The sequence below is a fragment of the Parasteatoda tepidariorum genome, chromosome 9 (genome assembly GCF_982258835.1).
Source record: "Parasteatoda tepidariorum strain Cologne lab strain chromosome 9, Ptep-v5.0, whole genome shotgun sequence".
Lineage (NCBI taxonomy): Eukaryota > Metazoa > Arthropoda > Arachnida > Araneae > Theridiidae > Parasteatoda > Parasteatoda tepidariorum.
Window position 1 is genome coordinate 69223443 of NC_141763.1, and position 139634 is coordinate 69363076.

Consider the following 139634-nt stretch of genomic DNA (forward strand, 5'->3'; position numbering starts at 1 on the left):
GAACAATTTTCCTGAATTCATGAATTTCTCAGAAATACATTTTTACTGTTTAAGTTACAAGTACAATAATTTGATATTTTATTTCAAATCAAATATTTATTTTAGTTTTTTGTTTTTTAGAAGCGAAAATTTATTTATTGTTACGTCCTATAGATGGCGCTTTTCATGGGTAAAAGGAAAATTCTCTCAGGTATTGCGAAACGCACATTTCATAAAAGAAGTTTCATCTCATAAAGAAGTAAAAGAGATCGTCGTATACTGAATTTTATAAACTTTTCTGCAAATAAATATTAATTCTCAATACTTTACATGGAGTTAGATATTTTTATTTAACATAATTTCCTTTTAACTGCAACATTAATGCCCAGAATTATTTCAAAAGCTAGTTAGTATATTAAAATATAGATGGTAGCACTAGTTTTTAATTTATCAAAACAAATGTCCTGAGTATTAAAAACTTAATGTAAATAAATTTTTTTATTTAAAGTAATAAAACTGTATTGAGAAGGAACTAATCCATTAGATTCAAATTTTTTGAGCAACTATGCAAATAAATATATTAATTTTTAATGCTTTTATCAATGCAAATCGCTGCATTTTATCGAAGTTTTTGTAATAATCTACTAATGTTGATGTGTTGTTCTTATATTGATATATAGATGCCAGCACCAGTTCTTAAGAAAGAAATTAATCAAGTGCCATCTATTGACAGTTATCGAAATTGTAAAAAAAAACACAATTCCTTTATTATAAAAATTTAAAGTTAAATTATTTTTCATAAAAAATTTCTTTCCACTTTCATTATTATATTTTTGTAACTGTATCACCGTAATTTTCAGTCATTATTATAATATTTTAATATTTCTTTCATAATTAAAAGAAAAATGCATTTTTAAAATACGTTTTATTGCTTTTGATATTTTTAAACAAGCTATGACAACTTGTAGTTAACTGTTTAAAATATATTAAAATACAAATTGTTAAAATTTTTAATAATTTAAAACGGAAATTTTATATAAATCAAGTTCTATAACTTTCTTTAAAACATTTCACAATTCTTAATGTAATTGTATCCCAATACGATAATTTCAGAAACTGGCTTTATTATTATTATTATTAATTTACACATATTAGAATATTTTGATGCTAACATAGGCGTCAAAGGGGTCATATTTTTGAGGGAAATGAAATTAAAATACACTGTTATAATAGTTCTTTAACATTAAAAAAAATGTAAAATAATTCTAGAATCTGATAAATTTGTGCAAAAAGATTAATTATTTTTATCACTTTCTTGTTTTTAACTTTGATGAATTTAGATTGATAATGGTTCGTAAAAATTTTCTTTATTTTTCTGAAATATTCGAGGGGGATTTTCAGAGATTTTTGATTACTGAGGGAGACATATACACACCTTATTCCCCGCAAACGATGCCCATGTTCTCATTAGTCACGAAAAATAAAATATTTTGAATTTTCTAAAATGAACTATTTTTAGGAAGTCTTAAGGTCTTATTTATAACATTACGCATTTTTTTCTTTTTTTTTGAGAATGACAACACATAACAAGATTTAATCAAATAATAAACACAGTATCTAAAGCTATGAAATTATCCTTTATTTGATCCCAGTTCACTTACAGCTTTTAGTAACAATTTATCACAAATCTGTGCAATTTGTAGAAAATTGTTCATCAGCGCTCTGAAATAACTTGTAGAAAACCTGTATAAAAACTATCCAAATCCCTGCAAAGAAGAATTTTCATTAAGTTTCATAATGAATAATAATAAACACCATGCATAATAAAGTCAAATCATTAATCATTTTAATTTTTTCTCAATTTTAAAAAATTATCAGAGAAGCTTCGTTATTAAAGTTACTAATACAAAATGTTTTTTGAACAACGAAATTAATAAATTTAGAAGCAGCAATCGTTAAGAAAAAATAATTAAACATAAGGTTTAATTATGCTTATAATATAAGCAGAACTCGAAAGATGTATTTATATTAAAAAAAATTCCGCCCGAACAGGGACTCGAACCCTGGACCGTTAGGTTAAAAGCCTAACGCTCTACCGACTGAGCTATCCGGGCTCAAGTTTCAAGTAGAAAAGTATTTATATATTACTTAACAATAGATAAATAATTTCTATATTTAATTCCATATTTAGTTAATGTGTGACCTTTTCAAAGGAAAATGTAAGATTACCTCATTCAATGGATAATAATTGCCGTTTTTAGAGGAAATTTCTGTTAGTTTTTACATAAACTATTAGCATTTTATCATAATTTAACTGACTTCGATCTTCATGACTTTTCTTCTTATTTTTTTTTTTTTAATTTTATTTTATCTAATATAGTTTTTAAATTATAATAAATAAAAGAACTCCTTTTAGTGAATAGAAAGATCTTCAAAATTAAAGAAAATACCTCATTTAAATTACGAAATTAATTTATATCAAATTTTGGCTAATAAGTTCGTAGAGGAAAGCTTATTATGAGTAATTATTACTTTAATTTAGAGACAAAATTGTAAAAAACACTGCGGATTGTCACGAAAATTGATGAATTGAGTCAATGTAGTCAGTCAAAAAAGTCAGTAAGACTTCGCGTATCTCAGTATCAATAAAATCAGTAACATCAGTAAAAACGATTTAAAAAATTACGTTTCAGAATTTGCAATCATTCTTCTCTTTCGAAATTTCGGAACGAGTCACTCCATGAACATTATATTTATGTACTAAACAATTCTCATTGCATGAAACTTTAATTTTTTTGATTTGAAATACGTTCTTATAGTTTTTTTCCTTTCTTAAAAAACGTTTATTTATTATTTATTTTAAAAGGATTTGCTCATTTCCTTTCATCGGAAAAAATAATTACGCAACAATCATTATGTTCAGAAACCATATTATATTAATAACTAACCAATTAGGATTCCTATGTATTGCGGTTCTATTAAAATGTTTTTTTTTTTTTTTCAAAATGATAGTGATATTTTCTCAAATTAGGATATTATTATTATTTTATTATTGATTTATTTTTCAAATTAGCACTATTTATGAAGAATATTAATAAATTAGATAAAAAAAAACAGAAATTTTCAAATTGTTAATGTTAAATGCATTGACATTTTCCAATTTACAAAATATACATATTTATTTTATTTATTTATTTTTTGCTAATCTAAAGTGCAGTGCAGTTTAAAAGTTTTTATCTAGATGACTCAAACGTAGAATATTCAACTTTTTATTAATTTGAGAATTTATATTCCTATTGAAAGGCGAAAATTAATCTTTAATTTATTTTCTTCCTTTTTTTTTAATATCAGTCTTTGTTTAAAAAAATTGAGTTCGCTATTATACCACAAAAAATAAGATTAATGATTTTGCTTTTAAATTTGTTTTTCCAAAAAGAATTCGCGAACAAAAATATATTTACAAATTAGTCTATACAAAGTATAGACAAAAATATGATTAAATAAATCTCGAAAAACGCAATAGCCGTTTAAAATTTTTGTTTACTTTAAAAACAACTATACTTAATTTACTTTGGAAGACGTAACACTGAAACACGAAATACATTTTTCAAAATCACATCTACTAAAAACCCTAAGCGTTATCAATTTTTTACTTGTTAAATATAGCATCGACCTGATGGAATATCTTTATACAGAAGTGATTTCCAACCAAAATAAGAAGTTTAAATAATATCTTCATTTGCAACTATTTTTTGTACAATGAAAACAAATAAAATATTCTTTTGAACTGAGAATTTAAATATTATAGTTTGACGATTTTATATTTGATGATATTTGTGAACTAAATATGGTAAACACAGTATAAACCGAAACAAATACTTTGGCTGCATTTATTTTGTAGTTTTTACAACATTTATGGTTTCATTGTTCTTTTAACGTAATTTTTTTCCTTCGTTAAAGTTTTAAAAGAATTTTCTATTTTAAAGAAAATATATTTTTCTTTGCTGACTCTCATATGGCACTTCCTTGATTCAAAGATTCAGATAGCTTACATTCTAATTCAGCCACTATTGTGAACTTTATATAAAGTTATGTTATTATTAAAATTATATTAAGTTATACTTAAAAAAAACATTGGATAAGGTAAAGAGGAGGTAGCTTCTCCTATTTCCTAAAATTATGTAGTAAAAAATTTGCATTGTTACCTGAAAGTGAATCTGAGATCGCACGTATGTATCCTTAAATTGCTGATTTAGTATTCATTTCTTGTAGTATGGGTAGGTGGTGTAAGCTCCATAAGCTCCATATGGCCTGGCGTATGGGTATCTTGAATAAGCTCCAACGTATGGGTATCCTAAAGTAGCAGCGGCAGCAGGGTATCCAAGAGCAGCAGCTGTTGCGTAGGTGTAATAATCAGGTACTACAGCAGCGGCTGCAACGGGAGCTGCAGCAACAGGAGCTGGGGCTGCAACAGGTGCAGCAGCGACGGGTGCGGGACCAATAGGTGCAGCAGCAACTGGAGCTACAGCATAAGGATACGATCTGTATGGAGCATATCCTCCAAGGTAAGCGCCATATCCATATGGTAAAACGGGTCCAGCACTTGCTGCTGCACAAAAAAGGCTGACGAGGCAGACGATTGCAACCTGGAATTGAGAATTATGTTTTGAAATGATTCTTTTTATTTCTAACTATGATGTGATTGAAAAGAGAAGAATTTACCGAATGATTTGTAAAACAAAAATAAGCTATGAAATATTCTAAAAAGCCGTACTTAAGGCTATTTAAAAATATTCCCTTACGATTAAAAGCATTTTAAACTCGTCAAAGCCTTATACTAATCGTCAATTCTAGTTAGAATAAATTTTTGTTTTATTTGTTCCCTCTTAAATGATTATGTCTGTCTTTAGAAGTGAAACAAAAAGAGGGTTAATAAAAGTTAATTCAAACAAAGCTTCTTCTAGCTGTGCACCAGATTATATCAACTACAATTTAGGAATAAACCCTAAATATGAAATTTTCAAATTGTCACTTTAACATGCTTTTATATATGCTCATCAATTAAGATTATTGCTACTATTTATAATTTTTATCGCTAATTATGATTATTGTTATTGTAAATGAATTTTGTGTGATTATAAATACGATTTTGTTTTTATACACTGCCATAGATATTTTTCAATCACAAATTAAATGGCCTTTATAACATAAGCAATTGACTTTTCATAGCTAAAAATCGTTCTCTGTAGCACCATTGTTAAATAAAATATAACAATCATAAACATAATAGTAAGATTAAGTATTTTAATTAATTTTGGCTGTTTAAAAATGATTTTGCAAGTTTAAATACAAAATAAATGGAATATAAAAATCGAAAAGAATTTATAATTAATCTTACGAAATTTCCAAGTTATTATTCAATTATTCAGTTTACATTAATTATAATAAATACCATTTTACTTAAACAATATTAATTGTTAATTTTGATAATAAACGAAGCATAATTATTAATTTTTCGTTCTATCTTAAGAAATATTCAAATTATATAAATATTAATTTTCGAAATATTTTTAAACAATAATCAAAATGTTTGTATTAATTTTACACGAATTATTCAAACAATAATAAAATTGAAAATGTTCATTTTCCTACTTAAATAATAATCAAAACTCAAGCATTAATTTTTCTAAATTTTGTAAAAGAGTCACTCAAATAATGAAAGCTGAGTTTCTTTTATGACAAGAAAGACAAATCTTACCATTCCATTCATGTTTAAAAGTTAGTTATTCCAACAACAGGCGCTAACGAAAATATATCCAAGAGAGCTAGAAGCTGCTGAAAACGATTGTGAGTCTACCAAACCTTCTTCCAGCTTTTATACTCGATATTTTTCCCAATTTTTGCCAAATAACGCCTAAAAATCATCCCATTCATGCTTCAACAACCCAATGTTTTTGTTCCCTTTTTTATTAATTTAATATTTTTTTTCCTTAGATCTAAACTCTTGTTTATCAGTGATATAGGTTGACAATCCAGGGTCAACCCAACAATAAACCAAAAGTGGGGGAGCGTTTTTGACCTAAGGAATTTTTCTCTTTTTCTCCATTTCATTACCATCTTTAAACGATTGAGTAAAACGATAGAGAACAATTCATTTTGGCGTCAACTTCTCAAATACCCCAATTCTGACACTAAAACAATGGAATCTTGGATAAAGAACGGCAATTGTTTGAAGAAATACATTCAAACACCAAAAAATCTTTTAACTGCTTGGAAAGTCACGGAAATATTGAGAAGGGGACATTTTTTTTTCCTCCTCGTTTCGTATAGGCATTAGTTAGAATTAATAGTTATGAAAAATTATGTTGCGCAAAGTTCATATTGTGAAGATTATGCGAACTTGGTAGAAACCTCATAATCTACCAACGGAAAATTATTCTATTCATTTCTATATCATCTTTAATCATCTAAGTTTCCAAGAAACAAACCCAAAATATTAAATTCAGTGTTTAATTTTCGAACTAAGTTAATCAATTTTCTTTAATTTCTTGAAAAGAATTTGGTGAAGAATTTTATACATCGAACACAATTAGTTTTCAAATTAATGGTTCCTCCCCCGCCCCCCAGACAAAATGTACTTTTTCTAAACAAATAAGAACTTTAAGTACTGAAACATTTGTACTGAAAAATACAAGCTGTACATTATAGTCTACATAACAGGGTATATTATTGATCATCTTACAAGGTATCCCAAAAAACAAGCCCATAAGATTATATAAGGCGTTTGGTATTCAAAGCATATTAATCCTTTTTTATTGGATCTGATGTAACGAATTAGCCAAAAAATGTTTTTTCATTGAAGCAAATGCTTTTCATACAAACGCAAGTGTGTGTTTTAGTTTTATAAAATGAGTTTTTATTTTTAAACCAAATATTGAATATATTTAAACGAAAAATGAACAATAAATATTAAAAAAAATACACAAAAAAGAAACTTAATTATTTATTTTATTTAATTGATTTTTTTTAATATTCTTTTTAGTTTTTTTTCTCTCTTTAATTTAACTTTGTTTTATATTGTAACCTTTTTTATTATTTAAATAAAAATAACTGTAAGCAATAAAGCAGAATTTTTTTAAAAATATTTTTTTTTCATTATTTTCTATTTATTTATAATATTTTTAAAACTTCTTTCCCTGGTAAAACACAGTTCGTAATTTTTTCAAAAACTAGCTGGATCCCTAGATCCAAAATGCTTAAAAAAATCAAATTGGAACTAAAAACCTTTTTATGATAGAATTTGAAATAATCATGCACATTGATTAATTCCAAAAACATTTTTGATATAACGTCTTGTCTATCATGAATCGCAACCCCCTTATTATTCGAATGATCCATATATTCCATATTATTCAAATGAAATCTATAAATCAATAAAAAAATTACTCCATATTTTCAGCATTATAACTCTTCTTAAAGGCAAACTTTACTGCTAATGATCCTCTTCATACTAAAAATCACTTTCAGAAACTAATTAATTGCTCAATGTTTTCGTGTTTCTTCTATTGATTAGATAAATGTGGTTGATACATATAAATTCTTCTTACTTGAAACATAGTAAACTAAATTCAACTTTATGAGGGGAAAATTTTTTTATTTGTTTGAATGATAATTTTTGCCATCACTTTTATATATATCATTAACAACTACAGTTTGTTAATTCACTAATTATTTTTAACCTCAATTATCTAGACGTAAACATGGTTTGAATTATAGCGCGGCATTTTTCTATTTTAATCTAGCTATATCGCTATTTATAACTGAATTTCCTAAAATAAATAAATAACTAAATAAATGAAATAAAGCAAAAAAATATAAATAAATAAATAAAATAAACATGATTTGAAAAAAAAGAACAATAAAAATATAGAAGCATTGTAGAATTAAAAGGAAAAAATCTGGACAAATAAAAAGATGAAACTTGTTTTTGTTTGCAGATTAAATCAAACAAATAGTGAAATAAGTCAAGAGCTTGATAAAATTACTTTTACGCTACATTTTTAAACGATTTTTATTATTAAGATTAAGAAAAATTAGTAAATATTTCTTGCGTCTAAAATTATTTTATTTGAATGTATAAAATGAAAAAATAACTCTTTTCATTGAACTTTTGATTTTTTTTTAAAATTATTCATAAACAGTTAATATAACATAACAAATTCAAAAGAATTCAGGCAATAAGGTAACGTTACGATGTTATGTAAAATAAATTAAATTTCCCATTATCGGAAATGTTTAAAAAATATAAAAAATGATAGAGGTAGGAAAGAAAAAGAGAATGAAAAGAATCAGCTTTAAAATTTTAATTTTGAAAAAAGTTGTACACCTAGGCACCGGCGAGATTCGAACTCACGATCTCCTGTTTACTAGACAGGCGCTTTAACCAACTAAGCCACGGCGCCACATCTAGGACAAATTATTTTTTATTGTAATACTTACTCTAAAAATAAAATAAAAATAAAATATTTTAGTAGGAAAATAAAATAAAATTAATGAGTGAGGAGTGTCATTTTACAAAGAGGAGAAAAGAGAATTATGAAAAGAGAATATGAAAAGAGAACTATATTACATCATTCTTGGTTTTCATATTATTCTTATTTTAAAATATTCTTCAAACGATCAAACGAAATGTTTTCTGAAATCATGCAGTAGTTTAATTATTTATTATTTGCGAGTGTTTATTCTAATTATCCAAATGTATCAATATTTTTTTATTATAAGATCATGTAATGCTGTGAATACTAATAGATAATTAATTAATGTTGACTTTTTCATAAAAAGAGTAGCGATTAAAGTTTAATATGTAAAGGAATTACGAGAAATATATTTTTTTAAATAAAATTAGCTGAATTGTTATGATTTTTTTTTTTAAATTTTGAATAATATGCTATTTAGATATCAATCATAAACACTATTTAATAACTTTATTATTATTATGTGGACTTTATTTAAATAAGTACCTTGATAACGGGATTAGGATTTGTAAAGAAACACATTTATAAATTCTTTTAAAAATTCATGAATTGCTTTAAATTTTTAATACTGTTGCGCAGCACAAAAAGTACACAAAAAATTCTTACAAATCCTAATAGATTTATTTTTTAAATGTTTAAAGAGTTTAAACATAATGTTTCATAATTTTTGGTTTATCTGAAATATATATGCTTCAGTTTTAAAATATTTTGATTTTGAATAAAAATATCTACATTTTACTTTGTTAGCAGCATTTTTTTGCTATCAATGTTTGAAAGAAAAAACTAAAAATTTCTGAAATTTAAATTTTATATTTTTTTATATCATTTTCAAAAAAAATTGGAACTTAAATTTAAATCTTTCCTGCAGACAAAAAAATTTTTAAACTATGCGCATTCCGAATTTCATGCATTTATCTTCTATAGATCGCTTTGAAATAAGAAGAAAAAAAACATTTAAAGATAAGTGTTTTGGATCACGAATGTGGTCGTGGATTCGAATCCCATTTCTAACAGGAAGTATTTTTCTCAATTTTCATGGAAAAAAAATTATAATTTTCATGGTTTTAGCATTATTATTTTCTTAATAATGGATGCTTTTTCAATATATATTTTATCACAGTTTTTTCGAATAAATTTCCCCCATATTTAAAATCACTCCGAGATTATGCATGTCAGGATGGCCGAGCGGTCTAAGGCGCCAGACTCAAGGTTCGATCCTTGCTCTGATAGCAGAGTGCTGAGTGTTCTGGTCCACGAATGTGGGCGTGGGTTCGAATCCCACTTCTGACAGGAAATTTTTTCTCATTTTTCACGAAAAAAGAAATCTATTTTTTATAGTTTTTTGTTTCATTGCTTGAAGTTTAATACACTCTATAATAAAAAATCGTTTGTGCTGCCGTTGCCATTTTGGCTGTGTAAAAACTACAGAACCGAATAACTTGAAATTCAAAGGTAAACAAAAAAAACAAAAAAAAAAAACAAAACAAAAAAAAATCCCCTGATGAAATGAAGTTTTGACTCGAGTTCTAGATGAGATATAAACTTCTTTTTTTTACCATTTAAAATACAGTAATTTTTTGAATAAGTACAAAAAAAAATTCTTTTGGCCAGTTATTTGTGTCCTGGATACCTTACAGATACTTTTAATGACGTTTAATTTTTTCACTAATTAACGATTACTACTACACTACTCTATTCGAGTTATTGCACCACGTGATTTTTTTTAAACTGATTTCACATTGGATTTTTTTAAATACCGTACCATATATATAATATTAACAAAATACCTTTTTAAAAAAATTAATACAATCCAATATATTATTCCTAACTAGCAAATTCTAGGTGGAAAATACTATGTTGTCCTTCATGTTTCGTGTTATAACATTATTTTGTATTTCATTACCATCATTGAGGTAGAGGAATATAATTACTTCACGTAAACTAGCGGAAAAAATTTGAGATTCTTTTCCCTTTTTTAATTAAGAAAAAATTGCTTTATATTTAAAGATAGGCCTCAGATTTTCCAAAAACATCCATAAAAATATTCATAGAATACTTTTTAATAAATTTAATATAGTTCAAAACAAGCTCATGTATTGTATAATCTAACTATGTACTTCAATGGCAACGTTTTTCAAATTTTTTATTATTCGTCCCCCCCATTTATCTTTATATTGAATTATGGATTAAATTTTTTAATGGCAGACATTCATTTTCCGTCCACAAAAAGTTTTTCCTCTTTTTTTTTAATAAATTTTTTTATGCCCTTCTCTTGTTTGTTTTAGTGTTCGACTGCATCTTTTTGCATGTCTTTTATTATCCTTTTTCTTTTCTTTCTTTTTTATATTATTATTAATTGTGTTAATCAACTTATGAAAGTCCGTAGGAAAATTCATTTTTTATTTTTTCATGAGTCATTTAATGATTTTCTTCGCTAAAGTAAATGCTTTTTTATTTTTCATTTTTTTTATACGAGTTCATTTTCAAGGGCTTTTTTGTACGCCTTACCAAACTTGTACGTGTTTTGTACGTGTTACTAAACGTGTAGCAAAGCTTACCTTTAATTTGAAACTATATTTTTGGGTTGCGGAAAAGACTATTAAAAGAAATATTTTTTTGATATAGCGAATGAATAAAGAAAAAAAGTACGAGGAGAAAACAAAAAGAAAATCAATGAATCTCCGAATGAGTGAATCAGCTATTCTGCGAACTAGTGAATCAATGTATGAACAGGTGAATCAATGTAGGTGCTACTTCGCTTATGGTTGTAATTGTGTAAAATAATCAGTCGCTTTAGTAGTATTTTGATGTCTCAGCAAATGTGTACTACACCCAATTATTATAGATCATACTCATAATTATTTTTATATCGAATTTCTAGGCTCTTTTACAATTTAAGGGTATTTTGTAAGATTTAGAGACATTCGTTTTAAAGGATTTATTTTTCGATTTAGGGCATTTTTTATAAATCTTAATAATTAGTAGCTCATTTTTACAACTTTCAGTATTTTAACGTAAATAATTATTATTCAACTATCATTATTTTAACGTAAATAATTATTATTCAACTATCATTATTTTAACATAAATAGTTTACAGATTTCATTCATTTTGACAGAGTTTTGTGTTTAGTGTTATACTATTTAATTCATTATTATAGTTTTCAGGAAAAAGATTACAATTGTTACAACTTTGAAAGGAGCTTGTTCAATCTAAAATGAATTCCTGTTTTCAATATGAATTGTGGAAAATGTTCCACTTACCTTTAGACCGCCAATTTGATGATTCATTAACCTTTATTGGTTTTAATTACAAATAGATGAAGATGAATTTACATGAAATGATAAATGATGATTATAAAGTGATGAAAATATTGAGTTAGTTAATAGCGCTGCATGGCGCGTCTCTAGTTACATTACATCTACTTCTGATGCGCCAGTGGCGCCATCTGGGGATAGTTTTCTGAAATGACGGGGGATGAGGGCTCGTTACATCCTCCCACCTTGAGTTTTGGACGACGAATGTCATGACGAAACTCAATTAGGCAATTCAAGTCTATAAAGTTTTCGACATGGTCGTAAGTATGATCCATGCCGAGTTTTTACGCGCACAACTCTTGTTTTTCCATCTTTGCCGGGGTAAAGAGCTTCTATTTTGCCCAAAAGCCAATTGATGCGTTTGTTGTTATCGTCCCCTACGAGAACGATTTCTCCTTCTTTAACTTGAGAGTCTTTCTTTTTACGGGCAAAATCTTTAAGTTGTCCTAAATATTCAATTCGGAAACGTTTTCTTAAGTCCTCTCGAATTTTTTGACGATAGGCAAATCGTTTTTTCATCCTGGTGGCATCAATTAAATCAATATCTGGTACTCCAGATTCTTTAAGTTCGTGCAAAAACATGGCAGGTGTTAATGGTATCATGTCCTCTAGATCTTCTGAGATGTACGTAAGTGGTCGGGAATTTATGATGCTTTCAACATCACAAATGACTGTGTATAGCTCTTCATAGAGAAGGTTTGCTCTTCCAAGGACTTTCCGTAAAATTGATTTTAGCATTCCAATCATTCTTTCAAAAAATCCACCCCACCAGGGTGCAGAGGGAGGATTGAACTTCCAGTGAATCTTTTTCGAAGTAGCAAACTCTTTTAGTTTTTCGAAGTCTACTGATTTCAGATCTGCAGCCGCTCGAGTCAGATTTGTGCCGTTGTCAGAGAAAACCGTTGCGGGTCTTCCTCGTCGTGCTATAAACCTTCTAAATGCCAACAGAAAGCTATCCGTGGAAAGTGAAGTTACTAATTCAGCATGAATGGCTCGGAAAACCGCACAGGTGAACAGCACGATCCAACTCTTGCTTCCATCCTTCAAAAAGAGTGGTCCGCACAAATCCACCCCAATGACCTCAAAAATCAATGCTTCTCGTACACGATCTTCTGGTAGAGGACCACTTAGCACTTCTGTAGGACGAGCGCTGAACCTTTTGCAAATGACACATTTTTTAATCACTCGTTGAACAGTTTTTCTGCATCTGAGGATCCAATATTGTTCTCTTAGAACTGACATTACAATTTGAGTTCCGGCATTATTTAGTTCTTTGTGTTTATCAAGTATAAGGCAGTGAGTGACATTATGGTCAGATGGCAGAACAATAGGATACTTAAATGTTCTCAAATCCTTCCTCATAGCTATTCTTGTTCTAACGCGTATAAGGCCTTCATCATCCGTTATAGTTTGTAATGAAGTATAGCAAGGCTTGGTTTCTTCTGCTAGGCATCTGTTCTGCACGTACTTTAAAATGACCATTTCAGCGTCTTTCATTTCTTCAATAGTCAGCTGTTTTTCGAGGTTTCGTTCATCCGCAGCACTCTTGATGTTTCTATAAAATCTGTAAATCCAAGCAGTTACTCTTATCATTTTTCGATATGATGTTAAAGTATCATATAACAGAATTTGTCCTTTGAATAAATTTGTTGAAGTCACTACCGTTTTTCTTCTTTCAGCGTTGATAATGTCCAAATCTGGATCGACAATATCTTTTGGCCAGAGCTGTGGTGGATCTTTCAGCCACATAGGGCCCTCCCACCATTTAGATTGCTTAAGATGCTCTGCAGAGCATCCTCGTGAGGGAAGATCAGCTGGATTAAGAGTTCCAGGAACATAATTCCATTCTTCTGGCAAACTGAGAGATCTGATTTCTTGGACTCTGTTGTAAACAAAAGGGGCCCAATTTTCATTCCTTTTTATCCAAAAGAGGGCATTTACTGAATCTGACCAGAAAAATGTTGGAATATTTTCAAGTCTTAAGTCTGATTTAACTCCATGTGCCAGTCTAGCTCCAATTGTACAGGATAAAAGTTCAAGTCTGGGTATTGTGACGGGTTTTAGAGGAGCTACTCGAGATCGAGCTTGAATGAGCTGACATGATGTCGAGTCTTCGTTTTGGCTTCTCAGGAATATGCATGTAGCATAAGCTACCTTGCTCGCATCACAAAAAATATGTAAACTTAAATTTCTCGAACCTTCAAGCTTGTCCAAGAGACACCTCGGAATGGTTATATCTTTCAATTGACTTAGTTGTTTTTGCCATTTTTCAAACGTTTTTCTAATAGAAGATGGTAATTCTGCATCCCAAGTGCATTTTAGCTTCCAGCACTCCTGAAGCATGATCTTCGGTCTTAATGTTACTGGACACGTGTAACCAATGGGGTCGAATACTTTGTGAACTTCAGACAGAATTTTCCTTTTGGTTAAAGTCTCAGAGGCCTGCGATGTTTCCTTTAAGTCCAAAGTCAATGAATCAGTACTTAGTTTCCAAATCAGTCCCAAAACTAGTACTTTTCTTTCTTCTTCAGGGATGGCTACTTCTTGTGAATTTAGGATACTATGCTCCCACCCTCTTAGATCGAATTGAGCTCTCTTCAATATATACTGCGATTCAGTCATAAATTTGTGCAAATGTTCTCTATCTTCAACACTGGTTAAGCAATTATCTACATAAAATGATTCTTCTAATTTAACTGCAGTTTCCAGCATTGATTCTGGCGCTTTCTTCAAATGGTACCGTAGGGTGGCTCCCAACAAATACGGACTGCAAGTCAAGCCAAACACCACTCTTCTATGTTGGTAAATTTTGATCTTCGAAAGGTCTCCATTTTCACACCATAGAAATCTTAGGAAAGGTCTATCAGCTTCACTCAGTTGGATCTGTAAGAAAGCTTTTCGAATATCTGCAATGACTCCAATCTTATTTAATCTAAATCTGTTGATCACTGAAGGAATGAGCTCCACAAGATTAGGTCCTTTTTCAAGACAATTATTGATAGAGGGGAAATTTTTTATTTTGGTCGAACCATCAAAAACGGGTCTGATCTTGGTAGTAGAATTTTCTTTTATCACTGCTCGGTGGGGTAAAAAATGTTCATTGGTGGCTGTATCGTCTGGGTCAACCTCTTCGATAATTCCCTCTCGTAGCCATTCTTTAAATACCGCTTCATAATCTTCTAATATTTCTGATTTCTTTAAGGACTCAACGCAGTTCTTCAATCTTCTTTCAGCAACACTTCTATAATTAGGCAAAGTAGGGTGATTTAAGATCCATGGAAGGCTCACTTCATATCTCCCATCTTCAAGTACCTTAATGTTGCGATTAAAATGGTCTTCGGTAGCTTTTGCAATTTCTTCTCCTGATTCTTTTTCACCTGGGTCTAATATCCCTAACGTATCTAGTTTCCAGAGATCCGAAATTTTAGCCTGAGCCACATGAAGGGACAAAACTGTGTTGGTACTATTACTGTTTTTGGGATCACGAGTTTTACCCATAAGTGTCCAACCTAATCGCGTTTCGAATGCAATTAAATTTTCTGAAACCGATTTAATAATACCTGTGAAAAGTTTACCGCAAACGTCGGCTCCGATAAGTAAATCAATTTCTTTAGTTTCTGAATTCGACCCTTCCATGTTTTTATAATCGCAAAATTTAATTCCTAACTTATTCGCTTCTTTTATCCACGTGCCGTCTCTTATTTTAGGAATTTCTGTACAAATTTTTTCTTGATCATAAACTTCAAAGTTACAAAAATAATCCCGATTTAAATCGCTCAAAAAAATTCTGTATTTATTATGCTGATTAGTTCTTTGTAATCCACCGAAAAGACTATGATTTAAGTTTTCTTGCCCTATTGGTTTGTAACCAATTTTATTTATTGTTTCTTTTAAAAGATACGACTTTTGGGACCCCGTGTCTATCAATCCGCGTATAACTATTTCTTTTTGTCCGTTTATTAAGCGAATTGTTAACGTTTGCATTAATACTTCCGGATTACAAGTTTCATTCGATAAAACCGTACTTTCCACTTTACTATCTGTTTTCTTTTCCGGACACATAAATGTATAATGACGTCTAAAACAAATATCGCATTTTACAAAACTCCTGCATTTTTTAGCCGTATGGCCAAAGCGAAAACAAATAAAGCAACAACCGCTTCTCTTTAAAATATCCCTTTTCTCATTCATTTCTTTCATTTTAAATTCATTACAATCCCATAAATTATGTCTATCGGAACCGCAAGAAATACATTTATTTTTCTTATTACTCCATTCATTCAATAAACCTGACGCCGTTGATATGCGATTCTTATTTTGTTTATTCGAATTCTCGCCTCCACTGCTACGCTTTGAGGAGGGGAAGGGGAAACATTCTGAAACTCGTGTTATAGACGAACTCAAGGCCGTGGCTTTTTCTCGGCTAATTACTTCTGTTTTTAAAATATCGAGGATCTCTGATACTTTCCACTCATCATCATTGCTATATTTTTTGGTTATTTCTAACACTATATCTGAGGGAAGTAATTTAATAAGTATAGGACAGAGTAAAGCCCCGTAATTTTCCTGATTAATTCCCAAAGATTCTAAATTCCTTATTTCAGTTTGACAAGAATCAAAAAGTTTTCTTAATGAAAAAATATCTGTTGATTTTTCTACTGGGGTTAAACTCAACAATTTATTCAAATGAGAGTTAATTATCAACGTTTTCTTGCCAAAGCGTTCTTTTAATGTTTCAATTGCTGATACATAATTCTTATTTGTTAAACTGAATCCCTTAATCGCATCTGAAGCCGATCCCACTAAATATGTTTTCAAGTAATTAAACTTTTCAACATTCGACAAACCAGTGTTTTTATCTATGGCAGATTCGAACTGATCGTAAAATCTTTGCCAGTCTGCAGGATCGCCAGAAAATTTCTCTATAGTTAAAAGAGGCAGTTTCACAGAAGATGTTTCATTTATTCTTATATTAGTGCTTATCTTCGGTTCAGAAATGTTCGAATTTAACTCAGGAGACACTACCGAAGTCGACAGTTTTTCTATTTTTCTGTTTAATCTGCTTTTACTTCTTACAATATTTGTCAAATATTCATCACACTTTATAATTTCTGTATCGATTTCATTTACATCCGTAATACCCTGCTGAATTTCGAGATCAATTTCTTTCAATTGTTCTTGTTTTAATATTAATTCAGACATTAACTCATCCAATTCATCTATTGTAACCTTATCGTCTTGATAAATGTTTTCGATTTTGGTTAATAACTTAGTTGTTAATGACCTTATCGTAGTACGCTTTTGTTTGGATTTCTCCATCTTAATTTATAAGCGAACTATTTATACACTTAAAGTCACTATTCTATGAAACTAAATTTCTAATCGAAAATAAACAAGAAATCTCTTAATAGCGGTCCCTGTTCGGGCGCCAGAAAATGTTCAATCTAAAATGAATTCCTGTTTTCAATATGAATTGTGGAAAATGTTCCACTTACCTTTAGACCGCCAATTTGATGATTCATTAACCTTTATTGGTTTTAATTACAAATAGATGAAGATGAATTTACATGAAATGATAAATGATGATTATAAAGTGATGAAAATATTGAGTTAGTTAATAGCGCTGCATGGCGCGTCTCTAGTTACATTACATCTACTTCTGATGCGCCAGTGGCGCCATCTGGGGATAGTTTTCTGAAATGACGGGGGATGAGGGCTCGTTACAGAGCTATTGATAAGAATAGGAAACAAAAAAAAAAAAAAAAAAAAAAAAAAAACTTTTGCGGACTTTATAGGTGGGTCAGACAGGAAACAAATGGATTTAAATTTAACATAAGCTTTATTTCCAATAAACCTTGAGACAACTTCAGTCGATTTACATCTGATTAACATTTAACATTGATCTTATATTTCTGAAATATAAAATTAATGATCAGATTGTATTTGTTTATTTATTTATAATAGCTTTATCATTCAGAATCTTAAAATTTGTTTTTTTTCGCGTAATTATATCAGTTTGGATAATTTTTATAGACGCTAAATTGTATTATTCATCGATGCGTTTTTTCATAACGCCAATAGAAGTGACATTTCCTCGCCAAGCAAAGGACACTGACTGAAATAAAATTATTGGCGAAAAATCTTGCTCCTTCGATAACAATTTTGAAGCCAATGGAAGTAACGCCTTTAAAAACGACTAACCTCCACTCCATTAACAACTACTTTAGTGTGAAAGAGAGACACATTGCTCCCGAGTAATTCGTATGTGCGTCAGGATGGCCGAGCGGTCTAAGGCGCCAGACTCAAGGTTCGTACCTTGCTCTGATAGCAGAGTGTTGAGTGTTCTGGTCCACGAATGTGGGCGTGGGTTCGAATCCCACTTCTGACAGGATCTTTTTGGCATAAAACACAATTTTCAGTGTTAATTTTTTTTCTCTTTTATTCTATATTTTTACCTTAAATTAATTTTGTAAAAATGATACTATAAACTGAAATGAACAATTTTATAAAACTGTATTGCTCAAGAGGAGTTCAATTGTAACAAAAGTATCGTGATAAACTTATTTTAGCCTGCAAAGTTTAATGGGCCAATGAGGTATGATAGTATGAACTAATGAACAATGTTCACGTAATCTTAAGAGGCTGACAAATTTGCTTTATCTGAATAAAATATCTTCTAAACCACAAAGATAAATTATGTTTGAAAAAATATCATAATTTGGAAGAAAAAAAATTCTAATAATAGGAGCTGCATTTTTTATCAGTATTCGATATAAAGTAAGCTAACGTAATATTTGAGGAGATTTTAAGTTAAAATTACATATTTTTTTAAATTTAATTTGTCTCTTATTTTTATTTTTCTGAAGAAATCTTTCATTGAGAAATAGGTAAAAAAGAAGAAGAAAAAAAAAACTAAAATAAATAATGAGAGCTACCACTTTGCTTTATATTACTGAAAAAAAAAAGACAATAAATTATTAAATATCCATACTTAATTATTCAAATTCACTGTAACATCAAATTGCGTCTTACAATTTGTTTCTTTCTTTTTTTTTAATGTTTCTTCACTATTTATTTAATTTTAATTTCCCACAAACAATACAATTCTGGTATCAAGGCTTTAAAACCTATGATTGATTAGATACTATTTTTTTTCAACAAAAATGCTTTTTAGTTCGTATTTTCATCATAACGTTTTTGCATGAGTGTTGTTAACTGGAGGGGTCGTGGCTATATGCCCCTCAGAATAATTTATACGAAGTCCAATTTTTTTTCTTTCTTTTTTTCTTTTTTGTGGCTTTTTCAAGAGTAATTTACTTTTTTTCTTTCCTAGAGTAACTGTTTTCTTCTTCTTTTCTATACGAGGTCATTTTTTGAGGCTTTTTGTACATGTTTGTTTTTGTACGTTCCAATTAGTTTTTTCACATTTCGATTAAATTTATAATTTTTATTGATTTAAAAATGCATTTTTGGGCTGCAGAAAAGACCATTATAAGAGATATTTTTTTTTGTATAGCGAGTGAATAAAGAATAAAAAAGAGAGTGGAGAGAACGAAAAGTGAATCAATGAATTTGCGAATTAATATATCCGATAATCTGTGACCTAGTGAATCAGCGTATTAATGAAAATATATATTAATAATTAGGTAGGCGAATCAATGAATTTGCCGCTCAGCGTATGGTAGAAAAAGTGTAATAGTGAATTAACGAGTCAATATCGTTTTAGTGGTTACTGAATCCGCTATGGAAATATTATAGTGACTCAGCAAATGCGTTCAAAAGGAAATGAGAAAATCGAAAAAACAGAGAATCACTTTTTCCGAGAATAGTCAAATAATTAATTGCCAGGAAAAATTTACGAAAAATTATTTCAGCATTTATAAGCTGTTTTATAAGACTAGAAAACAAAAATAACTTTTGGGGACTTTGTTGGTTTTACCAACAAAGAAAACAAAACAAAGACAACAGCATTTAAATTTAACATAAACTTGATTTTGAACAAAACTTGAGAGAACTTGCTTTGAAGAACTGATAAACATTTAACTTTAATTTCATATTTCTAAAATATAAAATAAGCGGCCATAACGTATTTTAAGTTAAAATTGAGTAATTTGGATTTGAATTTACTACATGTATCATGAAAGCGTAAAAGACTTTAACTCCCTTCATATACTAATAAATTATCTTCAAAACCGCAAAGATAAATTATGTAAGAAAAAATAATCTCACTATTTAGTAAAAAAAAATATTAATAATTGGAGTTGCAATTTTCTAACTTCAGCAATAATTGAAGTATTGTAAGCTGACGCAATATTTGGTTAGATTTTAAGTTAAAATTTTATATTTTTTAAACTTAATAAATTTTTTTTTTCAAGAAAACTTTTCGTAACTTTTCTTTAAAAAATAGGTGAAATTAAATAAATAAATAAATTAATAAACAAAAACTGAACCAAACAATTAGAACAATTCCATTTCAAACTATATTATTATTATTAAAAAATGAGGAAATAAATTATTATGTGGTTTTAAACTCATTGTCACGCCAAATTACTGAGCGTCTTTTTTTTCACTGTTTGTGTATTTATTTAATTTCTATTTTTTACAAATTATAAAATTCTGGTTTCAATGCTTTAAAAACTATAATTAAATGATTAAACCATGATTAAACAAATTTCTTCCTTTCTTTTTTTTAAACAAAAATGTCTCTTAGTTTGTAAGTGGTTAATTATGCAAAATGAGGATCCTGTTTCTAAAATAGTGCGTCTCCATTTTGATTTTTATAAAAAGTTTTTCGACGGATGTACTGCATAGATGAAAAACATTATACATAATATAGTTTTATGAAGATGTATAGCATTGTTGAATAACCTTATAATAATATAGTTTCGTTTCATGAAACATTTACAGAATTAGTAAGAGCATTTACAGAATTTGAAGAATTACTAATTAACTCTTTAAGAAAATTTAACTTTATGTATTGTTGAATGACCCTTTAAGTTGCAGTACAACTTGTTTTGAAATGAACGGGAAAATGTATATAAATTGTCTGTCATTAAAAAAAAATAGTAAATAAAAAGTTCGATTTTGGTTATGTTATTACTTGATACAGCAATGAAAGTTGCTTGCTAGCTCAGTATTAACAAGCTTGAAAAATGACTTGCAATCGAAATCATAGTATTTATGTTCTGATTGAGTTAAAGGGTAAGAAAATGTCGTAATTGTGTTTATCTTTGCAACCAAACTCCACGACTATTTTCGCAGACAAGATTATTTTCATTAAAAAATAATTGAAATATAAAATTATTTAAATTCTTAATCGTACAGGTTTGTTATTATATATAAAAATTAGCTAATTTAAAAATATTTTACCAAAAGTATTTTTGCTTAAATATATTATTTAAATATAATATTTGCTTATAAATGTAAGTTTATAGCAATCTGATGAAAAAAATTCATTTAACATTTAAAACTGTAATAAAATGAGACAGGACATTTTTTTTTCTTAATACGGCATATTACGTTGAAATAATAAAAATAAAAAATAGTCGATTTTTTAATTTTTACAGAATTTATCATTCGAAAACTTTTTGTCACCAATGGTCGTTGGAACTCAAAACAAAAGTCATTCCTCGTTCATTAATGCAATTTTCTTTCACAGTTACGATAATTTTCTCAGTTTTCAGCCGATTTTACTAAAGTTTAACAGCTCTGGAATCCGTGTTGCGCTTCAGAATTTATCAAGTTGAGATCACTCCTGTTTTTATCAGGCTGTGAAGAAGCATTTTGTTGGTTTTCATATTTCAATCAAAGTAATCGTATTAGAAGGAGAAGGAAGTTCTAAATATAAAGTATTACGTCAATTCCTTCCCCCCCACATCCGTTCCCTCGATTTTAAAGACGAAACAATTCTTGAAGGGTGTTCACTTTTAGTGTATTAATTATGTTATTATACAAAATATTTTTACTAAATCTTATACATAGATTTAAAAAAATTCATACTTCACAAAACATATTTTTAAAAGTATAACAGAGGAATTTTTAAAACAACTACAGAAAGATTTTAGTACACCATTTACATGTATTATATTATCAACATACTTTCAGTGTCAGGATGGCCGAGCGGTCTAAGGCGCCAGACTCAAGGTTCGATCCTTGCTCTGATAGCAGAGTGCTGAGTGTTCTGGTCCACGAATATGGGCGTGGGTTCGAATCCCACTTCTGACTGGAAGTTTTTTTCTCATTTTTCACGGAAATTTATTTTTATTTTTCATGGATTTAGCATTATTATTTTTTTAATAATAAATGCTTTTTCAATATATATTTTTGTCACTGTTTAATCGAATAAATTTCCCCCTTATTTAAAATCAAACCGAGACATAGGCATGTCAGGATGGCCGAGCGGTCTAAGGCGCCAGACTCAAGGTTCGATCCTTGCTCTGATGGCAGAGTGCTGAGAGTTCTGGTCCACGAATGTGGGCGTGGGTTCGAATCCCACTTCTGCCTGGAAGTTTTCTTCTCATTTTTCACGGAAATTTATTTTTATTTTTCATGCATTTAGCATTATTATTTTTTTAATAATAAATGCTTTTTCAATATATATTTTTGTCACTGTTTAATCGAATAAATTTCCCCCTTATTTAAAATCAAACCGAGACATAGGCATGTCAGGATGGCCGAGCGGTCTAAGGCGCCAGACTCAAGGTTCGATCCTTGCTCTGATGGCAGAGTGCTGAGAGTTCTGGTCCACGAATGTGGGCGTGGGTTCGAATCCCACTTCTGCCTGGAAGTTTTCTTCTCATTTTTCACGGAAATTTATTTTTATTTTTCATGCATTTAGCATTATTATTTTTTTAATAATAAATGCTTTTTCAATATATATTTTTGTCACTGTTTAATCGAATAAATTTCCCCCTTATTTAAAATCAAACCGAGACATAGGCATGTCAGGATGGCCGAGCGGTCTAAGGCGCCAGACTCAAGGTTCGATCCCTGCTCTGATGGCAGAGTGCTGAGTGTTCTGGTCCACGAATGTGGGCGTGGGTTCGAATCCCACTTCTGACTGGAAGTTTTTTTCTCATTTTTCACGGAAATTTATTTTTATTTTTCATGGATTTAGCATTATTATTTTTTTAATAATAAATGCTTTTTCAATATATATTTTTGTCACTGTTTAATCGAATAAATTTCCCCCTTATTTAAAATCAAACCGAGACATAGGCATGTCAGGATGGCCGAGCGGTCTAAGGCGCCAGACTCAAGGTTCGATCCTTGCTCTGATGGCAGAGTGCTGAGAGTTGTGGTCCACGAATGTGGGCGTGCGTTCGAATCCCACTTCTGCCTGGAAGTTTTCTTCTCATTTTTCACGGAAATTTATTTTTATTTTTCATGCATTTAGCATTATTATTTTTTTAATAATAAATGCTTTTTCAATATATATTTTTGTCACTGTTTAATCGAATAAATTTCCCCCTTATTTAAAATCAAACCGAGACATAGGCATGTCAGGATGGCCGAGCGGTCTAAGGCGCCAGACTCAAGGTTCGATCCCTGCTCTGATGGCAGAGTGCTGAGTGTTCTGGTCCACGAATGTGGGCGTGGGTTCGAATCCCACTTCTGACTGGAAGTTTTTTTCTCATTTTTCACGGAAATTTATTTTTATTTTTCATGGATTTAGCATTATTATTTTTTTAATAATAAATGCTTTTTCAATATATATTTTTGTCACTGTTTAATCGAATTAATTTCCCCCTTATTTAAAATCAAACCGTGACATCGGCATGTCAGGATGGCCGAGCGGTCTAAGGCGCCAGACTCAAGGTTCGATCCTTGCTCTGATTGCAGAGTGCTGAGTGTTCTGGTCCACGAATGTGGGCGTGGGTTCGAATCCCACTTCTGACTGGAAGTTTTTTTCTCATTTTTCACGGAAATTTATTTTTATTTTTCATGGATTTAGCATTATTATTTTTTTAATAATAAATGCTTTTTCAATATATATTTTTGTCACTGTTTAATCGAATAAATTTCCCCCTTATTTAAAATCAAACCGAGACATAGGCATGTCAGGATGGCCGAGCGGTCTAAGGCGCCAGAGTCAAGGTTCGATCCTTGCTCTGATAGCAGAGTGCTGAGTGTTCTGGTCCATAATGTGGGCGTGGGTTCGAATCCCACTTCTGACTGGAAGTTTTTTTCTCATTTTTCACGGAAATTTATTTTTATTTTTCATGGATTTAGCATTATTATTTTTTTAATAATAAATGCTTTTTCAATATATATTTTTGTCACTGTTTAATCGAATAAATTTCCCCCTTATTTAAAATCAAACCGAGACATAGGCATGTCAGGATGGCCGAGCGGTCTAAGGCGCCAGACTCAAGGTTCGATCCTTGCTCTGATAGCAGAGTGCTGAGTGTTCTGGTCCACGAATGTGGGCGTAGGTTCGAATCCCACTTCTGACTGGAAGTTTCTTCCTCATTTTTCACGGAAATTTATTTTTATTTTTCATGGATTTAGCATTATTATTTTTTTAATAATAAATGCTTTTTCAATATATATTTTTGTCACTGTTTAATCGAATAAATTTCCCCCTTATTTAAAATCAAACCGAGACATAGGCATGTCAGGATGGCCGAGCGGTCTAAGGCGCCAGACTCAAGGTTCGATCCTTGCTCTGATAGCAGAGTGCTGAGTGTTCTGGTCCATAATGTGGGCGTGGGTTCGAATCCCACTTCTGACTGGAAGTTTTTTTCTCATTTTTCACGGAAATTTATTTTTATTTTTCATGGATTTAGCATTATTATTTTTTTAATAATAAATGCTTTTTCAATATATATTTTTGTCACTGTTTAATCGAATAAATTTCCCCCTTATTTAAAATCAAACCGAGACATAGGCATGTCAGGATGGCCGAGCGGTCTAAGGCGCCAGACTCAAGGTTCGATCCTTGCTCTGATAGCAGAGTGCTGAGTGTTCTGGTCCACGAATGTGGGCGTAGGTTCGAATCCCACTTCTGACTGGAAGTTTCTTCCTCATTTTTCACGGAAATTTATTTTTATTTTTCATGGATTTAGCATTATTATTTTTTTAATAATAAATGCTTTTTCAATATATATTTTTGTCACTGTTTAATCGAATAAATTTCCCCCTTATTTAAAATCAAACCGAGACATAGGCATGTCAGGATGGCCGAGCGGTCTAAGGCGCCAGACTCAAGGTTCGATCCTTGCTCTGATGGCAGAGTGCTGAGAGTTCTGGTCCACGAATGTGGGCGTGGGTTCGAATCCCACTTCTGAAAGGATATTTTTTCTCATTTTTCACGGATATTTATTTTTGTTTTTCATGGATTTAGCATTATTATTTTTTTAATAAAAAAATGCTTTTTCAATATATATTTTTGTCACTGTTTAATCGAATAAATTTCCCCCTTATTTAAAATCAAACCGAGACATAGGCATGTCAGGATGGCCGAGCGGTCTAAGGCGCCAGACTCAAGGTTCGATCCTTGCTCTGATGGCAGAGTGCTGAGAGTTCTGGTCCACGAATGTGGGCGTGGGTTCGAATCCCACTTCTGACTGGAAGTTTTTTTCTCATTTTTCACGGATATTTATTTTTATTTTTCATGGATTTAGCATTATTATTTTTTTAATAAAAAAATGCTTTTTCAATATATATTTTTGTCAATGTTTAATCGAATAAATTTCCCCCTTATTTAAAATCAAACCGAGACATAGGCATGTCAGGATGGCCGAGCGGTCTAAGGCGCCAGACTCAAGGTTCGATCCTTGCTCTGATGGCAGAGTGCTGAGAGTTCTGGTCCACGAATGTGGGCGTGGGTTCGAATCCCACTTCTGACAGGATATTTTTTCTCATTTTTCACGGAAATTTATTTTTATTTTTCATGGATTTAGCATTATTATTTTTTTAATAATAAATGCTTTTTCAATATATGTTTTTGTCACTGTTTAATCGAATAAATTTCCCCCTTATTTAAAATCAAACCGAGACATAGGCATGTCAGGATGGCCGAGCGGTCTAAGGCGCCAGACTCAAGGTTCGATCCTTGCTCTGATAGCAGAGTGCTGAGTGTTCTGGTCCACGAATGTGGGCGTGGGTTCGAATCCCGCTTCTGACTGGAAGTTTTTTCCTCATTTTTCACGGAAATTTATTTTTATTTTTCATGGATTTAGCATTATTATTTTTTTAATAATAAATGCTTTTTCAATATATATTTTTGTCACTGTTTAATCGAATAAATTTCCCCCTTATTTAAAATCAAACCGAGACATAGGCATGTCAGGATGGCCGTGCGGTCTAAGGCGCCAGACTCAAGGTTCGATCCTTGCTCTGATAGCAGAGTGCTGAGTGTTCTGCTCCACGAATGTGGGCGTGGGTTCGAATCCCACTTCTGACAGGAAGTTTTTTTCTCATTTTTCCCGGAAATTTATTTTTATTTTTCATGGATTTAGCATTATTTTTTTTTAATAATAAATGCTTTTTCAATATATATTTTTGTCACTGTTTAATCGAATAAATTTCCCCCTTATTTAAAATCAAACCAAGACATAGGCATGTCAGGATGGCCGAGCTGTCTAAGGCGCCAGACTCAAGGTTCGATCCCTGCTCTGATGGCAGAGTGCTGAGTGTTCTGGTCCACGAATGTGGGCGTGGGTTCGAATCCCACTTCTGACTGGAAGTTTTCTTCTCATTTTTCACGGAAATTTATTTTTATTTTTCATGGATTTAGCATTATTATTTTTTTAATAATAAATGCTTTTTCAATATATATTTTTGTCACTGTTTAATCGAATAAATTTCCCCCTTATTTAAAATCAAACCGAGACATAGGCATGTCAGGATGGCCGAGCGGTCTAAGGCGCCAGACTCAAGGTTCGATCCTTGCTCTGATAGCAGAGTGCTGAGTGTTCTGGTCCATAATGTGGGCGTGGGTTCGAATCCCACTTCTGACTGGAAGTTTTTTTCTCATTTTTCACGGAAATTTATTTTTATTTTTCTTGGATTTAGCATTATTATTTTTTTAATAATAAATGCTTTTTCAATATATATTTTTGTCACTGTTTAATCGAATAAATTTCCCCCTTATTTAAAATCAAACCGAGACATAGGCATGTCAGGATGGCCGAGCGGTCTAAGGCGCCAGACTCAAGGTTCGATCCTTGCTCTGATAGCAGAGTGCTGAGTGTTCTGGTCCACGAATGTGGGCGTAGGTTCGAATCCCACTTCTGACTGGAAGTTTCTTCCTCATTTTTCACGGAAATTTATTTTTATTTTTCATGGATTTAGCATTATTATTTTTTTAATAATAAATGCTTTTTCAATATATATTTTTGTCACTGTTTAATCGAATAAATTTCCCCCTTATTTAAAATCAAACCGAGACATAGGCATGTCAGGATGGCCGAGCGGTCTAAGGCGCCAGACTCAAGGTTCGATCCTTGCTCTGATGGCAGAGTGCTGAGAGTTCTGGTCCACGAATGTGGGCGTGGGTTCGAATCCCACTTCTGAAAGGATATTTTTTCTCATTTTTCACGGATATTTATTTTTGTTTTTCATGGATTTAGCATTATTATTTTTTTAATAAAAAAATGCTTTTTCAATATATATTTTTGTCACTGTTTAATCGAATAAATTTCCCCCTTATTTAAAATCAAACCGAGACATAGGCATGTCAGGATGGCCGAGCGGTCTAAGGCGCCAGACTCAAGGTTCGATCCTTGCTCTGATGGCAGAGTGCTGAGAGTTCTGGTTCACGAATGTGGGCGTGGGTTCGAATCCCACTTCTGACTGGAAGTTTTTTTCTCATTTTTCACGGATATTTATTTTTATTTTTCATGGATTTAGCATTATTATTTTTTTAATAAAAAAATGCTTTTTCAATATATATTTTTGTCAATGTTTAATCGAATAAATTTCCCCCTTATTTAAAATCAAACCGAGACATAGGCATGTCAGGATGGCCGAGCGGTCTAAGGCGCCAGACTCAAGGTTCGATCCTTGCTCTGATGGCAGAGTGCTGAGAGTTCTGGTCCACGAATGTGGGCGTGGGTTCGAATCCCACTTCTGACAGGATATTTTTTCTCATTTTTCACGGAAATTTATTTTTATTTTTCATGGATTTAGCATTATTATTTTTTTAATAATAAATGCTTTTTCAATATATATTTTTGTCACTGTTTAATCGAATAAATTTCCCCCTTATTTAAAATCAAATAGAGACATAGGCATGTCAGGATGGCCGAGCGGTCTAGGGCGCCAGACTCAAGGTTCGATCCTTGCTCTGATGGCAGAGTGCTGAGAGTTCTGGTCCACGAATGTGGGCGTGGGTTCGAATCCCACTTCTGACTGGAAGTTTTTTTCCCATTTTTCACGGATATTTATTTTTATTTTTCATGGATTTAGCATTATTATTTTTTTAATAAAAAAAATGCTTTTTCAATATATATTTTTGTCACTGTTTAATCGAATAAATTTCCCCCTTATTTAAAATCAAACCGAGACATAGGCATGTCAGGATGGCCGAGCGGTCTAAGGCGCCAGACTCAAGGTTCGATCCTTGCTCTGATAGCAGACTGCTGAGTGTTCTGGTCCACGAATGTGGGCGTGAGTTCGAATCCCACTTCTGACTGGAAGTTTTTTCCTCATGTTTCACGGAAATTTATTTTTATTTTTCATGGATTTAGCATTATTATTTTTTTAATAATAAATGCTTTTTCAATATATATTTTTGTCACTGTTTAATCGAATAAATTTCCCCCTTATTTAAAATCAAACCGAGACATAGGCATGTCAGGATGGCCGAGCGGTCTAAGGCGCCAGAGTCAAGGTTCGATCCTTGCTCTGATGGCAGAGTGCTGAGAGTTCTGGTCCACGAATGTGGGCGTGGGTTCGAATCCCACTTCTTACAGGATATTTTTTCTCATTTTTCACGGAAATTTATTTTTATTTTTCACGGATTTAGCATTATTATTTTTTTAATAATAAATTCTTTTTCAATATATATTTTTGCCACTGTTTAATCAAATAAATTTCCCCCTTATTTAAAATCAAACCGAGACATAGGCATGTAAGGATGGCCGAACGGTCTAAGGCGCCAGAGTCAAGGTTCGATCCTTGCACTGATGGCAGAGTGCTGAGTGTTCTGGTCCATAATGTGGGCGTGGGTTCGAATCCAACTTCTGACTGGAAGTTTTTTTCTCATTTTTCACGGAAATTTATTTTTATTTTTCATGGATTTAGCATTATTATTTTTTTAATAATAAATGCTTTTTCAATATATGTTTTTGTCACTGTTTAATCGAATAAATTTCCCCCTTATTTAAAATCAAACCGAGACATAGGCATGTCAGGATGGCCGAGCGGTCTAAGGCGCCAGACTCAAGGTTCGATCCTTGCTCTGATAGCAGAGTGCTGAGTGTTTTGGTCCACGAATGTGGGCGTGGGTTTGAATCCCGCTTCTGACTGGAAGTTTTTTCCTCATTTTTCACGGAAATTTATTTTTATTTTTCATGGATTTAGCATTATTATTTTTTTAATAATAAATGCTTTTTCAATATATATTTTTGTCACTGTTTAATCGAATAAATTTCCCCCTTATTTAAAATCAAACCGAGACATAGGCATGTCAGGATGGCCGAGCGGTCTAAGGCGCCAGACTCAAGGTTCGATCCTTGCTCTGATAGCAGAGTGCTGAGTGTTCTGCTCCACGAATGTGGGCGTGGGTTCGAATCCCACTTCTGACAGGAAGTTTTTTTCTCATTTTTCCCGGAAATTTATTTTTATTTTTCATGGATTTAGCATTATTTTTTTTTAATAATAAATGCTTTTTCAATATATATTTTTGTCACTGTTTAATCGAATAAATTTCCCCCTTATTTAAAATCAAACCAAGACATAGGCATGTCAGGATGGCCGAGCTGTCTAAGGCGCCAGACTCAAGGTTCGATCCCTGCTCTGATGGCAGAGTGCTGAGTGTTCTGGTCCACGAATGTGGGCGTGGGTTCGAATCCCACTTCTGACTGGAAGTTTTCTTCTCATTTTTCACGGAAATTTATTTTTATTTTTCATGGATTTAGCATTATTAGTTTTTTAATAATAAATGCTTTTTCAATATATATTTTTTTCACTGTTTAATCGAATAAATTTCCCCCTTATTTAAAATCAAACCGAGACATAGGCATGTCAGGATGGCCGAGCGGTCTAAGGCGCCAGACTCAAGGTTCGATCCTTGCTCTGATGGCAGAGTGCTGAGAGTTCTGGTCCACGAATGTGGGCGTGGGTTCGAATCCCACTTCTGACAGGATATTTTTTCTCATTTTTCACGGATATTTATTTTTATTTTTCATGGATTTAGCATTATTATTTTTTTAATAAAAAAATGCTTTTTCAATATATATTTTTGTCACTGTTTAATCGAATAAATTTCCCCCTTATTTAAAATCAAACCGAGACATAGGCATGTCAGGATGGCCGAGCGGTCTAAGGCGCCAGACTCAAGGTTCGATCCTTGCTCTGATGGCAGAGTGCTGAGAGTTCTGGTCCACGAATGTGGGCGTGGGTTCGAATCCCACTTCTGACTGGAAGTTTTTTTCTCATTTTTCACGGATATTTATTTTATTTTTCGTGGATTTAGCATTATTATTTTTTTAATAAAAAAATGCTTTTTCAATATATATTTTTGTCACTGTTTAATCGAATAAATTTCCCCCTTATTTAAAATCAAACCGAGACATAGGCATGTCAGGATGGCCAAGCGGTCTAAGGCGCCAGACTCAAGGTTCGATCCTTGCTCTGATAGCAGACTGCTGAGTGTTCTGGTCCACGAATGTGGGCGTGGGTTCGAATCCCACTTCTGACTGGAAGTTTTTTCCTCATTTTTCACGGAAATTTATTTTTATTTTTCATGGATTTAGCATTATTATTTTTTTAATAATAAATGCTTTTTCAATATATATTTTTGTCACTGTTTAATCGAATAAATTTCCCCCTTATTTAAAATCAAACCGAGACATAGGCATGTCAGGATGGCCGAGCGGTCTAAGGCGCCAGAGTCAAGGTTCGATCCTTGCTCTGATGGCAGAGTGCTGAGTGTTCTGGTCCGTAATGTGGGCGTGGGTTCGAATCCCACTTCTGACTGGAAGTTTTTTTCTCATTTTTCACGGAAATTTATTTTTATTTTTCATGGATTTAGCATTATTATTTTTTTAATAATAAATGCTTTTTCAATATATATATTTGTCACTGTTTAATCGAATAAATTTCCCCCTTATTTAAAATCAAACCGAGACATAGGCATGTCAGGATGGCCGAGCGGTCTAAGGCGCCAGACTCAAGGTTCGATCCTTGCTCTGATAGCAGAGTGCTGAGTGTTCTGGTTCACGAATGTGGGCGTGGGTTCGAATCCCACTTCTGACTGGAAGTTTTTTTCTCATTTTTCACGGAAATTTATTTTTATTTTTCACGGATTTAGCATTATTATTTTTTTAATAATAAATGCTCTTTCAATATATATTTTTGTCACTGTTTAATCGAAAAAATTTCCCCTTTATTTAAAATCAAACCGAGACATAGGCATGTCAGGATGGCCGAGCGGTCTAAGGCGCCAGACTCAAGGTTCGATCCTTGCTCTGATAGCAGAGTGCTGAGTGTTCTGGTCCACGAATATGTGCGTGGGTTCGAATCCCACTTCTGACGGGAAGTTTTTTTCTCATTTTTCACGGAAATTTATTTTTATTTTTCATGGATTTAGCATTATTATTTTTTTAATAATAAATGCTTTTTCAATATATATTTTTGTCACTGTTTAATCGAATAAATTTCCCCCTTATTTAAAATCAAACCGAGACATAGGCATGTGAGGATGGCCGAGCGGTCTAAGGCGCCAGACTCAAGGTTCGATCCTTGCTCTGATGGCAGAGTGCTGAGAGTTCTGGTCCACGAATGTGGGCGTGGGTTCGAATCCCACTTCTGACTGGAAGTTTTTTTCTCATTTTTCACGGAAATTTATTTTTATTTTTCATGGATTTAGCATTATTATTTTTTTAATAATAAATCCTTTTTCAATATATATTTTTGTCACTGTTTAATCGAATAAATTTCCCCCTTATTTAAAATCAAACCGAGACATAGGCATGTCAGGATGACCGAGCGGTCTAAGGCGCCAGACTCAAGGTTCGATCCTTGCTCTGATGGCAGAGTGCTGAGAGTTCTGGTCCACGAATGTGGGCGTGGGTTCGAATCCCACTTCTGACTGGAAGTTTTTTTCTCATTTTTCACGGAAATTTATTTATATTTTTCATGGATTTAGCATTATTATTTTTTTAATAATAAATGCTTTTTCAATATATATTTTTGTCACTGTTTAATCGAATAAATTTCCCCCTTATTTAAAATCAAACAGAGACATAGGCATGTCAGGATGGCCGAGCGGTCTAAGGCGCCAGAGTCAAGGTTCGATCCTTGCTCTGATGGCAGAGTGCTGAGTGTTCTGGTCCGTAATGTGGGCGTGGGTTCGAATCCCACTTCTGACTGGAAGTTTTTTTCTCATTTTTCACGGAAATTTATTTTTATTTTTCATGGATTTAGCATTATTATTTTTTTAATAATAAATTCTTTTTCAATATATATTTTTGCCACTGTTTAATCAAATAAATTTCCCCCTTATTTAAAATCAAACCGAGACATAGGCATGTAAGGATGGCCGAACGGTCTAAGGCGCCAGAGTCAAGGTTCGATCCTTGCACTGATGGCAGAGTGCTGAGTGTTCTGGTCCATAATGTGGGCGTGGGTTCGAATCCAACTTCTGACTGGAAATTTTTTTCTCATTTTTCACGGAAATTTATTTTTATTTTTCATGGATTTAGCATTATTATTTTTTTAATAATAAATGCTTTTTCAATATATGTTTTTGTCACTGTTTAATCGAATAAATTTCCCCCTTATTTAAAATCAAACCGAGACATAGGCATGTCAGGATGGCCGAGCGGTCTAAGGCGCCAGACTCAAGGTTCGATCCTTGCTCTGATAGCAGAGTGCTGAGTGTTCTGGTCCACGAATGTGGGCGTGGGTTCGAATCCCGCTTCTGACTGGAAGTTTTTTCCTCATTTTTCACGGAAATTTATTTTTATTTTTCATGGATTTAGCATTATTATTTTTTTAATAATAAATGCTTTTTCAATATATATTTTTGTCACTGTTTAATCGAATAAATTTCCCCCTTATTTAAAATCAAACCGAGACATAGGCATGTCAGGATGGCCGAGCGGTCTAAGGCGCCAGACTCAAGGTTCGATCCTTGCTCTGATAGCAGAGTGCTGAGTGTTCTGCTCCACGAATGTGGGCGTGGGTTCGAATCCCACTTCTGACAGGAAGTTTTTTTCTCATTTTTCATGGATTTAGCATTATTATTTTTTTAATAATAAATGCTTTTTCAATATATATTTTTGTCACTGTTTAATCGAATAAATTTCCCCCTTATTTAAAATCAAACCGAGACATAGGCATGTCAGGATGGCCGAGCGGTCTAAGGCGCCAGACTCAAGGTTCGATCCTTGCTCTGATAGCAGAGTGCTGAGTGTTCTGCTCCACGAATGTGGGCGTGGGTTCGAATCCCACTTCTGACAGGAAGTTTTTTTCTCATTTTTCCCGGAAATTTATTTTTATTTTTCATGGATTTAGCATTATTTTTTTTTAATAATAAATGCTTTTTCAATATATATTTTTGTCACTGTTTAATCGAATAAATTTCCCCCTTATTTAAAATCAAACCAAGACATAGGCATGTCAGGATGGCCGAGCTGTCTAAGGCGCCAGACTCAAGGTTCGATCCCTGCTCTGATGGCAGAGTGCTGAGTGTTCTGGTCCACGAATGTGGGCGTGGGTTCGAATCCCACTTCTGACTGGAAGTTTTCTTCTCATTTTTCACGGAAATTTATTTTTATTTTTCATGGATTTAGCATTATTAGTTTTTTAATAATAAATGCTTTTTCAATATGTATTTTTGTCACTGTTTAATCGAATATATTTCCCCCTTATTTAAAATCAAACCGAGACATAGGCATGTCAGTATGGCCGAGCGGTCTAAGGCGCCAGACTCAAGGTTCGATCCTTGCTCTGATAGCAGAGTGCTGAGTGTTCTGGTCCACGAATGTGGGCGTGGGTTCCAATCCCACTTCTGACTGGAAGTTTTTTTCTCATTTTTCACGGAAATTTATTTTTTATTTTTCATGGATTTAGCATTATTATTTTTTTAATAATAAATGCTTTTTCAATATATATTTTTGTCACTGTTTAATCGAATAAATTTCCCCCTTATTTAAAATCAAACCGCGCCACAGGCATGTCAGGATGGCCGAGCGGTCTAAGGCGCCAGAGTCAAGGTTCGATCCTTGCACTGATGGCAGAGTGCTGAGTGTTCTGGTCCATAATGTGGGCGTGGGTTCGAATCCAACTTCTGACTGGAAGTTTTTTTCTCATTTTTCACGGAAATTTATTTTTATTTTTCATGGATTTAGCATTATTATTTTTTTAATAATAAATGCTTTTTCAATATATGTTTTTGTCACTGTTTAATCGAATAAATTTCCCCCTTATTTAAAATCAAACCGAGACATAGGCATGTCAGGATGGCCGAGCGGTCTACGGCGCCAGACTCAAGGTTCGATCCTTGCTCTGATAGCAGAGTGCTGAGTGTTCTGGTCCACGAATGTGGGCGTGGGTTCGAATCCCACTTCTGACTGGAAGTTTTTTCCTCATTTTTCACGGAAATTTATTTTTATTTTTCATGGATTTAGCATTATTATTTTTTTAATAATAAATGCTTTTTCAATATATATTTTTGTCACTGTTTAATCGAATAAATTTCCCCCTTATTTAAAATCAAACCAAGACATAGGCATGTCAGGATGGCCGAGCTGTCTAAGGCGCCAGACTCAAGGTTCGATCCCTGCTCTGATGGCAGAGTGCTGAGTGTTCTGGTCCACGAATGTGGGCGTGGGTTCGAATCCCACTTCTGACTGGAAGTTTTCTTCTCATTTTTCACGGAAATTTATTTTTATTTTTCATGGATTTAGAATTATTATTTTTTTAATAATAAATGCTTTTTCAATATGTATTTTTGTCACTGTTTAATCGAATAAATTTCCCCCTTATTTAAAATCAAACCGAGACATAGGCATGTCAGTATGGCCGAGCGGTCTAAGGCGCCAGACTCAAGGTTCGATCCTTGCTCTGATAGCAGAGTGCTGAGTGTTCTGGTCCACGAATGTGGGCGTGGGTTCGAATCCCACTTCTGACTGGAAGTTTTTTTCTCATTTTTCACGGAAATTTATTTTAATTTGTCATGGATTTAGCATTATTTTTTATTTAATAATAAATGCTTTTTCAATATATATTTTTGTCACTGTTTAATCGAATAAATTTCCCCCTTATTTAAAATCAAACCGAGACATCGGCACGTCAGGATGGCCGAGCGGTCTAAGGCGCCAGACTCAAGGTTCGATCCTTGCTCTGATTGCAGAGTGCTGAGTGTTCTGGTCCACGAATGTGGGCGTGGGTTCGAATCCCACTTCTGACTGGAAGTTTTTTTCTCATTTTTCACGGAAATTTATTTTTTATTTTTCATGGATTTAGCATTATTATTTTTTTAATAATAAATGCTTTTTCAATATATATTTTTGTCACTGTTTAATCGAATAAATTTCCCCCTTATTTAAAATCAAACCGCGCCACAGGCATGTCAGGATGGCCGAGCGGTCTAAGGCGCCAGACTCAAGGCTCGATCCTTGCTCTGATAGCAGAGTGCTGAGTGTTCTGGTCCACGAATGTGGGCGTGGGTTCGAATCCCACTTCTGACTGGAAGTTTTTTTCTCATTTTTTCTCGGAAATTTATTTTTATTTTTCATGCATTTAACATTATTATTTTTTTAATAATAAATGCTTTTTCAATATATATTTTTGTCACTGTTTAATCGAATTAATTTCCCCCTTATTTAAAATCAAACCGAGACATAGGCATGTCAGGATGGCCGAGCGGTCTAAGGCGCCAGACTCAAGGTTCGATCCTTGCTCTGATTGCAGAGTGCTGAGTGTTCTGGTCCACGAATGTGGTCGTGGGTTCGAATCCCACTTCTGACTGGAAGTTTTTTTCTCATTTTTCACGGAAATTTATTTTTATTTTTCATGGATTTAGCATTATTATTTTTTTAATAATAAATGCTTTTTCAATATGTATTTTTGTCACTGTTTAATCGAATAAATTTCCCCCTTATTTAAAATCAAACCGAGACATAGGCATGTCAGTATGGCCGAGCGGTCTAAGGCGCCAGAGTCAAGGTTCGATCCTTGCACTGATGGCAGAGTGCTGAGTGTTCTGGTCCATAATGTGGGCGTGGGTTCGAATCCAACTTCTGACTGGAAGTTTTTTTCTCATTTTTCACGGAAATTTATTTTTATTTTTCATGGATTTAGCATTATTATTTTTTTAATAATAAATGCTTTTTCAATATATGTTTTTGTCACTGTTTAATCGAATAAATTTCCCCCTTATTTAAAATCAAACCGAGACATAGGCATGTCAGGATGGCCGAGCGGTCTAAGGCGCCAGACTCAAGGTTCGATCCTTGCTCTGATAGCAGAGTGCTGAGTGTTCTGGTCCACGAATGTGGGCGTGGGTTCGAATCCCACTTCTGACTGGAAGTTTTTTCCTCATTTTTCACGGAAATTTATTTTTATTTTTCATGGATTTAGCATTATTATTTTTTTAATAATAAATGCTTTTTCAATATATATTTTTGTCACTGTTTAATCGAATAAATTTCCCCCTTATTTAAAATCAAACCGAGACATAGGCATGTCAGGATGGCCGAGCGGTCTAAGGCGCCAGACTCAAGGTTCGATCCTTGCTCTGATAGCAGAGTGCTGAGTGTTCTGCACCACGAATGTGGGCGTGGGTTCGAATCCCACTTCTGACTGGAAGTTTTTTCTCATTTTTCCCGGAAATTTATTTTTATTTTTCATGGATTCAGCATTATTTTTTTTTAAATAATAAATGCTTTTTCAATATATATTTTTGTCACTGTTTAATCGAATAAATTTCCCCCTTATTTAAAATCAAACCAAGACATAGGCTTGTCAGGATGGCCGAGCTGTCTAAGGCGCCAGACTCAAGGTTCAATCCCTGCTCTGATGGCAGAGTGCTGAGTGTTCTGGTCCACGAATGTGGGCGTGGGTTCGAATCCCACTTCTGACTGGAAGTTTTTTTCTCATTTTTCACGGAAATTTATTTTAATTTGTCATGGATTTAGCATTATTTTTTATTTAATAATAAATGCTTTTTCAATATATATTTTTGTCACTGTTTAATCGAATAAATTTCCCCCTTATTTAAAATCAAACCGAGACATCGGCATGTCAGGATGGCCGAGCGGTCTAAGGCGCCAGACTCAAGGTTCGATCCTTGCTCTGATTGCAGAGTGCTGAGTGTTCCGGTCCACGAATGTGGGCGTGGGTTCGAATCCCACTTCTGACTGGAAGTTTTTTTCTCATTTTTCACGGAAATTTATTTTTTATTTTTCATGGATTTAGCATTATTATTTTTTTAATAATAAATGCTTTTTCAATATATATTTTTGTCACTGTTTAATCGAATAAATTTCCCCCTTATTTAAAATCAAACCGCGCCACAGGCATGTCAGGATGGCCGAGCGGTCTAAGGCGCCAGACTCAAGGCTCGATCCTTGCTCTGATAGCAGAGTGCTGAGTGTTCTGGTCCACGAATGTGGGCGTGGGTTCGAATCCCACTTCTGACTGGAAGTTTTTTTCTCATTTTTTCTCGGAAATTTATTTTTATTTTTCATGGATTTAACATTATTATTTTTTTAATAATAAATGCTTTTTCAATATATATTTTTGTCACTGTTTAATCGAATTAATTTCCCCCTTATTTAAAATCAAACCGAGACATAGGCATGTCAGGATGGCCGAGCGGTCTAAGGCGCCAGACTCAAGGTTCGATCCTTGCTCTGATTGCAGAGTGCTGAGTGTTCTGGTCCACGAATGTGGTCGTGGGTTCGAATCCCACTTCTGACTGGAAGTTTTTTTCTCATTTTTCACGGAAATTTATTTTTATTTTTCATGGATTTAGCATTATTATTTTTTTAATAATAAATGCTTTTTCAATATATATTTTTGTCACTGTTTAATCGAATAAATTTCCCCCTTATTTAAAATCAAACCGAGACATAGGCATGTCAGGATGGCCGAGCGGTCTAAGGCGCCAGAGTCAAGGTTCGATCCTTGCTCTGATGGCAGAGTGCTGAGTGTTCTGGTCCATAATGTGGGCGTGGGTTCGAATCCCACTTCTGACTGGAAGTTTTTTTCTCATTTTTCACGGAAATTTATTTTTATTTTTCATGGATTTAGCATTATTATTTTTTTAATAATAAATTCTTTTTCAATATATATTTTTGTCACTGTTTAATCGAATAAATTTCCCCCTTATTTAAAATCAAACCGACACATAGGCATGTCAGGATGGCCGAGCGGTCTAAGGCGCCAGAGTCAAGGTTCGATCCTTGCACTGATGGCAGAGTGCTGAGTGTTCTGGTCCATAATGTGGGCGTGGGTTCGAATCCCACTTCTAACTGGAAGTTTTTTTCTCATTTTTCACGGAAATTTATTTTTATTTTTCATGGATTTAACATTATTATTTTTTTAATAATAAATGCTTTTTCAATATATGTTTTTGTCACTGTTTAATCGAATAAATTTCCCCCTTATTTAAAATCAAACCGCGCCGCAGGCATGTCAGGATGGCCGAGCGGTCTAAGGCGCCAGACTCAAGGTTCGATCCTTGCTCTGATAGCAGAGTGCTGAGAGTTCTGGTCCACGAATGTGGGCGTGGGTTCGAATCCCACTTCTGACTGGAAGTTTTTTTCTCATTTTTCACGGATATTTATTTTTATTTTTCATGGATTTAGCATTATTATTTTTTTAATAAAAAAATGCTTTTTCAATATATATTTTTGTCACTGTTTAATCGAATAAATTTCCCCCTTATTTAAAATCAAACCGAGACATAGGCATGTCAGGATGGCCGAGCGGTCTAAGGCGCCAGACTCAAGGTTCGATCCTTGCTCTGATGGCAGAGTGCTGAGAGTTCTGGTCCACGAATGTGGGCGTGGGTTCGAATCCCACTTCTGACAGGATATTTTTTCTCATTTTTCACGGAAATTTATTTTTATTTTTCATGGATTTAGCATTATTATTTTTTTAATAATAAATGCTTTTTCAATATATATTTTTGTCACTGTTTAATCGAATAAATTTCCCCCTTATTTAAAATCAAACCGAGACATAGGCATGTCAGGATGGCCGAGCGGTCTAAGGCGCCAGACTCAAGGTTCGATCCTTGCTCTGATGGCAGAGTGCTGAGAGTTCTGGTCCACGAATGTGGGCGTGGGTTCGAATCCCACTTCTGACTGGAAGTTTTTTTCTCATTTTTCACGGATATTTATTTTTATTTTTCATGGATTTAGCATTATTATTTTTTAATAAAAAAATGCTTTTTCAATATATATTTTTGTCACTGTTTAATCGAATAAATTTCCCCCTTATTTAAAATCAAACCGAGACATAGGCATGTCAGGATGGCCGAGCGGTCTAAGGCGCCAGACTCAAGGTTCGATCCTTGCTCTGATAGCAGACTGCTGAGTGTTCTGGTCCACGAATGTGGGCGTGGGTTCGAATCCCACTTCTGACTGGAAGTTTTTTCCTCATTTTTCACGGAAATTTATTTTTATTTTTCATGGATTTAGCATTATTATTTTTTTAATAATAAATGCTTTTTCAATATATATTTTTGTCACTGTTTAATCGAATAAATTTCCCCCTTATTTAAAATCAAACCGAGACATAGGCATGTCAGGATGGCCGAGCGGTCTAAGGCGCCAGAGTCAAGGTTCGATCCTTGCTCTGATGGCAGAGTGCTGAGAGTTCTGGTCCACGAATGTGGGCGTGGGTTCGAATCCCACTTCTGACGGGATATTTTTTCACGGAAATTTATTTTTATTTTTCATGGATTTAGCATTATTATTTTTTTAATAATAAATGCTTTTTCAATATATATTTTTGTCACTGTTTAATCGAATAAATTTCCCCCTTATTTAAAATCAAACCGAGACATAGGCATGTCAGGATGGCCGAGCGGTCTAAGGCGCCAGACTCAAGGTTCGATACTTGCTCTGATAGCAGAGTGCTGAGTGTTCTGGTCCACGAATGTGGGCGTAGGTTCGAATCCCACTTCTGACTGGAAGTTTCTTCCTCATTTTTCACGGAAATTTATTTTTATTTTTCATGGATTTAGCATTATTATTTTTTTAATAATAAATGCTTTTTCAATATATATTTTTGTCACTGTTTAATCGAATAAATTTCCCCCTTATTTAAAATCAAACCGAGACATAGGCATGTCAGGATGGCCGAGCGGTCTAAGGCGCCAGACTCAAGGTTCGATCCTTGCTCTGATAGCAGACTGCTGAGTGTTCTGGTCCACGAATGTGGGCGTGGGTTCGAATCCCACTTCTGACTGGAAGTTTTTTTCTCATTTTTCACGGAAATTTATTTTTATTTTTCATGGATTTAGCATTATTATTTTTTTAATAATAAATGCTTTTTCAATATATATTTTTGTCACTGTTTAATCGAATAAATTTCCCCCTTATTTAAAATCAAACCGAGACATAGGCATGTCAGGATGGCCGAGCGGTCTAAGGCGCCAGACTCAAGGTTCGATCCTTGCTCTGATGGCAAAGTGCTGAGAGTTCTGGTCCACGAATGTGGGCGTGGGTTCGAATCCCACTTCTGACAGGATATTTTTTCTCATTTTTCACGGATATTTATTTTTATTTTTCATGGATTTAGCATTATTATTTTTTTAATAAAAAAATACTTTTTCAATATATATTTTTGTCACTGTTTAATCGAATAAATTTCCCCCTTATTTAAAATCAAACCGAGACATAGGCATGTCAGGATGGCCGAGCGGTCTAAGGCGCCAGACTCAAGGTTCGATCCTTGCTCTGATGGCAGAGTGCTGAGAGTTCTGGTCCACGAATGTGGGCGTGGGTTCGAATCCCACTTCTGACAGGATATTTTTTCTCATTTTTCACGGAAATTTATTTTTATTTTTCATGGATTTAGCATTATTATTTTTTTAATAATAAATGCTTTTTCAATATATATTTTTGTCACTGTTTAATCGAATAAATTTCCCCCTTATTTAAAATCAAACCGAGACATAGGCATGTCAGGATGGCCGAGCGGTCTAAGGCGCCAGACTCAAGGTTCGATCCTTGCTCTGATGGCAGAGTGCTGAGAGTTCTGGTCCACGAATGTGGGCGTGGGTTCGAATCCCACTTCTGACTGGAAGTTTTTTTCTCATTTTTCACGGATATTTATTTTTATTTTTCATGGATTTAGCATTATTATTTTTTTAATAAAAAAATGCTTTTTCAATATATATTTTTGTCACTGTTTAATCGAATAAATTTCCCCCTTATTTAAAATCAAACCGAGACATAGGCATGTCAGGATGGCCGAGCGGTCTAAGGCGCCAGACTCAAGGTTCGATCCTTGCTCTGATAGCAGACTGCTGAGTGTTCTGGTCCACGAATGTGGGCGTGGGTTCGAATCCCACTTCTGACTGGAAGTTTTTTCCTCATTTTTCACGGAAATTTATTTTTATTTTTCATGGATTTAGCATTATTATCTTTTTAATAATAAATGCTTTTTCAATATATATTTTTGTCACTGTTTAATCGAATAAATTTCCCCCTTATTTAAAATCAAACCGAGACATAGGCATGTCAGGATGGCCGAGCGGTCTAAGGCGCCAGAGTCAAGGTTCGATCCTTGCTCTGATGGCAGAGTGCTGAGTGTTCTGGTCCGTAATGTGGGCGTGGGTTCGAATCCCACTTCTGACTGGAAGTTTTTTTCTCATTTTTCACGGAAATTTATTTTTATTTTTCATGGATTTAGCATTATTATTTTTTTAATAATAAATGCTTTTTCAATATATATATTTGTCACTGTTTAATCGAATAAATTTCCCCCTTATTTAAAATCAAACCGAGACATAGGCATGTCAGGATGGCCGAGCGGTCAAAGGCGCCAGACTCAAGGTTCGATCCTTGCTCTGATAGCAGAGTGCTGAGTGTTCTGGTTCACGAATGTGGGCGTGGGTTCGAATCCCACTTCTGACTGGAAGTTTTTTTCTCATTTTTCACGGAAATTTATTTTAATTTTTCATGGATTTAGCATTATTATTTATTTAATAATAAATGCTTTTTCAATATATATTTTTGTCACTGTTTAATCGAAAAAATTTCCCCCTTATTTAAAATCAAACCGAGACATAGGCATGTCAGGATGGCCGAGCGGTCTAAGGCGCCAGACTCAAGGTTCGATCCCTGCTCTGATGGCAGAGTGCTGAGTGTTCTGGTCCACGAATGTGGGCGTGGGTTCGAATCCCACTTCTGACTGGAAGTTTTCTTCTCATTTTTCACGGAAATTTATTTTTATTTTTCATGGATTTAGAATTATTATTTTTTTAATAATAAATGCTTTTTCAATATGTATTTTTGTCACTGTTTAATCGAATAAATTTCCCCCTTATTTAAAATCAAACCGAGACATAGGCATGTCAGTATGGCCGAGCGGTCTAAGGCGCCAGACTCAAGGTTCGATCCTTGCTCTGATAGCAGAGTGCTGAGTGTTCTGGTCCACGAATGTGGGCGTGGGTTCGAATCCCACTTCTGACTGGAAGTTTTTTTCTCATTTTTCACGGAAATTTATTTTAATTTGTCATGGATTTAGCATTATTTTTTATTTAATAATAAATGCTTTTTCAATATATATTTTTGTCACTGTTTAATCGAATAAATTTCCCCCTTATTTAAAATCAAACCGAGACATCGGCACGTCAGGATGGCCGAGCGGTCTAAGGCGCCAGACTCAAGGTTCGATCCTTGCTCTGATTGCAGAGTGCTGAGTGTTCTGGTCCACGAATGTGGGCGTGGGTTCGAATCCCACTTCTGACTGGAAGTTTTTTTCTCATTTTTCACGGAAATTTATTTTTTATTTTTCATGGATTTAGCATTATTATTTTTTTAATAATAAATGCTTTTTCAATATATATTTTTGTCACTGTTTAATCGAATAAATTTCCCCCTTATTTAAAATCAAACCGCGCCACAGGCATGTCAGGATGGCCGAGCGGTCTAAGGCGCCAGACTCAAGGCTCGATCCTTGCTCTGATAGCAGAGTGCTGAGTGTTCTGGTCCACGAATGTGGGCGTGGGTTCGAATCCCACTTCTGACTGGAAGTTTTTTTCTCATTTTTTCTCGGAAATTTATTTTTATTTTTCATGCATTTAACATTATTATTTTTTTAATAATAAATGCTTTTTCAATATATATTTTTGTCACTGTTTAATCGAATTAATTTCCCCCTTATTTAAAATCAAACCGAGACATAGGCATGTCAGGATGGCCGAGCGGTCTAAGGCGCCAGACTCAAGGTTCGATCCTTGCTCTGATTGCAGAGTGCTGAGTGTTCTGGTCCACGAATGTGGTCGTGGGTTCGAATCCCACTTCTGACTGGAAGTTTTTTTCTCATTTTTCACGGAAATTTATTTTTATTTTTCATGGATTTAGCATTATTATTTTTTTAATAATAAATGCTTTTTCAATATGTATTTTTGTCACTGTTTAATCGAATAAATTTCCCCCTTATTTAAAATCAAACCGAGACATAGGCATGTCAGTATGGCCGAGCGGTCTAAGGCGCCAGAGTCAAGGTTCGATCCTTGCACTGATGGCAGAGTGCTGAGTGTTCTGGTCCATAATGTGGGCGTGGGTTCGAATCCAACTTCTGACTGGAAGTTTTTTTCTCATTTTTCACGGAAATTTATTTTTATTTTTCATGGATTTAGCATTATTATTTTTTTAATAATAAATGCTTTTTCAATATATGTTTTTGTCACTGTTTAATCGAATAAATTTCCCCCTTATTTAAAATCAAACCGAGACATAGGCATGTCAGGATGGCCGAGCGGTCTAAGGCGCCAGACTCAAGGTTCGATCCTTGCTCTGATAGCAGAGTGCTGAGTGTTCTGGTCCACGAATGTGGGCGTGGGTTCGAATCCCACTTCTGACTGGAAGTTTTTTCCTCATTTTTCACGGAAATTTATTTTTATTTTTCATGGATTTAGCATTATTATTTTTTTAATAATAAATGCTTTTTCAATATATATTTTTGTCACTGTTTAATCGAATAAATTTCCCCCTTATTTAAAATCAAACCGAGACATAGGCATGTCAGGATGGCCGAGCGGTCTAAGGCGCCAGACTCAAGGTTCGATCCTTGCTCTGATAGCAGAGTGCTGAGTGTTCTGCACCACGAATGTGGGCGTGGGTTCGAATCCCACTTCTGACTGGAAGTTTTTTCTCATTTTTCCCGGAAATTTATTTTTATTTTTCATGGATTCAGCATTATTTTTTTTTAAATAATAAATGCTTTTTCAATATATATTTTTGTCACTGTTTAATCGAATAAATTTCCCCCTTATTTAAAATCAAACCAAGACATAGGCTTGTCAGGATGGCCGAGCTGTCTAAGGCGCCAGACTCAAGGTTCGATCCCTGCTCTGATGGCAGAGTGCTGAGTGTTCTGGTCCACGAATGTGGGCGTGGGTTCGAATCCCACTTCTGACTGGAAGTTTTTTTCTCATTTTTCACGGAAATTTATTTTAATTTGTCATGGATTTAGCATTATTTTTTATTTAATAATAAATGCTTTTTCAATATATATTTTTGTCACTGTTTAATCGAATAAATTTCCCCCTTATTTAAAATCAAACCGAGACATCGGCATGTCAGGATGGCCGAGCGGTCTAAGGCGCCAGACTCAAGGTTCGATCCTTGCTCTGATTGCAGAGTGCTGAGTGTTCTGGTCCACGAATGTGGGCGTGGGTTCGAATCCCACTTCTGACTGGAAGTTTTTTTCTCATTTTTCACGGAAATTTATTTTTTATTTTTCATGGATTTAGCATTATTATTTTTTTAATAATAAATGCTTTTTCAATATATATTTTTGTCACTGTTTAATCGAATAAATTTCCCCCTTATTTAAAATCAAACCGCGCCACAGGCATGTCAGGATGGCCGAGCGGTCTAAGGCGCCAGACTCAAGGCTCGATCCTTGCTCTGATAGCAGAGTGCTGAGTGAACTGGTCCACGAATGTGGGCGTGGGTTCGAATCCCACTTCTGACTGGAAGTTTTTTTCTCATTTTTTCTCGGAAATTTATTTTTATTTTTCATGGATTTAACATTATTATTTTTTTAATAATAAATGCTTTTTCAATATATATTTTTGTCACTGTTTAATCGAATTAATTTCCCCCTTATTTAAAATCAAACCGAGACATAGGCATGTCAGGATGGCCGAGCGGTCTAAGGCGCCAGACTCAAGGTTCGATCCTTGCTCTGATTGCAGAGTGCTGAGTGTTCTGGTCCACGAATGTGGTCGTGGGTTCGAATCCCACTTCTGACTGGAAGTTTTTTTCTCATTTTTCACGGAAATTTATTTTTATTTTTCATGGATTTAGCATTATTATTTTTTTAATAATAAATGCTTTTTCAATATATATTTTTGTCACTGTTTAATCGAATAAATTTCCCCCTTATTTAAAATCAAACCGAGACATAGGCATGTCAGGATGGCCGAGCGGTCTAAGGCGCCAGAGTCAAGGTTCGATCCTTGCTCTGATGGCAGAGTGCTGAGTGTTCTGGTCCATAATGTGGGCGTGGGTTCGAATCCCACTTCTGACTGGAAGTTTTTTTCTCATTTTTCACGGAAATTTATTTTTATTTTTCATGGATTTAGCATTATTATTTTTTTAATAATAAATTCTTTTTCAATATATATTTTTGTCACTGTTTAATCGAATAAATTTCCCCCTTATTTAAAATCAAACCGACACATAGGCATGTCAGGATGGCCGAGCGGTCTAAGGCGCCAGAGTCAAGGTTCGATCCTTGCACTGATGGCAGAGTGCTGAGTGTTCTGGTCCATAATGTGGGCGTGGGTTCGAATCCCACTTCTAACTGGAAGTTTTTTTCTCATTTTTCACGGAAATTTATTTTTATTTTTCATGGATTTAGCATTATTATTTTTTTAATAATAAATGCTTTTTCAATATATGTTTTTGTCACTGTTTAATCGAATAAATTTCCCCCTTATTTAAAATCAAACCGCGCCGCAGGCATGTCAGGATGGCCGAGCGGTCTAAGGCGCCAGACTCAAGGTTCGATCCTTGCTCTGATAGCAGAGTGCTGAGAGTTCTGGTCCACGAATGTGGGCGTGGGTTCGAATCCCACTTCTGACTGGAAGTTTTTTTCTCATTTTTCACGGATATTTATTTTTATTTTTCATGGATTTAGCATTATTATTTTTTTAATAAAAAAATGCTTTTTCAATATATATTTTTGTCACTGTTTAATCGAATAAATTTCCCCCTTATTTAAAATCAAACCGAGACATAGGCATGTCAGGATGGCCGAGCGGTCTAAGGCGCCAGACTCAAGGTTCGATCCTTGCTCTGATTGCAGAGTGCTGAGTGTTCTGGTCCACGAATGTGGTCGTGGGTTCGAATCCCACTTCTGACTGGAAGTTTTTTTCTCATTTTTCACGGAAATTTATTTTTATTTTTCATGGATTTAGCATTATTATTTTTTTAATAATAAATGCTTTTTCAATATGTATTTTTGTCACTGTTTAATCGAATAAATTTCCCCCTTATTTAAAATCAAACCGAGACATAGGCATGTCAGTATGGCCGAGCGGTCTAAGGCGCCAGAGTCAAGGTTCGATCCTTGCACTGATGGCAGAGTGCTGAGTGTTCTGGTCCATAATGTGGGCGTGGGTTCGAATCCAACTTCTGACTGGAAGTTTTTTTCTCATTTTTCACGGAAATTTATTTTTATTTTTCATGGATTTAGCATTATTATTTTTTTAATAATAAATGCTTTTTCAATATATGTTTTTGTCACTGTTTAATCGAATAAATTTCCCCCTTATTTAAAATCAAACCGAGACATAGGCATGTCAGGATGGCCGAGCGGTCTAAGGCGCCAGACTCAAGGTTCGATCCTTGCTCTGATAGCAGAGTGCTGAGTGTTCTGGTCCACGAATGTGGGCGTGGGTTCGAATCCCACTTCTGACTGGAAGTTTTTTCCTCATTTTTCACGGAAATTTATTTTTATTTTTCATGGATTTAGCATTATTATTTTTTTAATAATAAATGCTTTTTCAATATATATTTTTGTCACTGTTTAATCGAATAAATTTCCCCCTTATTTAAAATCAAACCGAGACATAGGCATGTCAGGATGGCCGAGCGGTCTAAGGCGCCAGACTCAAGGTTCGATCCTTGCTCTGATAGCAGAGTGCTGAGTGTTCTGCACCACGAATGTGGGCGTGGGTTCGAATCCCACTTCTGACTGGAAGTTTTTTCTCATTTTTCCCGGAAATTTATTTTTATTTTTCATGGATTCAGCATTATTTTTTTTTAAATAATAAATGCTTTTTCAATATATATTTTTGTCACTGTTTAATCGAATAAATTTCCCCCTTATTTAAAATCAAACCAAGACATAGGCTTGTCAGGATGGCCGAGCTGTCTAAGGCGCCAGACTCAAGGTTCGATCCCTGCTCTGATGGCAGAGTGCTGAGTGTTCTGGTCCACGAATGTGGGCGTGAGTTCGAATCCCACTTCTGACTGGAAGTTTTTTTCTCATTTTTCACGGAAATTTATTTTAATTTGTCATGGATTTAGCATTATTTTTTATTTAATAATAAATGCTTTTTCAATATATATTTTTGTCACTGTTTAATCGAATAAATTTCCCCCTTATTTAAAATCAAACCGAGACATCGGCATGTCAGGATGGCCGAGCGGTCTAAGGCGCCAGACTCAAGGTTCGATCCTTGCTCTGATTGCAGAGTGCTGAGTGTTCTGGTCCACGAATGTGGGCGTGGGTTCGAATCCCACTTCTGACTGGAAGTTTTTTTCTCATTTTTCACGGAAATTTATTTTTTATTTTTCATGGATTTAGCATTATTATTTTTTTAATAATAAATGCTTTTTCAATATATATTTTTGTCACTGTTTAATCGAATAAATTTCCCCCTTATTTAAAATCAAACCGCGCCACAGGCATGTCAGGATGGCCGAGCGGTCTAAGGCGCCAGACTCAAGGCTCGATCCTTGCTCTGATAGCAGAGTGCTGAGTGAACTGGTCCACGAATGTGGGCGTGGGTTCGAATCCCACTTCTGACTGGAAGTTTTTTTCTCATTTTTTCTCGGAAATTTATTTTTATTTTTCATGGATTTAACATTATTATTTTTTTAATAATAAATGCTTTTTCAATATATATTTTTGTCACTGTTTAATCGAATTAATTTCCCCCTTATTTAAAATCAAACCGAGACATAGGCATGTCAGGATGGCCGAGCGGTCTAAGGCGCCAGACTCAAGGTTCGATCCTTGCTCTGATTGCAGAGTGCTGAGTGTTCTGGTCCACGAATGTGGTCGTGGGTTCGAATCCCACTTCTGACTGGAAGTTTTTTTCTCATTTTTCACGGAAATTTATTTTTATTTTTCATGGATTTAGCATTATTATTTTTTTAATAATAAATGCTTTTTCAATATATATTTTTGTCACTGTTTAATCGAATAAATTTCCCCCTTATTTAAAATCAAACCGAGACATAGGCATGTCAGGATGGCCGAGCGGTCTAAGGCGCCAGAGTCAAGGTTCGATCCTTGCTCTGATGGCAGAGTGCTGAGTGTTCTGGTCCATAATGTGGGCGTGGGTTCGAATCCCACTTCTGACTGGAAGTTTTTTTCTCATTTTTCACGGAAATTTATTTTTATTTTTCATGGATTTAGCATTATTATTTTTTTAATAATAAATTCTTTTTCAATATATATTTTTGTCACTGTTTAATCGAATAAATTTCCCCCTTATTTAAAATCAAACCGACACATAGGCATGTCAGGATGGCCGAGCGGTCTAAGGCGCCAGAGTCAAGGTTCGATCCTTGCACTGATGGCAGAGTGCTGAGTGTTCTGGTCCATAATGTGGGCGTGGGTTCGAATCCCACTTCTAACTGGAAGTTTTTTTCTCATTTTTCACGGAAATTTATTTTTATTTTTCATGGATTTAGCATTATTATTTTTTTAATAATAAATGCTTTTTCAATATATGTTTTTGTCACTGTTTAATCGAATAAATTTCCCCCTTATTTAAAATCAAACCGCGCCGCAGGCATGTCAGGATGGCCGAGCGGTCTAAGGCGCCAGACTCAAGGTTCGATCCTTGCTCTGATAGCAGAGTGCTGAGAGTTCTGGTCCACGAATGTGGGCGTGGGTTCGAATCCCACTTCTGACTGGAAGTTTTTTTCTCATTTTTCACGGATATTTATTTTTATTTTTCATGGATTTAGCATTATTATTTTTTTAATAAAAAAATGCTTTTTCAATATATATTTTTGTCACTGTTTAATCGAATAAATTTCCCCCTTATTTAAAATCAAACCGAGACATAGGCATGTCAGGATGGCCGAGCGGTCTAAGGCGCCAGACTCAAGGTTCGATCCTTGCTCTGATGGCAGAGTGCTGAGAGTTCTGGTCCACGAATGTGGGCGTGGGTTCGAATCCCACTTCTGACTGGAAGTTTTTTTCTCATTTTTCACGGATATTTATTTTTATTTTTCATGGATTTAGCATTATTATTTTTTAATAAAAAAATGCTTTTTCAATATATATTTTTGTCACTGTTTAATCGAATAAATTTCCCCCTTATTTAAAATCAAACCGAGACATAGGCATGTCAGGATGGCCGAGCGGTCTAAGGCGCCAGACTCAAGGTTCGATCCTTGCTCTGATAGCAGACTGCTGAGTGTTCTGGTCCACGAATGTGGGCGTGGGTTCGAATCCCACTTCTGACTGGAAGTTTTTTCCTCATTTTTCACGGAAATTTATTTTTATTTTTCATGGATTTAGCATTATTATTTTTTTAATAATAAATGCTTTTTCAATATATATTTTTGTCACTGTTTAATCGAATAAATTTCCCCCTTATTTAAAATCAAACCGAGACATAGGCATGTCAGGATGGCCGAGCGGTCTAAGGCGCCAGAGTCAAGGTTCGATCCTTGCTCTGATGGCAGAGTGCTGAGAGTTCTGGTCCACGAATGTGGGCGTGGGTTCGAATCCCACTTCTGACAGGATATTTTTTCACGGAAATTTATTTTTATTTTTCATGGATTTAGCATTATTATTTTTTTAATAATAAATGCTTTTTCAATATATATTTTTGTCACTGTTTAATCGAATAAATTTCCCCCTTATTTAAAATCAAACCGAGACATAGGCATGTCAGGATGGCCGAGCGGTCTAAGGCGCCAGACTCAAGGTTCGATACTTGCTCTGATAGCAGAGTGCTGAGTGTTCTGGTCCACGAATGTGGGCGTAGGTTCGAATCCCACTTCTGACTGGAAGTTTCTTCCTCATTTTTCACGGAAATTTATTTTTATTTTTCATGGATTTAGCATTATTATTTTTTTAATAATAAATGCTTTTTCAATATATATTTTTGTCACTGTTTAATCGAATAAATTTCCCCCTTATTTAAAATCAAACCGAGACATAGGCATGTCAGGATGGCCGAGCGGTCTAAGGCGCCAGACTCAAGGTTCGATCCTTGCTCTGATAGCAGACTGCTGAGTGTTCTGGTCCACGAATGTGGGCGTGGGTTCGAATCCCACTTCTGACTGGAAGTTTTTTTCTCATTTTTCACGGAAATTTATTTTTATTTTTCATGGATTTAGCATTATTATTTTTTTAATAATAAATGCTTTTTCAATATATATTTTTGTCACTGTTTAATCGAATAAATTTCCCCCTTATTTAAAATCAAACCGAGACATAGGCATGTCAGGATGGCCGAGCGGTCTAAGGCGCCAGACTCAAGGTTCGATCCTTGCTCTGATGGCAAAGTGCTGAGAGTTCTGGTCCACGAATGTGGGCGTGGGTTCGAATCCCACTTCTGACAGGATATTTTTTCTCATTTTTCACGGATATTTATTTTTATTTTTCATGGATTTAGCATTATTATTTTTTTAATAAAAAAATACTTTTTCAATATATATTTTTGTCACTGTTTAATCGAATAAATTTCCCCCTTATTTAAAATCAAACCGAGACATAGGCATGTCAGGATGGCCGAGCGGTCTAAGGCGCCAGACTCAAGGTTCGATCCTTGCTCTGATGGCAGAGTGCTGAGAGTTCTGGTCCACGAATGTGGGCGTGGGTTCGAATCCCACTTCTGACAGGATATTTTTTCTCATTTTTCACGGAAATTTATTTTTATTTTTCATGGATTTAGCATTATTATTTTTTTAATAATAAATGCTTTTTCAATATATATTTTTGTCACTGTTTAATCGAATAAATTTCCCCCTTATTTAAAATCAAACCGAGACATAGGCATGTCAGGATGGCCGAGCGGTCTAAGGCGCCAGACTCAAGGTTCGATCCTTGCTCTGATGGCAGAGTGCTGAGAGTTCTGGTCCACGAATGTGGGCGTGGGTTCGAATCCCACTTCTGAATGGAAGTTTTTTTCTCATTTTTCACGGATATTTATTTTTATTTTTCATGGATTTAGCATTATTATTTTTTTAATAAAAAAATGCTTTTTCAATATATATTTTTGTCACTGTTTAATCGAATAAATTTCCCCCTTATTTAAAATCAAACCGAGACATAGGCATGTCAGGATGGCCGAGCGGTCTAAGGCGCCAGACTCAAGGTTCGATCCTTGCTCTGATAGCAGACTGCTGAGTGTTCTGGTCCACGAATGTGGGCGTGGGTTCGAATCCCACTTCTGACTGGAAGTTTTTTCCTCATTTTTCACGGAAATTTATTTTTATTTTTCATGGATTTAGCATTATTATCTTTTTAATAATAAATGCTTTTTCAATATATATTTTTGTCACTGTTTAATCGAATAAATTTCCCCCTTATTTAAAATCAAACCGAGACATAGGCATGTCAGGATGGCCGAGCGGTCTAAGGCGCCAGAGTCAAGGTTCGATCCTTGCTCTGATGGCAGAGTGCTGAGTGTTCTGGTCCGTAATGTGGGCGTGGGTTCGAATCCCACTTCTGACTGGAAGTTTTTTTCTCATTTTTCACGGAAATTTATTTTTATTTTTCATGGATTTAGCATTATTATTTTTTTAATAATAAATGCTTTTTCAATATATATATTTGTCACTGTTTAATCGAATAAATTTCCCCCTTATTTAAAATCAAACCGAGACATAGGCATGTCAGGATGGCCGAGCGGTCTAAGGCGCCAGACTCAAGGTTCGATCCTTGCTCTGATAGCAGAGTGCTGAGTGTTCTGGTTCACGAATGTGGGCGTGGGTTCGAATCCCACTTCTGACTGGAAGTTTTTTTCTCATTTTTCACGGAAATTTATTTTAATTTTTCATGGATTTAGCATTATTATTTATTTAATAATAAATGCTTTTTCAATATATATTTTTGTCACTGTTTAATCGAAAAAATTTCCCCCTTATTTAAAATCAAACCGAGACATAGGCATGTCAGGATGGCCGAGCGGTCTAAGGCGCCAGACTCAAGGTTCGATCCTTGCTCTGATAGCAGAGTGCTGAGTGTTCTGGTCCACGAATATGTGCGTGGGTTCGAATCCCACTTCTGACGGGAAGTTTTTTTCTCATTTTTCACGGAAATTTATTTTTATTTTTCATGGATTTAGCATTATTATTTTTTTAATAATAAATGCTTTTTCAATATATATTTTTGTCACTGTTTAATCGAATAAATTTCCCCCTTATTTAAAATCAAACCGAGACATAGGCATGTCAGGATGGCCGAGCGGTCTAAGGCGCCAGACTCAAGGTTCGATCCTTGCTCTGATGGCAGAGTGCTGAGAGTTCTGGTCCACGAATGTGGGCGTGGGTTCGAATCCCACTTCTGACTGGAAGTTTTTTTCTCATTTTTCACGGAAATTTATTTATATTTTTCATGGATTTAGCATTATTATTTTTTTAATAATAAATGCTTTTTCAATATATATTTTTGTCACTGTTTAATCGAATAAATTTCCCCCTTATTTAAAATCAAACCGAGACACAGGCATGTCAGGATGGCCGAGCGGTCTAAGGCGCCAGAGTCAAGGTTCGATCCTTGCTCTGATGGCAGAGTGCTGAGTGTTCTGGTCCATAATGTTGGCGTGGGTTCGAATCCCACTTCTGACTGGAAGTTTTTTTCTCATTTTTCACGGAAATTTATTTTTATTTTTCATGGATTTAGCATTATTATTTTTTTAATAATAAATTCTTTTTCAATATATATTTTTGCCACTGTTTAATCAAATAAATTTCCCCCTTATTTAAAATCAAACCGAGACATAGGCATGTCAGGATGGCCGAGCGGTCTAAGGCGCCAGAGTCAAGGTTCGATCCTTGCACTGATGGCAGAGTGCTGAGTGTTCTGGTCCATAATGTGGGCGTGGGTTCGAATCCAACTTCTGACTGGAAGTTTTTTTCTCATTTTTCACGGAAATTTATTTTTATTTTTCATGGATTTAGCATTATTATTTTTTTAATAATAAATGCTTTTTCAATATATGTTTTTGTCACTGTTTAATCGAATAAATTTCCCCCTTATTTAAAATCAAACCGAGACATAGGCATGTCAGGATGGCCGAGCGGTCTAAGGCGCCAGACTCAAGGTTCGATCCTTGCTCTGATAGCAGAGTGCTGAGTGTTCTGGTCCACGAATGTGGGCGTGGGTTCGAATCCCGCTTCTGACTGGAAGTTTTTTCCTCATTTTTCACGGAAATTTATTTTTATTTTTCATGGATTTAGCATTATTATTTTTTTAATAATAAATGCTTTTTCAATATATATTTTTGTCACTGTTTAATCGAATAAATTTCCCCCTTATTTAAAATCAAACCGAGACATAGGCATGTCAGGACGGCCGAGCGGTCTAAGGCGCCAGACTCAAGGTTCGATCCTTGCTCTGATAGCAGAGTGCTGAGTGTTCTGCTCCACGAATGTGGTCGTGGGTTTGAATCCCACTTCTGACAGGAAGTTTTTTTCTCATTTTTCCCGGAAATTTATTTTTATTTTTCATGGATTTAGCATTATTTTTTTTTAATAATAAATGCTTTTTCAATATATATTTTTGTCACTGTTTAATCGAATAAATTTCCCCCTTATTTAAAATCAAACCAAGACATAGGCATGTCAGGATGGCCGAGCTGTCTAAGGCGCCAGACTCAAGGTTCGATCCCTGCTCTGATGGCAGAGTGCTGAGTGTTCTGGTCCACGAATGTGGGCGTGGGTTCGAATCCCACTTCTGACTGGAAGTTTTCTTCTCATTTTTCACGGAAATTTATTTTTATTTTTCATGGATTTAGCATTATTAGTTTTTTAATAATAAATGCTTTTTCAATATGTATTTTTGTCACTGTTTAATCGAATATATTTCCCCCTTATTTAAAATCAAACCGAGACATAGGCATGTCAGTATGGCCGAGCGGTCTAAGGCGCCAGACTCAAGGTTCGATCCTTGCTCTGATAGCAGAGTGCTGAGTGTTCTGGTCCACGAATGTGGGCGTGGGTTCGAATCCCACTTCTGACTGGAAGTTTTTTTCTCATTTTTCACGGAAATTTATTTTTTATTTTTCATGGATTTAGCATTAATATTTTTTTAATAATAAATGCTTTTTCAATATATATTTTTGTCACTGTTTAATCGAATAAATTTCCCCCTTATTTAAAATCAAACCGCGCCACAGGCATGTCAGGATGGCCGAGCGGTCTAAGGCGCCAGAGTCAAGGTTCGATCCTTGCACTGATGGCAGAGTGCTGAGTGTTCTGGTCCATAATGTGGGCGTGGGTTCGAATCCAACTTCTGACTGGAAGTTTTTTTCTCATTTTTCACGGAAATTTATTTTTATTTTTCATGGATTTAGCATTATTATTTTTTTAATAATAAATGCTTTTTCAATATATGTTTTTGTCACTGTTTAATCGAATAAATTTCCCCCTTATTTAAAATCAAACCGAGACATAGGCATGTCAGGATGGCCGAGCGGTCTAAGGCGCCAGACTCAAGGTTCGATCCTTGCTCTGATAGCAGAGTGCTGAGTGTTCTGGTCCACGAATGTGGGCGTGGGTTCGAATCCCACTTCTGACTGGAAGTTTTTTCCTCATTTTTCACGGAAATTTATTTTTATTTTTCATGGATTTAGCATTATTATTTTTTTAATAATAAATGCTTTTTCAATATATATTTTTGTCACTGTTTAATCGAATAAATTTCCCCCTTATTTAAAATCAAACCGAGACATAGGCATGTCAGGATGGCCGAGCGGTCTAAGGCGCCAGACTCAAGGTTCGATCCTTGCTCTGATAGCAGAGTGCTGAGTGTTCTGCACCACGAATGTGGGCGTGGGTTCGAATCCCACTTCTGACTGGAAGTTTTTTTCTCATTTTTCCCGGAAATTTATTTTTATTTTTCATGGATTTAGCATTATTTTTTTTTAAATAATAAATGCTTTTTCAATATATATTTTTGTCACTGTTTAATCGAATAAATTTCCCCCTTATTTAAAATCAAACCAAGACAAAGGCATGTCAGTATGGCCGAGCGGTCTAAGGCGCCAGACTCAAGGTTCGATCCTTGCTCTGATAGCAGAGTACTGAGTGTTCTGGTCCACGAATGTGGGCGTGGGTTCGAATCCCACTTCTGACTGGAAGTTTTTTTCTCATTTTTCACGGAAATTTATTTTAATTTTTCATGGATTTAGCATTATTATTTATTTAATAATAAATGCTTTTTCAATATATATTTTTGTCACTGTTTAATCGAATAAATTTCCCCCTTATTTAAAATCAAACCGAGACATCGGCATGTCAGGATGGCCGAGCGGTCTAAGGCGCCAGACTCAAGGTTCGATCCTTGCTCTGATTGCAGAGTGCTGAGTGTTCTGGTCCACGAATGTGGGCGTGCGTTCGAATCCCACTTCTGACTGGAAGTTTTTTTCTCATTTTTCACGGAAATTTATTTTTTATTTTTCATGGATTTAGCATTATTATTTTTTTAATAATAAATGCTTTTTCAATATATATTTTTGTCACTGTTTAATCGAATAAATTTCCCCCTTATTTAAAATCAAACCGAGACATAGGCATGTCAGGATGGCCGAGCGGTCTAAGGCGCCAGACTCAAGGTTCGATCCTTGCTCTGATAGCAGAGTGCTGAGTGTTCTGGTCCACGAATGTGGGCGTGGGTTCGAATCCCGCTTCTGACTGGAAGTTTTTTCCTCATTTTTCACGGAAATTTATTTTTATTTTTCATGGATTTAGCATTATTATTTTTTTAATAATAAATGCTTTTTCAATATATATTTTTGTCACTGTTTAATCGAATAAATTTCCCCCTTATTTAAAATCAAACCGAGACATAGGCATGTCAGGACGGCCGAGCGGTCTAAGGCGCCAGACTCAAGGTTCGATCCTTGCTCTGATAGCAGAGTGCTGAGTGTTCTGCTCCACGAATGTGGTCGTGGGTTTGAATCCCACTTCTGACAGGAAGTTTTTTTCTCATTTTTCCCGGAAATTTATTTTTATTTTTCATGGATTTAGCATTATTTTTTTTTAATAATAAATGCTTTTTCAATATATATTTTTGTCACTGTTTAATCGAATAAATTTCCCCCTTATTTAAAATCAAACCAAGACATAGGCATGTCAGGATGGCCGAGCTGTCTAAGGCGCCAGACTCAAGGTTCGATCCCTGCTCTGATGGCAGAGTGCTGAGTGTTCTGGTCCACGAATGTGGGCGTGGGTTCGAATCCCACTTCTGACTGGAAGTTTTCTTCTCATTTTTCACGGAAATTTATTTTTATTTTTCATGGATTTAGCATTATTAGTTTTTTAATAATAAATGCTTTTTCAATATGTATTTTTGTCACTGTTTAATCGAATATATTTCCCCCTTATTTAAAATCAAACCGAGACATAGGCATGTCAGTATGGCCGAGCGGTCTAAGGCGCCAGACTCAAGGTTCGATCCTTGCTCTGATAGCAGAGTGCTGAGTGTTCTGGTCCACGAATGTGGGCGTGGGTTCGAATCCCACTTCTGACTGGAAGTTTTTTTCTCATTTTTCACGGAAATTTATTTTTTATTTTTCATGGATTTAGCATTAATATTTTTTTAATAATAAATGCTTTTTCAATATATATTTTTGTCACTGTTTAATCGAATAAATTTCCCCCTTATTTAAAATCAAACCGCGCCACAGGCATGTCAGGATGGCCGAGCGGTCTAAGGCGCCAGAGTCAAGGTTCGATCCTTGCACTGATGGCAGAGTGCTGAGTGTTCTGGTCCATAATGTGGGCGTGGGTTCGAATCCAACTTCTGACTGGAAGTTTTTTTCTCATTTTTCACGGAAATTTATTTTTATTTTTCATGGATTTAGCATTATTATTTTTTTAATAATAAATGCTTTTTCAATATATGTTTTTGTCACTGTTTAATCGAATAAATTTCCCCCTTATTTAAAATCAAACCGAGACATAGGCATGTCAGGATGGCCGAGCGGTCTAAGGCGCCAGACTCAAGGTTCGATCCTTGCTCTGATAGCAGAGTGCTGAGTGTTCTGGTCCACGAATGTGGGCGTGGGTTCGAATCCCACTTCTGACTGGAAGTTTTTTCCTCATTTTTCACGGAAATTTATTTTTATTTTTCATGGATTTAGCATTATTATTTTTTTAATAATAAATGCTTTTTCAATATATATTTTTGTCACTGTTTAATCGAATAAATTTCCCCCTTATTTAAAATCAAACCGAGACATAGGCATGTCAGGATGGCCGAGCGGTCTAAGGCGCCAGACTCAAGGTTCGATCCTTGCTCTGATAGCAGAGTGCTGAGTGTTCTGCACCACGAATGTGGGCGTGGGTTCGAATCCCACTTCTGACTGGAAGTTTTTTTCTCATTTTTCCCGGAAATTTATTTTTATTTTTCATGGATTTAGCATTATTTTTTTTTAAATAATAAATGCTTTTTCAATATATATTTTTGTCACTGTTTAATCGAATAAATTTCCCCCTTATTTAAAATCAAACCAAGACAAAGGCATGTCAGTATGGCCGAGCGGTCTAAGGCGCCAGACTCAAGGTTCGATCCTTGCTCTGATAGCAGAGTGATGAGTGTTCTGGTCCACGAATGTGGGCGTGGGATCGAATCCCACTTCTGACAGGAAGTTTTTCACATTTTTCCGGAGAAAAAATTCCTTTTTTTACAACTTAAGTATTATTATTTTTGTAATAATAGATGTTTTTTCAATTCTTAAATATTTTTATTAGAATTTCATTCAATAAATTTTCCGACTTAATACCTAGGTTGCACCTCATTGAGATGGTGACTATAACATGAAATTCCTTGCTGTTCCTAATGAATATGTAACGGTGACATCACTGTTTATAACGGTGGATGAAAATGTGTACTTGTACGACCAAAGGATACTGTAACCTTGACCAGGTTCGATAAACTAAATAATTTTTTTTCTTCAAAAATATATCGTTTCTAGATAAGTAAAATTATTTAGTCTGAAACTTAATTTGTTTTCCAGAGAAATTTTTATTTCTCTCTCGAAATTGGAGCGAGGCACCAGTTTTCCGTCAAGGGGGTCTGAAACAAACCCACATTTTTAAGTGTTCTCTTTAATTACTCAATAGTTTTAAGTATATTTTTTATATTTTTACTCGTAAGGCGACACTGCTATCTTATAACTACTGTTTGAATTGAATGTATTATTCACGTTTGTTTGATAATAAAAAAAATTACGAGAAAAGTTGACATTTTGAGTTTAATAGAAAGTATATGTTTTTATTTTCCTTAATTCTAGTACTATTAATTGAATTAAGTACATAAAAAGGTAAGGAAGAATATTTTTTTAATTATTGGACACTTTCTTAGAATGGTGGGAAAACTAACCAAACCAAAGCGTAAATGTATTCAACTGTTTTCATTACACTTAATACTATAAAAAATTTTCAACGTAATATCTTCTAAAGCAGGGGTGGCGAACCTTTATGCACCAACGTGCCATTTTTTGCAAAAAATTGTTTAATGAGGTCATAGACGTGCCGTCAAATAATTTTGACTTCTTGATTATTGGGAAAAAAATAATACTAAATTCTATCAACTCGAAACTCTTTATTTACTATGAAAAAAAAAACATTTTGCTATGTCTCAGTTATGCGTGTAATTCAACCTAAAGTAACATTAGTGTGACTTCTGTTGTTGCAGATTAGAAGACAAATGACCTATATTAGGTTGTAAGATGCTAGTTTAAGCAGAACTGTTAATGTTTTTTTCCTAGTTATTTATTGTTAGCTTGTTTTTTACAGTTATTGTTTTTTGGCAATAAATTGTTAAATTTTTTTGTTAATTGTTTATTTTTTTGTTTGTTTTTGTGAATTTTTATTTAATTGTTAATATGCTTCATAGTGAACTTTGTGATCGGTGGCGTGTCCAGAACATTGTGTCGCGTGCCATTGGTTCGCCATCCCTGTTCTAAAGTTTTATCAATGCACACATCCTACCTATCAACCCCCAATTTTCTAAAAATTTATTGTTCCCAGACTTTTGTTTGTTACGATATATAATTTTTTTGTTAACAAATGAGCACAATTCTAGCAAACGTATAGGAGCTGTAAATTATTCATTATTTTACTTTTATTGTTATTAATTATAAATTCAGCCATATTCAGTGCAAAAAATTATTTGCTCAGCAAACAACAATTTTTTTTTTTTCATTTTCATGAGTTGACCTCGAACAATAGCATCATGCCAAATGATACTGAATAATGTTAATGTTTATTTTGATGGGATGAAGTACTAAAAATGTGTTTTGCTTAATCCAATAATGTAAAGCCACCTAAAAAGGGAAAATATAATAATAAATAAAAAAGATTGGAATTAATATAGCTTCATTATTATTGTGTTGGCATACGTCTTTCAGTTTTGTGTATTACGTTGTTCTGTGGTTCAGTATAGATTTATTGGTTATAATATGTTTTTTTCCTCCCCGCCGTATGAAGAAGGAGTATCCGGCTAGTTATTTATAAATTAAATTGAATATGAATACTATCTCCGATTAATTGTTGCTTGATTTATCCATATTTTTTTTGTTGATGCGTTATTGTATATTCCATTTTCATTTTCAATACAAAATTTGAACTCATTAAACTGATAAAAAAAACAAAGTTTATTAGTTTTTATGTTATGATCACTCGGCGTTATAAAATAGATCAGTTATTCTTAGCATACCAGCTCTCTTTGTTTTCTTTTGACGTGGCCTATAAAAATTCTTCAAAAGCGCATTTCGAAGGTGAAAATTGCTGCTAATTTTGAGGGGAAAAAAGGTAGTTCATAAAGTAGACTATCATGTACAGAAAAACAAGACACAAGGACAATAGGTAAATAAAGTCAGCCATTTCGGGCCTTTGTCCTTGCGGAGCATTGTAAAATTTTTATCGTTTTTAAATTATCTACGAACGCAAGGAAACGATATTAGCATGAAACGGAGTTACCTTCTTTTCAACAAATTGAATAAACTTAAAGGTATTTCGGAAGTTTATACTTATCGCTTGTATCAGAATAAGAGATTGGTCAAATGATTTACAGCATCTTTTCTATTCCTCATATGCAGAGATTCATTTTTGTATCGCTCGATAAATAGTAACTATAAAAATGAAATATTTTAGCCAAAATGTTCTTTTTCTCTGACTAAAACAATATAAATATATTAACTGTGGCAGACTATAAAATTTTGGTTAACAAAAATATCGTTTTCAAATGCTGAATTTGTGCTATTGTTATAAATTGTTGTACACGTACATTTTACGAACGGTTCAATGTGGCATACCGAGAGAGCAGACGATTCTGAAAAATGTGATGTTAACAATAGACTTCCTACATATTTAAAATGCAGATTTCTGTTTCACTCGTTTGGCAACTTGTCACTTATGTCTAAGTACAAAACGTATTTGCGAAGATCTTTTTTTCATGAGCAATTTATTTGACGTTATTCATTTGTCTGTTTAATTTTTCATGAGGTGATAAAAGTTGCGAATAAATTGTACAAGGGGAGAAAATATTCCCAAATAAATGAGTAACACCGTAAAAAAAGAGTTCTCATTGACTGAATAACTTTCAACTTAGGCGTTTAATGTTAGAATTCCCTATTGCTAAAATTATTTTTCAAATTTTCAACAACTTAAAAAGTAATATTTTTAGGTAATTTTTTCCTTAAAAAGTGTCTTGATGCATCATATTTTAATCCAACAACAAATGTTTATAACTGATTTAGAAAGAGTAACTGAAGATACGAAAACGAAAATACATAATAAGAATTTCAAGAACACCTTAACAAAAATTTTGTTAGTTGATTAAAGACAAACTTTAAATGCTAAAATTAACTCTTACGTTTTAAACAGCTTACAAACTGTTATAGTTGAAAATTTAAGAAAGTGTCCTTATCTGTCTCATTTTATTAATAACAGAACAAAAATTAAGTATATTTTGAATTAAAAATTCGAAAATTGTTGATCAGCCACTAAATTTTAACTTTGAGATTTAATGTTAGAATTTATTATATTTCAAATTATCTGAACGCACAAACTAATATTTTTAAATAACTTGTTACCTATAAAGTGTCCTGATTTGTCTCATTTATAAAAACGTTTGTATCGAAAATTAGATAACAATTTCGGAAACATAATAGTATTCATAAAAGACTTTTATTGGCTAATGACTAATTTTTAAGTTTAAAGTTAGAATTCTCGATTGTTAAAATAATTTTTTTAAAATTTTGAACACCATACAAACTATAACTGATATGTTAAATAATTTGATACATAAAAATTGCATTGATTTGTCCTCAAAAAGAAATAACCAGATGTAAAACAGCGCCATTTATAAAATTGTTTGCATACAAATTGCACTGCCTCGTATACAAACTGTCCTGTAATGAAACTCTTAATAAATATTTTTAGAATATATGAAAAGAATGAAACCTAAAAAGAATACACACTATGAGTCAAACGAAGAAAAAACAAAACGTCATTAAATAGTAATGTATCACTTCTGAAAAAATCAAAATCTGTCTCATTGCCGAAGAAAACACGGAGAAGTTTAAAGGCTGTTAAAGTTTCACCCAGAAATTAAACTGTTTGTAATACTTTCAATCCCGCCTTCCTGAGTAGAAATTAGTTGAATTTTGACAGTTTTCATGCTGATGGGAAGTTGACCGTCCAGGAGCTTTAAGAGTTATACCCATAAAACGTAGTTTCAATAGAACTAGCGGTAAAAAAAAAAAAAAAAAATTGTTTAAACCTGATAATTTAAAATAATTTTTACTGTATAGAGCAGTTTCTTTCCAACTTACATGGTCGAGGGTCGCAATTAAAAACACCAGTCAAATGGTGGGCCGCAACTTTATCAAAATTTTATATAGGACTCTTCAATGTTTGAAGGAACATTAAATATTACTGTCAGATTTTTAACAAGTTGTACAAAACAAAAGTATTGAATTACAACTAATAAATATTTTCTTGGATGCAAAACCTTAGAAATAAATTTCTTGCACCGTTCAATTGTTAAATTTCACAGAGACGAAGAAATTAGGATTTTTTAACGAAAGAAAAGTATTTTAAACCCATATAGATTTTTTACGAAAATTGTCCGCAAAAAAATGACAACTAATATATTTTAGTTCGCGGGCCACAAAAAAAGGCTTCGCGGGCAGCCAGTTGGTAACCATTGGTATAGAGTAATGAAGAATTTAATATAGAAGTGATACATTTTACAATTTGATAGATTTATTGTAACATACTATTCTAAAATAGATAAACCGTGAGAAAAATAGCTTATATAATAAATGAGTTTGACCACCACTACATATAAATAATTACAACAAATATATAAAAGCATAATAGTTTTTACAATAGCCAATTTCAACCTGGTTAAAATATAAATGTTTTTTTTTGAGTAAGATTGTTTTTCGGTAATTGTTTTACTGCCACTGGGAAAATCCATTCTCGGAAATAGTGAAAGTTGGCAGATATGCAATTAAAAAAACTTGACAGTAAAAACGATTCCTTCAAATGAATTATACAAAAATGCTATTAGCGCTAAAAATGATGTATACCTTAACCATGGGTGCCGCTCAAGAAAACCAACAATTTCAAGACTGAACTTATTTTTTGACTAATTAACACCGTCTAGTGTTATTCAGCAGAATTTTCAGACATTTATAGCTGACTGACTGCAAAAAGTACCTTTTTATGAGAATGGCCGACATATTATATCAAAGACTTGTTTATTTCTTCTAAATAAAAAATATTTCTTTCTTCGTTTATATTTTACAGCAAAAAAGTAAAATAAATAAAAGCTACCTCGTATATTTTTTACACCATTTGCTGATACCACAAACTTTTTTCTTGGAATCAATCATATCTTTATTATTCACTTTTTCATCATCATTTTTTGGTTCTGACTCTATAAATTATATATTTTTTTAAAAAAAATAAACTTATTTTAATTTTGCCCAGTATTTCTAAACATCAGGGGAAAAAATGAATAAAAACTCCGGCAGATTCCGAAGATATTAGACTCCAATCATTTCAATTCTTTCATTGCAGTGTTATTTGATCATTTTGCAATAATTATGAAAAAACAATGTTCTCTTCATTAAAAAGTTTCTTTTTTCGCTGAAAAATTTATTTAAAAGCAAATTAAAAAGAGATTAATAGCATAGGATGCATTTCACAGTTTTTCTTCTTCTTCCCAAGACTGATTTAACTGCTCTGGACAAAAGAGTTGCATCAATGAGTTTTACTGCTCCATTAATAATGAAGCTGTTCCAACATTTTATGCTTGTCTTCAAATGCCTCCAAAGTTAATATATCACAAAAAAAGTTTTAAAAATGATTGGATAACTTAAAAAACTGTTAACTTTTTGAAACGGAAGATAAAAAAAATGTTAGTCAATTGTATGGATACATTAAAGGTTCTGGATATTGCCACGCTGAACTGAACCAATGTTAATAATTTAAGAACGAAAATAACTTTTAAAAAATGCGGATATTCAGTTTTCCATATGGCTAAATAGGAAGACAAGAAACTACCAAGAGATGTTTTATTCAAAGAAATTTACATTGAAAATATACAAATAAATTACTTGATTATTTAAATCAGAAGGATTATATTTTTCAGCCCTTCCAGTATTTTACTTATGTCATTATGTTAATTTAAAAAATAACTTAGCAAATTTTTATATTTTGTTACTCATTCTCAGAGTAAACATACCTTTTTTTCAAAAGATTATGATTTCTGTCTCCCAAAATATACACGGTAGCTGCAATCTGCGAAACAAGGTCCCAATAGTTTGGCCAGAAGAGCAACCGAAAGCTTTGATCCTTTAATGTTCATTTAACTTTTTACATATTTCGAGAACTATTTGCGTGAATTGAAAATTTTTTAGCACAAGATTATAAAATTTGTTTATCTACAGATAATTTCGTCCGGAAAGTAAGCTTTAACAATTATTTATTATTGTTTATAACTTTGTTTAGAAAGAGTCTAAAAATTTTTAATTGTAAAGTATATAAGTTTTTACATTTAAAAAAAAACATTTATATGTCAAAATACAAAATTTGAATAGTTCCTGACAAATCGAATTTTAAATATATCAAATTATTTTCTACATGGAATTATTTTAGTATAAACAAATTTTAAAATTACATGCAAAAATTATTCAATTTGCTTAAAAAGTTCATGCGATAAGGTGAAATACGTAAAAATAAAATTAACATTGCACAGTCCAAGCTACTGAACAAATTTTTAAGGCCATATTTCCAAGATTGCAACTACACTCATATTTTGGGAGTAAAATATCCAAAGCATTAAAAAAAGGTGTGTTTATTCAAAGAAAGTATACTCTGTTTCGTGATTTCGTAACTTAAAATATTGTCTGCATCGACTAATTTGCATATTTGAGGTAATCTCTAAAACTATTAAAATAGAGTCCTAGTATGTGAAAATCTGATCATTAGAACAAAATTAAATTGAGGGCTTTTTTTTGTACACTATACATTGATGTGCTACAAATGTTTAACAAACATATATTTAAAAGTAAACAAATAGCAGTAAATCATAAATAAACAAATCATCAATAAACAAATAGCAGTAAATCATTGATTTATTTCAAATTATTTTTCCTATGATGTTAGTAAGTTTTATGTTCTTTTTATATTAAACAGGTTTGATAATTTTTTACTATAACTGTATTAAATATTAACAATTAATAGCACTTTTTCAAAGTGTTATAAATATTGTTGAATTTTTATGAAAGATTTATAAAATCATTTTCAATAATAATTGGACCTGATATTTTTTATTAGTGTTCTTGGTTTCAATAAAGGAAGGTTGATTCTAATGAAATATTAAAACTAAGGCCTGATAAGTTATGCAACAAGGATGCTGTATTTTTTAAATTTTTTTAAAAAATATTTTAGTGAACTTGCATGGTTTTTAGAAAGAAGTCTTATTTTCATATTAGATAATCATAATATTAAAAAAGAAAAAAAACATGTGAATACTAATAAAAAAGGTGAATGACAAATAAATTATTCGCCTCACAGTTTTAAACAAAAAATTAAAGATTTAATAAAATAGTATTTTCTAAAATTTTGTTCTTGCCACTTTAAATTTGTTTAATGTAACATAAAAAATATTCTCTATTTTCATAAAATAAAATTGCAGAAGATATTTATGATATCTTTTGCATACCTGGAAAAGTATTTATTACATACTTTTCTAGATTTGCAGTATACTGAGAAATAAAAATATTAGGACCAACTATTATCAATAATAATTGGTCCTAGTATTTTTGTTCTAATTCATAGTTTTAAGAAAAATAAGAGTCATTATGTTAGAGGATCAGAATGCAAAAGATAAACGATGTGAAAATCGCAAATAAAAAAGCTAAAAGAAAAATTTATTATTCCTCTCACAGCTTAAAACATAAAAATTTTTATTTAAAGATACAATAAAATAGTATTTCTTCCAATTTATCAATGCCATTTTAAATTTTTTTTATATAACATAAATAATTAAATTACATTACAAAAAAACAAAAAAAGTGAGATAGCCAAGAGCTATTTATAATAAGCTTTCCACATTTTTAGAAGCATATAACAAATAGCTTTTCAAATTCTTTAGAAGGAAACATTCATATTTAAGAAACATATGAAAGTAAACTTTATAAATAAATTTTCTGGAGACAAAAATTCCAATCTTTCTGCACACAGAAAATAAAGTGCAGGCAAAAAACTTTAAATAGAATATTTTCAAAGGAAAAAAAAAAAAACAAAACAATAACAAACAATGTGCAGAGTTAGAGACCACAGAAAATAAAAAAACTAGCTAACAAACTTCTACAACACAACTTCTTTGAAAATATTATAACTAAGAACTGAAATATAAATTCATTTTCATAGAGAAAAAAAATCTATCACTAAAAAACCGAAACAAGAATTTTTTTAAAAAAATATATAATCATAATAGTATTTTTAATTTATAACAATTAAACAAGTAATAAATGAAAGAACAAGCTTATTTTAGCAATTTTTATTTATCAAATTAAAAATTGATTATCACAGAAAATACATAAATTAAAAGCTACAAAGTTTAAACAGAATATTTTTATAGTTAAAAGAAAATGTATAGAATCAAAAAAAGATTTTTTGCTATAAAGTACAACTAAAAAATTGCTTAAGAATTATTTTGGACACATGAACTGAATTTGAGGCTTTAACAAATTTGGTTGCTTTGTATAGAGACATCCATTATTTCTTTATGTTATTCAATTGAAAAACCATGTTTGACTTAGTATTTCTGATACAAATTTGTCTAAGCAGCATGGCATGCAATAAATTAGTTGGATTACAAAGAGAAAACCAGTTTCTTTATGGTTTAAAAAAATATTAAAACTTAAGTTAATTTTCACAAAAAAGGAATCATAGGTTCAAAAAAATTAGGTTCTTCGATAATTTATTTTTTGCTCAGATGAGAATCTATGCAAATAAAATTTATATAACAATATTTCAGTCTTTTTTATAATTTGAATTAATAAAAAATCAAAATTAAGTGTAAAGAACAAGATAACAATATTAAAATGAGATATAATTATTATATAATCACAATAAAAAATAAATATCTCTCATCAAAAAATTAAGCTTACTTTGAAGCTGGAAAAAAAAAACCTAATCTATTAAGCTTAATTTTAATAATTCCATTGTAAAAAAAAATTTTTTTTTCTAAATTTTGGATGCAAAAAAAGCTTTTTAATTAAGTACATAACTAAGTTATTAGTTACAAGGTGCCTCAATCATAACTTTACAAACACATACGCTTATGATAAAACATATATATATATATATATATATATATATATATATATATGCATTATGACAGTATAATTTTTTAAAATTGTCTTGAAGTTAAAGGTTTTAGACAAAGAGACCATAGCAAAGAATGAAAAAAAAAATCACTTACACTCAATAAAGAAAGGAAAGACATTAACACAATAAAAAAGATAAACGATAGAAATCAATAACAAAAATTTTTACTTATTTATTAAATTAATATTTCATGTTAAAAATTCATTTGTTTTGTATTTAGAAGTCTTAAAAAGTTAGCTTTGAGTAATATTTCATTCAATACTAGCTAGTATTAAGAAATAAAAAACAGAAACATGTTTAAATACAATGTATAAGTTTATACAAACAAAACAATAAGACGACACTATAAAAACGTTATTTAGTAATAAATTTCTCAAAAAACTAAGTTAAATTAACTACATGCACAATATTTAACATAAATAAATAACACATACAAATATTTATAAACATACACCCTAACATCATTTATAAAAAAAAGTTATCTGGCAATAAATTTCTCTACAAATGTAGTGCATATTCTTTTTTATAAAAATTTAGCAACAAAATAGTTATTTACCTACAAAATAGTTATTTTGTAAAAAAACAAACATATATAAGCTCAAAAGCAATCAACAGTCTCTTTTAACTCTATTTTACCACATAAATCTCTGAATTTCTAAGGAATCCTCCCATAAAAATGTTTTGAAGAAAAATAAATAAAACACTACAAAATTAACTAAAGTATATAAGATAAATTCCAAGTACGGTTGCCATAGAGACTCAACTTTAAGATGAAGTCTTAGCATAATATATGGAATTATAAAGTATCGGAACTCTATTAATCTTTGTGGCACAACTGATATAAAAATACAAAATCCAACCATGATCTTCAGCACATAGTCTTTGTGACTTAAGGCATTTACTAACGACCACCCACAAAATATATATACAGGTATCAAACCATATTTCATAAACACATTCCTCCCCAGTAGTCTCTTCCATATGTAAAAAGTGAAATGGCGATTATCAGCGATAAGATATGGATGAACATGTGAGGTACAGGCTATAAAAAATGCACATGCTGCGCATAATTCAAACACAAGCATTTTATGATGTCTAACAAATTTTAGGAACTGCTTACAACTGTCAGCTGACATCACATAGGGACTGGCAAAAAACGTAAAGAAAGTGAAGAAATAAAACAATTGAGGGATATGGAGGCATACTTGGTGAGCTTCTTTGTCGCCAAGAGCAATGGAACCATTTATTTTGACGAAAACTAAGAAGCAAACAGCAACAATGATGTAACCAGCATTGAGTAAAAGTATGTTAAGAATTATTTTTCTCCAGTTTTCTTTGAGAAGAGGAACAGTTATCTTAAGTAAGTGGGAAAAATTTTTATAAGCAAAATCCTTGTCTTTCTTTTTCAATTCTTTATGCAAAATGCTGATCAAACAACATAAGCTTTCATCGGCAGCAACCTGCAATGGATTAGTAACAATAGTAGTATTTGCGTTAATTGTAAGAACCAAGTTTATTTTCAATAGGAAATATTTTTAATAACAAAACATTCATTTATAATGAAAATAAATAATAGCATATGAAAAATAAATAAGGGAATCAAAACTAAAAATACATATTTTACTGTTACACTAGACCAGTATTTATTTATATTTATCTAGTTCTTGGGGACAGTTCTAGTTTTTTCATTTATTGACTCCTCAAATAAAAAAAAAAAAAAAAACATAAGAATATAAGAACCAAGAATATTAACTAAAATATAAGAACTTATTGCATGATGAAATCAATACTGCAAACATATACATGCAAATAAACAGACAAAACAACTACGAAACCATTGAATTTATCTCTAGATGTCATTTCTAATAATATTTATATGAAACTATTCAGACTTATCTTAACTCAAGAGATCACATACACAAATAGTGAACATAACCAATATACAAATTCACTTTTTTCCTTCTTACCCTTGATCTTTTTTCTTTTTCAATCACTTTATAGATTAAAAATCTAGCAATAGTTCACATATGACATGTCAAGTAGCAATTGCTAGCAATAGTAGTAATAGAATATTTTGTGAGATGAAATTATGATAAATAATGCTTGAACTTAACTTCAGATTGGTATAACTTTGTATCAAATAAAGAATTTAAAAAGTTTTCTTAAAAGGTTTAATATTTTTTAACAGTGAGAATTTAATATTTTTTTCAGAAATATATTTAGAGCCAAATCAAGAGTTTTTTTTTATATATTTTTTTAACACACACCTAGAAATTAATTTAAGAAAATAATTACTTCCAAAAATACTTTTACAAGTCTAACATTTTTATAGTACAACAACTTCTGATATAAAATCTAAAAAATCTCGGAACATAACTTTCACTACTTAGCCTAAAATTGAGCTTTTAAAAAAAAACATCTTCATTGAACAATCCTCTAGCCTAATCAGTTCTTAAAGATACAAATTTTTTACCTTTTAATTTAATTTTAGAAAAGAACAAACAAAGGAGGCAATAAAAATGAAATGTTACACTGGCAAAAATTTAACATTTCGCATTTTAGGGGAATTTAAGGAAAAAGAAAAAAAAAAGAGAGACAGAAAATGACAAGTTGGGATATTGTACAATTTAAATTCACCTGCAATATTTGTAGGTTAGAACTTTCAATACTTTTACGGGATGTGTGATTTTAAGGTTGGAGTAACAAATCAGAGTGATCAAATTACACAAAATTCGGAAAAATTAATCTATACTTTTTGTTTTGTTTTCTTAGTAAAAATATCAACTAATTTCTTCTGAAAACCATAAATCCAAATCAATAAAAAATTTTGTAAGAGGAGAATGGTTCAAAAAGAACATTACATTTTCAATTGTCAGGAAGGATACAGTGAAAATAGAGAATATGTATCCAGTACTATTTCTATAATATAAAATATTTGATAAATAATAAAACAATTATTTTTAGTGCCTTTTTATCAATACAGGTTGTAATTAGTTTCTAGATACTTTTGAGAAATCTCTTTTAGCAATCCAGTGGAGATAGTTCTTTAAGCAATTTTTTTTTTTTTTTTTTTTTTTTTTTGCAAAGAAAGCTCAAACACTCACAGCAGGTTTTAAATAAACATAGAATAATCACAAAATATTGAATTAAAATATCTTAGGATAAAATTTCACGCAAGTAAATTATAGGGGGAAACATCAGATTCTTACAAAAACAAGTACAAATGGACAAAATAGTACAAATAATTAAAAATTATTATAAACATTATTGCCTTTATGGTTCCATAAAGGTAAGATATTGTCTTAGAATCTAAAAATTGATAATCGAATAACTAAAGTGGTGCATTTTACCCTAGTGCAAGTTAAAAAAAGACAAGACTTCAGCATAAAATAAATATTAAATTTGCTATTTGGAACAATAGAAGTACAAATAATTAACAACTATAAAAGATATTTTATATATTCTTTGTTTATTTCAGCTTACAAAATCCAATCATTAGCAGTAGTATAGACATTAAAGCCTCAGCAAAAGAAGAAAAAGGTGTTTTTTTTTTCATCATTTCCTCAATTTAAGAAAATCAAACTGTTCGAACAGTTGAACCTCGATTCATTGTTAGCAAATCTTTCATTTTCTCGTATGTATCATCTTGTTTTAATTGTCCCAATAGAAATGCTATTTTTATAATGTCAATAAAGCTCATTCTCAGTTTTTTTGAAATTAGCAATAAAATGTGGATAAATTACAGTTTAGTACATACGCCTAGATCAACACATTAGATGTTTATCATTAAATAATGGAAATGCTCAAACTTGAGGTCATTTCAAGAAATGGGTGTCAAAGCTAAAGGGCAAGTGATTCTGATCAAGATGGTCAAACGGAACTACAACTAGTACCAACACTTGTGTTGGTATTAGTTGTTGCTGAGTTGGATCTTTTAAAACACAAAGAAACTTTCTTTATTCACCAAAAACTTATAGAAAATTAAAAGCAATCTGTTACAAAAGGTCAAATCTTTTTTTTGGAGAAGAGTGTTCAAACTAAAATTTATAGATAAATAAATATATCTATTCAGATTTCTTTTGATTCACAAACCTTTTAACAAAAAGTACATGATCAATTCAATTAAAATATTTTTACACTTCTTGTAAATTTATTGATTTTTAAATCTATTAATTTTTCATTACTTTTCATAGATTTTCAACTCATTATTTGATATTTTATGCTAACCTGCAAAATTTTAAGAATCAGTGAATAAAAATGTAGAAATAAAATTTAAATGTAAATTAAAAAATTTTTGTAGCTTCATTGAAAATCAAACAAAATAAAAAATTTATTAAAATATAATACTTACAAAAAATATCCATACAATGTTAGTTTGCCTGAAAAAGAGTGTGATAGCACCAACAACTGAAGCCGATATGAAGAGTTTTTTCAAATGCCAATAGTACATAAGCAGAACGAAAAAAGTAGAGCCACAATCTGTGTAGTACAAGAAATTGAAAAAGTACAAAACTGGGAATAGGGTGATATTAACTGAAGATAGAACAGCAATTCTTGTCTTGTCCCTTTGGTGAAACTTCTCATTCTGCATAAAAGAAAAATTAAATTAATTTCATTACTAGAAATCAGTCTGAAATACTCAATATTGAATTGGGAAAGTTTCTTCTAAGAATTATTCATAACAATTATAGGGAAACATTTCATATCGTCAGAGAGAATTTAAGATTTTTTTTTACAAGGTAGAAAGTTCCCTTGTGAGAAATTCATATTAGATTTAGATAGAATACTTAACTTTTTTTTTCATTTGAACTTGGTCTGTCATCAATTAAAAATATAATAAAACCTATGCATTTTATCTCAATGCATAACAGCTGTCTAACTTTAATATGTTGAGAGATTAATACAAGTCATCTGAGAGAAAAAATTTAACAATTTGTAATAAATTTAACAGACTGAATTCAAATCACAGATATTTTTTTTTAAATACCTTCATATTTGGGATCCTTTTAACACAATATTAATTTAAGGTAATTATTTTGAAATTATTGTTAATAACAATGACAATTGTTTTGTTCTATACACTACAGTTGATATACAAAATATAAAAACACATTTCTACTATTGATGAAAAGGAACAAGGTAAAAGAATAAGTAGTATGAAAACACTTATAAACTCAAATCAGGAAAATATAAATAAAAAAGCATGTGAAATTATTTTGCACAAAAAGAAATCATTTAAATTATTTACATACTTATTTAAAGCAAGGATGGCAAGTTTTTTCTACAATGGAAAAAAACCGCTAAGGTGGAAATAGGTATCTTCCAACTTAAGTGGAAGAAGCTCTTTATCAAAAAGAAATATCAAAACATTATTTAAAACACTTTATAATTGCAATTTAATTTAAATAATAGTATTAATTTTCAAGTTACTTATTATATCACTTTTAATTAAGTAAAAACAGAAAAACAACAATTGAAAAATTGAATTTCTTAACAAATTAAAGCAACTGCAATTTTACAATATTTTATGTGAATGAGAATAGTAAAACCAAATTTTATAATTATAGAAAGAACTGTTGAAATAAAGCTCAAATCTTTTTTAATGCTACCAAACTAACAAATCACATACTAAACATTAATACTAAAAAACATATTATGAATTCACAACTAAAAATAATATACTAATATTTTAATTGAGTACTATTAAGAATAAATACTGAAACAAACCTAATAGTTTTTTTCTAAGTAGAAGTGAAAAACTGTTAATATTAACTACATTAAATTTAAGCTATTTTTACAATGGATCTAAACATTTGTAAAGGTATTTTTTGGTTTTTTCTATAACATCTGGTATCTTCTATTTCAAAATTCATTCAGTATGCAAGAAGAAATAGGCATCTTCTGGATGAAATACTAACCCAGAATTTTTTTTTTTTTTTTAACTATATGTGAACATTTACAGTTCCACCAATTGTTAAACTTTATATACGAATCTCGATTAAAGATAATAAAATTAAAAAAAAATAATATAGAAATATTTAGAAAAAATAGATATTTAACATAGCATTTTCTTTTATTACTTTGTCAGTAAAAACTTTAAGAGCAATTTTTAATGTTTGTGCACAAATAACCCGATAAACAATTTATTAATCACCGATTCAGCTAAATTTTTTCATCTAGTTGATAAAGATAACGATGATTAATTTTTACTTTTTGCATGTTCTTAGATTATGCCGTGATGAAGAATCTTTTTGAAGAATTAGATCAAATATCTCTTATTTTCAGAAAGTGTTTTAAAGTTTAAAAAGAGAGAAATTCTACTGAAATTTGGAAGAATCTCACACCGATATTAAAGGAAGCTTGATATTAAATCACAAGTATAATTCAAGCGCAACAAGTTTTCAGGTGGTGAAAAAAGTTTAGGGGAATGTTAACTTTTCCATAGGTAGGGAATGATAAGGTGAGAAAAATAAGTATTTCTTCTGGTGAGAACTCTAAACTGGCATACTATTCTAATTAATTCATTCAGCATGATAGATTTTTTTGAAAATTAAGTCAGATATTTTATTCATTTCTCTTCTAAAACACATTAAATAAGGTGTCTATAGTCATTTTTTTGCTTCTCTTTTGCTTCAACCTTCCTTCCCTCTTTCCCCTAAACAACTTGAATAAACTTTACCAGTTGCTTTACTCTTACTTTGTGCATGTCAACTCACAGGAGATCTATAGCAGAAAAACATAAGATATTTAAACTAAAATGTATATTTTACCTTTATTAAATGCTTATAGATGGCAAAAACAACCCAAATAGTACCAATAGTAAATGTTATGTTCACAAGTCGAAAACATTGAATCTTAGCAACATCTAATGTTGATATCCATGACACTGGATGAAGAACAGCAGCTGAATAAATATATAATCCAGGTGGAGTAGTGATTTTTGGATCCCACTATAAAAAAAATCACATTAATTAAAAAATAATCAGATAAATTTATTTATTTACTACTAAAGAAAAGTTTTGAAATGCAATTTATAAAAAAAATCAGAATTTGATTATTTTAATAAATTTTTACAAATTTAATTTTTTAAAAACAAAAGAAAGATTATCAACCTATGTAAAAACAACATATAGATTTGAATTTCAAAATTATTAAAAATAAGAAACATAAAAGAAGTTATCATTTTTCTTAAATAAAATAAGGAAAATGATATAAGTTATTACAAATTTGGAATTGAAGTACATATTTAATAACATATTTGTTATTACATTAAATAGTTATATAGATTCATATAAATGGCATACAGTTGCTCAGTCTCAACTACAGAAAGCACAAGTTAACAATTTTAAAAATGAGTTTTGATCATTAAGCACATAAAACAATTAAATAACTCAATTCCTGACTATTAATAATGTACCGTGCAGTAAACTAAGATAAAAATTTTTTAAAAAAAATAAAAATTTGTAAACACAGTTTCAATTAAAAAAATATCTGCAAGCAATTATAATTAACTCTTAAATAATGCAATATTGATTAATTCTTGTAACTAGCTTCAACCCTTTCATTTGTTTCATTATCAGGGGTTTGTCCAGGCCGAATTTACTACCGTTTCGCGGTACCTTCACAAATTCAACTTTAGGAAAAACGATAGTTTCACAAAATATTTTTCCTTAAAATTTTATTTTTGTATCCCTTAAGAAACGATAAATCCATATTTTTGTGTTGATTTTTTAATATAATTTTTCACAAATTATGTCTACATTTTCACAAAATAGGTACCTCTCAGAAAAACCTAGACAGATCCCTGATTATTATACATACTAGCATACCTAAAAGTCAAATACTATGGGAAAGTTCGAAATTTTTTTTTTAATGAGTAAAACTAAAAAATTTTCTACGAATTTTAAAAATATTAACTGCAAGTTGAAATAGAAAATTTTGAAGATTTTTTGTTGTTTATTATTAGTAGTACTATAAAATTTTCTAATGTGTTTAAAATACTGACTGTGGGTTATTATATTGACTATTGATTTCACCATTATTTTTTTATAATGCATGATACTAAGAAACTTTCCACAAAGAATGTTCATTTACATTACACATGCTGTGCACTAAAAAATTTCCCTAAACTAGTAGCTCTTTGATATAATAAAGCTAAGTGAATTTTATTTTTGCTAAACTGAAACATTATTAAGCCCAATAAAATATGAAATATATTATATTTGTAAATAAGTATTCTCAACAATACATTTTATTTGGCTTTTTTCTTCACAAATTTTGACTTTTTATTATCACATTTTGGCTTTTATCTGTCATATCAGATCTTTAACAAGGGCATACACTTTTTTTAAAAAAAATCTGGATTTAAAGTCTTCAGATTGGGGCTTTAAAAAGTGAGTCGAAATACATCTCTACAGAAAAGGAGTTTAAAAATAGAATCAAAATACAAATGTTGTCATGCAGCTGTCATATCAAATCTCTTAACTAAAGCACAAAAATAAATAAATAAATGTAATTTTGAGTTTGAATTAAATGCTCTCAAAATGGGGCTTTAAAAAGTAAGCCAGAACTTAATTCCAAAATACTATACAGTGTATTAAAAATAGCTTCTACTCATTCGATGCAAATGAATAAAATATTTCATTTAAATTGAATTTCTTATTTTTTCTCCTGAAGTAAATTATATAATGAATATCAAACAAATGTTTTAAAAAATATCAAATCTTCATTGAAAATTTATTGGGAAACATTATCTATCTATATTCATGTTTAAATATATGACTTAAATTAAATAGTTAATTTTAAAATTTTTATTTAAATTGCAGACAAGAAATTTTTTAACTGTTCCTTAATGATTTCAAGACATAAATTCACATTTAGGTGTGTAAATTAACTGGTATTCTTTAAACGTCATATGTCTCAAAACGATTCTTTTAACGTTCCCAAAATACATATAGCAAAAAAAGCCTTAAAACTTAAGTATGTAAGCATTAATGTTTAAATTAATATTATTAAAGAATATTTAGAAGAACAAAAAACAAACAAGGAGATAGCAACTTCTTTAGCAAGTTTAGAATACGTAAAAGCTTACGACAAAGTCTTTAATTTATTTTTTAAATTAACTTTTTTTAATATGTAAAATTTCCTTACATCTGAATAATTGCCTTTATAATACTTTAAAGCTTGTGGGAAATGAAAAATTTCATCCATGTAAGGTTCAAGTAAAATAGAATTCGTAAGGTAAAAGATATATAAAGTTAAAAATAAAACAATGTACGTAAACGCTCTTAACATAACCATATTGACGTTGAATGTAGTGAGCGAGTTTTATTTGTAATTGGATAAAATAGAAATTTATTGCAATTTGAATATTAACAAATAGATGACTTCATAAAGGGAATCATATATAACAGATTATAAATCACTATTATTGTAACTTTTAGAGTTTTTCAGTCCAAATAGGGACAAAGTAGATTCCAGCGGGTCGGAACAACGAGTGTGATGTTTGTAAACAATTTTTGTAAATTTCAGGCTCGGTTACAGTTATTTAAGTTAAAATCTTTATTTAAAAAAAAAACATGGGTGGCCAATTGAAAGAGCATTCCTGCTCAAAATGACTCAAACAAAAAGCTGTAAACAATTGAGTATCTGATTGGTGCATTGTCTATAATACAGGGCCAATCTCACAGCATGCGATTCATGCGGCATTGATAATCATCAAAGAAGAATAACAATCAGGCTCTAAACTCGGTTAAATGCTAGGTAAGTAATGATAAACTCAGTTAAACGCTCTTTAATTGCAATAAAAATATATATTTTTTTCTATTTATAATTTTTTTTAGCTTTCTTGAGAGACAGCCAATCATCTTTGTGATCGCTATCGCAACACTGGAATGCGCCATCTGGGGAGAAGATCGGTTCCATGGCTTGAACCTGCCTCCCACCCTCTCCTCATCTTCTCAGTTTTATCAGAATGTACTACGATATTTTCCCTTTCCTTAATATTTTCCAAATTTAATAATCAAAAATTTTTTTTAAAATTGCCACGACGCTTTTTTTTTGGAACTATGTTCAACGTAGTTTTCAGTTCCCTATGATTTCCTAACATAAAAAGTTTCAATCTATTTGAAAATCAAAACGGAAACTGACGTACTTCTTTCTTTTGTGACACTCTACATCAGGGATGGGCAAACTACGGCCCGCGGGCCAACTGTGGCCCGCAGGAAGATTTTATCCGGCCCGCGGATTGAATTTTTATTTGTCGATCAGTGGCAAATGTAAACAATATACATCCACTTTCTTGTCGACTATGTTTAAAATTATTTTTGTTTTTCCTTTTTTAACAAAGTACTGATGACATTTTTACTTTCTCTATTTTTGTTCTACAAAACATAAATTAATGAAAATAATTAGCACAGACAGCTTCAATTGGTAAAATGTTGAAGGCAGAAGTTCTTTATAGAATAGCCGTAGATTGGCTCCATCTAGCATTTGTCTTTCTCGAGGAGCTGACTTATAGAATCTAATAAAGGTAAATTGTACTTCACATTTGGCAGACTGCGCATTTTACGCTCCAAAGAGCGGACAATCTAACAATCATCTGAAGCAGTTGTTTCTAAATATGCCAAAGTTTTACAAATCATTACCAAAAGCTAGTTTCCAAAATTTAATATTTCATGCCCAGAAAATCAGTACTATGTTTGCTTAATCTTATATATGTGAACAAGAGTTTTCAACTATGAACCTTAGAAAAAATCATTTCAGAAGTAGACTAACAGAAAAGCCTTGTTCCTTAAAATAAGCACATCTCACTTCGAACCTTAATATAAGGAACTTTAAAAAATGAAATCGCAATTTCCGTCATCTCACTAAATATTTAAATTAAAACTTGTATATCGCTTTTTTTTTTTAAATTTTGAAGTTTTTACTTGGCCCACCAAGCATTTTTTTCCTTGATTTTTGGCCCTCGACAAAAAAAGTTTGCCCATCCCTGCTCTACATACTAATGGCAAAAGCATGCGAAGTGTTGCCATAACTAGAGAGTTCTGCTCTACTCCTCCTAGAGCCTATTTTGATCGCCAAATAACGAAACGGTTTTCCTATTTTTGTAATTAACTCAATCCAATCAAAATAGCTTTGCCATTTAAGTATAGGAGAAAAATCTTATTTATAAAAGTTATGAAAATAACTTATTTCAATTAAGATTAAATTAAAATTAAAATAATCAGATGTTGTGTTACAAAAGAAATCCACGAAGATGTTTTTCAGATTTGCTTGGCGGCAATATGATTCCAGCTAACAGTTCATTGTCTCAATGAAATTATTTTTTATAATCACTCATTTTTATTTCATCCTTGTATATAATAACTTATCATCTCTATGAATATGACGAAATGCTCTACTTATTTCTAATTTAATCCAGAAATTAAATCTGGCATTTTACGTATCAGAGTAAAATCATATTTATGAAAGCTATAAAAATAACTTATTTTAATTAAAATTAAATTAAAATAATCAGACTTTGCTTTACACATGAAAGAAAACTATAAAAAAGTCTTTCAGATAGCTTAATGGTTATAGGATTCCAGCCAAATGTTCATTATCACAATGAAACTATTCTTTTAGAATCAATCATTTTTTTCATCATCATTGATAGACAGCCTATCATCTTAGTGAATGCTGTAAACCGCTATTCTTATTTTAGTAATTTTTCGCACAGTCCAGAAATCAAATTAACTCGCAATTTAAATATCGAAGTAAAATCATATTTATAAAAGTTATAATAGTAAACTATTTCATTACAACTTAAATTAAAGTCAATCAAATTTTGTACTACAAACAAAGGAAAACAGCGGAAATGTTTTTCAGATTTCTGTTAAATAATTGGATTCCATCTAAATGTTCATCATCGCAATGAATGTATATATTTTTTTTATAATCAATATCTTTTTTATCGTCCTCAATATATAGCCTATCTTCTTAGTGAATGTTGGAAACGTTCTTCTTATTTTTCCTCTTTTAAACACAACCCAGATATCAAAGTAACTTGCAATTTAAATACAAGGGTATAATCATATTTTGAAAGACTTTTTGAATAAAAATAATCGGAATTTATGTTACAAAGATCTAAAGCCACGAAAAAGTTTCAAGAACGGCCTAATTGAGCAATAACAGACGATTCTCGTCTTTTATTCTTCTACTCAGTGATTCTTAACATTTTCCAATTTATTGTGCCTTGCATGAAATTTAATGTTTTGAACAAAAATGATCTTCATTTAATTTAATTGAATTTATATTTTTATTTTTTTAACTACACAAATTCTGTTTTATTTATTTATTTATTTTATTGCAGAATGATATAAAAAATCAGTTATTAAGAGTATATTAATTTCTTTTTTTGAAAAATAATTTTACAAATTATGAATCTTAAAAAAATTTGAAAAAAAAAATTTATCTGTAAAACATTTGTAAAATTTGCGAATTTTATATTTTTCTGGCAGAGAGACAAATGTAGATTGTTATTAATTTTTATTAATAATTCTAAGTTATAAAAATCAAATAAAAAATGCAAATTAAATATAGTTGCTAAAGAAACTATGATCCTCATTGAAGTTCTGTTAAGACAAACTGATCAATTTAGGGTGCAGATATAGAGTGCAAACTAGTGACTAGACCAGCGATATCAAAGTTCACCATGACTTCCATTTTGTAGAGGGAATGACCTTTCTGCCTTTATATCTATGTCTCTAGAAAACGATTTCTTCATTAAAAATGGCAGACTTCCAACATATAGGGATGATGACTTTCTTTTGGCCAAACAGAAAGCGGAGTACACAGAAAATTCCTGCACTGAAAATTCTTGTTACTTCTTGTCTGAAAACATTTCTTTAGCTATTTCTGTGAAGAAAAACTGCATCTTCCACAATAATATTCCAAAAAACGTTTTTTACCGGAATAGTGCCGTAAGAAAACATGCATTATTAAAAACTGTCCAATTATTCTACAAATGTTTTTTATAGCGTAGAACTGATTGAACAATTCCTTCAAAAACGTATTGCTTGGAAATGGATGAAAAAAAAAAGACTTTGGTGGAGCTCAAAAAACAATGATTTTGGGGATTAGGAGAAATTAAAGCTCTGTAATAGAATTGGAAGTGCTCAAATAAATACTCTAATTAGAAGAGATAAAAAGTTTGGTCGAGAAAACTGTTGTCAAAAACCTATTAATTGGGCGTCCTTTCTTTCTTTCTTTCTTTTTTTTTAAGAAAAGAATACGAGACTTAAAAGTAAAAAAGAATAAAGTCTGTGAGCATGATAAAGTTAAGTCCGTAAAATCTGCTAAACTTTTCGGTGGGAGATATGAAGCTTCACTGCTAAGAAGCAGTCAATTAAAAATGAACTTAAATTTTGCCATCAAAAATTACTTTGGTAAAAACGAAACGGCTGTATGAACTATAATATACGACTAATACAAATTGTCACAAAATGTAAATATTGTACATAGTATATGTTCTTTTATTATTATTCTATATCATTTATTCTCATTCTCATTTATTCTATATTTCACATTTCGGATATATATTTTGGCTTTAATAAATATTTCAGAATTCTAATCCACTATCCACTATGAATCCATTATTACCAATGAATCAATTCATTGTATTCAATACATTATACTTGCATGAATTAAGACAATCTGTATCTTAATTGATGCAGTTGCATATAGCAAGGCTGAAATTTAATATATCAAGAAGAAAAGGAGCAGATATAGGTGGGAAAATTATCTCATTACAGCTTTGTTCTCATGTAGATTAAAATGTACAGTGTGCTACAGAATAAGGACCACCCTGAATAACTTTTGATCTAATGATCGAATCTTCACTTTCTAGGACTCAATCTTAATGGCTTGAGGGAAGGACTTAATATGTTTAATAAGTGCAGATGATATTTTAAGTTACGAAATCAGACAAAAAATGTATATTAATTGAATATAACATACCTTTTTTTTAACGGATTCAGATTTCTAACCCCCAAAATATCGGGGACGATCTGGGAAATATGGTCCCAATAGCTCCCAATAGCTTTGAGCGCGCTCCAAAGTTTGCACCCCTTAATGTTAATTTTACTTTTGCATGCTTCGCTTTATCTCGAAAACTTTTTTAGCCAATTGAAGATTTTTTGCACACAGTTATAAAATTCGTTTATCCAAAGATAATTCCATGCAAAAAAAAAGTAGTTTTCAGTAAATATTATTTTAATTATTTTATTTAATAATGGTAGAAAAAAATGTTGAATTGTAAGGTATACAAATTTTTGCTTCATTTCAAAGAATATAATTTTGCAATGGAAAAATATAAAATTTGAGCACAATCGGTCGAACAGTGTCTGAGAAATCAAATTTTAAATATGTGACTTTTTTGAAATCTAAATTTATTTAAATGTACAGCTTTAAATTGATATCTATCCAAAATAACTAACTGCATTATACTTTCCAATTAAGAAAAAAATATTCTACCAATAGCTATCTCTACTAATCTAATAAATCGAAACCTTCATTTCCGATCACTTTTGAAGGGTAAAGTGCTGCCAAATGATAGTCTATCATCAAATGTTTGCTAAAAAAATTTACAATTAAAACTAAAATCTAAAGGTCTGGTTTCTAAGGACAAGCGCCTTATCTGGGCGTCAGCGGGACGTCAACGTCCCGCTGACGCCAACAAAATACTGGTTTGTTAGCTCAAGGCCTGGTTTCTTAGAACTAGCGCCTTATCTGGGCGTCAGCGGAAAGTTGACGTAGAGCTGACGCCAAAGAAATACTTTTTTGTTAGCTCAGCGTGAGCAGTCGGTCCAACGCAGACATTATCTCTCATTGCGCATGCGTTTATAACGTGAACAAATATTTATTTTGAATTTGTATTGATTTTGTTATTGTCGACCAGTGTTTTAGAGAACAAATAATGACTTTGTCCAAGAAAAAACACATTATAGCTAGCTAAATGAAGAGTGCTATGTTTAATGAAGAAGCTATGTTTAATGTTAAAATCAAAATCTTGGCTGATTTCAATGTGCTGTTGGATGTTGTCCGCCATTGCTTCTGTGGTTAACGTCACGTTGTAATCCAACTGCAGTTGAGTTGGGCGGCAATTGAAGTTCAAGATGAGCGTTCGATGATATATGCTATCAAACTCACAAATGGACCAATCAGAGGTTAGCGCTGATTTCCAGCTGACGGCGTCATGTCCTAAGAAACCAGGCCTTTAGATTGGAAGAAACGTCTTCAGAATGCTTATTATGCTTATTACCACCCTTGATTATTATGTTTATTACCCTGTTTGTAAATTAAAGCAGTAAATTTTGAAAGCTCTTTTTCAAAATTTCATTGAAACAATGTCTTTTTATTTAGAGGTAAAAAAATAAAAAATAAAAAAAACTTTACGCAAAGTATACTGAATTTATCATTGCGGGTAAAAATATCAAAAAATAAAAATGAAAGAGAACAGCTAAACACATTTTTCATGCCTTATAAATTTTAATTAAAATTTTCATGTCAGGTGTAGTTGTCATTCGTTGGTGTAAATGTCAAGCTGACAAAAAAGAAAGAAAAAAAAAACAATATATATCGGTAATATAATCAATTAATTATTACAAATAAATCAGAATTAATTATTACAAATAAATCAAACATTTCTGCTTATACACTTCTTTTCTTCATATTGCCATTTTTCTTTACCTGAAAAAGAGAATTATAAATTACGTGACAAGGAAAATTGTGAAAAATGCAGTGGAATAAAATGTTTTATTAAAAACTTTTTTAAGCAAAAAAATAAGATTAATAGTAAGCCTTTTTTTTAAAATGTACTGTGCGCTATAATCTAATGATAGGATTTTCACGTTCTCTTTTCGACGGATCGGGTTTTCGGTTTCGGGTTCCTGATTTTCGACGTATTTGGACTTTTGACCCCCCCCCCCCCAAATATAGGGGGTAGCTTCAATCTGTTAAATATGATTCCAATGGTTTGGTAAGAGAGCTCCCGAATTTTCGACCCATAAATCTTAATTTTACTTTTTGTGTATTTCGCCATATCTCGAAAATTTTTTAAACGAATTGAAAAATTATTGCACACAATTATACAATTGGTTTATGCAAAGGTACCATGCAAAATATAACTTTTAGTATATATATTCATATTTTTTATTATTTCATTTAAAGATGGTCGGAATAATTTCGAATTTTAAGGTGATCAATTTTTTTTACATCGATTTTAAAGACAGTAATTTTACACGGCAAAATATAAAATTTAGGCGAAATCGATCAAATAGTTCTTGAGAAATAAAATTTTTCTTCACACTGTATTTTTTGTGTACTAAAAATGAAAAAAAACTACTTTTGAATAAATTAAAACAAAACTCATAAGACAGTAAAGTGGTGAAAAGCATTGTGAGAAGGAAATGTTAAAAAAAAGGGAGAGATTTACTTATTTAAAATTTTTCAAATGAGACAGAAATCGTAAAGAGATGACGAACATTGTGAGAATGTAAAGCGTCACTTAACAATTTTTGCTTTTACGACAAGATTTTTCATTTAAGAAATATTTTATCCTTTTTAGTATAACACAAAACCAACCGTCGATACCGGCCACAAAAAGACTAAATATAATAAAATGTCGATTAAAAAATTTTCTCTCAGTCGCAACCTAATCACCATTTTTTTTTGTCAAAAATGTACCCCATGTGCATTTTATTAATATTATTATTATTAATTAACAAAGAATTAATATGAATAAAAAATAAATATAAGTGTGTCTCTATATAACAGAAAAAACACAACAGTTTGTTTCTCATTGTCGGCGGATTCTTATTGGCCAAAAAATCTCATGGTTCTTTAATTAACTAAGGTAATCCAGATTTGTTTAGTTGCCATCAGCATAAAATTAAAAAAATATATATATATGAATTTATTTTTTACGCGTAAAATATCTTTTTAATTCTATTCTAACTATATTTACTTTTAATATTTATTTACAATCATTTCTTGATATTATTTTAAAATATCATTATGTTTATAATTTTGATTAATATTCCACATTTTTCTAAAACTATAAGTGGTGAACCTTTACTATTAAGAAATCTTATGATATTATCTTACTGCGCATCATTTTGTGATAAACATTCTGAAAACGATACTAACTTGTTACTGCTTTTCAATATATAAGCAGTTAATAAGTTATATTTGCTGTTGTAATAAGCTTTGTCTAAAATTTTGTCCAATGCAATTAGAATAATGAAAACAAAACTGCAACACATTATTAGGAACTAACTTTTCACATGGTTGCTAAATTAACTCTTTGGGGAAAAACATTCAAAGAATTATTATGATAACCAAAAATTAAAGAATTATAAGAATCTAGTATCGATATGAAGATCGAAGAATTTTGTAAAACGCTATTCAGTTGCCTACACCGCAACAAAAGTAACACCAAAGCAGTGTAACACCAAAAGATGGTGGTTATTGCTTAACACCAAAAAATGGTGGTTACTGCTTAACATCAAAATATGGTGGTTACTGCTTAACATCAAAGTGGTTCAACCAAGGACAGTTCCTAGCGTAGTGCTCTTTTACACTATTCGGTGTGAAGTAACTGCCACTACTTTTGGTAACAGTAACACAAATATTTTTAATTATAGTAAGTTAAGATACACGTGAGAGTCAGTTAAGTTGTTTTTACGAGACAATATGAGGTAAGAATCATTAATTTAGGTTGCATATTTTTACTAATTCTTAAAATAAAATTAGTTAGTAAATCAAACAATCCACGTAATACACAGAATAAAGTAGAAAATAATAATAAAGACGAAATCGAATTAGGCTCAAGAGAATAGAAGAGGATAGATAGAAACTATAACATTATACAAGTATTTAATGCAGTTTTCAGAGACTTAAGAACTAAAATGAAATATCCATATTACACAATTAAGAACATATTTTAATGGCTGATTTTTGTTTCAGTAAATGCGTAGCAGCTTTAAAAATAATAACAACACTTGCTTACTTGTATTTAAATGTGAGCGATTTGCAGACGATATTTAAAGCGAGCCAGCAGTGTTGTTTTCGGTAGCAAAAATATTGAGATTAGTTCTAATATTTTCTCATTTTATATGTTTAGATTTAAGTGACACCCTTTAAATTGCATATGAAAACTTAATTTGGTGTTAACTTAGGAAGAAAAAAAGTGTTCCCTTACTCAATATTTTGAACTATTTAACATCAAATTCAAAGAAATATTACACCATAGTTTTTGAAGTGTAGTAGCACCGGAACTAATATATTCTCCAGATGAATTGCTGTAATACCTCGTGAAATCAAATTAACTAGGTCCGTTGTCTATTTGTATTTCTTAAAATTTCGCTAATCCGAAATTCCGATTGTTATTCATATCTCAAACAATTTTGTTGTTGTTGTTGCTTTTAATGCCACTTGCCACACGGGTACAAGTGGCATGCTTGGTGAAATTTAAGCAATTTAAGGCAGCAACTTTAAGCAAATTTAAGACAGATTTAAGCAAATTTAAGGCAGAGTGTGCGTTTCTTGTTTTTTAGTGGCGCCATCTATGGCCAAAAATTTGACTTCTGCGACGCCATACGTCACACCCGTTTATAGGGTGGACCCATTCATACATCCATTCATTCATCCACAAATCGTAATTTTGACCTGAATCAGAGAATGATCGATCTCCAATCCAGTACCCCCAGAGGTGTTGAATTGTTATGGGAACATGGAGGACTTTCGCGACTCGACAGATTTAGCGCGCATCAGTCACTTTACTGCATGGAGAGCCTTCGGCCGACGGGGTTCGAATCCACGAACTCTCGGACATGGGCCCAGCTCCCTACCGACCAGGCTATCCCGGCCCCTTCAAACAATTTCTCTCGACATTATCAAAAGCAAAGTTATGTCACTCAATCGTGTTATATCGTGGTGCTACGATCATCCTTTTTTCAGTATGTGGTAAGAGACGTATCCGCATGTCCGACGTCGTATCAGAATCGACATTCTTGTTCATAAGATAAGCAAATTACATACACACACAGGGGTAATACTTTTTGTGATGTGTTATCAGGGTTCTAATTCACATGAATTATCAGACATTTGAAAGACAGCACGACCACGATGACATCGCTTGCATGTATCCAACTTCGAATATCAAATTAAATTTAATATAATAATAATAAAGATAACATAAAAAGAGAATCATGTATTTATTTTTTATTCTTACCTCAATTAAATCCGAAATGTCTGAATCTATTTCCTACTTGAAGAAGGGGAATGCTGCATAAGGGGCAGTGTATGCTGGGGCATAAGCAGGATAATAAGAATAATAAGGAGCAGTGTATGGATAACCGTAGTACATCAACGGCAGTGATGAAGCAATGGCGAGCAATACAGAGAGCAGAAAAAAGAGAGCAACCTAAAAAAATTGAACAAAACTTTAAAAATATTTAAAAATGATAAAAATAAAATTTATAATGATTTTACATTCCTTTTGCATAGTATTTCAAAACTATCTTATTGTTTAAACTGCCTTACTCCAATACTGCGTAAACTCTAAAGAACACTTACGCCTGCTAACTCTAGAATTTAAAAAATAACTTACTGAATGCATTGAGTATTTCTAACTTTTAATAATTTGATTCAATTTAAGTGCAGATTTAATCATTCATGTATTGGACGTATGCATAGAACTTTATTTATAGAATGACAGACGGGTGGGGCCAGTCACCCCGAAGGTATTTTGGTAGATACTCCATGACCGCTGGTAAGTTTGGGTATAAGGTGCCCATATAAGTTACCCTAGATTCGTTTAAAAAACAAGAGTATTTCACCATGTTGTTGTTTTTAATGCCACTTGCTCATCTGGCTTCATAAATATTTTTTGTCCAGGTAAAACCAGAAGTGATGACAAAGCGTAGCAGGTAGTACTTCAACCATTGTTTACATAGTGGGAGTTGCCTAGCCTGCTATAAGCAAATATTGTGGAACTGTCCATTTGAGTCAGCCTGATATTATATAACAGTTATATATAACCGTATGTTGCGCTGCTGCGGTAATAAGCTTAACTACTAATAAGATGATAATTTCATCGTGTTCTTAACTGTTTTTAATTAAATTTACAATAATCTTTATAATCGTTTTTTTTTGTTTCATTTAAATTCTTGGAAGTTTTTCTTTAGAGATGTCTTATTGTTAATGAAAACACAGTACATTTTTTCTTAGCACCTGAAGTAAATTACAATTAAAAAGAAAATAACAAGTAAATTACAAGAAATTTACAAAAATAAATTACATTTAAAAGAATATTTTGAATTCTCTCGAATTTTTATGTTCTTAATTTATTTTAATACATATTTATATGTTGACTTGCACTATTATTCTTTTTAAACTGATAGAAGAATAAACACCAAGACGTGTTATTGTATACAGTTACTACTTACTACATATATGCATTTCAATAACTTATCAAGAGAGATATTTTTGTTCCTCTGTTTACAGTAGAATTTATAATATGACGGAATTTAATAAACAGATATAAACAGGAGTGAATAAGTTCTCTAAAAATATACAGCATCAATTATCAAACGTAATGTATCAAAGTTCTATAATGTACCCTTCTTAAATGATATTAAATAAATTTTACAACAGCGTTAAATTTAATCATAAAGCACTGCGTTACGATTACCTATAAGAAACGCATTAAAACGAACTTTCAAAAACTTTGCACAGTTTTCATTCTATTGCTATTAATAATACGTTACTCCAAAAGTGCCTCACTTTTTTTAGTTTATTCTAAAACAAAAGTTAAAAACTGTACGTCAGAAAAAGATTAATAAAAGCAGAAATTTACAAAATTGCTTTCTCAAAAAGATCGTCTTCTAATTTCGCTTTAAAGTAATATTTTTTGAATAAAAATGAGGCATATGAAAGCAGCTTTGGTTTGCAAATTATTTAAAAGTAATGCATTGTAAGCAAGGGCAAATATTTTGAAAGACGGTCTACTATTTTCCCGTAAATTAATAGAAACGAAATAAAAGATCGGAATTAATTCACCGTATTAATATTTAAAGGAAACAAAGCACATAAAGACGTTTTTCTGTACACAAATGATTCAAAAGCAACAGGTTGAGATTTATGCAATAAATTTAAGTTAAAACGCAGATAGCTTTTCCATGCCTTAAGAGATAATACCTAAGTTTCAAATACCAGGTGTATTATCCTTTAGAATTTAATCTAAATGTAAGTTTGAAATTCACAAAGACGATATATTAGATTTTTTTATTAGATTTATCAACAAAAATTTAAAATAGAAAATTAGAAAACGATATCGAAAACACACCATTTCTGAAATTGTTTCTCAGCATAAAATCGTTTTCAAATTTTACTTTTAGAGTATTAGTTTTTAATGAAATGAGCTTGTAAATATAGTTTTTTATTTACAAATGTACTGCAAAATTGCCTTATTTTAAAGTTTCAACAATTTATAACGAGTAGGTAAATTTCCTCTTTTTTTATAGTAAGAGACAATACACACATATCGTATACCAAGTGTGTAATTAAGAGTTTAATCAAAATTTTAAGATTAAAATTCTGAAATTCTACGAATAATTTTTCTAGTTAAACAAGGATTTTAAAAATAACGAATTTTAGAATAAATAATAAAATGCTTTACCAAAGTCTTCATAGTGAAGATAAAGTTGAGCAGTACAGCTGATGAACACTGGATGAACGAAAAAACTAGTAGCACAATACCTGTTAAATTTTCCAGCTTTTTATACCATTTGACTCGACCTTGCCGCATCGAACAATGTTCTCAATTTTTTTTTACTGGTCTATTTTAATTTATTTGATGTAAGAACATTCTGAAGAAGGTATTCCGTCAAATTTTTATTCACCGTATTTCATTCAAATATATACAATCTTATGTAATATCAATGTCACCTATGATTTTTATGTTTAAAAAAATGATAAGATTTAACGTGACAGGAGTTTCTCGCTTTGAGTCTTCATAGTTGTCGTTTTGTCTGCAGTTTAAATCTTCACAGCATATGTATGATTTTTAAATTGTTGCCTATTGTTTCCGGGTCATCGAGACGCTGCTGATTTAATATTCCTTTTTTTTTCGAAAATTCCACAAAATCTAATTTTGGGCTTTTTCTTTTTAAAATCTATTTAAACCACCAAAAAGGCTCACATATCTATTTTATGTACTTTCATTAAGCTATAAAATTAGTGAAGTAATTAAGTATTCTCTTACTACAATTCAGTACTTATGCTACCGTTAAAGCTTAAAAGCCTTTTATATGCACATTGCATAGTTAATCTGCAGATTTACTAGGGTAATACGTTAAAGTGCAGAATCAAGAGTTCTCACTTTACCAAGGTAATGCTCGGATTAAAATTTTCCGGGTAGCCTAAGTTCAAAAGTTTGTTTCTATTATTCGATCCACTACATAGTCGATTCTTTGATTTTATTAATTGACTTGATTCCTTATGTATTGAAAAATTAATAAATCACATTTCAGTTTTCTTAATCACAATAATAAGCTGTTGGTTTTTTTTGTATTAGAGCTTATAAAGTGATTGGGGATTTATTCTATAAACTAAAGTATTGATTAGAGTATTTTTTTTTGGATTGCGACAAATTAATAACATTTGGTTAATTAAAAAAAACCCAGAAATGTTGCTGTTGTTCCATCAGCAGCAATTTTATTTCCCATTTAACGAGTATCTAGTACATAATGTATTTTATATATTATACATATATATATTATACATATTATACATATCACCCAAGTTAATAAGCGAAATTTGATTTCCACACTTTCTGATTGAACACTTAAACTCTTTAAATGTATTTGGCTACATATCATTTTGTAGTTTGCTGAAATCTAATATTAATTCAGTGAGTCGTAAATTTACATGCTAAATTTCCAAGTGTTTTAAAAGAAAGTTTGGAGATGCTATCAGAACTTTAAATCTCGTAAGGATTCCGTATTTAGGTAACAAGTTTGACAACTTCAGTGTTACTCTGTTTTATTGTGTGTTGTGTGCTAACATACAGGCACGCTTAACGAGTATAACAACTGAAGTCACTTTTCTGTTGTTGCTTATAACGTAGGTAAAACTTTTAAAGCCATATTGCTTTATGCTTGTTTTTCACTATTAAAGGCGTTAAGGAAGTGGTTAAGATTGTGCAATTACCGAATGAGGAATTTATTTTACCATTTAAAAGAATTAGAAGATTATTTTTTCATTTATAATCATCTTATAAAATTAGCCATTCTTCTCAAATTCATATTAGCATGTTGCCTTAATTTTTATTTTTTTTATCTTTAAAGTTTTTAAAAAAATTAAAAATAATAAGGAAATGCATTGCATAATGTATCTTTGCTCATGATAATAAAAGTTGAAACTGAAGTCAGTTAAAAAAATATCTACATGGAATTTATTGATCAAATACATAAAAACATTTATAAATACTTATCACATGAGGACAAATGACACAACTTATAAGTTAAAATGAGGAATCGAAAATTCAACATTAAAAACTAAAACAAAGTTGCTTTTAAGAAAAACTAGAAAATAGTTTAATCGAACACATTATACAGAATTAAATTATGCAAATGGTAAATGTGATAGCTTATTGGAATTGATTACAAGCTATTTTTTTTCTCTTCAGAAGAGATTGATACAATTTAAAATATGCTAAAAATTAATATGGTTAATTTACAAAAATAGCCAATCTTATTTACAAAATAGCCAATTTTGGAAAGCAGTATTCATCAACGTTTGAGAAAAGAATAAAAAATTTTAAATTCTAAATGGGTTAAAATAATTAGACTTTCCTAGAAGCATTTACCAACACATTCCAAAAGAGTCGATTTTGAAGGACCAGGATCACTAACACAAAAAGATAGCATAAAGAATTTTAAAATAAAATTGCTACTTAATTAATAGAAACATTTGACCATTAATCTAAAAAATAATCAGTTTCATAGGAAATATATGTAGGAGATCTATTACTTATTTTCAACCTGTTATTTAATTTCGGATATGGACTGTCACTTCTTTCGTTCGAATCTGTCCCTTTTTCTGGTCCTTTAAACAAAACCTCTTTGGATGAAAATAGTTCTTTAAAAAAGGGCTTTTTATTATCACGATCTTTAACATCGTCGGCTCTCATATTTTCTCGCTTGGGCTTGTTGAAATAACTGGCAACTCCTTGCTTCCACTTATTAAAGCTGGCAGACGATTTTAAACCTCTTTTAGTACTAATTACAGGCTCAGCAACAGATTCCCTCGCAACTTCCATAGATTGGGTGAAGTCATTCTTTGCACTTTGTTCGAAATGGGAACTAATTAATCGTAACTCTCTGTCGATTGCTTCTGTTGAAATGGACTTGCGTCTTTTATTGGTATTTGAGGGACCGAAATAATCTATGGCATTCCAAGCTGGCATAACAGGAATGTTCAAATCATTCAGATTATCCTCCAATTCCATCCGCCTACTATGTTTTCTTTGGCGAAAAGGAAATGAATAACTTCTAGATAAATCACTTTCAACTGTCAAGTCACTTTCAATTGATTCTTCCAAAGTTTCCAACTTTGGAGAAGTAGCCTCTTTTCTTTCTTCTATGAAGTGGCTTGGACTTTTCAGATTCGACTGAGATTTTGAACCCTTTTGATCCTGATAGGCTCTCCAATTTCGAGTTTTGAAACATCGAACATTCTCATTTGAGTCGAAACGTTCTTCAAAGTTGTTTCCCCGTTGATTGAAGCCATAACTCTTTGTTGATTCCGATCGTCTAGCACTTGCTTTAGAGAAAATGGGTGCTTTCTTAAAAATATCGGACACATTCGTTTGGGTATTTGCGTCGCTTGACGAAACAGCATTAAGTGTTTCTTTGTTCTTAGTGAGAAGACGAGCTCTAGGAATGGTAGGGCTTATGACTTTCGATTGTTTGGGAGATTTCGAGACTTCGCTTGAAGCGGCTTCTTGTAATCCTGAAACAAAGTATATAAATATTAAGTGTTTGTCAGTAAATTTTTTAAGAGGACTTTTGCTTTACTTCCCGTAGCGATTACAATGCGAAAATTCACGTTATCTACCGATGGTACACGCTTAATCTTGATACCACTTGTATCTAGTCTGCTATTAAAATCTATAGGTTCGTAAGATTTTTTTGGAAAACCTCCAGCTTTAAAGAACGAAAAGTTTTCAACGCCCTCAGAAAAAAATGCTTTCTCTTTCTATTTTCCAGTTAATATCCTTTTTTTAAAAGCTCCTTAACATTTAACCTAACGTTTGCGACTTCTTTTATTTTGGACACATCAATAAATGATAAATACGGGTTTAAAAAACGTATCAATTTTCTTAACCCTTTGAAGCGGAATTTTTATTAGATATATTTTTCATACTTTTTCGATTAATTTGTATTAAATTAGGTCATAATAAGAGAAAAATACTATATATAGCATTTTAATAATTTATGGTGGGCCGGGAGAGCCTGATTAGTAGGTCATTGGACGCATGTCCAAGAGCTTGTGAGTTCGATCACTGCCAGTCGAAGACTCCTCGTGGAGTAAATGGTGGCTGGTGCACGTTTAATCTGCCGGGTCACAAAATCCTCCGCGTTTCCATAACAAATTATACCTCTAGGGGTGCTGAATTGGAGATTGATCATTCTCTGCTTCAGGTCAAAATTACGATCTATGAATGAATAGTTATACGATTGGGTTCACTTTACAAACGGCTGAGAAGTGCGTGTGTGTGGTTAAAGTCATATTCTTGTCCACAGATGGTGCCACTGAAAAATAAGAAATGCCCCCTCTGTCTCAATTTCGATTAGTTTCATCAAGCAGGCTTAATGGTATAGACAAGTGGCATTAGAAACAATTTATGGATATAAAATACAGCAGGGGTTCTGCGTTAATGGCAAAATCTTCCAAACTCGACTCCCTTCCGTACAATAATTTTTCAAATTCGCACTTATTTCTAAGAGTAACAGTTATTCCTCATTGAAATTTCTTTAATTGTCAAAATCAATTATTGATCACTTTTTGAGTATCAATTAAAAAAATGTTTTTATCAAAAAAAAACTACTTTGTTTGAATTTAATATTTTAGTGCCAATATAGTTCCAATAATCCGATTTTTTTAGAAACCACTGGACTGTTTTTTATGATTGCGAAATGCAAAAATATTTTTTTTCTTGTAGTTAGAGCGTCAGAAGAAAATATGTAAAAATTGACACCGGTGTCAAATTAGCAAAGGGATAAAAACGTTCAGAATAAAAAGCTCATTAGCGATTTTCGATTAAGTACACTAATGCTAGATAGATACTATGCCGTTAATTTACTAAAATTTGTTGTACACCAATATTTTCATAACTATTTGTTAGTAATTTTTATTAATGTAACTCATACTTTAGTGTTTGAATAAATATAAACCGTATATCACCTTGCATTTCAAGCAATCCATTTTATATTATTCTAAATACTAAAAAACATGTTTTATTGAGACCTATGAGAAAAGTGAAATGATTTGTGTAATCAGTCCTGCAATAGGGTTCTACACTGCATCCAGGACTGAGTCTGCGTTGTTCAAAATCAATCCTGACTGTTATATTTTATTAGCTAACTAAGGCAAATCTGAAGCAAGAAAAAATTGAGCTAGGAAAGTCTATACGACTTAAATTTCCCGGAAAGTAAATTTGATGGCAATTTTTTTTAAAAATGAGTCTTTAATTAAATCAAAGAGCATAAGCTGTTTGTAGCGAGTTTAAACGCAGGCAGAAGTGCTCAGACTGAATTTTTATGAGAATTTCATAATGCTTTTTAAATTTACATAGGATTAAATGTATCCTACAGAATTTTCAGAATTCAAAGACAAACAATTTCAAAACATGCTTTTTTGTTCTGTGACGTTTTCTAACGAATCTACGACTCGTTAAAGTTTTGCACTCAAGGATTTCTCCACCTATGCGATATATCTTAAAAAATTTTGTGCAGTGCATATAGCAGGTCATTGTGCATGGAAGTTAGTTTCAATTATACCCAAAAGAATTTTTTCTAGAAGCATCGATTTAAAAGTTGACTTATCGCAACGTAATTTATATAGATTATCCCACATATAATGCTACAAACTTTAAAGAGAGATAGAGCACATCATAAGGACGGAGAATTGTTGACCGATGATCAAAAATCAGATCAACCTATGACCAGATCGGTCAATCAATGACCAGAAATGTCATTGTATGTCTTTATGGGCGCTTTTTCATCATGAACTGTTTCCTCGCGTGTCTTTGAACTGGTACTTCAATTTCTGATAATTTAATAAAAAAAATTAAATTACCACGAAGTTAAGATATTTTAAATAAATAAAACTACCGATTTAAAGGTACTGAATCAATATGTTCGTAATAGGAAAGCGCCTCGAGTGATGCTCCATTTTTGGTCATAGGGTTACTATGTGATTTTCCATGCTTTTGATGTGTATTACTTACCTCCTTTTAAAGTTTGTATTATTATTTAAGATGAGCCGCGATATCTCAGGGGATAGAGCGTTCGCCTTCCAATGAAGTCACCGAGTTCGAATCCCAGCGATGGCAGGTCGGATGCTCTATCCCCAGAGTCCCCACGACTCTAAGATTTGAACTTTAACGATACGGAAGCATCACATTAGATAGCACTAACCTAGCATGTGCACATAACCTATATAAATTGTGGTAAACTTCTAATTTTGCACTTTAACGGTATTGAATCGAATGTAGAGTTCAATGGCACAATGTCCAACCTCACTTTAACGGAGAAAGTCAGTTAATCTACAAATTAGAAAGGTAATGCGTATATTAACGGTTTTCGAGCCTTAGCTGTAACACATGCATGTCTTGCGGAACCTCCTAGCCAGAGATGGTAAATGAGTTACCTTTATTATCCGAGTTATGCTCTTGGTTGATGGGAATTTCATTCTGAGCATCGTCTGCCACACTGTACCAGGTAGGAAGAGGCAGCAGTTCCGTGCAGCAGAAGACAATTAACAGTTGGTAACAGAAGATTGGAATCAAAGCTAAGAATAAGATTCTCTTATCTAGTAGTACTTCGTTGTAACTTATTGCAAAGACGAATAGGAGTAGGAATATAAGTATGATGAACTGGTAAACCAAGTGTATCCTTGCGATTCTTGGAACAGACATTTCAATCCTATCGAATGAGAATTTTATCTGAAATAAACATGATTTATAAGAAATTTTGGAACATGATGAAAGTTAACATGGTGCTAAATTAAACGATTTAACTTTTTCCTAAACTTGCTTAGACCATACTAAAGTTGACCCTTTGACGAAGATGGGACATCGGCGTCCCTTTTATATATATATTCTAACGTTCTAATTACAAGCAAAATATATTCCGGTATTTTTTAATTATAAAAAAACAGTATTAGTTATTTAAAATATTTGTTAGGATATGGGAATTATATTTGTAATAAAATATAAAATCTGAAAAAAAGTATTTTGAAATTTTTTTTCTTTTCCTTCTTTATTGAAATATTTATCAATAATAGATTTCGTAAATTAGAAAAATTTCAATGATGAATAACTGGTTTCTGGTTGAATAACTGGTTGTTTGGAAGTGAGCCGTATTTGGAAGATTGTACCTTTAACGCAGTAAAAGATAACGTTGTTTCATATTGTATTTCATAACTATAAATTATTAAAATGCTAAATATAATATTTTCCACTTGTTTTGACTCCCCCCAAAAATAGTGAAAGCTTTTTCACATTTTTCATATCTTAAAGCTTCGGTAAGTACCTAATAATAAATTTTTTTTATTGAAACGGTAGGAAGAGTGGCAGTACTTCATTTACTTCGCTGTACAATGGGCTATTGGCGACAGTTTAGGAAAGATTCCCTAGCATGATCTGAAATCATGCCATCACAATTTTGACCCTCTGCCGAGAGGATGGCTCCACCTTTGGTAGCCTGATGACCTGCGCACGAAGTCGAGAAGATCAGTTTAACGAGAACCAAAACTACACACCCTTTGTCCCTTCGCACGCTGATTAAAGTAGTCACCCACCTGCTCACTGACCTCAGTCAGTGATGCTTGACTTCTTCGCTGGAAATCGAGTCTTACGATCAAATCATCAAAATTGTGATGGCATGTCTTCGGATCATCCTCCGGGATGTTTCCCAGACCGTCACCAATAGCCCATTGTGCAGCTCTAGTGCGACGTAAATTAACATCAACAACAACAACTTACGATCAAATCATTGCGAGATCAATATGAAAAAACTAATATTTTAAATTATAAAAAAAAAAACAAAGCAAGCGAGGGTTTGTTTTTATAAGTGTTTGTGGATAAGTTTATTTTTTCAATAATTTTTTTTAAGTTAAACAAAATATTTCGAATTTAAAAATTTCAATTAATGGGTGCAAACTATCTTAAGATAATTTTCGCACTAAGGAAAAAAAGCAAGGTATTTGTTTTCCTCTGTACCATAAAAATTTAAAAATATAACTGTTCGTTCCATGCAATATGCAGAATTAATATTCAGAATATCAATATTATACAGAATTAATATTATACAGAATTCTCATTATACAGAAAAGTCACATATGGTCAGCTATAAACAAAGAGCATCCAGATATCTTTGGCTGCCATCAGTATTAAATAAGTAAAATTTATGATGTATTATTTAACTCTGTTTTATTTAACGGTACTTAACAGCGATATTTACTTATCATAACTTCTTAATATTATCCTCTATCTTTATTATAAATTTGAATTCAATTATTATTCCAATTTAAAGGCATTAAAGTAAAATTGTCGATTTTATTATCAAGTAATCGTATATAGTACCATGTTATGCAACATTTTGTGATAATGATATTTAGTTACCGTTTTACAATTATGAAACTTGAACTAAGTTATATTTAATTTTTAAAAAGTTACACATTTTCTTTTTGATGAGATATCTTACTTTTTCAATAAACTATGAACAATTTCAGCAATTCGACTTTTTTTTATAAAAAAATTTTACCCGCGTATGAAATTAGAGTAATAAATATATACTATTTAAAACTCTAAAATAATATTATGAATTAACTTTTTGTACTACTTCTAAAAAATTTCTTGGCAGGAAAAAATTAGAGTTTTTATGGCAACAAAAAACTAAATTAGAGTTTAAAAACGAAGTTACATAATAAATAAGCAAATTGCACGTGGTTAAATTTTACCCTAATCGAATTGGAAGTTAAATTTGTCGAATCTAATCTGTTTTCATACAGTAAAAAGTTTTGAGATAGTTTAATTAGATGAGGTTTAATTTTGGTGTAACAATCATCAAGAATGAAAAGGAAAAAAATTGGCAAAGCAATAGTAAATAAAATGTACATTTGCAATTAACATTTGTAAATAAAATGAGCAAGGCTCGGATCCCCTAGTAAGCAATAATTACGAATCAACCGAGTTGTTAATGAACAACTCTAAATCGAGAATTATTTTTAAATGTGGAGATATTACTTCATGTATATATTTCTGAAAAGACTTTTACTTTGTTGTTTAGTTAAATCAAAATTTTCAGTCACAATTTATGGAAAGTGCACATTTTATTTGATTTAATGTTATTGCTCATTATTTCATATAATTAATATGCAATTTGATTATAATTTAATTCCAGAAAAAATTCGAAAAACAATATTTAATAAACTATATTTAAAAGCAATATTTAATAAACTATATTTAAAAACAATATTTAATAAACTATATTTAAAAACAATATTTAATAAACTATATTTAAAAACAATATTTAATAAACTATATTTAAAAAACAATATTTAATAAACTATATTTAAAAACAATATTTAATAAACTATATTTAAAAACAATATTTAATAAACTATATTTAAAAACAATATTTAATAAACTATATTTAAAAACAATATTTAATAAACTATATTTAAAAACAATATTTAATAAACTATATTTAAAAAACAATATTTAATAAACTATATTTAAAAAACAATGTTTAATAAACTATATTTAAAAAACAATGTTTAATAAACTATATTTAAAAAACAATATTTAATAAACTATATTTAAAAACAATATTTAATAAACTATATTTAAAAACAATATTTAATAAACTATATTTAAAAACAATATTTAATAAACTATATTTAAAAACAATATTTAATAAACTATATTTAAAAACAATATTTAATAAACTATATTTAAAAACAATATTTAATAAACTATATTTAAAAACAATATTTAATAAACTATATTTAAAAACAATATTTAATAAACTATATTTAAAAACAATATTTAATAAACTATATTTAAAAACAATATTTAATAAACTATATTCAAAAACAATATTAAATAAACTATATTTAAAAACAATATTTAATAAACTATATTTAAAAACAATATTTAATAAACTATATTTAAAAACAATATTTAATAAACTATATTTAAAAACAATATTTAATAAACTATATTTAAAAACAATATTTAAAAAACTATATTTAAAAACAATATTTAATAAACTATATTTAAAAACAATATTTAATAAACTATATTTAAAAACAATATTTAAAAAACTATATTTAAAAACAATATTTAATAAACTATATTTAAAAACAATATTTAATAAACTATATTTAAAAACAATATTTAATAAACTATATTTAAAAACAATATTTAATAAACTATAAAGTAATGGCTAAAATAAATAATTACATCTTATCCACAGAGTAGAATGGCCAACCCCACTTATTGTTCAGCTCTGCATTTTCGTAATTTTGAATCAACACAGAGAATCATTTGAATTGTGAACCTGAATTTCCGTTAAATTTAGAGGAAAACCACGAAAACACTTATGATTTGAAGGTCCACTCCTCTGAAAGGATGCACTACTAATCGTATTTTCACAGAGTACATTTAAAATGTGTCAGAGGGTTAAAAGATAAAGTTTTAAAATTTTTTTCAAGTTAAAAACTTGGTATCATAAAAAAAAAATCTCAATTCTGCCTCTGATAGCTCTGAATTGCGATAATAATGTTAAAGAATATTAGACACTACAAAATATATAGAATAATACAAAGTAATAAAAAAAGTTGAAACATGAAACAAAGTTACCCAATGCTTGCTAGAACAAACCAATTAAAAGTTTTTTTTTTCCACCTGTGGTATTTTGAAAATGATAATGCGTTTTAGTTCAGTTGAAAGCTAATATTTTTATAAGTTTTCAGTTACTTACATCCGCTAGGTCTTTTCTTACAACAATTTAGTTAACTTTTGTTACATAAACGAGTTTAAAGGCAGGTTAAAATGCTTAATACAAATTACTACTCACAAGCCCTTGCTAATTTAAAGAACAGATAATATAAATTAAAGCAGGACATCACAAATATACATTCAGGATTTTGGCAAGATTAGAATCCGGTACCTCTACGCTACAGAGAGCGTTTGATGGATGGGCAGACCGCTCAGCCGGGTTGGTTTCAGCACTATGTAGAAAAAGTACAACACAAATACACAATCAAGTTTACGGCAGGATTCGAATCAGCTACTTCTACAATTCAGAACGTTCGGAGGAAAGTTCAATACCAACTTGATCAATATCCTTCAGCACACGTCCCGCAGTGGACTGATCGTTAAGACACGGTTCCCTGCAGATCACCGAAGTCAAGCATCACTGGCTACTGTCAGTGTGCGGGTGGGTGATCACTTGGATCAGTCTGCGTAGGGACCGAGGGTGTGCGGTATTGGTCCTCGTTAAACTGTGCTACCGTAAAGTGCTCGACTTCGCACGCAGGTCGTCGGGCTACCGAAGCGGGGGTGCCATCCCCTCCGCAGAGGATCAAAATTGTGATGGCATTCTTCCGGGATGTTTCCCAGACCGTCGCCAATAGCCCATTGTGCAGCTCTAGTGTGACCTAAATTAACAACAACAACAACGTCTTTTGTTTATTGCTTTATTGAAATTACATTTATTTGCAGGCTTCTTTGCTCAATTTAGGCTTATAAACCTTTGTCAAGTAGAAAGACATATAGAACAATTTAGAGAAGGACATCGCGAAGAATGCATCCGGCGGGATTCGAACCCGCCACCTCCACACTTCACACTGCGTTTGGCGGGCGATACCGCTCGGCAAGGGAGGCCCCTATCTTTTGTTAGAACAACGGCAAGCAAGTTCTGCATTTAAAGAAAAAGTAGTTTAAGAGTAAGAATTTAAGGAGTCAGGGGAGCTTTCATTAAACAAACGTTGTAAAGCACAGAAGTTGTGGGCTGGAATCCTGACCAAACAGCTGGAATCTTCCCGCAGTTTTTATTTAATTTGTGCATATGTTTTTTTATTTGACAGGAATTAATAAGCTATTCTTAGTATTACGCAAACAAACATGCATTGACAAACTGCAAACCTATGTGATTGATTTAAAAAAAGCAAGGAGAATCAGAAGAATGTTGAGTAAGAAGTTGTTTAGCAAGTAAAAAGTTGTTTTGAAAATCGTTCAGTGGATTGGAAGAACTTGGCTAAAGATCGTAATCCGGAGCGGAAGTCTTAAGACAGTTAAAAAATGTCGCTAAAGGCAGGTGGGAACTTAGATAAAGTCTACTATTGTCAAAGTTCATTGACCCAACTTATACACTAAAGCGAATAAGCTCTCTCTTCCCAATGAGGTGTCCCAAGTTCAAATTCCAGAGATGACTGGTTGTGCAAAATTTGAGTTTCTTGCTACTTCAAAGATTATTTTAAGTTTACAATGAGCTGCACAATGGGCTATTGGTGACGATCTGGGAAACATCCCTGAAGATGATCCGAAGACATGGCATCACAATTTTGATCCTCTGCAGAGGGCACCCCCACTTCGGTAACCTGTCGACATGAGCACGAACTCAAGCACTTTACGGTAGAACAGTTTAACGAGGCCCAATACCTCTCACCCTCAATCCCTTCGTAGATTGATCAAAGTGGTCACCCACCCGCACACTGACAGCAGCCAGTGATGCTTGACTCTACCGGAAATCGTGTTTTAACGATCAGTCCAGTGTGTGATTCACTAAATCTATACCACACATATGTTGATTTTTTGAGTAATATTCATTAGTATATATTCGTAGAAGCATGTACCTTCTGGGTTCAGTGTTGACACAAGTAAATTTTGATTGTCGAAGTCTAAGAAAATATCATTACTTCGAAGATTTTTGAATGACCTTTGGCCTTACATACAAAGATCTGCTGAAAGTATTTCGCTCATGGGCTGCAATAGCGGCACAACTAAAAAAAAAATCATGCTTTGAGATAAGTGGGTTTAAAGTTTTCATTGCTAACGAAAATGCGCAAGAAATGCTTCAGCTTGCTTAAGATTACCTTCAAGTTGAATTATGAGTTGTGCTAGTATTGCTGCTGAAAAGAAAGTGTATTTTCATATTTACAGCTGTTCTTAGCTCAAAACGCATGTTTTTTGAGTTGTGCCTCTATTGCAGACCATGAGTGATTTATTTCTTAATAGTTAGTGGGAAAGTACTGGAACACAAAATAACTGGTCTTGGTTCTCCCATTCCGCAAAAATTACTACCGAATGTAAGTAGATGTGTTTCTCTACAAATTCCAGAGAGAATCTTGAGTTTCGACACCCCAAAAACTCTGAAGAAAAAAAAATTCTGCTAAGTGAAAAGAAAAAAACAACACTTGTGTAATAAATTTATACATGGAACATATAGAGAAAATTTTAACAGAATCATAAATGCCATGTATACCACATTGCCTGATATGCCGGATTTTTTTTTTTCATTTTTAAAAATTAGTTGTCTCCAAAAAATAGTCGATATTTTAACGCAAAAAAAGGACGGACAGAAAAAAGAATGTCCCTCAAATAAACACCTTTTTTTCTTCACGCACCGGATTATTATTTTTGACATTTACAGCATATAAGTGGATGTGTTACAGCATGTAATAGAAATATCGGGGATGGAGTAAGTGGTACATGGAAATGCGATAGCAATCGTTTAATCAGGAGAGAGATCGAAAGCTCGAACCTCTTCATGTTAATTTCACTTTTATTTAATTTTCTAATCAAAATTTGTTCGCGCACAACTGTTCATCCAAAAATGTTTCAATGAAACAATATTTCATTTAAAGAGTTAAAACTGTTTTATAATTTAATTCAAGAAATTATTATTAAATTCAATTTAAATCAAATGCGCGTTCCTAGAATTATACGATGCATAAGTTTTTTCAGTATTTTAAACTCAGTAATTTTAAAGAAAAAATACATAACTTGAACGAAAGCGGTCGAATAGTTAATAAGAAATAAAAATATAAAAACTATGAGTTTTTTTTTTAAAAATTTCATAACTTATAAACTATGAGAACGATTCTGTTCAAGTTGTGTATTTAGAAGTACCTACACAATTTAAGTAATGTAAAAATTTGTACATCTTACAAATAAAATGATTTTCTACCAATATTTCATTAAATTATTAAAAAAAATTGCATGGAAATATCTTTGGATAAAACAAATATATAACTGTATGTAATTTCTTTAAATTAACATAAATATTTTGCGTAATAAAAGAAGAGTAAAATTAGCATTAAAGATCCTAACTATTTTGAGACCGTATTCTTCTAATTGCGGCTGAAACCTTCCCATATTTTCTGGCTCAAGAATCTGAATATGTTCAAGAAAATGTTTACAGTAGAGTCCCGATTATCCGAGTATACCACATATTTAACCGAGCTATCAAATATTTCAAGGAATTTTTTTTGTTTTTGTTCTAGTTTATTTTTTTATTTTAAAACTACCGCGGAAAAGAATTCTGAATTTTATCTTCCGCACACTCAGGAATACAAACTGACGGACAACACGAGATTACCAAAAAATGATCGTTAATATCGTCAATAATGAAAATGAATCTTGCGTAGATGATGAAGATAGTGACGATGAAAATCATCGACGTCATCGAGACAGTGACGATTAAATCTCTTATAAAGATGGGCTGAAAGTTATCGAAAGTGCTATTGAATATATGGAACAAGCAGGACAGGCGATACCAACCATCCTGTGATTCCCAAAAAAATGGAGAAACATTGCTGCAGAAAAGCGCCAAAGTAATGTAAAACTATAAACGATTAAGTACTTTTTTAAGTACAAAACTCTTTAATTCTCGTAAAGTATGCTCTTTAAGCGTTTTTAAGTAAGCTTTTTAATTATAAAAGGAATGGTATGTGGTGTACCCGTATAAATTCCGTATTTGTTAAGTAAATTACATTTATACCTACTCTTTTTGTCCACATTAACTAGGATAATCGGGACTCTACTGTATTTATTTAGAAGAAGTAGGTGTTTCACTTCTCTGAATAAATCATCATCTGTATAAATAATTAAACAAATTTCATGTCAAGCTTTCGAAACATTAAGTTTCTTATAAGTACTTGAAAATCCACTCGTATGATCAAAAATGATTAAGATGCTCCATTTTTTATTCTGCAGACTGTATTTGAATTTGTTCAGCAATTGAAATAAACCATTGAAAATAATCGCTTGGTAGAACGATTTTTTTCTAGCTAAGGTTGCAATAATACTGAGGCAGGAAGAAAAAGACCTTTATATTTAAAATAAATAAGTAAGTAATAAAACTCAAACACAATACAGATTTCATGTCACGAAAATTCTTTATTGGAATTTACAAGCAGGCAGCATTTATTTTGGTGGAAAGTATTTTTAAGGGAAGGAAAAGCATAACAAATTTTGCATTATTTTAAAAGTTTGATACAGTGAGATGGCAACTTGGAATGATTGTGCAGGAACGCTTGAATAGCAGTTAATCTGAAAAAGAAAGAATTTCGTAAAAATAGATTTGGTTTATTATGTTAACAACATTTCGACATTTGATTCATTTAAGTTATGATAAATAGATTTAATTTTCGCAAGATCAATCTTCTAATAACGTATAATTATGCTATTATTGCCAAGAATTTTATGAAATTAGTCGCAATAAGTATATTAAGTAATTATTATAAATATAAAGCGTATTACGAAATTATTTTCAACAATAATACATATAAAAGGGGTATAATGATGATTTCAGTATAATGATACATATTTACTAAAACCCGGCGATCATAAAGCATTTCGAGAACAGAATTCCGACTAAAAATAAATAAATAAAAACATATACGAGGGGAAAAAAGCACGATATAAATATTACTTCAATCATTTAGAAAACTTTATAGTGAAGTGCTTTGTAAACAGAGTGTTCTGTAAGGATAAACCTTAATATGTATACAGTTTAGAATTCTTGTCAAAAGAAGGGAAAAAAGCATTCACATTAGAAGTCACAAATCAATATTCAAGAGAGATAAAAATAAGAACGCTATGGAATCTCTATTGAGGAAAGTGTGATTTGAAACACCGAAGCATGTTTAATTACTAGAGGAAGCACAGGAAACGAGAAAGGCAAGTTTTAGAAGCATCTCCAGGTTTCATAAGGCAATCACATTGATTTTGATATTTTTTCTCTCTCGCGATCTAATAAGATTATAAATTAAAGTAAGTAGAGTTCATCACAGATTGCTTATAAATGACTAGTCAGCTCACGTGAGAGTATTTAAAGGGAACATAAAGTCATTTATAATCAAATAATTGCTCAAACGCTGTCTAAGACAAACAAATATGGTAAAGGTTTACTTGAAAGGCATACATTTTGTACATCAATATCAAATTTTCCAAAGTTAAGCAAATTCCGTGATTTTAAACGAATCCATTTCTGCCTTTGATGAATGGCTTTAAGTAATCAATGTTAACGTAATGAATGTGTTACCCTGATCAAACGAAAGGTGCATCTTGGAGCAATTACCCAAAATATTTTACTTCCACGCGTTCTGTTCTGAACACTTTCATCTAAGTTATCACATTTCATTACCTCACTAAATACTCTCCTTAAATGGATAATGAGTAAAACGTTATTTGAATTGCATTCCTTTTAAAATTCTTCTATATTCCTATCATCGCTACAACATTCATATATATATATATATATATATATATATATATATATATATATATATATATATATATATATATATATATATATATATATATATATATATATATATATATATATATATATATATATATATATATATATATATATATATATATATATATATATATATATATATATATATATATATATATATATATATATATATATATATGTATATATATATATCCTTTCTATCTCGATCAGTTTCGAAACTTAATTTTTCATATTTTAATTATTGACTCATTAACTTTTGAACTAGTTATTAAACAAAAAAAAAAGTATAAAATGTTTAGGTTTATAATGTGGTGTAGGTCCAAAATTAAAAAATTGTATGAAAGATAAAAAAAAATAATATTGACTATTTAAGAAATATTTCTTAAAATGCTAAATAGACATTATTTGATGGGACAAAAAAGTTTCATACATTTTTGATAATTGAGATTTGGTATGAGATTCTGATAGTAAATAAGAAGTTCAAGGTAAGTGCTTTTGTGACATCATTTTTAAAATGATTCCAGAAATATTTATTAAAGGCAGCCATTAGGAAAATTGTATATAATTAGGTCTTAAGAGATATTGTATGGATTTCGGGCTAGGACAAGTTCGGAATAAAAGTTCTTGGTTTCATTTCTAAGAATTAATCCCAACTCAGAGTAAATCTCTTGTACAGATACAGACCCAATAGACATTGTTGAATCTGTGTTAGTAAAACAAAGATGAAAGATTAATCACACAAAAGATTTCATGACCTACTTGGTTCTATCCTATAGCAAAAGCATTATTTTTTGAGAAGTGGTAGTACGTATGGTGCTGTATACGCTGGTGCATAAACTGGTGCATAAGCTGGTGCATAATAATAAGGAGCTGCGTAGTAAGAAGCTGTATATGGGTAACTGTAGTACATCAGTGGCAAAGCTGACACTACGGAGAGAACGACGGACAAGAGGAGAAAGAGCGCTACCTGAAATTAATATAATTTTAATTAATTAGAGGAGACAGTTTAATCAGTTTTTAATTAATCAGGGGATTGAGCGTTCGCCTTTCAATGAGGCGGATCGGGTTCGAATTGCAGCGATTATTGGTCGATACGAATTCCGCACCGACCACAGTGCTGCCGTGAAATATCCTCAGTGGTAGACGGATCATGGGTTAGAGTCCCCTTGTCATCAGGCTATTCTCGTGATCTTTTCCTCCATGTAACGCAAATGCGGGTTAGTTCCATCAAAAAAAATCCTCCACGAGGGTAAAATTTCTTCCAATACTTGATCCAGGAGTTCCCTTGTCTTCTGGATTGGGTTCAAAATTACAAGGTTACGTAGTTGAACGTTAGTACTCGTAACCTCAAAAATTGGATCGGCTGTTCAACGGCGGTTATAAAATATAAAATAAAGTACTTGCTCTTCGTTTGCTATACTCTTTTTACAAATATTGCATACAAAATTTATTGCACTATTCTTTTGTATACAAATGTGTTTTACTATATGTTTATTTTTTTTTTCTTCTTAAACGCTGTATGTAATCATAGTCTTGGAATTCGTACTTTATTTACAAAAATACATAAACTCATGTTTGTGAAAATTGCAACACCATGAAGAACTTACGCGAGTTAACTGAAATTTTCAGGAAATGCAAAGCAATGCAAATGATTAATGATAATATAAATGATAATATGCAAATGATAAATGATAATATGCGAATGATTAGAATTTCAGACCCGTAGCGCATGCGTATGCTGAGCAGCGCCCTCTGAACGGCTGATGGATCCGAATAAATAGACGGCTGTAGCGAGGAGTCTATGGTTATCGGTGGTTATCTGCTTGTGGTAAACGTTAGCTCAGACGTTACTTATGCCTCTCCGATGAAAGAGAGCGAGATTTCAACAACTTACGGAGTTTGAAAGAGAGAGAATCATCGGCCTTCGTGAAGCTGGATTGTCTTATCGTGCAGTAGCCGCTCGTGTGCAGCGTAACAGAAGCATAGTGATGCGTGTTTGGAAGTAGTGGACGGACGAGTGTCAGACAACTCGGAAATCCGGGAGTGGACCCCGAAATGTCACGTCAGCTCGCGATGATAGACACCTGGTCCGCATGGTGCTGACAGTGGTCAATAGCTACAGGTGTTTTATTGTGTGCTTCATCAATTCGTAGACGTCAACTGCAGCGTGGACTGCGCGCAAGGACTCCTTTATACAGGATCACCATCACGCTAAACCATAGCCGCCTGCGGCTACAATGGACCAATCAGCATAGGAACTGGCGTGATGATTGGCAGCGTGTTCTGTTTTCTGATGAATTCCGCTTTAATTTGTGGTACCATGATGGCCGCATTCGTATCAGATGCTATGCCGGTGAACGCCATCTTCCGGAGTGCATTATCGAAAGCCACAGTGGACGAGCACCCGGAGTTATGGTCTGAGATGCCATAGCATATCATGGACGATCTCAATTGCTACGAATTGTGGGTAATCTGAACAACAACCAGTACATCAGTGAAGTTTTACAGCCCCAAGCTGTTCCATTCCTTCAAGCCTTGCCAGGCGCTGTATTTCAACAAGAAAATGCCCGTCCTCATATTGCTAGGACTCTTCAATCCTTCCTTGCATTGCGACAGGTACAGCTTCTTCCTTGGCCTGCGTATTCCCCAGATATGTCACCGATTGAATATGTGTGTCATTTCGTTGGTCGGTGCCTCGCTCGTGATCCTCGTCCTGTTGCTTTTACAAACGATCTTTGGGTACGCATACAGACATTTAAAATTTGCTTGACTCCATGCCACGCCGTGTAGCAGCGCTTATTGCGGTGCGTGGTGGCTACACAAAATACTTATTTCGATCTCTTGTTATTGTTTGTTTGCTTTGAAAGTTTAATCATTTATTTTTACCACTACCACTCAACTGTGTAGTAAATTTCATTCAATTATGACGATTCCTTCATGGTGTTGCAATTTTCACAAACAGGAGTTTAGTTTTGTCTGCGCTTGAAGAAAAAATTTCAAAATGGATAGCAAGATTGGTAGGTAAAGTGGCAAAAAGAAGAAAAATAAAAAGTTATTGAATATTATAAAAAAATATTCAAAAACTTTTATAACTAGTTATTGAATATTATAAAAATAAAGAGCATTAAAAGACATGATTAATTTTGCTATAGATTCGCCAGTAGAAAAAATAGTAAGGAAAAATAGGGTAAAATGCAAAACATTGTAGAGAACGCCATTTTTGAATTTTATAGAAAATATTACTAATAAATTCTAACTCAAGAAAAATATTTTTCAAATTACTCTTGCAATAAGTATTTATATTGGAATAGTAACGCAGATGCTTTACAAATACATAATTATTAACTCAGAGAAGAACTAAGACGTAAATTACTGAAAATAAAATATAATTGATAAAACTTGAGGAGAAAAATTTTATATTACCCAAAATTATATTATGGGAAAATTTTATTTATAAAACTTTTTTTTAACTTTATTTTGTGTAATTTTTATTTTTTGAAAACTGAGTATTCATTACAAGAATCAATTTAAACTATTACTGCGTCAAATTCTGAATAGATCAAAAAAATTTCAATCGTTATCAATTTTAACGAATTATCATCAGCTTAAAAAAAAAGAAGCCTGGAAACAACGTCACCGATGTAAATATATATCTAATATAGCAGACGATTTCTGACTGCCTTAAACGAAATTAAATATTTCATTTAAAAACCGAAATATAAATTGGCAATATTCCTTAAAAAAAATTTTTTTTAAATTACCAAACGATTTAGTTGCTTCTTTCGCCTTTTTAAATCAATGCTAAATACAGATGTTGGTGGAATAAAGTCTATGGATAATTTCAGAAATTAAAACAGGTAATTATATTTAATTTAAAATTTTTCTTAAAAGAGACTTTTTTTATTTTAGACTATAAACCTTGTAAGCAATTAAATTTTTAATTCTTAATAATATTTTGTTAAAAGAAGTCAAGAAAAGCAATTCTGCTGTTCAAAATGTTCTACGCCTGCTAAATAATTACACTACTAACTACATTAAAACACTATTCTAATTATAAATAAAATCATATCTCAACAGGAAATTGTATTTATGTAATAAGCGTACCTAATGAAAGCTGCTATAATTTTCCTTTTTAACTTAACTGAATATTTAATTAGTCATTAGAAAAATGCAAAAAAAGTGAAAACAATTAAAGTGCTAGCAGACTTAGGTAAAAGTTGAAATAAACTATTCATTCCGGTGTTAAATTTTATAATAAAAAAATTATCTGCAATTTTTTGACAAATTAATGCCCAACTTTGCTGCATTTTGTTTTAAAAAAAAGTTCTCTTTCAAACCAAACAAATTTTACAAACATACTTCGTCCTTGTTATCCCACAATAATAGGAAAGCGCTTTCCTTACAAAAGTAAACAATTAATTTTTTTGTTTTAATATTCTTGTTAAATTTTGCCCAGTTAAATGTGGTGAAAAATGAATTAAAATAAGGACTATATTTAGTTGGTAGATTTCAACATTGTCAATATTTTAAAATATTATATTATATTATATTACATTACATTACATTACATTACATTACATTACATTACATTACATTACATTACATTACATTACATTACATTATATTATATTATATTATATTATATTATATTATATTATATTATATTATATTACATTACATTACACTATATTATATTATATTACATTACATTACATTACATTACATTACATTACATTACATTACATTACATTACATTACATTACATTATATTATATTATATTATATTATATTATATTATATTATATTATATTATATTATATTATATTATATTATATTATATTATATTATATTATATTATATTATATTATATTATATTATATTATATTATATTTCTTTAAAGTTTGTTTTAGAATCTCTAAAGATCCTTGATATCTAAATCCTATAACATCGGCTTGATATTTGCTAATAGTGAGTTAAGTACTCTACTCAGTCTTATGTATTTATAATTGAAATTCATGTTAGTAATAAATAGAAAAAATAAATGTTATCTTTATTATCTTAGCTTTTTTTGAACGGGAATGATTTGTAAAATTTTAAAATAATTTTTCAGCAAATAGGCAATTGAATTGGCGATTAGTTTTAATATGCTTGTTATCTAAAGGCATCTCTTAAAATTTTCACAAATTTTAAAATTTTCGTCTTAAAATAAATTTAGTCTTAAAATTTTCGTAATATGAATTTTTTTTAAAATTTTTTTTTATGAAAAAAAGAAATTCCCTTCTGTTGTTTTCTCATTCACCCCCCTCTTTTTTTCTTCCATGGTTCAGAAAATTTCGATCTTAATCTACAGGATTTCTTCAGAGTTCCTTTATGAAAAAAAAGGACTTTCTTTTAAAAAACTTATCTATAGTTTACATCTCTAAGCCTTTATGTCTCTTACTTTAAAGCGATTGTCTCTTGAAAAAACTTGTTTATTAGCAAATTAGAGTGAAAGACAAGCTAAAAAAATTAATTAACAGAAGAGCAGTTTCGCCATGTTAATTAAAAAATAATTTTACTCAAATTTCTAAAGAATTGTAGAAGAATTCATCAAAAGCATTTTACTTAAAAACAACAATATGTATAAAAGGATAAAACAAATTCCATGACTTGGGGTAATGTAATATAAAGCTAACTTTCTTAAAATGTGTAGTAGAGCGTTTTTTGTTACAGTACATTTTCCTTACAGGAAGAAAGAGGTCTTAGTACATTGTGCATGGTATGTAGCGGGAATTCCTTACACTTGTAGAGTATCTGCAATTATCATAATTTATTAGCAATTTGCAAAAAACCTAAACTTCTGGAAAAGTCATGCTATAAACCCAACCTTGCAATTATAAAGCCATTGTAAAAACAATTAAAAATTTTACTTTAACTATTATAGTACACTCAGTGAAATGTTTAATAATAAAGGGATGCATTTATTAAATATATGAAGTTTAAAACAAAAAATTATGATATTTAATATTAATTTTAAAATGTTGGCTACCTAAACGGGGCATTAAATCGAGTTATGAAACATTTTTGAAAAACGTGCGGATTTTTTTCCCTCAGTCTTTTCATAGCAACAAAGTTTTACTTGTAAAAATCAATGACTAATTAAATTGAAATTTGAATTAACTGAAACATTGAATTTTTATGCACGATGCACTTGTTGCATTTCTTATTTATTAACCGAAGAGTTCAATCAGCCCATAATATAAATAATTAAACTTTTTTCGTTGAATAAATAGCCCTAATATTGGAAAAAAATTATAATTATTTCAATTTTAAGTTTTAATAATCTGGCTACAACAATAAAACATTGAAATTAACAATAAATATTTTAAAAAAAATTCTTTTTTTACTAAGTAATTATGCATACGAAAGAGCGAGCATTTGGAATAAATGAACATTCTAACTAAAATCAATGATCCTTACCAAAGTCTTCATTTTGTTGAAGATTCTCAGCAAAACAGGTGACGAGCAACCCGTGTGCTTGTGTGACATAACTTCGCCGAATTCCATACCTTTTTATATCAACTACAACGACCTTGCATCATCAGACATTGTTCTAAATTTTTTTCTTCTCCCATCTTCTGCTTTCTTAAAAAATTTATTTTGATGGAGGCGACTCGCATCCAGCAAGTAGTTCATCATAGTACATTTTTTATTCTCCATATATCATGCGCCGTTTTTCATAGCACAGAACAAATGTACTTGTGATATATGACCTTTGAGAAAAACATTCAGCTTTTTGTCATTCTCTTGATTTCGAGGTATGCATGATTGTTGGCGACAAAGGTGACTGTTTCACATATTTAAATCTAAAAACGTGATTATGAATTTTAAGTCTCGCCTATTGTTTCCGGCATTTTGGTTTTGATGTGCATTAAAGGTATTTCAATTATTAATGCATCATCTTATTCCAAACAATTTTCGAGGAAGTAAATAAATAAAATATTTTGCTACCAGCCTAAATTCTTTCAGTGGACACGGATAATGTATACAGATCTATTTACAGCTTTACTGAATGTATTGATAAAATAACGTTTGATTATTAATTTATTAAAATTTATTTTTATTAAAATTTGTTCTCATCAAAATTTATTTTTGAAATTTATTATTAAAATTTATTTTAAGCAAAATTTATTTTTATCAAAATTTAGTTTTACTAGAATTTAGTTTTATTAAAATGCATATTAAATATAAATTTTAGGCAGGTAGAATTCTGTACTAAATCTGCAATCATTTTTAGTTTTAATGTAAGAAGAAGCTCATTAGCCTGCCTTAAAAGTTCCATTTTCGGAATTATTGCCTCCTCATCCTCAAGTTGTATAGTTATTACCCATGAATGAAATAGTTGCATGAAAAAATATTTGGAATAAATAAAAGTAGAATCACTTTATACATTTAGATTCAAGCGTACACATCAACACTTTATCAAAAACTTATAATGGAATAAGAATCAAGATTGTATAACAATTCGGCTTTACATGTTGAGGAAAACCCCGAAAACCTACAAATGTTAACCGACAACAAGGAGATTCTAAGCCATAATCCGTCTACTACTGAGGACATTTAACATCATCACTATGGTCGGTGCGAGCAGAATTTGTACCAACCAGCCACCGCTGGGATTCGTACCAGGGTCAGCTGGCAATTGGCCAAAACTGGCAGATCGGTTAATTTTGAAGTTCTCTTTTTGGAACCAAAGGAACAGATTTAGCGAGATATGAAAATTATTTTAGGTAGAAAAAAGGAATGCTAACGTGTGATAATTTTTAATTGTCTACTGTAACATTAACTAAATTTCCGTTTTAGGAAACTTTCGATACTCTTAAAGTAGTAATTTCATAGTTATTTATCATAATTTATTTATTAGTTTATAAGTTAGTAGATCATAATTTATTTATTAGTTTTTTTTAACGTGAATTAATCTGTGTTTGAAACTTACGGGAATCATTAACATTAATTGAAATGTGTTGTAAGTCTGATATTATGATGAATAATTATTATTAAATTATAAATGCTGGATGTTTATAATTTAATAATAATTATAATCTATATTTCAATCTTATGGATAATGTAAGTTATAATACAATCTATTACTCTATACATTTGAAAGAAAATAAATGCTCTTAGCGAATTTGGCAATGAATTTTTTAAAGATTTCTTCCCCTTAATACTATTCCTTTAATAATTTCCTTTTCGCTATTTGTTTGTTCTACTCTTCAGTCAAATAAAATATCTTACAAAATGGCTTAAGTTAGTTTTCGAGTTAATTAAACTATCTCGCTATTTTCTCTAGAAACTGCATTAGTTTTTTGCTCATTCTTTTACAGATTGAACTTTCTTTTATAGAAATTCTTTAATATGAATACATCATAAAAATATTATCAATATAACAAATTAATTTTTTTTTTGCCTAGTTCTAGCATTCGTGTAACATTTTCACCTAAGTAAATTGTCATTATCCCCGTCATGACCACTGTGTAAAATATACACACTAAAAAAAGAATTCAAAACATTAGTTTGTTTAAAAATTTACAAAAATGTTACCGTTAGAATCGCTAACAAAAATTTTCAAATATAATTTTAGTTAGAGCTGGATCGAAGACTTTGGCCGACATTGCTCTGTAAGAAATTTCTCGGAAAAAATGTTAAAAAATAACAATAAACTCGGTAAAATAACAATTTATTTAATTGTTATTTTACCATATTCAAACAAAACAGTCAAATAATCATAAATAAGATGGTAATCAAATTGTTAACTGTGAGAAAAACCGTTCATTAACTGCTTTAACCTAATACGGTTAAATAACTTAAATTTTATCGCATCAACTAAACCCTCTTTATGAAGCTTTTAGTTCCTTTCAACTGCATATTCTAGATAATAGGGCAAATCAGTCTGTCAGTCTCATGACTGATAGAAGTGGGGTTCGAGTTCTAGCGTTGACACCATAATATTCTCTCTATACACTTCAACACATGAAGAATTTCCAGTGTCATGCATTCTCCAATGCCAATTGCATAATGAAAAGTCTATCTCCCATGTCCAGTTCAATTTCTTTTTTACGGTTTGGAAACCATGCTAGATGTAAATGGTTAAAAAACGTCTAGTTTCGTATTCATGGTTTTATAACCATATTAGTTGTAAATGGTTTCAAAACCGTAAAAGTAAAAAAAAATGTTCTTTACCGTAAACTTTATGGTTTTTCGGATGCACAGACTGCTGCCGGTTATTTTACCATAATTTTCAGAATAAAAATTCCAACAGGTGCTCTTCAATTCAATCTGTGGCTAATTCAATCTAGGTGCTCTTTCAATATAACTAGGATATTTTAACCTAAATCGATTAAGTTGATTCATATTTAATAAAAAAGTTGCATGTAATTCAGATGTGTTTTGGATATGATTTGAAGTTAAAATTAGTGAGAATTTTTTCTTTATTATTTTTTTATTATTAATTACTTATTAATATTTTTATATTGAAGATTATTGTCAGAAATTACAGCCAGAAAAATTATAGCCGCACTTTTAATAATGAGGAGGCTTATAATAATTAAGAGGCTTTTTTATAATTAGGAGGCATCTCCCTTAAGGCTCACTCCACTCGCCAAACGGCTGCAACCTCGTTGGATTCATCTGGATCTTTTTACTCTTAAAAGTAGGCATTTTTCAAAATTTTACTCTTTTATGCAATTTATGAAATTTTTATACTTTTATGCAAGAGCATTTTGTTAACAAGTTAATGGTAACAAAATGAACGATTTACGTTTGTAAAATGTCCTCAAAAAAGAAAAAAAAAATTCAACTTAAGAATGCAGATTTAGTGAAGAAGTAATAAATGATAAATAATTTTACTTGTTAACTAGAATTTCGACTTAAATGTTAAAAATTTGGCCACATCTAAAACAATTCTCTATAAATTTTCTTCATTCATTTTATCTGTTACTTTTCAATAGAGAAAAAATAAATTTTTCTTCAAAAGTGCATTAATAATCGTTATATAAAACTTAAAAAAAGTGAGGAAAAAAAACTCGCAAAAAAAGTATCAAATATTCTATAACTTTCGGACAAATTGAAATTTAACAAACAGAAGTAATAATAACTCGCTTTTAGTTCATAAATGAAACTGGCTCTTGTGGCCTACTGAGCGGCTTTGAGGTATTTTTTACTGAACAGATTATAATTCTGTGACTAATTATTGGATGTTTAATTTTTTTTATTTAATTTTTTATTTAATATTTGGAATTTAATTTTTAAAATTCCAAATACTGGGTGAAGTGAAAAACAGTTTCTTTATAAATTTAAATAAAATAAAATTTTCTTTTACTCTTTTCTATCATTTTAGTAATTACTACAGCCTATATTACAAGACAGATAAGATATTATTTAGTTCAGGCGACATTATAATGAGTAAAATAAATCTAATTATATCTAAATAAAATAAGCAACTAAAAACAATACTATGTGAATATATAAGTGCAAATATGTTTATTCTTATCTAATTTTTCCTTTTTGAAATTTTTTCAAGCATCTGTCATTCATATTTGAATCAAATCAAAATTATAAGTCTCTAATTGTCTATCAAGGTCAGTCACAGAAAAGTTGCTGCTCGTAAAGAAAGGTTGCTGTTCGTACAAAGAGAATTGGAAGAATAGTTAGACATATGATATTAATAAGGCTCTAACCACGATCATAGAATTTAGGGATTAAAATTACTATGATTTATAATTTTGTGTTTTCTTTGGCATATAATATTTATAGTATTTTAATTATATATGTGTTCTTATTCCATAGTATAATTAAATTGAGTTTTACTTCTTAAATTTAGTAAAACAAAAATCTCGATTAAAATCATAAATAGATGTTATGATGATAGAGATAGAGATGACAGATTATCTTTCCAACCAAAAACAAGAAATTATCAATAAACGTTAGTTTTTTAATTTTGAAATTCTTTTAAATTGCATGTATATGCATTGTTACTTTTCTGAATATCAGGAAAAAAATATTGCCTTTTGATTTATAATAAAAATGACGTTATGCTTTTATAACACAAAAGCCCTTAAGCATCGATACAAAATTGCTTTTAAACAATATAATAGATCTTGCGTTTTGTGAGTTTAACTTTCATAAAGCAATTAAAAATACAAAATGTTTGAGATGCAATTTAGTCTCTGCTCTTAATTGTTACAACTTTTGATCTTCTTTCGAAGTCTAATCAATAATTTTAATTGAAGAATTTCGAAATTTATTCGATGTAAACCAATTACTTCAAAATCTTTTATGTAACAACAGATCAATCGTTTTAAAATTTCTACAGAACCAGTATAATCAGTTTTATGCATTAAGGCGTTACAAAAACAAAAGCTTAAAAGTTACTATTCATCGATCAAAAACAAAGTAGTCCTCATTATTTCAACAAGCAAAAAATAAAATTTTGCTGGAATCAATGTATGTGGATTTCTTTAACGTAGAAGATACAAAATTTATGTGCACGAAAAACTAAAACAATGAATAGAGTTAAGTATGTGCATAAAATTGTTTTCACTTTACTTAATTTGAGCTTAATCTATCCGCTCTTATTTTCCAAATATGGTACATTTAAGAAAATCATAGTTTCAATTATACATTTAATAAATTTTTTTATTTTAATCTTTGTAATTATCTCAGTAATTTTACTGTTTCATAATTCAATAAATGCCTTTGTAGTAGGCAGTACTTTATCAGCTCTTATAAACCTTTTATTTCGTTGCTCTCTTCTAGTGAAATGTAATCGTCTCTTACGACTGACGAACAACTTGCAAAGGAGTTGTGAACGGTGTGACATATCTGTAAGTGTGCAATATATTATATTGATGCTAGTCTGGATTGTAGTCAATAGTATCATTCTTATCATAATTTTTATATACAGCTTAGAACTGACAAAAGAGGTGCCATATTACGAGGCATTGCATGTGGACCGTTCTAATCAAACTTTGTTAGCATTTTTTGGAGCAATTTTTTATGTAGTATGTTTGATAATGCCATTTAGCATATTTGCCTTTTACTATGTTACAATTTGTTATCAACTGAAGAAACTTTTGCAATGCTTTAAGAATCGTATCCTCACACAAAACCACATCGAGTTTCAAGTAACTTTACAAACATTTACTACAGAAGTTGCACGAATTAAGAGTGTTGATAACGAATTATCATTTTTAATGTTTTTGAGCATTTCATTGAATGCGGCGTTAATATTTTGTGCTGTGTCTGCTGCATTGCATACAAATGTAGTTCCAGGCGCATACCATTTATTTTCCTTAGGTTGTCTTTTCACCATTCAAACTACATCCTTCTTTGCCATGATGATATCTGCTTCTATGGTATACGAAACAGCTGAAGACGTGGCTTATACTCTCTGCTGTTTGTCAAGTAAATGCAAACAACATTCTGTAATGAATCAGCAGTCATTCTTACTTTTAGTGAAAGAAAAAGCTTATTTGTCTGCCTGGAAAATAATGCCCATCAAGAGAGGTTCCATTTTTGGAATTATCGGGGCAATCTTGACCTACGTCATTTTAATTGATAACCTGAAGTTGTATTAATACGAATTAAAAAATAAAATCATTTTCATTAATCTTAACTTCTAAATGAAAATTAGCCTAAGAATAAAGAGTACAAACACTTAACTCATTTAGAATCAAGATCATATTTCAAGACTATCAAAAACAGTATAAATCTTATCTTGTTTAATATAATAAATCTTATTTAACAGTATAAATCTTATCTTACAGTTGAAATCTTATCTTGTAACTATATTAAACAAATTTACTTCATTAGATTACTTTTCATATAACTTAGAGTTAGTAGTCAATACACGGTGACCAGACTATATCTGATCAATTTAGAACTCAAATTATTTCGCTAAAACATCATATGACCGTTTATGACCGTTTTCTTGAAAATTAATCGATTGTTAAGGAGTTAAAGTGATCTCTTAAGACTTAGTTAAACTAATGTATTAAATAATTTAGGCAAATGCACGTCATTAAACTACGAATTTATTTGGATCTATTAATTAATTCTTTAAAGAAGAGCAAAATCAAATGCTGTGTCCATGTGCTTAAATGCGTATTTTGAGCTATATCCATTCTCTAAAATAGGTTATTTCCCCTACGTCCATTTTCTTAGACTCATTCTGAGCTTTTTCTATTTCCTGAAACAAGCCTTTTAAGCAATATCCAAGATAAAAAGCTTTGATTTTGGTAATTTTTTTTACCCTCTGTTCGAAGAATTTGATAAAATGCCTGCCTCAAAATAAGTGGTTTTCTGAGTTGGGTTGAGCTGTAGGCTCGAACAAAACCAAAGGTCGTTGATTCTCAAAAGATCATAGAAAGGAACGCAGAGCACAATGAGGACTTGAGGCGGAATTCAAGAATGGGTGTGCTTCAAAAGAAAATGGGTAGAATTAACCACGGTTCAATCGCGGTAGTCATATTAGTCATCATTTCTTGCATAGTTTACTGCCGTCTTGTAGCGCGATCGTAAATTTTGGGGATAAAAATGCTATTAATAATTTTTTTTTGTATATAGTATTTTAATTATAAGCGTGTTTTTATTCAACTGTATAATTGAATTGAGTTTTACTCCTTAAATTTAGTAAATCAAAACTCTCGATAGAGATAGGGATGATAGATAATGCCTCCAACCGGAAGCTAGAAATTATCAATAAATGTTATTTTTCTAGTTTTGAAATTCTTTTTAAGTGTATGTAAATGTATTGTTACTTTTCTGAATGTCAAAAATATATTGCCTTTTGATTTATAATAAAAATGACTGTTTGCATTTATAACACAAAGGACCTTAAGCATCGATAAAAAAACTGCAATCAAACTATAATAGATCTTGTGCTTTGTGAGTTTAACTTCCATTAAGCAATTAAAAATATAAAATGTTTTATTTGCAATTTAGCCTATGTTCTTAATTGTTACAGCTTTTGAGCTTCTTTCGATTTCTAATCAATAATTTTGTAATTGAATAATTGAACAATTTCGAAATTTATTCGATGTAAACAAGATCTTTTATGTAACACCAGATCAATCATTTTGAAATTTCTATTGAACCTGTATTATCAGTTTTATGCAGTAAGATATTACGAAAATAAAAGCTTAAAAGTTACTATTCTTCGTTCAAAAAAGAATTAGTCCTCATTATTTCAACAAGCAAAAAATTTTTTTTTGATGGAAACACATTGTATGTGGATTTCTTTAACGTAGATGATTCAAAATTTATGTGCACGAAAATTCAAAACAATGAATAGAGTTAAATATGTGCATAAATTTGTTTTCACTTTGCTTAATTTGAGCTTAATCTATCCGCTCTTATTTTCCAAGTATGGTGCATTTAAGAAAATTATAGTTTCTATTATATATTTAATAAATTGCTTCATTTTAATCTCTTTAATTATCTCAGTAATTTTATTGTTTCATAATGCAATTAATGTCTTTATAGTAGGCAGTATTTTATCAACTCTTATATTCCTTTTATTTCGTTGCTCTCTTCTAGTAAAATGTAATCGTCTTCTACGATTGGCGAACAACTTGCAAGAGAGTTGCGAACGGTGTGACATATGTGTAAGTGTGCAATATATATTATTGATGCTAGTCTGGATTGCAGTTAATGTTATCATTCTTATCACAATTTTTATATGCAGCTTAAAATTTACGAAAGAAATGACATATTACGAGGCATTGCATGTGGATGGCTCTAATCTAACTTTTTTAGCAATTTTCGGAGCAATTTTTTCTGTAGTATGTTTTATAATGCCATTTAGCATATTTGCCTTTTACTATGTTACAATTTGTTATCAACTTAAGAAACTTTTGCTATGCTTTAAGAATCGTATCCTCACACAAAGCCACATCAAGTTTAAAGTAACTTTACAAACATTTACTACAGAAGTTACAAGAATTATGAGCGTTGATAACGAATTATCATTTTTAATGTTTTTGAGCATTTCATTGAATGCAGCGCTAATATTTTGTGCTGTGTCTCTTGCATTGCATACAAATGTAGTTACAGGCACGTACCATTTACTTGCGTTAGGTTGTCTTTTCACTAATCAAACTACATCCTTCTTTGCCATGATGATATCTGCTTCTGTGGTATCCGAAACAGCTGAAGACGTGGCTTATACTCTCTGCTGTTTGTCGAGTAAATGCAAACAACATTCTATTATGAATCAACAGTCATTATTACTCTTAGTGAAAGAAAAGGCTTATTTGTCTGCCTGGAAAATAATGCCCATCAAGAGAGGTTCCATTTTCGGAATTATCGGGGCAATTTTGACCTACGTCATTTTAATTGATAACCTAAAGTTGTATTAATAAAGATTAAAAAATAAAATGATTTTCACTAATCTTAACTTCTAAGTGAAAATTAGTCTAAGAATAAAGAGTACAAGCACTTTACTCATTTAGAATCAAGATCATGTTTCTAGACTATCAAAAGCAGTATAAATCTATAACTGTTGAGATCTTATCCTGTGTGTGTGTGACTAGTCCCCTCACTGTCTAGCGACAGCTAGACATTATCCATGAGTCCATACACTCTCAAGAAATCCAGGGCAAGCAAAGGGTCCGTCGCGAAAGTATCCTTAGAAATGCCATAATGTGCTCCGGGGACACACTTTCCACTCCGCATTTTGCACAAACGGGGAAAACCCTGTTGCCATTGCAAAAGAAGCCACTCCTGAGATGGTCGCTGGCAAATCTGAACAGCGCCGTCTGGTCGGCTCTATCGCAGGAAAGGCCAATGGAGCCCCCAGGACATCTCCGCCAATACCAACCTTGGGATAGAGGGACCCTACAAGACTTTAAGTCATTGTTTTTCCTGATGGAGTAAAGCTCGTCAAATGTCAATGAGGCAACTGAATACAATGGCTCAACCGAGCCCTGCTTTGCCAAGTCGTCAGCGACCTCATTTCCGTAAATCCCCACATGCGGGGGAATCCATTGGAGGTGCACTTCGTGAACCACAGCAATCTGTCTAAGTAATTTCAAAATAGCGATGCTAGTGCGGTCACCAACATTGAACCAGTCCTTCAAGAGCTTCAATGAACTCTTACTATCAGACAAAATCCATACCGCTCTATAATTAGTATCTTTCAAAATGGCCTCAAGACCGGCCTCAATGGCCAACAGTTTGCTTCTAAACACCGAGCAATTGTCCGGGTTTCTAATTTTAATTTTTCTGACTTCGCTATCAGGAGTCTTAATATATAATCCACTCCCGGATTGATGTTCTTCATTTTTGCTCCCATCTGTGTAAATTTGGATATCTACTTCAGGGATTTCATTGATTATTCCAAGTGCCAACTGCCTCATAAGATCCGGGACTGCACTTGCTTTATTCACAGCCTGTTGTAGTTCGGTGTGGAAGAATACTCCCCTTAATCCCTCCGATGGTTCAATACAATATTTCAGGGAGTGGCTTTCGACCTCCCGGCTGAATAAATTCATATCCGTGGCCAGGCTCATTGAACTGTTTTTCTTTAATCTTTTGTTACTTTTCCACCCTCCTAAATAATCCGAGGTACGATTATGAGAGCCATAACTTATAAGTTTGTTAAAATATTTCTGTAAGTCAGTTCTACCTCTGTATCTCAAAGGCTGTAAGTCTGCCTCATATAAAACGATTTCATTAGGGTAACTGTTTCTCAAATACGCATTAGTGTAACTGTTTCTGATTACGCGAGCCGCGCTCAACTGAACTCTTTCTAGTTTCTGTAAGTTGGTATTTGAAGCACAAAAATATACAGGTAATCCATATTCTAAAATAGGTCTAATAAGGGCAATGTACGTACATCTAAGTGTTTCAGCATTAGCGCCCCAATCTCTTCCTGAGATGTATTTGAGTATATTTAGTCTTCTCCTGCCTTTATTAAGTTCTCAATATGTTTATTGTAGTTGAATTCGGGGTCCAATATAAACCCTAAGTATTTAGGATATTTTACGCCATTTATATTTTGTCCATCGAACCAACTCTAGGTTCATAATTATATAGTTTTTTGTCAGTTGTGAAGAAAGTGGCATAAGACTTGTTGGCATTAAAGTTCAGTTTATGCTGAACAGCAAACTCACTCAGTTCGTCTATAGTCAAATTCACTTCTGACTCAATCGCGTCCACTTGGGCCCCTGATTTCCATAAAACTATGTCATCCGCGAAAATTCCAGCCTCACACCTCCTGGGGAGTAACTCCTCAATGCCCATCAGATAAATGGCAAAGAGAAAAGGGCTCAACACCGAACCCTGAGGTACACCCTGGCTTAAGTAAAATTTGTCAGAGATAGTATTATTATATTTGACCCTGATGACACGTTGCCTCAGGAAATCATAGATCCAAGCTAAGGCCCAGCCTTTGATCTTGCTTTGTTCATGCAGTTTGATAACTAACTTGGGTTTCCACACTCTGTCAAATGCCATTGACATATCAAGGAAGACTGCAACAGAGTGATTAGTAGGCCAATTGTTTTGTGCATCCCTGATCTTCTGGCACATGTAGAGAATTAAATAAATTTACTACATTAGATTACTTCTCATGTATCTTAGAGTAAGTAGTTAATACACGGTGACCAGACTGTATCTGGTAAATTTAGAACTTAAATTATTTTGCTGAAACATCATAATCTAAGTTGCTTAACTTATATCTTTCAGAATAGTCATTTATTTATGACTATTCAGAATAGTCAGTCATTCAGAAGCGTGTCATTTTATGCTTCCGAATGTACAATTAGAATGAGGCTAACATTTTGGGCATATGTTGTATGATATGGATGTGAGCTTGATCATTAAATCTAGAAAATCAAATTTTCTGTTGTAAGACATTCAAATATTGGAGTGCTTTTAAGATCTGTTTAATGAAATTAAAGGTTTTTACTTAACTTATAACTTAAACTTATAAGTTAAAACTTATACATTTAGAGGCAAAATATCTTGACTGTATTGTGAAAATTAGCTATGTCTTAGGATATGTTGAATAATGCAATTAGAAACTAACACATCATTTTTAAATACATCACTTTAAGTTAAAATAGTATTTTGAAATATTCTAAAAAGGAATTTAAAAATATTTTAAACATATATAGGTATGTGGTGTACGTCACACTTACAAGGTATGTGGTGTACGATACTGGTCTGGACCTGTATTAATGCTACTATTTCCATCTAAGTACAATGAAGCTTAAGAATGACCACTGAGTAAAAAGTACTCTACTGTCATTGGTGAACTTTTTATTTTGAACACTGCACAAAAGGCGTGTTTAAGAAAATAGACATAGCTTGAACTGCGTATTTAAGAAAATAGGTATCGATTAAAATCTTATTTAAGGAAATGGACAGTAAGGAATCTTATTAAGGAATTATTCAAAATACAGATTTAATAAAATAGACTGCCTCAAAACGAGCTTTTTCAATATTAAACCCAAATTTAACCATTACGGTCAACGAGTACTCGTACCCTAGAAGCTTCACTTAGTTTTTTAAACACTAAGCATAATCATTACAAAGCCAAGTCTCATATTTCGGGGTTGGGGTGGGTTAGAGCATATCATTTATGCAACTTTTCAGGCAAATCTTATCGTATTTAGATCTCTACACGATTAAATAGTAATTAAAAAGCAAACTTTCTGCAACATAGACTTAACATCATTATTCTAAATTTGTAAGACCCGTGATAATCCTCTAAAAAGAATTGTTACCTTTTAAAGTCCTTTTTACTTAATTTTACTTCTGACTGTTTCAGACTTCTTACGGTTTCAGACTTTTGACCCCCAAAATATAGTGGGTAGCCGCAATATGGGAAATATGGTTCCTATAGTTGGATCAGGAGAGCTGCCCAAAGTTATTCCCCTTAATGTTAATTTTACTTCTTACGGTTTCAGACTTCTGACCCCCAAAATATAGTGGGTAGCCGCAATATGGGAAACATGGTTCCCATAGGTAGATTAGGAAAGCGGTCGGAAGTTAGGTCCCCTTAATGTTAATTTTACTTCTGACGGTTTCAGACTTCTTACGGTTTCAGACTTCTGACCCCCAAAATATAGTGGGTGGCCGCAATATGGGAAACATGGTTCCCATAGGTAGATTAGGAAAGCGGTCCGAAGTTAGGTCCCCTTAATGTTAATTTTTCTTCTGACGGTTTCAGACTTCTTACGGTTTCAGACATCTGACCCCCAAAATATAATGGGTAGCCGCAATATGGGAAATATGGTTCCCATAGTTAGATCAGGAGAGCGGTCCAAAGTTAGGTCCCCTTAAAGTTAATTTTACTTTATTAGTATTTTGCCATATCTCAAAAAAATTTTAAGCGAAAGAAAAATTTTTTGGCATACAATTATAAAATTAGTTTATTAAAAGCTTATTCTACATAAAATATAAAGTTTAGTAAATATTTACTATTTCTTATTGTTTTATTTAAAAATAGTCCAAAAATTTTTTTAATTTATAAGGTATATAATTTTTACATCATTTTAAAGTATGTAATTTTACATGGCAAACAGGGACGTGCTTATCGTTTTAACAGCCCAGGACGGAACATTAAAACATTTTACTAAGATTGATAAAAAATATTTAACCAATATATTTTAAACATTGGATTTCTTTAAAGCAATAAAATTTTCAACACTAGAAGGACAGAAATTTAGTATATATCTATATTGTCCAAAAGCTGTCAAAATGCCTGGATTATGAAAGAATAAAAAAATTTGTTTAAAATTAATTTTTGATATTTTTTATATTATTTACAGTTATATAGCAAGTTATTAGTAAATATTAATTATAAAAAAAATTATATGTTGTTCAAAAAGTCACAAAATTCTACGAAATTGAGTCATTATATGCACCATTATTTTTCTAATTAAAATTAAAAGCAGTCAAAATGACTTCCTTAGGCAATCTAGTGTAAAAAACTTATTTTCACGTTTAACGATCAAGACTCGGATAAAATGTTTAAATAATATTAAAATTCTTAACCCACTAATAATAAAACTAAAACTCTTAATAACACTAATAATGAAAATGTTAATATTTTTGTTAAATTACTACAAACTAATTCCTGAATCAATGAAGTCAGTTATTTTTTTTATCAAACTCAAAACCTAAATGAAAGATAAAGAATCAATTTGTTAAATGTGAAGTAAATCAATTTAGTTCAGAAAACAATTTTAAAAATATTGTTCATGGCAGAAGAAGTTTTTATACAAATCCGGTTCCGTCGAGAAAAAGGTGTGTTTATTCAGAAAAAAAAAACATTCTTGTGTCTGATTAAATGCTTATAACTTATAAAATTGTTTGCACTAATTAATTAGCAGAATTAATGTCAATCTCTCGGACCATTCAGATTGAGTCCTAGAACGTGAAAATCTGCTCATTAAATCAAAATTTATTGAGGGTAATCCTTTATTTTTGGAGCACTATTCGCTGCCGTGCGATTGAAAAAACGTCAGTGCATCACGGTAGATTTCGGGAAAAGAAGTTTGACAAATATTTCCTTTCAATTGCCAAGCTACAAGCATCGAAATAGAATATAAAAAACTAGCTAAAATAAAATTTATTTTTGAAAAAAAAGTTTCTTTACAGCAGGTAGTTTATCAGAGAAAATTTCCAAAGGTATAAAGATCTAAATTTTGAATTTTTTGTCGCTTACGTTGATTTTTCTACTGCAAGGCAGTACAGGGGATGAACATTTAATGTAAATTGGAATAGATTCATATAGTGTTTTTCTCCTCAAGTTTTTTGAACGTTTTAGTGTCGTCTGATCACGCAGAGACTTACTGAAAGAGAAATTACGTTGCAAATCAGTAATTTTGATTACAAAGTGTCGTTTTTGATATTTCTATGCATTATTATTTAAAAAAACGTAGTTTCTTTGCGCAGTGTTTTGACTTCCTCCATTATATGAGATACGCATCACATCTAGCAAAATTAGCTTTTTTTTCTACAAACGACAACAGCAACAACTGTTGACTTACGCTATATACACTACTGGCCATTAAAATTGCTACACTAGGAAGGAATGAAAATAACAAAATGATATTCATTATAGTTGGAAGAACAAGTGATTACATTTTAAGGATATTTGGATGGATGGATGTGGCATAATATTGAAGCTGCATGGACAAGTGATCAAATTTTCAGGATATTTGGATCTTGAGGAATCAATACTCAGAGCAGAGTCCCCTGGCAGCAATAACAGCAGTTATTCTCCTGGGCATCGAGTCGAACAGAGATTGGATAGCATGGACGGGTACAGAATTCCATGCAGCTTCAACATTATGCCACAATTTATTGACTGTAGTGACTGATGAGTGCTGGCGTGATAGTCGTTCGGCAACCATTGACCCGATGTTTTCAGTAGGAATGAGATCAGAACGTACTGACCAGGGCAGCAGGCGAACATGATCTGTGTCAAGGAATTTCAGGACAAGGCTGGTAACGTGAGGTCGTGCATTGTTCAGATGAAACGAAGATAAGGCAAAAAGAAACTGACCCTAACGCATCAGAAATGTAAAGGCTGCTGTTCAAAGTGTCGGCAGTGCGAACAAGAGGTGATCGAGACGTGTATCCAATGGTACCCCATAATATTTCTCCAGGTGATGGGCCAGTATGACGATGTCGAATGCAAGCTGCCAATGGGCGTTTTCCATGATGTCGCCAAACACGGATGCGGCCATCATGATGTTGTATTCAGAACCCGGATTCGTCTGAAAAGACGTCGTCATGCCATTCCTGCTTCCAGATTCGTCGTTGATCACGCCATTGGAGGCGCTCCTGTCTGTGATGCAGCGTCAAGGGTAACCGAAGCCATGGTCGCCGTGCTGACAGCCCATGCTGCTGCAAACACCGTCGAATTTTTCGTGTAGACACTTGCTGTCTTGCAATTGACCTCATTTGCTGACTCAGGGCTCGTGACGTAGCTATATGATCCCTTAAGGCCATGTGAATAACATGTCTGTTTCCTCGACTGTTAGTGATGGGGGCCGCTGAGATCCTACACGGCGTTCCATATGACCCTCATGATTCCATCGATTCCATATTCTGCTGACAGTCATGGGATATCGACCTACGAGAGCTGCAATACTTCGGTATGGTAAACCGTAATCTGGAAGACCATAATTCAACCTCGATCAAACTCAGACACGTGCTGGTAGGCATTTCTCCTTCTTAGACAAGGCATAACAAAAACTTTTTTACCCAAGAACAAAGCTCAAAATTAATTTCTGTGTGATAAACTTACTGTCAAATCTCTTCTTTTATACACATTGTTGGTGTCGATAACGCAGCTTGCTTTGCATGAATGCGCTGATAAGCTAATCATTTGCATACCACAACATGCTTTATCTGTCCTGCAGATTTCATACTCGTGATGTGTCACCTTCCTGAAGTAGCAATTTTAATGGCCAGTTGTGTAATATGCAGTTTTCGACTAGTATTCGATATTGAATTAACAATATTTTTACTTTTAGTAAAAAAAATTTGAAAAAAAAAAACTGATTTGATAATGAGAAAAAATACCCACCAAGTAAGTTTTATTTTTTCGGATGAATAAGGGCATTTTTAAACAATACCTTTTTAACTGATAATCTAAAATTGACTAAATAATAAACTCTCTTTGCCTCGATGAAAATCAGAAAATATTAATTCGGTCACGATCTGCGTGTTTAATAATCATCAAATGCCGTCGTCTTCTTTTGTTAAAATGAGACACAATTTCCCGAATATTGTGTATTTTATTTTCTATTTAGAGTAACAAATGGTATGGCTAAAAGTGGGAAAGCAAGGGTGGAAATTTTTTTTTATCTAAAATAAATAAATCAATAAATGTATTTTTATCTAATTTCGTAATTTTTCTTTTAAAATTATACGTTTAAGCCTTTCTAAATAATAAAAAATTATTGACTTTTCATAAAAAAGAAATATAATAGCTACACAATAGATCTTAGCAATGATATGACCATGCTATAATAAGTTTTGATATTTTCTGCCAATTAAAAAGCTATTTAACTAATACATCAATTGCAACTTAGTTTAACTTTCTAACTGTAACGATTTTTGATCACGCGTATACTCATTCTCGATAGCTTCAATTAAGTAATTTCTTATTTTTTTATTACTTCTGTTAAATGATTTCAAAGAAGTGAAGCTTTAACAAAATAAAGACTATCGAAATCAATGATTTTTTATTGAAATATGTATGATCAATCTATTGTACACGCTATTAAAGAAATAAAAGTTCAACAGAGAGTATTTTTTAGTATTTAATCATTATTACTTCTGCAAGAAAAATTTTTAGTTGCAGTTTTGATAGTAACTTATATTATGTTGATATCTATAATGCTGCAAACTGAAAATTTGTGTGCTCTGAAATGAAAACGATGAATCAATTTAAAAATGCGAATATATTCATTTTTACGTTACTCAATGTGAGCTGTATCTATCCACTCCGATTTTCCGAGTACAGAAAATTTAAAAAAGTGATTGTTCCTATTGGAATTTCAATAAATTGTCTTATTTCAATATTCGTAATTACTTCAATTGTTTCATTGTCTCAAAAGTCTTCGATAAATGCTTTTGTAGTGGAGGGCACTTTAACAGCTCTTACATTGCTTTTATTTCGTTGCTCCCTTTTAGTAAAATGTCATCACCTCATTCGATTGGCGAACAAGTTACAAATAAGTTGTGAGCGGCAAAATATATCTGCAAGTATACAATATATGTTATTGATGCTTCTCTGGATTGTTGCTAATAATACCATGAATATTATTATTTTTATATGTAGCTTAATAACAGAAGAATTCGCACAATATGATGAACTGACATTGCATGTGCATGGTTCCAATCTAACTTTGTTGACTATGGTTGGAGCATTTTTTTCTGTCGTATGTTTGATAATGCCATTTAGCATATTTGCCTTTTATTATGTTACAATCTGTTATCAACTTAAGAAACTGTTGCAATGTTTTAAGAATCGCATCCTCACACGAAGTCACTTCGACTTTGAAATAATTTTACAAGCATTCACTACAGAAGTTGCCCGAATTAAGAGCGTTGATAAAGAATTATCATTCTTAATGTTTTTGAGCATTTCATTGAATGCCGTGTTAATATTTTGTGTTTTGTCGGCTATATTGCATATAGATGTAGTTAGACGAGCATACCATGGGCTATCATTAGGTTGTATTTTCGTTAGTCAAACTACATCCTTCTTTGCCATGGTGATATCTGCTTCTATGGTATCCGAAACAGCTGAAGACGTGGCCTACGTTCTATGTAGCTTATCAAGTAGAAGCAAACAGCATTCTGTAATGAATCAACAGCTATTCTTACTTTTAGCAAAAGAAAAGGCTTATTTGTCGGCTATGAAAATAATACCCATCAAGCGAGGTTCCAGTTTCGGAATTATAGGAGCAATTTTGACCTACGTTATTTTAATTGATAACCTGAAGTTGTATTAATTAAGATTGAAAAATAAAACTTTTTCTATTAAACGAAACAGTTGAATAAAACATATCGTCCCTTTGAAACTAAACTGTGGTATAACTCAAAAAAGCAAGTTTTTCAGGAGAGCGATTTCTAACTTTCCTAGCTAATGCTAATCACGGCAATGCGATGACGATTTATCTGCTCTCTAAATTAACTTTATGGAACTATGAAGATAGAAGGTTGTTTTTCTAAAAGGGTGACATTTTTTATACAAAATGACCCAAAAATCTCATTTTTCGACTTTTTTGAGTTACAGCGGTTTAGTTTCAAAGCGACGATATTCTAACAGTACATAACAGTAACACCTTAAAAAAACGTTAAAATTAAGATTTTATGAAACGCTGTATAAGATTTGAAATCGTATCCTGTAAATGCATGAAAACAACTCCTATTTGCTCTGAGTTTTTTAATTGAAAAAAAAAAAATTAGAGCATAAGTAATTATTCCTAGAAGCACATAAATATATTCTTTGTTTTTATCTCACATAATTTACGATTTTATGTACATCATACTTTAGTAGTTAGTAGCAATAGTACTTAAAGTTTCATTTTTAAATGATTTTTTACAACTTACAGTTGTCGAATTCACGGGGGTTGGACATAAAAGAGAAAATTCAAATTAAAAATTAAATTATCTTGACGAAACATCACAGCCTTAGTTGTCTGTTTTATTATTTTCAACACTCTCTTTTAATATTTTTGTGTCTTTTATTATTTCATTCATGTTGTTTTATTTAATTTCATTGAAGATTCAAATAGAATGTGGTGAATATTTTGTGCATATGATGCATAATATGATTGAGAGCTTAGTCATTAAATCTAGGTTATAAAACTTTTATCTTAAATTTTTTTGCTTTTAGGAATAACATCTTAACTATGTGAGTGCCTTTAAGAATTAAATATTAAAATATTTTTACTTAAAACTTATGTCTTACAGAGACAAATAAATCTGGATTAAATAGCGAAAATTAAAAAAAAGCACTTCGTGTTAAAAGTCTCAGTAATCTTGGATAATCTAATAAAGCAATTAAAAACTATCATAATATATTTTTAACTGACGTCATGCCACTTAAAATTCATATCAATAAAGATTTATACAATGTTCATTTGCCTGTAAGTTATTCTTCATCTCCTCAGCTCAACTGATTGAAAATTCGACATACAAAGAAACGTACGTACACGAACGTATAAACAGTATATACACAAAGCAACTTGCGCATGCAGAAAACAAATTACGATTAACGAAAACAAATTCCCATCTGGTTTTCATATATACGTTTTCAACATACGTTTTCGATTATTACATACAAATGCACATTGCGTTTTCGAATGTGAAAAGTTGCTGGAGTCTTTTTAATTAATTTTGTAGGAAACCAAATCCAAGTGATTTTGGAACTTTTAAAGTTGAAATGTTAAAAGATTATTTTTAAAACAGCACCAGCAGATTTCACTTATTTATTTAATTTTAAATTTCTTTTCAATTTATAAGTAAAATTTAACCGTAGGATTATATTATTTTAAACATTACAAAAAATTATTTAAATATATATATATATATATATATATATATATATATAAAGTAAAAAAATAACAAACAACATTTTATTAAGGGGAAAAAAAATTAAAAAACCGGAAAAAAAGCTGGAAAAAAAAGATATAATCTTGTGGATATAATCGTGTGGGCTGAAGAAAAGATTATATCTTTTTTTCCGGTTTTTTTAATTAGCATATTTTTTTTTTTAAATAAAATGCTGTTTGTTATTTTTTTACTTATTATTTCCCACCCACCTTTTTTCATGTGTCTGTAATTTTTCTTTGTTTTATTCTTCATTTTGAACTTATCTAACGAGTGCTGTTTACTTGCAGCTTAAGCGCAATAAATGAAACTTATTGTTTTTCTTAACTTTCTTAGCGTTTTCTTGTATTTATTTATTTATTATATATATATATATATATATATATATATATATATATATATATATATATATATATATATATATATATATATATATATATATATATCAATGCTGTATAAAAAAAGCATTTTATCGTTATCTATGATCTTCGTATTTTGGACATAGCTAAAAATAAATGGACATTACTATAGATTCGTATTTAAGAAGTGCGCAAAATAGATAAAACATATATTAAAATGTAGATTTAAGAAAATGGACACAGTACAAAATGCGCCTTTTTAATATTAAACCAAAGATTAAATCAACGAGGAATTTTGCTTACTTTTTATTGCTTGCTACATCCAACTTACAAACATCGGTATCGAGGAGGCATATGTAATATGCCTTGATATATAATTGTTGTAACGTTTAAGCCCCTCCTTCTCGCTCCCGTGAAAATGACGTAGTGAGGTTTCTCCCTTTACAGGTATTTCTCACTCCCGTGAAATTTCCGGGCCGGAGTGCTCAGTAGTAACGCGCCCTTAAGAATAAAATTAATTTATTTCATTTGCTCGAAAAAAATTTTATTTCTTATTTTACACACCAAATGGCAATATCAGGATATTTTTAAGGTAATTGTAGATGGTTAGTTTATTTTAAACTAGATGCAAGCAATAGATGTCAGTTTACTTTAAACTAGATGTCCAAAAAAAGGCACTTTTATGACCGTTTTCTTGAAAATTAACCGATTGTTAAGGGGTTAAAGTGATCTCTTAAGAGTCAGTTAAACTAATGTATTAAATAATTTAGCAAATGAACGTCATTAAAACCACGAATTTATTTGGATACATTAATTAATTCTTTAAGGAAGAACAAAATCAAATGCTGTGTCCATGTGCTTAGATGCGTATTTTGAGCTATACCCATTCTTTAAAATAGGTTTTTTCCCCTACGTCCATTTTCTTAGACTCATTCTGAGCTTTTTCTATTTCCTAAAACAAGCCCTTTAGGCAATATCCAAGAAAAAAGCTTTGATTTAAGTATTTTTTTTTTTACTAGATATTTTGATAGAATTTGATAGAATGCATGGCTCAAAATAGGTCGAGTTGTAGGCTGAGTTTTCTAAGTTAGGTCGAGCTGTAGGCTCGAACAAAACCAAAGGTCGTTGATTCTCAAAAGATCATAGAAAGGAAGGCTGGGCACAATGAAGACTTGAGGCGGAATTCAAGAATGGGTGTGCTTCAAAAGAAAATGGGTAGAATTAACCACGGTTCAATCGCGGTAGTCATATTAGTCATCATTTCTTGCATAGTTTACTGGCGTCTTGTAGCGCGATCATAAATTTTGGGGATAAAAATGCTATTAATAATTTTTTCTTTTGGTATATAGTATTTTAATTATATGTGTGTTTTTATTCAACTGTATAATTAAATTGAGTTTGACTTCTTAAATTTGGTAAATCAAAAATCTCGAATAAATAGCAATAATCATAAATAGATGTTATGATGATAGAGATGATAGATTATCCTTTCAACCAAAGGCTAGAAATTATCAATGAATGTTATTTTTCTAATTTTGAAATTCTTTTTAATTGTATGTAAATGCATTGTTACTTTTCTGAACATGAAAAATATATTTCCTTTCAATTTATAATGCAAATGACTGTCCGCATTTATAACACAAAGGATCTCAACCATCGATACAAAGCTGCATTTGAACTATAATAGATCTTGTGCTTTGTGAGTTTCACTTCCATAAAGCAAGTTAAAATATAAAACGTTTTAGTTCCAATTTAATCTATGTTCTCAATTGTTACAGCTTTTAACCTTCTTTCGATTTCTAATCACTAATTTTAATTGAATAATTTCGAAATTTATTCGATGTAAATAAATCACTTCAAGATCTTTTATGTAACACCTGATCAATCGTTTTAAAATTTCTACTGAACCAGTATAATCAGTTTTATGCGTTAAGGCAAAACAGAAATAAAAGCTTACAAGTTACTTTTCTTCCATCAAAAACAAATTAGACCTCATTATTTCAACAAGCAAAGAATACACTTTTACTGGAAATACACTGTATGTGGATTTCTTAAACGTAGAAGATTCAAAATTTATGTGCACGAAAAACCAAAACAATGAATGGAGTTAAATATGTGCATAAATTTGTTTTCACTTTACTTAATTTGAGCTTAATCTATCCACTCCTATTTTCCAAATATGGTACATTTAAGAAAATAATAGTTTCAATTACATATGTAATAAATTGTGTTATTTTAATCTCTGTAATTATCTCAGTAATTTCACTGTTTCTTAATACAATTAATGCCTTTGTAGTAAGCAGTTCCTTATCAGCCCTTATATTCCTTTTATTTCGTTGCTCTCTTCTAGTAAAATGTAATAGTCTTCTACGATTGGCGAACAACTTGCAAAGGAGTTGTGAACGGTGTGGAATATGTGTAAGTGTGCAATATATATTATTGATGTTAGTCTGGATTGTAGTTAGTATTATCATTCTTATCATAATTTTTATATGTACCTTAGAATTTACAAAAGAGATCACATATTACGAGGTATTGCATGTGCACGGTACCAATCTAACTTTGTTAGCAATTTTTGGAGCTATTTTTACTGTTATATGTTTGATAATGCCATTTAGCATATTTGCCTTTTACTATGTTACAATCTGTTATCAGCTTAAGAAACTTTTGCAATGTTTTAAGAATCGTATCCTCACACAAAGCCACATCGAGTTTGAAGTAACTTTACAAACATTTGCTACAGAAGTTACACGAATTAAGAGCGTTGATAACGAATTATCTTTTTTAATGTTTTTGAGCATTTCACTGAATGCGGCGTTAATATTTTGTGCTGTGTCTCCTGCATTGCATACAAATGTAGTGGCAGGCCCATACCATTCACTTTCGTTAGGTTGTCTTTTCACCATTCAAACTACATCCTTCTTTGCCATGATGATATCTGCTTCTATGGTATCCGAAACAGCTGAAGACGTGGCTTATACTCTCTGCTGTTTGTCGAGTAAAAGTAAACAACGTTCTGTACTGAATCAACAGTCATTCTTACTTTTACTGAAGGAAAAGGCTTATTTGTCAGCCTGGAAAATAATGCCCATCAAGAGAGGTTCAATTTTCGGAATTATCGGGGCAATTTTGACCTACGTCATTTTAATTGATAACTTGAAGTTGTATTAATAAAGAATAAAAAATAAAATCATTTTCACTAATCTTAACTTCTAAGTGAAAATTAGTCTAAGAATAAAGTGTACAAACACTTTACTCATTTAGACTCAAGATCATGTTTCAAGACTATCAAAAACAGTATAAATCTATAACAGTTGAAATCATTACATTACTACATTATGTTAATTCTCATCTAACTTAGAGTAAGTAGTCAATACTCGGTGACCAGATTATATCTGGTCAATTTAGAACTCAAATTATTTTTCTGAAACATTATAATCTAAGTTGTTTAACTTATTTCTTTCAAAATAGTCATTTATTTATGGCTATTCAGAATAATCGGCATTTCAGAAGCTTCCGAAGGTACAATTAGAATGAGGCTAGCATTTTTGGCATATGTTGTATGATATGGATGTGAACTTGATCATAAATCTAGAAAATCAAGCTCTCTGCTTAAGACATTCAAATATTGGAGTGTTTTTTGGTACTGTTTAATGTAATTAACGGTTTTTACTTAACTTATGTCTTACATTTGGGGGCAAAATATCTTGATTGTATAGTGAAAATTAGATATGTCTTAGGATACGTTAGATAACGCAATTAGAAACTAGCGCAGCATTTTTTTTTAAATACATCACTTTAAGTTATAATATTATTTCAAAATATTCTAAAAAGGAATTTAAAAATATTTGAAGCATATATAGGTGTGTGGTGTACGTCACACTTACAAGGTATGTGGTGTACGATACTGGCCTGGACCTCTATCAATGTTACTATTTCCATTTAAGTACAATGAAGCTTAAGAATGACCTCTGAGTAAAAAGTACTGTACTATCACTGGTGAACTTTTTATTTTGAACATTGCTTGAACTGCGTATTTAAAAAAATGGGAATAGCTTAAAATCTTATTTAAGGAAATGGACACTAAGGAATCTTATTAAGGACTTACTCAAAATACAGATTTAATAAAATAGACTGCGCAAAACGCGCTTTTTTAATATTAAACCCAAATTTAACCATTACGGCCAACGAGTACTCGTACGCTAGCAATTTCACTTACTTTTTTAAACACTAAGCATAATTATTACGAAACCAAGTCTCAGATTTCAGGGTCGGGGTTTGGTAAGAGTATATCATTTATGTAACTTTTCAAGCAATCTCATGGTATTTAGATCTCTAAGGGATGAGGTAGTAATTAAAAAACAAAATTTCTACAACATAGACTGAACATCACTATTATAAATTTGCAAGACCCGTAATAAGTATGAAAAAGGAATTGTTACTTTTTAAAGTCCTTTTAAAAACGTTTAGGTCAAAAGAATGTACTAAATGATGTATGCAAAGGATCATCATCGAAATACAAATTTATTTCGATTCTTTAGTCAATTCATTAAGAAAGAATAATACTAATAAAATAACATTCATAAGAATAGTTTAAAAAAAGGAATCTGCCGCAATAGCCTGATTGGCAGGGTCATGAGGTCGAATCCAGCCGGCAGGAAACTCCCCGCGTTGTAAATGGTGACTGGTGCACGTTAAATCTGTCGGGTTTCAAAATCCTCTAGGTTCCCATAAAAATCACTACCTCTGGGTACCTATCTTTACGATACTTAATTGGAAAGTGATTGTTCTCTGGTTCAGGTCAAAATTACGATCTGTGGATGAATGAATGGATGTATGAATAGGTCCGACCTATAAACGGGTGTGACGTATGGGTATGGCAGAAGTCAAATTCTTGGCCTTAGATGGTGTCACTGGAAAACAAGAACAATCGCACGTTCTCTGCCTTAATGGCCAATGACAACAGCAGCAACAATAACAAAAAAACGGAATAAAAGTCTATGTCCATTTTCTTGAACAACCGTTTTGAATTATGTGCAAAATAAAAGCTCGCCGAAATTTAACCAAATATTTTTGTTATGAAAATTTTGTCTAATAATCCTCTGTTCAGAAGAAAGTGCGTAAGGAACCTGATAAAATTTCTGGATGAATTAAGTTTAATGTGACATGATATCGGGCTAAATGCTCAACCCAAACAAAGGCTCATGGGTTTTCAAAAAGTCATATAGCTTACCTGCAGCTGTAATATAGTTGGATGTTTTTTGGTGTCAAAGACAATTTTAGTACCAAACTAAGGTGCACATACTGATTGACATTACGACTATTGGTGGTACACATGTTAAAAGCACATTTAAGTGCTTTAGTTTTGTGTAGTTAAACGTTTGTTTACGAATATTTCTCACCCTTACTTATGCATCCTGAATCTTCTCTCTAGTTTGGAATGTGAAAGCACCTCATTCTATTTATGTATTAAGCATTAATGTAACAGCTGAAAATTCTTTCAAAACTTACAGTAAAATTCCAAAAAAAGAAAGTGCGTACTTAATTTTAAAAATGATGCAAAATAAATATACTCCTACTTTTTTTTCACTTGCCAATATTCTCTTACTAGCCCTCGATTTCAAGGCTTCATGGCTCTTAAAACTTATAACCTTTAACACTTAAAACTACATCAAAGGCAAACATATTTTTTCTGCATTTCCACTAGTTTCAAAGGTCTTTTTAAAATTAATTTTCCTTACCATCTCTTTCTAAACAATGCCTTGGGCAAGACGGTATACTTGATAATGTAATTTTCTTTTTTCCTCCTTTTACTATTCTTTCTTTTTGATATTGAATAAAAAAAATATGTTAATCATTTGTTTTCTTAAAATATTTTTGTATTTATAAGAATATGAAAGTATAATTCTAAATAGCAAGCAACTTTACTCCTAATCTTGTATTTGCGGTTTCTTATGATAGACAGAATAAGGTTGATTTGTTTAATCATTATTCCAAGAAAGCAGAAACGTTACAATGCCAATCTTTTTATTTTAAAGATCGAAGAAAGGCAGGAATAAACCTTTACGAAAAAATTATTTCCTAATCTTTAGTGCGAACCTTGTTTTTGAACTTTTTTTTTTCTTTATGTGTTAAGGTTCTCAAAAGTAAAATTTTCCAATGATGATGTGTATCGTTTTTAGATTCAATCTCGGTACAAAAAAGGCTGTTTATACAAGCTTATTGCGAACCTTACTGCGCATAAACGAACATAGTTACATTTAACATTGTTTCAAGCTTGCGTATTTTATTTGCTAATCATTTATGAACCTTGTTGGGGTTTTGCGATTAAGGTTGCAGCTGCATTGAAATCACACTTACAATGCTATGTGGGAATGTGTTGATAAAAACATTTGCAAGTTTACTAATCAAGTAATTAGTATTTTATTTTATAACCGTCGTTGAACAGCCGAACCAATTTTATGGGTTTATGACTACTAATGTTCAACTCCGCAGCCTTGAAAGTTTGAACCCTATCCAGAAGACAAGGGAACTCCTGGATATAGTTTTGGGAGAATTTTGCCTTCGCTGAGAACTTTTTGATGGACCTAACCCGCGTTTGCCTTATGCGAAAAAAAGGGAAAAACAGAAAAAGAATAACAGACTACCAAGAATTACTTTTGATCTAATGATCGTATTTTCCCATTTTCCAAAAGTTACCTCACATATGCTAATTAATTAGTGCAAACGATATTTTAAATTACAAAATCAGTCACAAAACGTGCTGATTAATCATACTTTTTTTTCAACGATTTCTGACTTCTGACCCCCAAAATACAGTGGGCAGCCGCAATATTGGAAATATGATTCTCATAGTTTGATCAGGAGAGCGGTCCAAAGTTAGGTCCCCTTAATGTTAATTTTACTTTATGCGTATTTTGCGATATCTCGAAAACTTTTTAAGCGAAATGAAAAATTTTTGGCAAACAATTATAAAATTCGTTTATCCAAAAATAATTCTACACAAAATATAAAATTTTGTAAATATTTACTATTTCTTATTGTTTTATTTAATAATAGTTCAAAAAATTTTGATTTGTAAGGTTTATTATTTTTTACATCATTTTAAAGTATGTAATTTTAGATGGCAAACAGGGACGTGCTTAGGGTCTTAACGGCCCAGGGCGGAACATTAAGGAAATTTTATTAAGATTGATAAAATTAATTAATTAACCAATATATATTAAACATTGGATTTTTTAAATGAATAAGGTTTTTAAAAACGTGTTTTCACGTTTAACTATCAAGACTCTGATAAAATACTTAAATAATACAAAATATTGATTAACTGAAATTCTTAATCCACTAATAATAAAACTAAAATTCTGCTAACACTGATAATAAAAATGTTAATATTTTTCTTAAATTGCTACAAACTAATTAATGAAGTCAGTTATTTTTTTTATCAGTCTCAAAACCTAAATGAAAGACAAAGAATCAATTTGTTAAACGTGAAGTAAATTAATTT

At 31.4% G+C, this 139634-nt stretch overlaps 4 protein-coding genes, 2 long non-coding RNA genes and 53 other non-coding genes across 69 annotated transcripts; 52 read left to right on the plus strand and 7 right to left on the minus strand.

Moving 5' to 3' along the window:
• Positions 1–1597: 1597 nt before the first annotated feature.
• On the minus strand, positions 1598–5869 carry LOC107437233 (uncharacterized). The gene is made up of 3 exons (XM_016049162.4): positions 5738–5869; positions 4185–4625; positions 1598–1745 (listed from the first exon to the last, which is right to left on the minus strand). The coding sequence occupies exons 1-2, from the start codon at positions 5747–5749 to the stop codon at positions 4239–4241; spliced, it is 399 nt and encodes a 132-aa protein (XP_015904648.3). The 5' UTR covers positions 5750–5869; the 3' UTR covers positions 1598–1745; positions 4185–4238.
• Positions 5870–8367: 2498 nt separating this feature from the next.
• On the minus strand, positions 8368–8441 carry TRNAT-AGU (transfer RNA threonine (anticodon AGU)). Its single transcript has one exon. It is a non-coding gene; the product is annotated as a tRNA-Thr (tRNA).
• A 1243-nt stretch (positions 8442–9684) lies between these two features.
• Positions 9685–9803, plus strand: TRNAL-CAA (transfer RNA leucine (anticodon CAA)). The gene is made up of 2 exons: positions 9685–9722; positions 9758–9803. It is a non-coding gene; the product is annotated as a tRNA-Leu (tRNA).
• Positions 9804–12049: 2246 nt separating this feature from the next.
• LOC147804165 (uncharacterized) lies at positions 12050–17149 on the minus strand. Its single transcript, XM_087151453.1, has 2 exons — positions 16231–17149; positions 12050–15543 (listed from the first exon to the last, which is right to left on the minus strand). Exons 1-2 carry the CDS (start codon positions 17147–17149, stop codon positions 12050–12052), a joined length of 4413 nt encoding a protein of 1470 aa, XP_087007579.1.
• A 950-nt stretch (positions 17150–18099) lies between these two features.
• On the plus strand, positions 18100–18218 carry TRNAL-CAA (transfer RNA leucine (anticodon CAA)). The gene is made up of 2 exons: positions 18100–18137; positions 18173–18218. It is a non-coding gene; the product is annotated as a tRNA-Leu (tRNA).
• Positions 18219–22772: 4554 nt separating this feature from the next.
• TRNAL-CAA (transfer RNA leucine (anticodon CAA)) lies at positions 22773–22891 on the plus strand. The gene is made up of 2 exons: positions 22773–22810; positions 22846–22891. It is a non-coding gene; the product is annotated as a tRNA-Leu (tRNA).
• A 439-nt stretch (positions 22892–23330) lies between these two features.
• On the plus strand, positions 23331–23449 carry TRNAL-CAA (transfer RNA leucine (anticodon CAA)). The gene is made up of 2 exons: positions 23331–23368; positions 23404–23449. It is a non-coding gene; the product is annotated as a tRNA-Leu (tRNA).
• Positions 23450–23609: 160 nt separating this feature from the next.
• On the plus strand, positions 23610–23728 carry TRNAL-CAA (transfer RNA leucine (anticodon CAA)). The gene is made up of 2 exons: positions 23610–23647; positions 23683–23728. It is a non-coding gene; the product is annotated as a tRNA-Leu (tRNA).
• A 1553-nt stretch (positions 23729–25281) lies between these two features.
• TRNAL-CAA (transfer RNA leucine (anticodon CAA)) lies at positions 25282–25400 on the plus strand. The gene is made up of 2 exons: positions 25282–25319; positions 25355–25400. It is a non-coding gene; the product is annotated as a tRNA-Leu (tRNA).
• Positions 25401–25561: 161 nt separating this feature from the next.
• Positions 25562–25680, plus strand: TRNAL-CAA (transfer RNA leucine (anticodon CAA)). The gene is made up of 2 exons: positions 25562–25599; positions 25635–25680. It is a non-coding gene; the product is annotated as a tRNA-Leu (tRNA).
• A 2111-nt stretch (positions 25681–27791) lies between these two features.
• Positions 27792–27910, plus strand: TRNAL-CAA (transfer RNA leucine (anticodon CAA)). The gene is made up of 2 exons: positions 27792–27829; positions 27865–27910. It is a non-coding gene; the product is annotated as a tRNA-Leu (tRNA).
• Positions 27911–30021: 2111 nt separating this feature from the next.
• On the plus strand, positions 30022–30140 carry TRNAL-CAA (transfer RNA leucine (anticodon CAA)). Its single transcript has 2 exons — positions 30022–30059; positions 30095–30140. It is a non-coding gene; the product is annotated as a tRNA-Leu (tRNA).
• A 160-nt stretch (positions 30141–30300) lies between these two features.
• On the plus strand, positions 30301–30419 carry TRNAL-CAA (transfer RNA leucine (anticodon CAA)). Its single transcript has 2 exons — positions 30301–30338; positions 30374–30419. It is a non-coding gene; the product is annotated as a tRNA-Leu (tRNA).
• Positions 30420–35016: 4597 nt separating this feature from the next.
• TRNAL-CAA (transfer RNA leucine (anticodon CAA)) lies at positions 35017–35135 on the plus strand. The gene is made up of 2 exons: positions 35017–35054; positions 35090–35135. It is a non-coding gene; the product is annotated as a tRNA-Leu (tRNA).
• A 160-nt stretch (positions 35136–35295) lies between these two features.
• On the plus strand, positions 35296–35414 carry TRNAL-CAA (transfer RNA leucine (anticodon CAA)). The gene is made up of 2 exons: positions 35296–35333; positions 35369–35414. It is a non-coding gene; the product is annotated as a tRNA-Leu (tRNA).
• A 161-nt stretch (positions 35415–35575) lies between these two features.
• On the plus strand, positions 35576–35694 carry TRNAL-CAA (transfer RNA leucine (anticodon CAA)). The gene is made up of 2 exons: positions 35576–35613; positions 35649–35694. It is a non-coding gene; the product is annotated as a tRNA-Leu (tRNA).
• Positions 35695–35855: 161 nt separating this feature from the next.
• TRNAL-CAA (transfer RNA leucine (anticodon CAA)) lies at positions 35856–35974 on the plus strand. The gene is made up of 2 exons: positions 35856–35893; positions 35929–35974. It is a non-coding gene; the product is annotated as a tRNA-Leu (tRNA).
• Positions 35975–36412: 438 nt separating this feature from the next.
• On the plus strand, positions 36413–36531 carry TRNAL-CAA (transfer RNA leucine (anticodon CAA)). The gene is made up of 2 exons: positions 36413–36450; positions 36486–36531. It is a non-coding gene; the product is annotated as a tRNA-Leu (tRNA).
• Positions 36532–37528: 997 nt separating this feature from the next.
• On the plus strand, positions 37529–37647 carry TRNAL-CAA (transfer RNA leucine (anticodon CAA)). Its single transcript has 2 exons — positions 37529–37566; positions 37602–37647. It is a non-coding gene; the product is annotated as a tRNA-Leu (tRNA).
• A 161-nt stretch (positions 37648–37808) lies between these two features.
• Positions 37809–37927, plus strand: TRNAL-CAA (transfer RNA leucine (anticodon CAA)). Its single transcript has 2 exons — positions 37809–37846; positions 37882–37927. It is a non-coding gene; the product is annotated as a tRNA-Leu (tRNA).
• Positions 37928–38643: 716 nt separating this feature from the next.
• On the plus strand, positions 38644–38762 carry TRNAL-CAA (transfer RNA leucine (anticodon CAA)). The gene is made up of 2 exons: positions 38644–38681; positions 38717–38762. It is a non-coding gene; the product is annotated as a tRNA-Leu (tRNA).
• Positions 38763–38923: 161 nt separating this feature from the next.
• Positions 38924–39042, plus strand: TRNAL-CAA (transfer RNA leucine (anticodon CAA)). Its single transcript has 2 exons — positions 38924–38961; positions 38997–39042. It is a non-coding gene; the product is annotated as a tRNA-Leu (tRNA).
• Positions 39043–39201: 159 nt separating this feature from the next.
• TRNAL-CAA (transfer RNA leucine (anticodon CAA)) lies at positions 39202–39320 on the plus strand. The gene is made up of 2 exons: positions 39202–39239; positions 39275–39320. It is a non-coding gene; the product is annotated as a tRNA-Leu (tRNA).
• Positions 39321–39480: 160 nt separating this feature from the next.
• TRNAL-CAA (transfer RNA leucine (anticodon CAA)) lies at positions 39481–39599 on the plus strand. The gene is made up of 2 exons: positions 39481–39518; positions 39554–39599. It is a non-coding gene; the product is annotated as a tRNA-Leu (tRNA).
• Positions 39600–40307: 708 nt separating this feature from the next.
• Positions 40308–40426, plus strand: TRNAL-CAA (transfer RNA leucine (anticodon CAA)). The gene is made up of 2 exons: positions 40308–40345; positions 40381–40426. It is a non-coding gene; the product is annotated as a tRNA-Leu (tRNA).
• A 160-nt stretch (positions 40427–40586) lies between these two features.
• TRNAL-CAA (transfer RNA leucine (anticodon CAA)) lies at positions 40587–40705 on the plus strand. The gene is made up of 2 exons: positions 40587–40624; positions 40660–40705. It is a non-coding gene; the product is annotated as a tRNA-Leu (tRNA).
• A 160-nt stretch (positions 40706–40865) lies between these two features.
• TRNAL-CAA (transfer RNA leucine (anticodon CAA)) lies at positions 40866–40984 on the plus strand. Its single transcript has 2 exons — positions 40866–40903; positions 40939–40984. It is a non-coding gene; the product is annotated as a tRNA-Leu (tRNA).
• A 159-nt stretch (positions 40985–41143) lies between these two features.
• On the plus strand, positions 41144–41262 carry TRNAL-CAA (transfer RNA leucine (anticodon CAA)). Its single transcript has 2 exons — positions 41144–41181; positions 41217–41262. It is a non-coding gene; the product is annotated as a tRNA-Leu (tRNA).
• Positions 41263–41423: 161 nt separating this feature from the next.
• On the plus strand, positions 41424–41542 carry TRNAL-CAA (transfer RNA leucine (anticodon CAA)). Its single transcript has 2 exons — positions 41424–41461; positions 41497–41542. It is a non-coding gene; the product is annotated as a tRNA-Leu (tRNA).
• A 717-nt stretch (positions 41543–42259) lies between these two features.
• On the plus strand, positions 42260–42378 carry TRNAL-CAA (transfer RNA leucine (anticodon CAA)). Its single transcript has 2 exons — positions 42260–42297; positions 42333–42378. It is a non-coding gene; the product is annotated as a tRNA-Leu (tRNA).
• Positions 42379–42538: 160 nt separating this feature from the next.
• On the plus strand, positions 42539–42657 carry TRNAL-CAA (transfer RNA leucine (anticodon CAA)). The gene is made up of 2 exons: positions 42539–42576; positions 42612–42657. It is a non-coding gene; the product is annotated as a tRNA-Leu (tRNA).
• Positions 42658–42817: 160 nt separating this feature from the next.
• TRNAL-CAA (transfer RNA leucine (anticodon CAA)) lies at positions 42818–42936 on the plus strand. The gene is made up of 2 exons: positions 42818–42855; positions 42891–42936. It is a non-coding gene; the product is annotated as a tRNA-Leu (tRNA).
• Positions 42937–43097: 161 nt separating this feature from the next.
• TRNAL-CAA (transfer RNA leucine (anticodon CAA)) lies at positions 43098–43216 on the plus strand. Its single transcript has 2 exons — positions 43098–43135; positions 43171–43216. It is a non-coding gene; the product is annotated as a tRNA-Leu (tRNA).
• Positions 43217–43377: 161 nt separating this feature from the next.
• On the plus strand, positions 43378–43496 carry TRNAL-CAA (transfer RNA leucine (anticodon CAA)). Its single transcript has 2 exons — positions 43378–43415; positions 43451–43496. It is a non-coding gene; the product is annotated as a tRNA-Leu (tRNA).
• A 438-nt stretch (positions 43497–43934) lies between these two features.
• Positions 43935–44053, plus strand: TRNAL-CAA (transfer RNA leucine (anticodon CAA)). The gene is made up of 2 exons: positions 43935–43972; positions 44008–44053. It is a non-coding gene; the product is annotated as a tRNA-Leu (tRNA).
• A 717-nt stretch (positions 44054–44770) lies between these two features.
• TRNAL-CAA (transfer RNA leucine (anticodon CAA)) lies at positions 44771–44889 on the plus strand. The gene is made up of 2 exons: positions 44771–44808; positions 44844–44889. It is a non-coding gene; the product is annotated as a tRNA-Leu (tRNA).
• A 441-nt stretch (positions 44890–45330) lies between these two features.
• Positions 45331–45449, plus strand: TRNAL-CAA (transfer RNA leucine (anticodon CAA)). The gene is made up of 2 exons: positions 45331–45368; positions 45404–45449. It is a non-coding gene; the product is annotated as a tRNA-Leu (tRNA).
• Positions 45450–46165: 716 nt separating this feature from the next.
• Positions 46166–46284, plus strand: TRNAL-CAA (transfer RNA leucine (anticodon CAA)). The gene is made up of 2 exons: positions 46166–46203; positions 46239–46284. It is a non-coding gene; the product is annotated as a tRNA-Leu (tRNA).
• Positions 46285–46445: 161 nt separating this feature from the next.
• TRNAL-CAA (transfer RNA leucine (anticodon CAA)) lies at positions 46446–46564 on the plus strand. Its single transcript has 2 exons — positions 46446–46483; positions 46519–46564. It is a non-coding gene; the product is annotated as a tRNA-Leu (tRNA).
• A 438-nt stretch (positions 46565–47002) lies between these two features.
• TRNAL-CAA (transfer RNA leucine (anticodon CAA)) lies at positions 47003–47121 on the plus strand. Its single transcript has 2 exons — positions 47003–47040; positions 47076–47121. It is a non-coding gene; the product is annotated as a tRNA-Leu (tRNA).
• A 717-nt stretch (positions 47122–47838) lies between these two features.
• Positions 47839–47957, plus strand: TRNAL-CAA (transfer RNA leucine (anticodon CAA)). The gene is made up of 2 exons: positions 47839–47876; positions 47912–47957. It is a non-coding gene; the product is annotated as a tRNA-Leu (tRNA).
• A 441-nt stretch (positions 47958–48398) lies between these two features.
• Positions 48399–48517, plus strand: TRNAL-CAA (transfer RNA leucine (anticodon CAA)). The gene is made up of 2 exons: positions 48399–48436; positions 48472–48517. It is a non-coding gene; the product is annotated as a tRNA-Leu (tRNA).
• A 716-nt stretch (positions 48518–49233) lies between these two features.
• TRNAL-CAA (transfer RNA leucine (anticodon CAA)) lies at positions 49234–49352 on the plus strand. Its single transcript has 2 exons — positions 49234–49271; positions 49307–49352. It is a non-coding gene; the product is annotated as a tRNA-Leu (tRNA).
• Positions 49353–49513: 161 nt separating this feature from the next.
• On the plus strand, positions 49514–49632 carry TRNAL-CAA (transfer RNA leucine (anticodon CAA)). Its single transcript has 2 exons — positions 49514–49551; positions 49587–49632. It is a non-coding gene; the product is annotated as a tRNA-Leu (tRNA).
• A 160-nt stretch (positions 49633–49792) lies between these two features.
• TRNAL-CAA (transfer RNA leucine (anticodon CAA)) lies at positions 49793–49911 on the plus strand. The gene is made up of 2 exons: positions 49793–49830; positions 49866–49911. It is a non-coding gene; the product is annotated as a tRNA-Leu (tRNA).
• A 708-nt stretch (positions 49912–50619) lies between these two features.
• On the plus strand, positions 50620–50738 carry TRNAL-CAA (transfer RNA leucine (anticodon CAA)). The gene is made up of 2 exons: positions 50620–50657; positions 50693–50738. It is a non-coding gene; the product is annotated as a tRNA-Leu (tRNA).
• A 160-nt stretch (positions 50739–50898) lies between these two features.
• TRNAL-CAA (transfer RNA leucine (anticodon CAA)) lies at positions 50899–51017 on the plus strand. Its single transcript has 2 exons — positions 50899–50936; positions 50972–51017. It is a non-coding gene; the product is annotated as a tRNA-Leu (tRNA).
• A 160-nt stretch (positions 51018–51177) lies between these two features.
• Positions 51178–51296, plus strand: TRNAL-CAA (transfer RNA leucine (anticodon CAA)). Its single transcript has 2 exons — positions 51178–51215; positions 51251–51296. It is a non-coding gene; the product is annotated as a tRNA-Leu (tRNA).
• Positions 51297–51735: 439 nt separating this feature from the next.
• TRNAL-CAA (transfer RNA leucine (anticodon CAA)) lies at positions 51736–51854 on the plus strand. The gene is made up of 2 exons: positions 51736–51773; positions 51809–51854. It is a non-coding gene; the product is annotated as a tRNA-Leu (tRNA).
• Positions 51855–52850: 996 nt separating this feature from the next.
• Positions 52851–52969, plus strand: TRNAL-CAA (transfer RNA leucine (anticodon CAA)). The gene is made up of 2 exons: positions 52851–52888; positions 52924–52969. It is a non-coding gene; the product is annotated as a tRNA-Leu (tRNA).
• Positions 52970–54521: 1552 nt separating this feature from the next.
• On the plus strand, positions 54522–54640 carry TRNAL-CAA (transfer RNA leucine (anticodon CAA)). Its single transcript has 2 exons — positions 54522–54559; positions 54595–54640. It is a non-coding gene; the product is annotated as a tRNA-Leu (tRNA).
• Positions 54641–55079: 439 nt separating this feature from the next.
• On the plus strand, positions 55080–55198 carry TRNAL-CAA (transfer RNA leucine (anticodon CAA)). The gene is made up of 2 exons: positions 55080–55117; positions 55153–55198. It is a non-coding gene; the product is annotated as a tRNA-Leu (tRNA).
• A 439-nt stretch (positions 55199–55637) lies between these two features.
• Positions 55638–55756, plus strand: TRNAL-CAA (transfer RNA leucine (anticodon CAA)). Its single transcript has 2 exons — positions 55638–55675; positions 55711–55756. It is a non-coding gene; the product is annotated as a tRNA-Leu (tRNA).
• Positions 55757–57032: 1276 nt separating this feature from the next.
• Positions 57033–57151, plus strand: TRNAL-CAA (transfer RNA leucine (anticodon CAA)). The gene is made up of 2 exons: positions 57033–57070; positions 57106–57151. It is a non-coding gene; the product is annotated as a tRNA-Leu (tRNA).
• Positions 57152–57590: 439 nt separating this feature from the next.
• Positions 57591–57709, plus strand: TRNAL-CAA (transfer RNA leucine (anticodon CAA)). Its single transcript has 2 exons — positions 57591–57628; positions 57664–57709. It is a non-coding gene; the product is annotated as a tRNA-Leu (tRNA).
• Positions 57710–66691: 8982 nt separating this feature from the next.
• On the minus strand, positions 66692–77063 carry Alg10 (alpha-1,2-glucosyltransferase Alg10). The gene is made up of 4 exons (XM_016049173.5): positions 76690–77063; positions 74310–74489; positions 71891–72124; positions 66692–68999 (listed from the first exon to the last, which is right to left on the minus strand). Exons 1-4 carry the CDS (start codon positions 76837–76839, stop codon positions 68172–68174), a joined length of 1392 nt encoding a protein of 463 aa, XP_015904659.2. The 5' UTR covers positions 76840–77063; the 3' UTR covers positions 66692–68171.
• Positions 77064–86808: 9745 nt separating this feature from the next.
• On the minus strand, positions 86809–89414 carry LOC122269562 (uncharacterized). Its single transcript, XR_006225266.3, has 2 exons — positions 89261–89414; positions 86809–87004 (listed from the first exon to the last, which is right to left on the minus strand). It is a non-coding gene; the product is annotated as an uncharacterized LOC122269562 (long non-coding RNA).
• A 1595-nt stretch (positions 89415–91009) lies between these two features.
• Positions 91010–100250, minus strand: LOC122269557 (uncharacterized). 11 transcript variants are annotated; one of them, XM_071186382.2, is made up of 3 exons: positions 100047–100250; positions 95518–95792; positions 91010–92595 (listed from the first exon to the last, which is right to left on the minus strand). In XM_071186382.2, the coding sequence occupies exons 2-3, from the start codon at positions 95783–95785 to the stop codon at positions 91562–91564; spliced, it is 1302 nt and encodes a 433-aa protein (XP_071042483.2). In that variant the 5' UTR covers positions 95786–95792; positions 100047–100250; the 3' UTR covers positions 91010–91561. The 11 variants fall into 11 exon arrangements, with proteins under 11 accessions (XP_071042483.2, XP_071042479.2, XP_071042480.2 ...); XM_071186378.2 differs by having other exon boundaries at positions 95518–95812; positions 100047–100249; XM_071186379.2 differs by having other exon boundaries at positions 95518–95812; positions 99737–100103.
• A 4008-nt stretch (positions 100251–104258) lies between these two features.
• LOC122269558 (uncharacterized) lies at positions 104259–112256 on the minus strand. The gene is made up of 3 exons (XR_006225263.3): positions 112104–112256; positions 106404–106611; positions 104259–104431 (listed from the first exon to the last, which is right to left on the minus strand). It is a non-coding gene; the product is annotated as an uncharacterized LOC122269558 (long non-coding RNA).
• Between the last annotated feature and the right edge of the window lie 27378 nt (positions 112257–139634).

Coding starts and splice junctions, on each gene's coding strand:
- Alg10 (XM_016049173.5), bottom strand. CDS start 76,839: ATGGTTATGTTAAGAGCGTTTACGTACATTGTTTTATTTTTAACTTTA. Junction 74,490..76,689: donor ATAAAGGCAATTATTCAGAT/GTAAGGAAATTT, acceptor TTTTTTTTATAG/TGGGATCCAAAAATCACTAC. Junction 72,125..74,309: donor TCTATAAGCATTTAATAAAG/GTAAAATATACA, acceptor TCTTTTATGCAG/AATGAGAAGTTTCACCAAAG.
- LOC147804165 (XM_087151453.1), bottom strand. CDS start 17,149: ATGGAGAAATCCAAACAAAAGCGTACTACGATAAGGTCATTAACAACT. Junction 15,544..16,230: donor AGAAAAAGCCACGGCCTTGA/GTTCGTCTATAA, acceptor AAATTTGTACAG/AAATTCCTAAAATAAGAGAC.
- LOC122269557 (XM_071186384.2), bottom strand. Junction 92,596..95,517: donor GCATAACTCGGATAATAAAG/GTAACTCATTTA, acceptor ACTTTGTTTCAG/GATTACAAGAAGCCGCTTCA.